This window comes from Vombatus ursinus, unplaced genomic scaffold (genome assembly GCF_900497805.2).
Source record: "Vombatus ursinus unplaced genomic scaffold, bare-nosed wombat genome assembly UNPS02014959.1, whole genome shotgun sequence".
Taxonomy (NCBI): Eukaryota; Metazoa; Chordata; class Mammalia; order Diprotodontia; family Vombatidae; genus Vombatus; species Vombatus ursinus.
This window is the reverse complement of record NW_020954737.1, coordinates 3840162-3984340: the sequence shown is the minus strand read 5'-3', so window position 1 is coordinate 3984340 and position 144179 is coordinate 3840162. Positions and strand designations below refer to the sequence as shown.

General features: G+C 39.3%; 2 protein-coding genes across 4 annotated transcripts in view; one reads left to right on the top strand and one right to left on the bottom strand.

The window, feature by feature from the left end:
• ADCY5 (adenylate cyclase 5) overlaps positions 1-36693 on the top strand; it is a 260004-nt gene extending 223311 nt beyond the window's left edge. Inside the window, exons 13-21 of the mRNA XM_027845254.1 lie at positions 10666-10782; positions 11838-12002; positions 14887-15062; positions 16497-16529; positions 18558-18690; positions 28657-28920; positions 31003-31207; positions 33753-33877; positions 35840-36693. Coding sequence (XP_027701055.1) covers positions 10666-10782; positions 11838-12002; positions 14887-15062; positions 16497-16529; positions 18558-18690; positions 28657-28920; positions 31003-31207; positions 33753-33877; positions 35840-35968 — 1347 coding nt within the window. The 3' untranslated portion in view covers positions 35969-36693. The remainder of the gene's footprint in view (positions 1-10665; positions 10783-11837; positions 12003-14886; positions 15063-16496; positions 16530-18557; positions 18691-28656; positions 28921-31002; positions 31208-33752; positions 33878-35839) is intronic.
• A 24450-nt stretch (positions 36694-61143) lies between these two features.
• SEC22A (SEC22 homolog A, vesicle trafficking protein) lies at positions 61144-135262 on the bottom strand. Of its 3 annotated transcripts, none has more exons than XM_027845309.1 (8): positions 135159-135262; positions 129779-129867; positions 124653-124853; positions 110721-110884; positions 109257-109451; positions 90299-90414; positions 80295-80360; positions 61144-61800 (listed from the first exon to the last, which is right to left on the bottom strand). In XM_027845309.1, exons 1-8 carry the CDS (start codon positions 135207-135209, stop codon positions 61600-61602), a joined length of 1083 nt encoding a protein of 360 aa, XP_027701110.1. In that variant the 5' UTR covers positions 135210-135262; the 3' UTR covers positions 61144-61599. The 3 variants fall into 3 exon arrangements, with proteins under 3 accessions (XP_027701110.1, XP_027701111.1, XP_027701112.1); XM_027845310.1 differs by having other exon boundaries at positions 129779-129862; positions 135159-135226; XM_027845311.1 differs by lacking the exon at positions 129779-129867 and having other exon boundaries at positions 135159-135238.
• Between the last annotated feature and the right edge of the window lie 8917 nt (positions 135263-144179).

Below are 144179 nucleotides of genomic sequence, written 5' to 3'. Positions count from 1 at the left end.
AACAAACTAGGAGAGTAAGAATAGTTTACCTGTCAAATCTATGGAAAAGGGAAGAATTTATGACCAAACAAGAGATAGAGAACATTATAAAATGCAAAACAGATGATTTTGATTATGTTAAATTGAAAAGTTTTTGCACCAACAAAGCCAATGCTACCAAGATTAGAAAGGAAGCAGAAAGCTGGGAAACAATTTTTACAGCCAGTGTCTCTGATAAAGGCCTCATTTCTAAAATATAAATTTGACTCAGTTCTCTATATAAGAATACAAGTCATTCCCCAATTGATAAATAGTCAAAGGATATGAACAGGCAGTTTTCAGAGAAAGAAATTAAAGCCATCTATAGTCATATGAAAAAAATGCTCTAAACCACTATTGATTAGAGAAATGCAAATCAAAACAACTCTGATGTACCACATCATACCTATCAGATTAGCTAACATGACAAAACAAGAAAATGATCAATGTTGGAGAGGATGTGAGAAAATTGGGATACTAATGCATTGTTGGTGGACTTGTGAACTGATCTAACCATTCTGGAGAGCAATTTGGAACTATGCCCAAAGGGCTATAAAACTGTGCATACCCTTTGACCCAGCAATACCACTTCTAAGTCTATATCCCAAAGAGACCATAGAAATGCAAAAAGGACCCATATGTACAAAAATATTTATAGCAGCTCTTTTTTGTGGTGGCAAAGAATTGGAAATTGAAGGGATGTCCATCAATTGGGGAATGGCTGAACAAGTTGTGGTATATGAATGTAATGGAATACTATTGTGCTATAAGAAATGATAAGCAACCAGACTTTAGAAAAACCTAGAAAGACTTATATGAACTGATGCTGAGTGAAATGAGCAGAACCAGAAGAACATTGTACACAGTAACAGCCATATTGTGTGATGACTGACTTTGATAGACTTGGCTCTTCACAGCAATGTAAGAATATAAGACAACTCCAAAAGACTCATCATGGCAAATGCTATCCACATCCAGAGAAAGAACTTTGGAGTCTGAATGCAGATGGAAGCATACTATTTGTTATCCTTTTCTTTTGTTGTTTTGTTTTGTTTCTTCTTTTTCATGGTTCCTCTCATTAGTTCTAATTCTGTACAACATGACTAATGTGGGGCAGCTAGGTGGTGCAGTGGATAGAACACAGGCCCTGAAGTCAGGAGGACCTGAGTTCAAATCCAGCCTCAGACCAAACACTTGACACTAGCTGTGTGACCCTGGGCAAGTCACTTAACTCCACTTGCCTCTAAAACAAACAAACAAAAAAAAAGCAAAACAAAGAAAGCAACATGACTAATGTGAAAATATGTTTAATATGAATGTATAAGTAGCCTATATCAGATTGCACACCATCTTGAGGAGGGAGAAGAAGGGGGAGGAAATTTAAAACTCAAAATCTTATGGAAGTGAATGTTGAAAACTAAAAATTTATTAATTATAAAAATTACAGAGACAATTAAAAACAACAACAACAAAGCAATAGGGAAGGGGCTTCCATCACATCCTTCAGAGAATCATTTCAGGTTTTCACTTCCTGCGCTGCCAGGAAGTTCTTTTGAAGTTTCAACAGCTAGTTGATCACAGTTCTAGGAGTAGAACCCAGTTCTCCTGACTTACATTGCTCTTCCCACTATACAGTGCTATCTCTCATGGGCTTATTTCTGCTCCTTTTGGGTACAGGGGGAACAACTACTCAGCATTTCCCTCATTAAAACCTTTTGCATTTGACATTTGACTATGAGGTTTAAAATATATGTACTGAGGTGTAGAGAGTATATGATCTAATTGTGTCTATTGTTTCTTGATTCCTCTTCACCAAAAAATAAAATAAAATAGTTGGTTTAGAGCAAAATGTAGCCTTGAAGTCTCTCCTCAAACAAAGCATCTTCCATGCATATTTTAAGATCATAGAAGATTCCATGACAGACTGCAACTGTGCATTATTTAATTTGTCAGCTTTTCAGTGGCTACACTGTTCACACTGATTCTAATAATTTTTCTGATTTAAGATAATCATTGTGGCTTCAGAGGCCATATGCCCATGACATGCCACAAAAAAAAAATTACTCAGACTGGAGGAAAGATTTCAGAATATTTTGGCTTTATATTCCTGGTACCAAAAGAAGATATGAATAGGTTGAAATCAACACTGTGAGAACAAACATCCATACCATTGAGAATACATATCCATGGAAATACTGAATTATGCCCAATACCTAGCACACAGTATGCACTTAGTAAATACCTGTTGAATTAAGTTGCATCCCCCTTGGTAGATTGCTAAAAAGACATAGATGAAAATTGCACAGGACGAGAAGGCATGGATGGGTTTGTGATCTACATCGATACAGGAAGTACTGCATGATTGTAGAATTCTGTTTACATGTAACATGAATCCATTGACATATACTTGAAGATCACAATCAAGTCACCACACAGCTTTCTTTCCTCAAAACTACACAGCCTTGGGGGGCAGCTAGGTGGTGCAATGGATAGAGCTCCGGCCTTGGAGTCAGGAGGACCTGAGTTCAAATCCTGCCTCAGACACTTGACACCTACTAGCTGTGTGACCCTGGGCAAGTCACTTAACCCTGATTGCCTCAGCAAAAACTACACAGCCTTAACTGATTTATGTTTATTGTTGTAAAAATGCAACATGATGAAAATGATCTTAAAAAAACAGCATTATTTAGCTAAACCCCAAGTCATCTTTTAAAAAAATGAAACTGTTAATTAAAACTCCAAAAAAAGAATCCAAAACCAACCCTACCTAGTGAAATTCTAAGTTCAAACTGGAACTCATATTTTCTCATATTCTTTGAGAGGATCACAGGACCATAGATTTAGAGATGGAAGAGATCTTAGAGGACATGGAGCCCAACCTCCTCATTTTACAGATGAGGAAGATATGGCCCAGAATGCTTAGGTGACTTGCCCAGGATCACAGAGCAAGTTAATGTCTGAGAAAGGATTCGAACCCAGGTCTTTCTGACTTGGAGTCCAGCATTCTATTTCAAAATAATCCCTTAGTCATTGAGCCATTTTAAAAAAATGGATAGAATAGAACAGAATGACAGTCCATAGGAAACACAGATAAGCAGGTCAGGTTTGAAAACATCGTGTTGAATTTATTATATCATTCAAAAGAAAAGCAAGCTGTAGATTTGCAGCTTTTGTATATGGAAATATTCATTTATTTGTTGTTGGCTAAATTGATGATCAAATGAGATAATATTTGTAAAAATACTTAGCTGAACACCTAGTAAGCACTTAAAAGAAATGTTTTGCTCTCTTCCTTTAAGTTCAGAATTTTCATAAAAAAGGAAAAGAAAAAAGAAAAAAAAAACTCTAACCAAATTGATTTCATTTGATTCTGGTTGTTTCTCGCCATAGCACCTTGCTGTTGTCCTAGTGAGACCTGAAGCTGTGAGAGTCTGCAGGATAGGACAGCAGCCCAATGACTGCAGAGTTCAGTGAAGGAAATCCAGGCTGGGACTTGTATGGGGAATAGAAGAGAACACAGTGACAATGGTCTATCTCCATTTTCTAGGAGGCATTTTTTCTAGGAAAAAGGGGTGTGAGAAGAACAGTTAGCATTGGGGTGGGGAGAGGTGAATTGTCAGGGAGGGCAGCTGGATAGAGAGAGGAAGGAAAGAGGAAAGGTAGGAAACAAGCATTTGTTAAGCACCTACTATGTGCTAGGCACTATCCTAAATGCTTTCCAAATAATATCTCATTTGATCCGCACAATCAACCTTGAAAGGTAGGTGCTATTATGAGCTCCATTTTAAAGATGAGGGAACTAAGGCAAAGAGGTTAAATGACTTGCCTGTGGCCACAGGGCTAGTAAGTGTCTGAGGATGAATTTGAACTCAGGTCACCCTGACTCCAGGCCCAGTGCTTCATTCACTGGACTACCAGATGCCTGGTCAGGAGGACTTGTGTCCAGGCACAGACTTGGCCTTTGAAAGTTTAAGAATTAGGTCATCCTTGGTTCTTCTCTTCACAGGAGCAGAGGGGATGGCACAAGGAAGACTAAATACTACCCCTCCTACTTTAAGCACCCTGAAGGTTCCCAAGGATGGTGACCTTCAGGACACGCAGGCAAACCTCACCATTTTTTGTAATACATTTCTGGAAACTCCTTCTTCAAGCAGATCCTAGTCCTAAAGCAGATTGAAGTTTCTCATTGGAAGAATGTTCTAATTGGGAGCTGAGTTTCTGACTGGGGTCTCAGCATCAAATAAATCACAGCAATCACCAACCATTTGCTAGAGAAACAAAGGTACCCCAGTCATAAACCTCTACTATTTAAGATAAAAAAAACATTGTCAGCCCTATAAAATAGGCATAAATATATCTATCATACAAATGGATTACATAAGGGGCTCCCAGTAGGTTATTAAGTGTCCATAAAAACAGCACAAACAAATACAGTTTATAAATCTGACATCAAATTAATATGGTAGCTGTGATAAACATTAATTAAGCATGTAGATAATAACTTTGACTTCATTTAGAACAGATGTTCTTAAAATTCCATGAACCTGTTTTATGTTGGTAAATTTATTTCAGCATAATTGGTTTCCTTTGCAATCCTATGTATTTTATTTTATGCATGTAAAACTATTATTCTGTGAAAGAGGTCCATGTGCTGCACCAGATTGTCAGAGGGGTCCATAGCATGCATAAAAAATGGTTAAGAACTCCCGATTTAGAAGGACCCTTTTGGAATAATTTGGATGGTCTAGGTTGCTTTAAAAATCCATACAGAGAAGTAAATCTCATCTCTGGTGCTTACTTTTTTTTTTTTTTGGTGAGGCAATTGGGGTTAAGTGACTTGCCCAGGGTCACACAGCTAGTACGTGTCAAGTGTTTGGTCTGAGGCCGGATTTGAACTCAGGACTTCCTGACTTCAGGGCCCGGTGCTCTATCCACTATGCCACCGAGCTGCCCCTCTGGTTCTTATTATCTATAAGACCTTGGACCAATTATTTCAATTGTAGGCCACCGTTTCTTTTTCTCTTAAATGATGGGGTTAGACTACATGGATTTCTGAGGTCCCTTCCAGCTCTGGATCTGTGATCCTTTGGTTCTTCCTTTTCTGCCTTCCTTTTCTGAAGTTCTTTCTGACAAACAGATACATTCCAGTACGGTATAGTTGAAAGAGCACTGAATTTGGACCCAGGGTTTGGGTTTTTTATTATTCTTAATATTTATTTGCCCCCCAATTACATGTAACAACAATTTTTAACATTCATTTTTAAAAATTGAATTCAAAATTCTCTCTCTCCCTCCCTCCCTCCATCTCCTGTTCCCCCCTGAGATGGTAAGCCATTTTATTTAGGCTATACGTGTGCAGTCATGCAAAACATAATTCCATATTAGTCATGTTGTGAAAGAAAACACAGACAAAAACCAAAAAAAACACAACAACCACCACCAAGAAAAATGAAGAAAGTAAAAAAAAAATATGCTTCAATATGCATTCAGACTCCACAAGTTCTTTCTCTGCAAGTGGACAGTATTTTTTATCATAAATCCTTTGGAATTGTCTTGGATAACTGTATTGCTGAGAACAGCTAAGTCATTCACAGCTGACCATCGTACAGTATCACTGTTACTGCTGTTCTCCTGGTTCTGCTCATTTCATTTTGCATCAGTCCATGTAAGTCTTTCCAGGTTTTTCTGAGGACATTCTAATTGTCATTTCTTATAGCACAATAGTATTCCATCACAATTATATACCACAAGTTGATCAGGCATTCTCCAATTGATGGACATCCCCTCAATTTCCAATTCTTTGCCACCACACAAAGAGCTGCTTTAAATATTTTTGTACATAAAGGTCTTTTTCCTTTTTTGTTTTTATCTCTTTGGGATACAGATCTAGTAGTGGTATTGCTGAGGAGAGGGTATGCATGGTTTTGTGGTCCTTTAGGTAAAGTTCCAAATTTCTCTCCAGAATGGCTGAATCAGTTCACAACTTCACCAACAATGCATTAGTGTTTCCATTTTTCCACATCCTCTGCAACATTTGTTAATTTCCTTTCCTGTCATATTAGCCAATCTGATATGTGGTACTTAAGAGTTATTTTAATTTGCATTTCTGTAGTCAATAGTGAATTAGAGCATTGTTTCATATGACTACAGATAGCTTTGATCAAGTTGTCTAAAAACTGCCTGTTCATATCCTTTGACCATTTCTCAAATGGGGAATGACTCTTATTTTTTTAAAGTGATTTTTAAGCCTATAAAAGGCCATTTTTTGTGTTTTTTTAAATGAATTTATTTTGAATTATTAACAATCACTTCCATAAACTTTTGAGTTTTAAATTTTTCTCCTCCTCCCTCCCCACCTCCCTCCCCAAGACAGCACGCAATCTGATATAGGCTATACAAATACATTCCTATTAAATATATTTTCTCATTAGTGATATTGTAAGAATTAGAACCAATAGAAGGAACCCCCAGAAAGAGGAAACAAAACACAACAGAAGAAAAAAATAGCAAATAGTATGCTTTGATCTGTAGGGGATAAATCTTATTTTTATACATTTGACTTAGTTATCTATATACTTGAGAATTGAGGCCTTTATCAGAGATACTTGCTGTAAATTTTTTTCACAGTTATGATTACTAACTATATTTCTCTCCTTCCTATTTTCCCTGTTTATCCTACCCTCTCTCTCCTTTCACCGTGTCTATCCTCAAAAAATATTTTGCTTCTGACTACCACCTTCCCCAATCTGTCCTTCTTTCAGTCCAACACCCCTACCCCCCAACCCCTGGCCTTCTCTTATCCCCTTCCCCTCCTACTTTCCTGTAGAATAAGACAGATTTCTATACCCAACCAAATATGTATGTTATTCCCTCTTTGAGCCAATTCCAATGACAGTAAGGTTCAAGCATTTCTGCCCACCTCCCTATCTTCCCCTCCACTGTAAAAGCTTTTTTGTGCTCTTTTATGTGAGATAATTTGCCCCATTCTACTTCTCCTTTCTCCCTTTTCCTAGTGCATTCATCTTTCTCATCCCTTACTTTAATTTTTTTAGATATCATCCCATCATATTCAACTCACACCCATGCCCTCCATCTATGTATGCTTCTTCTAACTGCCTTAATAATGAAAAAGTTCTTAGGAGTTACAAGAATCATCTTCCCATGTAGGAATGTAAACAGTTTAACCTCATTGAGTTCCTTATGAGTTCTCTTTCCTGTTTATCTTTTTATGCTTCCATTTCAAAGTCAAATTTTCTATTCAGCTTTAGACTTTTCACCTGGAATGTTTGACAATCCTCTGTTTCATTGAATGTCCATTTTTTCCCCTGAAGGATTATGCTCAGTTTTGTGGGGTAGGTGATTTTGGGCTATAAACCTAACTCCTTTGCCCTCTGGAATATCATATTCCAGGTCCCTCTGATCCTTTAATCTAGAAACTACTAAATCTCCTGTTATCCTGATTATGGCTCCATAATATCTGAATTGTTTCCTTATGGCTGTTTGCAATATTTTCTCCTTGAACTGGAAACTCTGGAATTTGACTATAATATTCCTGGGAGTTTTCATTTTGAGATCCCTTTCAGGAGGTGATTGATGGATTCTTTCAATTTCTGTTTTACCCTCTGGTTCTAGAATATCAGTGCAATTTTCCTTCATGATTTCTTGAAAGATGAGGTCTAGGCTCTTTTTTTGATCATGGCTTTCAGGTAGTCCAATAACTTTTAAATTGTCCCTCCTGGATCTATTTTTACATCACTTGTTTTTTTTTCCAATGAGATATTTCACATTTTCTTCTATTTTTCATTCTTTTAATTTTGTTTGATTGTTTATTGATGTTTTATGGAGTCATTAGCTTCTAGTTGCCCATTTCTAATTTTTAAGGAATTATTTTCTTCAGTGAGGTTTTGTACCTCCTTTTCCATTTGACCAATTCTACTTTTTAAGGTGTTCTTTAGAAAATTTTTGTACATCTTTTTCCATTTGGACAGTTCTATTTTTTAAGGCATTCTCTTCATTCATTATTTTTGTGCCTCATTTACCAGCATGTTGACTCTTTTTTCATGATTTTCTTGCATCATTGTCATTTCTTTTCCCAATTTTTCCTCTATCTCTCTTCTTTGATTTTTAAAATCCTTTTTGAACTCTTCCAGCATTTTTTTTTTTTTGGCCTGAGACCAATTCACATTTTTCTTTGAGGCTTTAGATGTAGCAATTTTGACTTTGTTGTCTTCTTCTGAGTGTGTGTTTTTATCTTCCCTGTCACCACAGTAACTTTCCATGGTAAGGATCTTTTTGTTGTTGTTGTTTGCTCATTTTTCTAACTTATTTCTTGACTTTTAGCTTTATGTTAAAGTTGGGCTCTGCTCTTGGGGTGAAGAGGGCACTGCCTCAAGCTTCAGGTTTTTTTGTGTAGCTTGTTTTGGGGGTCTGTAAGTTTTCAGTTCTTCCAAGGTGGTCTGATCTAAGGAGAGGTGTATTTACTACTCTCCTGGCTTGTGTTCTGGTCTGTGAGTGACCATATGCACTGTCTTCCACCCTGGAACTGTGACCAGGGTCCCCTGTGGCTACCAGCTCTGGTATGTATGCTAGTGCTCCTCCTCATCCTGGGACATGGATCTGAATATGGACCATGCATCAGAGTCCTGCCCCTGGTGCCAGCAAAGGTACCATTTCTTTCTGACCAGTTTCCTAACCTCTGGGGGCTGAGAGCTGCAGAAGTAGCCACTGCCATCACTGATTCAGTTACTCCCAAGACCTGCTCCTGGTTTCCTGTTGCACAGTTGGGGCCGATGCTTGTGCTGGACTGTGCTCCACTCTTATTCCATTGTGAAGACCTTTCTTGCCAACCTTCTAAGTTGTCTTTGGCTGGAAAATTGCTTTACCCCCATCTTTTTGTGGGTTCTGCTACTCCAGAATTTGTTTTGAGGCATTATTTAAAGGTTTTTGTTTTGTTTTTTGGTGAGGCAATTGGGGTTAAATAACTTGCCCAGGGTCACACAGCTAGTGAGTGTTATGTGCCTGAGGCTGGATTTGAACTCTGGTCCTCCTGACTCCAGGGCCAGTGCTCTATCCACTTTGCCACCTAGCTGCCCCTTATTTAAAGTTTTCTGGAGGGGAATTTGGGAGAACTCAGGCAAGTCCCTGCCTTTTCTCTGTTATCCTGGCTCTCTGGACCCAGTTTTGAATCCCTGCTCTACTACTTACTAGTTATATGACCTTGACATAAATCTTACTACCAATTTGGGCCTTAGTATCCTCATCAATCTGACAACATTTATTAAGAACCTATTCCAAGAAGCAGTGTGGTTTTGTAGATAGAGATTTGACCTCAGGAAACTGGGTGTAAATATTCATCGTTCAGTTGTTTCAGTCATGTCTGACTCTTTATGACTCTATTTGGGGTTTTCGTGGCAAAGATACTAGAATGGTTTGCCATTTCCTTTTCTAGGTTATTTTACAGATGAAGAAACTGAGGCAAATAGGGTTACTTGTCTTGCCCAAGGTCACATGGCTAGTAAATGTCTGAGGAGGGATTTGAACTAGGGTCTTCCTGACTCTAGGCCAGGCACTTTTTCCACTGCACCACCTAGCTGCTTGGTGTAAATATACTAAATATATGAAAGGCCCCAAAAGGACTGCTAAGTATATATACAAATGGCACAAACACAAACTTGACCTAAAATTAATTTGCAATAATGAAACATTATCAAACTAGGCCTAGGTTCCAGTCCCTACACATACTGGCTGTATAACCCTGAGCTCTTGGTCACTCTAAGGCTAAGTTGCAGAAAGGGTGATGGCCTGAATTGGTGGAGGGAGCTCCCTACCAATGAAGCCACTGATTCAGTCCCTATCCCTATCTGTGCAAATCCCTGTAAAATGACCAGCTTGATCTAGCGGATCTCTAGGGCTCCTTTCAGCTCTAACTCTTACGTTCTTCTGTGACCTTCCAGCAGGGTTCCCCATTGGAATCAGCCTTTTCAAAAATAGTTATCTTTTGCTGTTAGGTGGCATGCCTCAGTAAACCTTCAATCGACTATGCAAAAGCATCTGGAAGGGCTATATTTATTAAGCTGAGTAAGCAGCATCAAACTGGTGGAGTGATGGACTATAAAGGAATGAAAGGTGAGGACTTAGGGAACAGTAAGTAAGAAGCTCCCCCATGCTTATTCCAAATCATCACTCCCACCTGGAGTCAAAGGCCTCCTTGCCAGAGGCCACCCAGCTAGTTAGTGACAGAGCTGGGAAGCAGCAGCAGCAGGAGAGATAACTAGGGTTTGGGTGCAATGATCTCCCAACCGAGAGAGCCAAGCAGATTCAGGAATCAAGGGAAGTAAGGATATATGGAGTCTCCTTAGAACTTAGTAGTCAGAGACACTTAGTCATTACTGAAAGTTGAAAGCCCTGCAGTCAAAGACCATGTATCTTGGATTGGCTCTGAAGAGGAAGGAGCTGGAATTCCTCCTCAGCAAGACCCAAAGCCCAAGGCAAGGTCTTTCCCTTGCCCCATATTAAGAGGAGGGGGGAACAATCTGCTGAGACACTGTAGTGCTGTGCGGCTGTAGCCGTCTGAGTCTTACTGTGTTTCTCTCCCTACCCCATTTCCTTCTCCTTCCCTACCTCTTCACCCCCTCATCCCTGTGGCAGCTTTTCCCAGCACCGCTGCAGACTCTCTCTAAGAAGATTGTCCAGTCCCGGACCAACAGCACCATAGTTGGGGTCTTCACCATTATCCTGGTTTTCCTGTCTGCATTTGTCAACATGGTATGTGGTCCCACCATCCATGGCCTAGTTCTGACAGAGCTCCGCGAGCAAAGGGACAAAAGGATTCCTCCACAGCCCATAAGGTCTTCTTCCTCTGTTGGAAGGTCTTCTTGTGTCTAACTGCCGGGACTTAACCCATGTGGCTCTGAGGCAGGGGTAGGATTGAATGTTTAACGTCATCCAGCATTGAATCTTCTATTTCTAGCCACTTAGTGCCCTACTCCCAGGGCTGGAAGCTAATTAAAAAACTTAGACTACTATTTTATCGATCTGAATATAAGCCCATCTTTTTTCTTCTCAAATCTAGCTTCACCAAAACCTGAGTTCATATTAGGACAATTAAAATGTCCAAAATAAAGAAATCACTGATGATAAAAGTTAATGACATTTATTTCAATAAAAAAATGTAAAAAAAAAACCTTTTACAGTAACATTTTAAAAATATAGTGATTTGGACAATTATTTTTCAGCATATACCTACATTTTTCTTTTGAAAGAGGTCTCCTTAAATGGGTCTGTCCTGTATTTGTGAATGGCATATATTCAAATCAATGTGATCTTTTCAGTTGAGCTGTGGAGGGCATGGGAGACATCACTGCACATATCTTAAATGGTCCAGCACCAGTTTCACTCTCTCATACTCACATGTCTCTCCTCCTCCTACCCCAGTAGAATGTAAGCTCCTTAAGATCTGGGGTTGTTTCATTCTTTGTATCCCCAGCACCTAGCACAGTGCCTGGTACTCAGGAGGTGCTTAATAGATGCTTATTGAGTTGACTTTATGCATGTTTATGACCACATACTCAGGATAACTCTTACACTCTCATCCTTTCCTGCTACAATTTGATGTATGCATTCAAATGAATCGTTACTTTCTCCCAACCACCACTAGTGTGGAACCCACAGAGTGGAAGTAGGGGAAAACTCAAAGGTGGGAAAGAGAGTCCAACAAGGAGTTGTAGTCCCATTGCATCCTATGACAATAAGTCTGCTCACCTGTAGAACCCCAGCCTCAGGGACCACTCTCTCATATCTGTCCCTTTCTTTCTGCCCAGTTCATGTGCAACCCTGTGGATTTGTTCAGCTGCCTGGCGGAGGAGCACAACATCACGGTGAACCAAGTCAATGCCTGCCATGTGGGTGAATCAGCTTTCAATTACAGCCTGGGCATTGAGCAGGGCTTCTGTGGCAACCCCCGGCCCAACTGCAATTTTCCAGAGGTACCCTGTGGAATTTGTGGGGGAAGGAGGAGGAGGGGCAGAAATCAAAATTCAGGGGAGAGAGACAGGGAGTCAGGGTTAAGAGTGGAGGGACCTGAGGGCTGAGGCTCTCCGTGGGAGGAGGCAGAGAGATGATTGCCAGACTTCCCTATCCCATCCTCACCATCTGTACTTTCTGGAAAATATAAATAGTGAAACAAGAAGGAAAAAAATCAGGTTTCATCTTGATTATTGTTGTTTTTACAACAATAAGAGCTTGAGTTTACAGTGTAAGAAAAAGGCAATGTGACATTAGTGGCAGGAGAACCTGCCAGGGAATCAGAAAGACCTGGCTTCGTGTCTTATATCTGACACACACTGGTTGTGAGACTCTGGACAAGTCATTTAACCTCTCAGTGGCCAAGGCAGCAAAGTTTCAGAGCAGGCACCCATCTGTATCAGTAGAGGAGGTTTCCTCACTGGGAGTTCCTTGTACCAAAGAAGTCACAGGTCTAACAAAAAAGTTTTTTTTTTTTTTTTCCCAAAAGACTTTCCTCAAAACATCCCTGTGAAAAAGGTTGGGGGTCCAAGGATTATCTTAGTATGGGTGAGGAAAATGAGGCTCAGGGAGTTAAATGCCCTTGCCCAAGGTCACATAGCTGATGCCTCAGAACCAGGATCCAAGCCCAGGTCTCCACAATCCTAGTCACCAGCTCTCAAATGTAGATTTGCATGCGGCTCTCAGAGGAAGAAAGGTGACAGAGTAACCCAAAGTATCACGTTCCCGCACGGATGGAGCAAACACAGCCCAAGGCTGAAGGACAAGAACTGGGAAAGGAGAATCAGGCCGAATTGGTGTAGTTGTTCCTTTTAGAAGGATAACATGGGGGCCTCCTGCAGAAGGCCTCCATCTCCTTCATCCAGACACTGCCATAGGAGACAGATGGTCATTCTTCCCATGCCCCAGGCAGCTCTCTAAGATAATAGATTGCAGAGAAGCGGCCAGTCTTCATTGCTAGAGTGAGTTTTCTCACCAGAATTCCCAATGCTAATGAAATCTAAGAGCTGGGGGAGTTTTGGGTTTGTTTTTTGTTTGTTAAGTAAGGCTTAGAAAGAGACAGGATGTATCTAGAGTCATGGAGCATATGAAAGTTAAAACTGAGACTAAACCCCAGGTCTTCTGGTGCCCAAACTGTATTCTATTCTCTGAGATGCTTTTTCTCCTGGATCTTTGGGACCAAGTTTCTTTCTTTTTTCCCCATTTATCCCTCTCCTTCAGGCTCGCTTACCCTCAAAGGCAACAGTGGGAAGGCAGGATTTCTGTTTGATTCTTTCCCAGCCCCACCCCCATCATCCCCATTATTCCTGAACTTCCTCTCACCCCTACCCTCCTTCCCCCAGCCGCCTCTGCAGGCTGATGTTTATCTGTTTCTTTTCACATCTGGACCAAGAACTCTGGAGAGGGCCGGCTGGTTTCCACTTCCTGACAGGTGTTTGCTGATGACTAGAGACTATTTTTAATTTCTCCTCCCTTTCCCCTCTTCTGATCCCCCCTACCCCTGCAGCTCCCTCTCCCTGGGAAGCTGTAAGCCTGATTTTAGCAACTGCAGGAAACCTGGGATCTATCAGGACCTGCCTCATCGACTCCTCATAAATGGGAGATTGATGGGCCCCAGAGCCTGTGTTCTCTTAGCTCTGACAGGCATGGCCTGTTCCTCCACACAGCAGACAGAGACCTAGGCCTCATCGTGATGACATAGTCAAGGGTCCTGGGGGACTATTCCCTTTACCTCCACCCAAAGTAAAACAAAACAAAAACGCGTTTGGCTCTAGTGCTGAACCTTAGCTTGGTCAGCCCATCACCCAGGAAGTACTTTGAGCTCCCAAAGTGAACCCAAAATCCTCCTCCCCACCCAGACTGGAAACTGAAGAGCTAGCATTTACATAGCACTCTACGGTTTGCAAAGTGCTTTCCCGATACTGTAAAGTGTCATTTGGTCCTCAAAACAACCTTGTGAGGTAGGTGCTAAATTATCCCCATTTTATGGATGAGAAAATGAAGGCTGAAAATAGATTAAATGACTTTGCCCAGGGTCACATAGCTAATAAGTATCTGAGGCAGAATTTGAATTCAAGTCCTGCTGGCTCCAGGTCCAAGTCTATCTGCTGCACTGCCTCACTGCTACAGAAACTGTTTGCCAAAGTTCTCTAAACCAAATTGGGAGTAGAAGGTCTAGCTAGGACCCCAGTAATTCAGGTCTCACCCCCATGTGTCTCAAGTGGATAAAGCAGACATGGGCTGTTGGGCTGCATCCTATAGAGAATTTTCTCTCCCTTTTTCTGTCTTCCCCTTCTGCTCTAGTCCTTTGTGGCAGCTAAGATGGTCAGATCCCAGTTCTTTGTATCACTCCCTAGGGTCTTAGTCAGGGGGAGGCAGGGAGGAGACCCAACTATTCATCTCCCTCTGAAGTCTGGTATTTCTAGACAAAAGATAGGAAGGTCAGGTGGGAAGGGTAAGGAGAGGGACAACTCTCCCCTCCCCACCCCGTAGCCCACTACCACCATTCTCTCCCACTACCCTGGGTCATTCCCTTGGTCTGAGTTTGATGCAGGAAGATGGTGACCTGGACGGAGGGAATTACTAGCCAATTAAGAAGGTCCTAGCACTGACTGAAATAACAACAGGTCCGCACATTTATTTCCACAAAAGTGTCCCCGGGTCACCCCATCTTTCTTTCTTCCTCATTGCTCTGATGGCTCCTGCCCCCAATCCCTTGCTTTGGAGTGACCCAGTTTAGAGAGACAGAGCACACCTGAGCTGCAGTTCTAGCAGGGGGCAGGGGAGAAGTCTGCTTCGCTGGGCCTCCGGAGCCACGCCTGACACTCCCCCATTGTCTCCCCGCAGTACTTCACCTACAGCGTCCTGCTCAGCCTGCTTGCCTGCTCCGTGTTCCTGCAGATCAGCTGCATCGGGAAGCTGGCGCTGATGCTGATCATTGAGGTCATCTACGTGCTTCTGGTGGAGGTGCCTGGAGTCACACTCTTTGACAACGCTGACTTGCTGGTCACAGCCAACGTCATGTAAGTGGCGAGTTGTCAGTGGTCTTGGCACCTCCACACCCTCTGGATTTGTGCCCTCCATTCCCCTCCCTTCACTGGCAGTCTACTACTACTTGGTAGAGAGGATTTTAGAACCATAGACTCTTTGGATTAGAGAAGAATACCTGGAGGAAATCATCTAACCCATTTCACTGGCCCTTAACTACTTACCCCACCTAAATTAGGTCAGGTACATGAGGCTTTATTAAATTTGCCACCTCTACTTTCCCACCCCTGATGAAATAATAACTATTGGTTGTATGATAACTATTTAGACTACAGGTCATCACTTTCCTCCGACCTGATCCCCTGCTTCCAAAGCTTCCCAGACAGATGCTCAGTTCTGCTCAAGGCTTCCTGGATCCATTCAGGAATAAAAACAGACCATCAAATCCCCTAATGGACATGAATGCCTGTGGGTCCATAAGGCAGAGAATTAGGAAGAGTTAGGCAGAGGAAAGAGCTACAGATGAAAATCCTGGACACAAACATTAAAGGACAGAAGGTCCTGGGACAGTTTTAATACATCTTCAGACCTTTAAGAACTGAGAAGAGTTGTTCCCTATCTCTCCTGAGAATGAAAGAGAAGCCATAGTGTGAAGGATTCAAGTCAGTATGAAGGCAGATCTTCCAGACAGTGAGCGGGTAGAACAGAGGACTTAGAGAAGGTACTGGGACCTCCTTCCCATGTAGCATACTCTAGGGTGTGTGCAGTCCTTGAACTATTACAGATGAGAAAATAGAGAGGCAATCCTTGAAGATCACACACCAAGCCCCCAGGACACTCTTTCCTGAAGTCATCAAACAGAAGTAGGACCAGGAGGGCCCCAGGATTCCCAGGGTCACTAGAGTAACTTTAGAATGAGAATAACAAGTTTTTATCATTGGAATACTAGCAATTATTAGTAGGGTGTAGGGGGGAGGGTGCTGAACTTAGCATCACATCACCTAAGCTGGAATCTCCACCACTTACTAGCTGTGTGACCTTGAGACCCAGAGGAAACTCTGGGCCTCAGTTTCCTCAGCTGTAAAAGGAGGAAGTTAACTTCTAAGGTCCCTGACAGCTCTAGTTCTATGAGCCTATAATTATGATGAGAGCTCCAGACAGTGTTGGCACAGAATAGCTTCAGAAAGCGTCCATGTTATCATGATGCTGAGGCTATAATGGCTGTGAGCATGGCCATCGGTCAAGTATAGGTGGAATTTGTCTCTGTTTACTTCTTGGGCAGCTTTGAAAATGTGGGTGGGAAATGGTAGACAAATTCTGAGCTTTCTGGTGTTTCACTGAAAGCAGTTAAAATGGCTTTGGGATGAGGGGGACCATATCCTGGGGATCCAGTGTGTGGAAGGACATGTTGGAGCATAAGCTGCAATGCTGCAATGCTGACTCAGGCTTTCTCTGGCTTCTGATTCCAGTGATTTCTCCAACAACAACGGAACAATGCAGTGGTGAGTTGATGCATAATATCCATTTATATGTAGAGGGCATCCAGAGTAAATAGGAGACAACACAACTAGACAGGCGATATTACAGAGAATCCCGAGAGGGGACCTTGGAGATCACATGAAGCAGTGGAAGGACCATTGATCTCTGGAGTCAGAAGACCTGGGTTCAGATTCCACCTCTGATGATGATTGCCTATGTGACCTTTGATAAATCACTTAACTTATCTGGGCCTGTTCCTCATCTGAAAAATGGAGTAGACTCAATTCCCTTTAAGATCCTTTCAAGCTCTCGATCTAGGACCATAAAGCATTTTCCCAAGGTCAGATAGCAGGTAGCACTCTTTCTACTAGGCTGTAATGCCTCATTTTAGATGCCAGGAAACTCAGGTTTAATCATAAACAAGATACATGCAGACTGGTATGAGGGGAAAAGGGTGAGCTTGGAAGGATGAGGCTGGGGTTAGTTAGAAAGCAATTTATCCAAATATTAGGATGATCTGAAACCCAATCTTATATATGCCCACCAGGGAATCCTATGCAAGGATTAAAAAATTTTTTTTTTTAATTTTAACTACCATTTATCTCTACATTATCTGTGGCCATAAAGTGTAATGAAATCCTGGATAATCAAAATCCAGACAAGCCAGAAATCTACTTTTATTTAGTATGAGATCCCAGCTTTCCTCCAAAGTCCCAGTCAACCTTTATCCAGAACTACTCATAGTCTTGGGCAGTTAGGTGGCAAAGTGGCTAGAGTGCTGGGCCTGGAGTCAAAATGACTCCTCTTTCTGAGTTCAAATCTGGCCTCAGACGTTTACTAGCTGTGTGACCCTGGGCAAATCACTTAACCTTGTTTGTCTCAGTTTCCTCATGTGTAAAATGAGCTAGAGAAGGAAATAACAAACCACTCCAGTATCTTTGCCAAGAAAACTCCAAATAGGGTCATGGAGAGTTGAAAACAACTGAAGGACAACAACACTGACAGCCTTGGTGTGTGCCCCCTCTCTTTTCCTTCTGTGAGGGCACAGAAGAGAGGAAGGGAAGAAACAAGATTCAGCCCTTGGATATTTGAAAGTTGGCTGTACTACTATACTGTGTATTACTCTAGAGCAGGAGTGGAGGACCTGCAGTCTCAAGGCCACATATGGCCTTCTAGGTCCTCAAATGCAGTCTCTGACTGAATCCAAACCTAACTGTAAAGTCTGGATTTCCTCAGAGGGCTGCACTTGAGGACCTAGAGGGCCGCATGTGACCTTGAGACTGCAGGTTCTCCTCTCCTGTGAGCACTCATGGCCTTGACTTGGTACTGACCATTGTCAGGTCACGTGTATGGAAAAATATGTGCATTAACTGCCAGGTGTTTTTTTTTGTTTGTTTGTTTGTTTTGTTTTTGGAGGCAGTTGGGGTAAATAATTTGCTCAGGGTCACACCACTAGTAAGTGTCTGAGGCTGGATTTGAACTCAGGTCCTCCTGACTTCAGGGCCTGTGCTTTATGTACTGCACCACCAAGCTACCCCTGCCAAGTAGGGTTTTAGGCTCTTGGGGGTAAATAAGTAGATGCCTTGTAAAATCAGGAAACCTGGATTCTAGTCCCTGCTTTGCTACAAACCAGCTGTATGACAGTAGGCAGGTCACATTCTTTCTGGGCTTTAGTTTCCTCATCTATAAAGTGAAGAATTTGGAATGGATGATCTCTGCCTTCAGGAAGCTTCCAATGTAATAGAAGAAAACCCAGAAAGAAAAGGGGAAGAGAAAGAGAGATGAGAGGGAGAAGGGGGAGGGGGAGAGAGAGGGAGAGGAGAGGAGAGGAAGGGGGAGAGGAAGAGGAAGAGAGGAAAGAACAGGGAGAATGATGAGAGAGAGAGAGAGAGGAAGGGAGAGAGAGAAGGTTAGATGAAATTACATGAAAGCTATCTTATGGAAGGAGGAGAACAGAGTGAACTGGAAGAAGGTATGGGATGGAGGGAACCAAGATCCACTGTGTGCTGTCCAAGGCAAGTTACAAGCTCATGTTCTCTTTCTGCCTACAGCCCTGAGCATGTGACAAAGGTAGCCCTGAAGATCATGACGCCCATCATTATCTCCGTCTTTGTGCTGGCTTTGTACCTTCATGCCCAGCAGGTGGAGTCCACAGCTCGGCTAGACTTCCTCTGGAAACTTCAGGTAGGTGGGTGGGGCTTCCACTCATTTCTGTTGCATTGGGGAATGAGGAAGAAACTTATTTAGCCTGTATGTAATTCTAGAGCTGTGTAGTTGGGGCACAGTGTGGACAAGGCAGCCCTCAGTGAAAAGCCTAAGTCCTTTGCTCCCAAGATAATTATTTTAGTTACGGTAGAGACTAATGATTGGTAAGCCACTCCCTATCCTTATTTATCAGGTTGCCAGGTGGGTCTAGCAGGCCTTCTCCCAGTTTTTCAGGGGAATTAACAGAATGAAGGGGATTAAAGGAAGATTACTTAAGAAACTCCCAGAACTTGATATAGCCTGACCCATCATCATCATCATTACTCTACATAACAAACATTTATCTGGATTTACTGAGGAAGGCAGAAGGGGATGGGGGATACAGAAAAGTATAAGACATTGTCTGCACCTTCATGGCACTTATGGTCTAGGTTCAAGAAGACAAGATGTCTCCATGTAACCATACAATTAGCATTTTAAGTTATGGTATGAAAATGTTGAGGGACTTCAAAGGAAAAAGAAATTAGGGAAGACTTCATGGAAGAGGAAGGATTTAAGTTGAAGCTTAAATTTAGATAGGACATAAAAGGTAGAGAGAATGGCATGAGCAAAAACATGCAAGTATGAAAGTCCAAGGGCAGCTGGGTGGCACAGTGAATAAAGTGCCAGGCCTGGAGTCAGGAAGACTCATCTTCCTGAGTTCAAATCCAGCCTCAGACACTCACTAGCTGTGTGACCCTGGGCAAGTCACTTAACCATGTTTGTCTCAGTTACTCATCTGTAAAATGAGCTGGAGAAGGAAATGGCAAACCACTCCCAGTATCTTTGCCAAGAAAACACTGAACAGGGTCATGGAGATGTGGGCACAACCGAAAAATGAATGAACAACAATGACATGAAAGTCTGAGGAATGTAGTTGAGTCTGGCTGGAGTGAAGTGCTTATGTAGCAGGAGATTATATTAGATTGTGGAAGGCCTCAAATGCCAGGCTGAGACATGTTATTCTACAAACAGTTGGGAGTCACAGGAAGTTTCTAAGCAATGAAATGACATGTTCAATAATATGCATAAGGAGTATTAGTCTGCCAGTGGTATGGAAGATGGATCAAAGACAGAATAACCTGGAAGCAGGGACACCAATTAGGAGACTGCTGTATAGAGTGCTGGACTTGGAGGAAGACCTAGGTTCAAATCCTGTCTCTGACATTTACTGTGTGACCTTGGGCAAGTCACTTAACCTTCAGTTTCTTCATATGTAAAATGAGAGGGTTGGTCTTAATGAACTCTAAGGTCTCTTCCAGCTCTGAATCTTTGGTGCTATACTATTAAGAGCCTGGATTTAATTTTTAGTTAAGAATTACAGATACTCTGACAACAACTTCCAGAGGCCAGAGCCACATTGGACAGTTTCCGATGGGACAATCCTTCAAATACTTTAAAAAGGACTGCTCGGGCTCCTTCTCTTTTTCAGGCTGAATGATCAGGCGTCCTTTATCTTCTTTCAAGTCTCACCCTCAAGCCCTTTCCCCCATCTCTGAGTCTACTTTCAGGGCCATCCTCAGGTCATCCACTTCTGTCCTCTGTGTGAAGCCCAGAAGAGGCTCCAGCACTGTATTCAGTGCCTGACCATCCAGTGTGTGTAGCTGAGGCTAGGGGAGGCCAACACTCTCTTCTCCTTTTCCCCAACCCATAAGAGGTATGCTCTCACTGGAGGGAGCCCAAGCTGGATTGCCTCTACACTAAACACTTCTGAAGATGGAGGAAGAAGCAGCAAGGAGGAGAGAGATCCTAAACAGACATCCTTAGCTACTACCCCACTCTTGAGGTATATTTATTCCACCTCTTCGAAGGAGAGTAAGCAAATGGAGGAACTGCCTGTCAGAGCTGAGCAAAACCAGTCCTTCAGGCTTTACTAAATGCAGTCTCTGACACCTGCCCTCCTCCCTAGCCCCTTGGCCAGACATCGCCAGCTACCTGGGCCTGGCACGGGGTCAAGGGTTATTCTTCCCCAGGTATAAAGTAACAGTTTCTAGTCTTGAGAACCTCGGCCTTCTTTGAACGTTTGTCAGCAGCCACAAGTAGGCTTCTGACTATTGGAAAATTAGAGCCTTTGGCTGGCCCTTAGTTTATGAGTAGTCTGCCTACACAGGCAGCCTTCGTTGGACTTCTCTGCAGAAAGCCCACGGACCACACAAGGACCATGTTTGTTAGTGGCACAGGAGTGGATGCCACCAACACAGCCCTCTCCTTCCTAGCTCTAAGAGCCCAGTTACTTGCCATGAGACTCAGAGGACGCACCTCTTTACTCTTCCAGCTGATGATTCATTAGAATTAGTGGTTGTTCAGCCACCTTCTCCTCTCCTTTCCCCTTCTACACACCAGGAGGCAAAGGTTCACAGGATTCACAGATAGAATCATAGCTCTGGAGAGGGAAGGGACCCCAGGGGCTAACGAGTCCACTCCTCTTATTTTATAAATAGGGAAATCAAGGTGCCCAGTAAGGTTAAAGTGATTTGTCCAAGGTCACAAATGGAGTCAAGTGTCAGAGGCAGGATTTGAACCCAGGTATCCTCTGACTCCACGGCCATCCCCCCTGCTCTTTCCACTGCACCACACTACATCTGGAACCTTGATATGTTGCTCTTTAAAGACCACTGGCCCCTGCCCTTGCTCATGTACATTCCCTTCCATAACCTATCCCATCCCAATAACTTTGAAGAGCAATATGGGAACAGTCTTAGGTGACACATGCAGGTGCTTAGCACAGCCTTGAGGGGAAGTAGAGGGTGGAGAAGAGGTAATCCCCTTGTGGAAAAAAGCAGAAAGTATAAATTTTGACAAGCAAGTATAAAGGGCTAAGCCTGAGCCAATATCAGGTTTTCTTCAGTGTACTGAAATCCAAGGGGTTGAGACAGAAACACAAAGCTGGCTGTAGGAACACTTGCCCCAAAGTTTTCATCTTTTATGGAGGCTGCTTGCATCTCATGTCCCATTTTGATTTACTGGCATGGTCAATAGGCTGGAGTCCACTGTGTTCCCCTTCTGACTCAGCTACATCAGTTAGGCTAATGGGCTCAGTCACCACTACTTAACAGCTGCATCACCTTGGCTAAGTTAATTAACCTCTCCAGATCTGTACATTGTACCACTAATGCTATTTTCTTCATCACTAATGATATTTTGTCTCTGCCAAGCCAAATGGGACATTAGAATCATATACCCTTACAGCCAATGGGGAATTTCGAGTCTGATACCCTGTAATTTCATCAAGAGGAATGGAAACTAAACTGATTTAACCTATCAGACCCCACTACACTATGATGGCTTTTTTTTAAACCACTCTATTAATTAGTCACATTACTGTTTGGGAAATTGAGGGTATTTCTGTGGGATTTGTTCTTTTGGGCACTATATGGAACAACTAAGGGTGATGGATGGGTGCTTCACAGGCAGATTTTGGCCTTCCTGAGAATCACAGCTGTCTGACGGTGGAATGGACTGCCCTGGGAAATAGAAAGCTTCCTTCAAGCAGAGGCTAGATGACCATTTGTCAGGATGTTGTAAAGGCAATTCCCGTACTTGATATGGGTTGGACTGGTTGACATTTCAGGTCCCTTCCACATCTGTGATTCTGTAATTCTGTGCCTATCATTTGAGCCACCAAAGTATAGCATTCTATGAGAGCTTGAGTCATCTGACATATAGAGGTACTGACAGCTAATGTCACATTCAAAATCAGGTCAACAACCTATCAATGGCATTTATTAAGCACCTACTATGTGCCAGGTGCTGTGCTAAATGCTAGGGATACAAAAAGGCAAAAGGCAGTCCTGCTCTCAAGAAGCTCACAGTCAAACGGGAGAGACAACATGAAAATAGCTGTGTACAAACAAGATATATTTACAGGTAAATTGTAGGTAATCTCAGAGGGAAGGTACTAAGATAAAGAAAGATCAAGAAAGGTTTCTTGCAGAAGATAAGACTTTAGCTGAGACTTGAAGGAAGCCAGGGAAATGCGGAGGCAGAGATAAGGAGGGAGATTATTCAAGTCACCAGAACTAGCCAGTGAAAAATGCCCAGAGTCAGGAAGGAAGAACAAGGAGGTCAGTGTCACTGGATCACAGACTACATAGGAAGATTAAGGTATAATAAAACTTGAAAGACAGGACAAGGTCAGGTTATGAAGGGATTTAAAAGCCAGATATGATTTTACATTTGATTCTGGAGATGATAGGGAGCCACTGTAGTTTATTCAATGGAGGGGGTAATGTAGTCAAACTTCCCCTCTAGGAAGATCAATTTGACAGCTGGAGTGGGGAGAGACTTGAGGTAGGAAGACCAGCTGGCAGGCTATTCAATAAACCAGGTGTAAGGTGGTGGTAGCAGAATAGGTGCTATGAAGGTAGGAATAATAGAGAGTGAGGAGTTAAGGATGACACCTAGGTTGTGAGCCTAGGTGACTGAGAGGATGGTATGACCTCCAGCAGTAACGAGAACACTAGAAAGAGGGGCAGCTAGGTGGCACATTGGATGGGGCACTGGAGTCAGGAGGACCCGACTTCAAATCCAGCTTCAGATCGACACTTGACCCTTACTAGCCGTGTGACCCTGGGCAAGTCACTTCACCCCAATTACCTCACAAAAAGAGAAAAAGTTAGAAAGAGGAGAGAGTAGGGGTGGGGTCAGGGGAGAGGGAAGATAATGACTTAGATTCTGGATATGTTGAGTTTAAGATATCTATGGAATATCCAGTTGGAGACGTCCAGTAGAGAGACGGAAATGTGAGACTGGAGGTCAGGAGAGATGTTAGGGCTGGATAGATATGAGAATCATCTGCACGTGTGTGTGTGTGTGTGTGTGTGTGTGTGTGTGTGTGTGTGTGTGTGTGTGTGTGTAATAACTGGATCAATGGGAGCTAGTGAAATCCCCAAATGAAATAGTATAGAGGGAAAAAAGAAAAGGGCCCAGGACAGCGTCTTGTGGGATACTCATGATTAGCAGACTTGACCTGGATGAAGATCCAGAAAGAGACTGATAAGGAGTGATCATACAAGTAGAAAAACCAAGAGAAACAAGTGTGGAAAACCTAGAGAGAAGACAGTATCAAGGAGAAGAGAATGATTGACAGTGACAGTGCAGAGAGGTCAAGAAGGATGAGTACTGAGAAAAGGCCATTAGGTTTGACAGTTAAGAGATCACTGCATTTGGTAACTTTGGAGACAGCAATTTCAACTGAACGATGCAGTCAGAAGTCAGATTGCAGAGTTAAGAAGAAAGTGATAGGAAAGGAAGTGGAGGCATCAATTGTAAAGAGCTTTCTCAAGGAGGTTAGTCAGAAAAAAGAGATGAGCTATAGGATGATAGCTAGCAGGCATGGATGGATGAAGTGAGAGGTTTGTTGAGGATGGGAGAGATATAGGTGTGTTTGTAGGCTGGAGGAAAGCAGCCAGTAGAGAGAGAATGAAGATAAGTGAGAGATGGGGATGGCTGAGGAGGAAGACTGATGGCAAAGATGGGATGGAATGGGATCATTTGTGCATATTAGAGGGCCATGTCTTGGCCAATGTGAGACAGAGCTGAAGGAGGATATGGTGGTGGAAGACATCTGACTGATGAGGGAGATAAGGAAGAGAAGAGGGAGCTCGAAGGGAATGGACTCAGTTTTTTCAGTGAAATATCAAAGTTCTCAGCTGAGAGGGGGTGGATGGAAGGATGAAAAGATTTGGAAATGCCAGTGTAGTGAGTAGATAGTCAATCAGGTAGGGTAGTATAAGAGGATTTCCCTGCCACAGTGTGGCCCCAATTGAGATTACGTCATAAATTTGTAGTGGACCCAGTCAGTGTTCAAAGAAATTGGGTCAGGGGAAGACAACTCTCCTTGTAAACACATGGATTCAGGAATGTGGGAACAAAGGATGCTGAGCCACAGACTGGCCAAGGAATTCTCTCCCATGTCCACGAATACCTTCTCATGTATAGAACTCTGTACTGGCATTGAAAAGATACAGGGGAAGACAGGAGACATGCCCCTCACCCTTGGTACGTTCCCAGTCTACTGGAGGGAATCAGAGTATTTTTGTTTCCACAGCCGCTACTCAATTCAATTTAACAATTATTTATTGAACATCTTCGATGTGCCCCGCACTGTGCCAGGCACTGGACAGGATGCACATGTATACAGCTTCTGCCCTCATGTAGTTTATGTGAACTCAGACGAGTCCCTTAACATACCTATGCCTCAGGTTCCTCATCTGTAAAATGAAGAAGTTAGGCTAGATGGTCTCTGAGACCCCTTCCAGCTCAAGATCTATGATCTAACAATTAGAAAGCCACATGTGGCTGTATATTGTCAAATTCAAAAAAATATGTTAAAGACTAATGCTATATAAGGATCAAAAGCAGAAATCAGTGTGGGCTTGAGGAACTTTGGGAAGATTTAATTCGAGGGAGTGGGACTTAAGGTAACTAATGAAGGAAAGACAGGGAAGGAGAAATGTGGAGGTTTGGGAGGGAGGGAAGGGGTTATTCCCAGGCTCTGAGAAGAACGTAAACAGAAACACAAAGATAGGAATGAGTACGGAATGGGAGTGAGAGGAATTGTGAGGAGGCCAATTCAGTTGGTATCTAGGGGGGCAGGAGCTAAGATTTCTTATGCAAAGAGGGGCTTGATTATGAAAGGTCTAGAATGGGAAGCGGAGAAATTTTGACTAGGTTCTCTAGGCAGTGTAGGTTTTGAGCAGAAAAAGTAATATGATAAAGTAGTCCTTTAGCAATATTGATCCTGGCAATGTTGTGTAAGGCAGATCAGAGAGGAGGAAAATTAGTTAAAACACCATTATATTAGCTTGGACATAAGCAATAAGTGCGTGGAATAGAGTGGTAGCAATGAAGAGGAGAAGAAAAGACAAATCTAAGCAACAAAGCAAATGAATAATCACTGGGACCTATTTACTGAATGATATGATATTGAAGTACCAATACTTCAAAGGTATGTGATTTTGGTACTCCCTTCAATGATGCTGATTACAACCCCTCTCTACCTTATTAGATGGCCTTCCAGAGTTACTCCGGCTTAAAAACAAACAAACAAACAAAAATCTTAACAGCCTTGCAGGCAACTTCTGGTGACAAACCTTTCCAGATTTCGTTACAGAGGCCCCTCAGTAGAAACATAATCCATCATTGGACCCTTCCTTTTGTAGCCTTCTCAGCATGGTAAAACCACTCAGTACCTGAGTAGCTCTCAAGAATGCATCAATATGTCACAATGAGGCATTGAAGCAGGAAGTCAGCTGAGGGACTGATAAGATATTTGGATTTAAGTAGAGGAGTAGTGCTATTAAACAAAAATAACAAGCGAGTTCGGGCTGGAGAGGAGGCTATGGGGAAGATTGTGAGTTCTGCTTTGTACTTCTTGAGTCTGAGTCATCAATTCAGTGTAGAAGGGCCCAATAAACAACTAGAGATTGAACCTCCAGTGACTGAGGTCCATATGGGAGTCTTTGGCACAGACGTAACAGTGGAAGTTTTAAGAATGTATGAGCTCTCTAAAGAAGAGAACCGAGAGGAAGAAGAACGCAGGATCAAGGACAGAACCCAGGCTTGAGCTGGAGGCTAAAGGAGGAAGCAGGAAATGATGACAAGTAGACTGGGTAGCAAAAAAGTCTCTATCCTTGGGGAGATCCCATTCTAACGAGGGGTTTATGTCCTTGGAACTGTCTAGTCAGGGAGACCAGATCCATTCCAGCAGGAAAAGGTTTGGAAAGATGGATTAGAGAGAGGAGAAACTGGAGTCAGAGAAAGCAATCATTCTGCAAACAATCCAGCAGCAATGAAGTGATTAGAATCCGAATTAAGATCGACTGTAGGAGTGAAGAAAAACACTGTGAAGAATAAGGTGAGGTGACGGAATCACTTGCACTGTTACTTAATAGGGCTGTCACTTCATCTCTTTCGGCCTATTTCCTTATCTGTAGAAAAGAGGACGCTCAGTCATCTCTAAGGTTCCTTCCAACTCGAACATTCTGGGACTCTATGACTTTAAGAATGTTGTTCAGTTGTTTTCAGTCGTGTTCAACTCTTTGTGACCCCATTGGGGGTTTTCTTGGCAAAGATACTGGAGTGGTTGGCCATTTCCTTCTCCAGCTCATTTTATAAATGAGGAAACTGAGGCAAACAGGGTTAAGTGACTTACCCAGGGTTACACAGCTAGTAAGTGTCTGAGGCCAGACTTTAACTCACAAAAATGAGTCTTCCTGATTCAAGACACAGTCTATCCACTTTGCCACCTAGCTGCCCCCGACTTTAAGAATGCATATAAAAATGCATATAAAATACACATATAAAGTAATATGCAAATTACTACAAAATTCTGTAAATGATAAATGTTCCTATTGTTGTTGTTCAGTCATGTCCAACCCTTCGTGACCCCATTTGGGGTGTTCTTGGCAAAGATACTGGAGTGGTTTGCTGTTTCATTCTCCAGTGGATACAGTGGCTCCATTTTGTCAGGCAATCGGAGGGTAAGTGGCTTGCCCAGGGCCACACAACCAGGAAGTGTCTGGGGCTGGATTTGAACTCAGGTCTTCCTGACTCCAGGCACAGCACTCTATCCACTGAGGCACTGGTTGCCTATAGATAAATGCTAGAGGATGAAAAACAGTGGCATGACCAGAGAGGGCTGCCTGGGTATAGTGATTTTTGAAAACAGAAAGGGACACAGGCTAGTGGAAAGGAATATGACCATCATTCCCAAGGGGTATGTGGAGGGTGCAAGGTCCCTATGGTTGTGAAGCTCTTATGTCACAAGGCAGTGTCTGTTGTCAGGCCAGGCTGACACAAGATCATAGCTCAGGGAAGCTGTGGAGTTGGGAGGCTTTTTTTTTCCTGACTAATTAATCCAACAACAACCAAGCACTACCAAGTACTGTGTTAGGTGCCATGAGGGATACAGAAATAAACAAGATATGGATCCCCTTCCCAACACAGTGTCCCCTCTCCCCCTTTTCCTCTGCTCATCCTTTAAAGCCCTATCCAATTACTACCTCCTCCTGGAAGTTTTGTGGGTAACTTCTCCCCCTCTGACTCATAACTCTATAATATACTCCCCAGGTGGTATTAAATGAGATAATACTTATAAAGCACTTAGCACAGTGCCTGGCCCACAGTAGGCGGCTTTAAAAAAAAAAATGCTTGTTCCTTCCCCCTAATATTATGTATGCAGTTATCTTTGTTGGGGTCTTACTTAAATTCTGTATCACAACCCCTCCCCAGACCCTTGGGACAGTGCTTTGGACAGAGTAGGTGTTGTTTTCAGTCATGTCTGAAAACATCATCTTTGTGACCCCATTTGGGGTTTTCTTGGCAAAGATACTGGAGTAGTTTGCCATTTCCTCCTCCAACTCAACTGAGGCAAACAGGGTTAAGTGACTTGCCCAGGGTCACACAGCCAGGAAGTGTCTGAGGCCAGAGTTGAACTCAGGAAGATGAGTCTTCCTGACTGCAGGTCCAGTGCTTGATTCACTGTGTTCATGCAGCTGCCCACACATGTACATGATGTTTATTGCATGCATGAAGAGTAGATCCATTTTACCTACTTCAAGATTTTATCTACTGCCATCTAACCTTAAATTCTGAGATTTCTCTTTATCTTTCCCCATTATAATTGGAAGACTGGGTCCATTTCTTCTCCCACCTTTCCTTCTTTCTACTTTTTTCCTTCTTCTTCCTTCCCTCCTTATCTTCTACCTTCTACCTTCCTATTCCTCATTAGCTCTGTCCTTTTTCCTTCTTTTTTCCTAAATGCCTACCTTTTCCTCTGCCCCTCCATGACTTTCTCTACTTGTCCTTCCCTTTCCTCTTTCCTTTCTTATTCTCTTCTTCCTTTCCCCTCCCCTCACTCCCTCTCTCCACAGCCCCTCTCTTACCTCCTCCCTCTCCCTCCAGGCCACAGAGGAGAAAGAGGAGATGGAGGAGCTCCAGGCCTACAACAGGAGGCTGCTACACAACATTCTGCCCAAGGATGTGGCGGCACACTTCCTGGCTCGTGAGCGGCGCAATGATGAGCTGTATTACCAGTCATGTGAATGTGTGGCTGTCATGTTTGCCTCCATTTCCAACTTCTCTGAGTTCTACGTGGAGCTGGAAGCCAACAACGAGGGGGTGGAATGTCTCCGACTCCTCAATGAGATCATCGCTGACTTTGATGAGGTGCTGGGACTTCAAGAAACATGGTGGCATGGGGCCCCGTGGGCTGGCAAGGACCTCCAGGGATCATCTGTTTCAGATCCTGCCACTGGACAGCACTGATTGATCCTAAACCTCAATCAGTCAAATGAGAATGTTTTAGATTTAAAGACAGACAGGCCCCTTCTCTATTCCCTAGTCAGAATAAGAGAGGTCATGACCTTTTCAAGCCACTGGTTTTCTTGCAGAATGGCAAGTATAACCTCTTCACTTTTAGGTCTCAGCGCAGCAGGTAGTAAGTGAATTACTTAGTGAAGGGAAGTGAGTGAAGGATGAAGAGATCATGTGGGGTGGGCCCTTTGAGGGTTGTAGAAAGAGAAATCTTCATTCCTCCCCCTCCCCCATACATACACATGGGAGCACCCAACAGAAACCTAGTCAATCCAAGAGGTACAGCAAGTGTGGACATTTTCATTCCTGAATCTTTACCATGAGGAATGCTGTCAGGCTGGCCAATACTCAATCACTAGGTGCCTTCAAAGATGGGACTTGGATGTTTGGTGGTGGGGGAAACCAAAACTTTTAACATCTGAGCTGAGTTCCTCCTGTGTGCTCTAGCTTTGTCCCAAGTACTGGGGGGAAATGCAAGGGAAGAAAGACACCCCTCACCTTTAAAGAAACTCTAATGGGGAAGCAGTGCACCCATATCAAATTAAGGACAACAGGGATAAAAGCAAAAACACAAGAAATTACAGCTGGCTAAAACACGTAGCACAAGAAGACACAAAGGGTTAGAGTGACCAGGAGCAAACAGAACTGGGAATAATGAATTTGGAGGGGGGAGGAAATATTCCTGAAAGCAGAAGTCATTGAGGAGGAAGATCCGGAAGGAAGTCAGGGACAGGGCTTAATCGTGTGGAGCCAGGAGCAATGGCACGTGAAAAGCCTGGGAGATGATGAGAGTAAAAGCCTAGACAAGAGAAGTCTTAAGGGGCCATGTTTAGCTGTGTTCAAGGATTTAAAAGGCTGTCACATGGAAGAAGAATTATACTTGTTCTGCTTGGTCCCAGAGGGCAGAACTAGGAATATTGTGTAGAAGACTTGCAGAGACAGCTCTTGGCTCAATTGAAGGCAAAACTTCCTGATACTGTTAGAACTGGGGTACACTCCTTTGGGAGGGCAGTAGATTCCCTCGAACTAGAGGTTGTGAAGCACAGGCTGGGTAACCACTTGTTGGAGATGTCATGGAGGGGATTCTTGCTATGGGTTGGACCACTGGCCCAACAAAAATTGTGTTGTGAACCCCCATGAGGGGTTTGTACATATACAAAGTACTTTGCTAACCTAAATGGGCAATTATTTATTTCTTAAGACAACATTTAAGAATTTTTAGCACAAACCCCCAGGACCATGGTTGAGAGCACCCAAATGGGAACCACCGGGCTAGAAGACCTCTGAGATTCTCACATTCATAGAATGTTTTATATGGTGTACAAAGCACTTTCTCCACCCAGCCTCACAAGTGTTATTAATCTCCATTTTATGGATGGGAAAAAGGAAGCTCAGGGCAGTAAAATGAGGTCACACAGGCAGCAAGTGGTGATGTAAGACCTTAAGTCCAGGTCTTTCCACTCGACATTCTATCAATTAACTAGAAGTGAAAGAGTTATGGAGGGTGAAGGAGGGAAGTGAGGGGTCCTTGACTGGAATGGAGCTCATGAGCCTTTGAATGAGGGAAGATTTGTGTGGGTAGATAGGCAAAAGGATCCTAAGTTGTAATTAAATTTTAAATCTGATACATCTGGGAGCCACTTAGGGATTTGGGGCAGAAAAGAGCTATGGAATACTCTGAGTAGATGTTTCTTACTAGTGTATAGAGAAGAGATACGCATTCTTACTGTGTGCCTAGCACTATGTTAGGCACAGTGGGGAGAAAAAAACCAACAGAAGTTTAAGACATGGATCCTTAGCTATTATTGGGGAGGTAAGACATGCAAGAAAACCATAAGACCTTGCCCTCACACCTTCAGTTTCTATTTTCTCTGTCTTGTCATTTGTATGATCCCTGGGTTCTGGGGACTCAAGCTCTTCTTTCTCATTGCCTAGATCATCAGTGAAGATCAGTTTCGGCAGCTGGAGAAGATCAAAACCATTGGCAGCACTTACATGGCTGCCTCTGGCCTCAATGATTCCACCTATGACAAAGCAGGGAAGACACATATCAAGGCCTTGGCAGACTTTGCCATGAAGCTAATGGACCAAATGAAATACATTAATGAGCACTCCTTCAACAATTTCCAGATGAAGATAGGTGAGGGAGGGAATTGATGTGCCTGGTGGACTAGCCCTGGGGAGGGAGCTATGGGACTGTCACCCTCTGGGCTGCCATTCCCTTTCCACCCACATTTAAGTTATGTATACTTTTCCTTTTCCATTGTCTTGGGGCCTTTGAATCCATTAGAAGATTATCTAGCCAGCCAATCAGTAAATCTGTGGTGAACTCCTAAGGTGCTTTGGCACTCTTGGGTATAAGGGACAAGACATGGCCTTTAACCTTGGCGAATCCTCTGTGTGACAGGGATGGTATGATACATTCACAAGGTGTCAACAGAGACCTATTTAAAATGCTTCATGGAGATGAAACTTGAGCCAGATGCTGAAGGATGGTAAGAGGTATCAGGAGGAAGAGGAAAAGAGGAGGGGGTACTCCGGACAAGACGTCCAACATGAGTAAAAGTCCAGAGGCAAGAATGATTATGTCCTATTCATTGCACAGTAAGGAGACTTGAGTAGAGCAGAAGACTTGGAGTGGGGAACAGTAGATGGTAAAGATGGATGGGCTGGATGAGGACAATTACAGGGAGCCTCAGCTTCTTGATGAGAAATTTAGACTTTATCCAGGAGAGCACTTAGGCAAGGGTGAGTAGGGAGAACAGCTAAAAAGTTTTGATTAGGGGAGCGATATGTTGAGAACAATTCTTAAGGTATATCTGAAGCCTTGGATGGGGAAACACTGAAAACAAGAAGGCCAGTTAAGAGGCTTCGGGTAGTAATCGTGACAGGTGACTAGGGCTTAAAGGCAGTATAGTAGAAAGAGCACTGGATTTGAAGTTAGAGGAACTGCTCTGCTACCTGTGTGATTTTAGTCGGGGTTAGACTCAATCAGTCAACATGCAGTTATTAGGCCCTTGCTACATGCTAGACATGTCAGTAGGCCCTGGAGATAAAAAGACAAAAGTGAAACATTCCTTTCAGATCTAAATCCCATGATTCTATGAACTAAGCAAGAGTAGAATAGGAAAGGACAGATATGAGAGGTCTTTCAAAAGAAGAAATGATTGCATTCGAGAACCAATTGACTGAATATGGAGGGAAAGAGAAGCATCACAAATGACAGAGTTCTATATTGGATGGCCTGCTATCACTTCAAATTCATCAAGTCCAAGTGGAGATGTCCTGTAGATAGCTGGAAGTATGAACCTATGATTTGGGTGAGGGATAAAAGTGGGGCAGCTAGGTGGCACAGTGGATAGAGCGCTGGGCCTTGAGAAAGGAACACATGAGTTCAAATCTGGCCTCAGATACTTACTAGCTATGTGACCCTGGGTAAGTCACTTAACCCTGTTGGCCTCAGTTTCCTCATCTGTAAAATGAGCTGGAGAGGGAAATGGCAAACCACTCCATTAACTTTGCCAAGAAAACCCCAAATGGGGTCACGAAGTTGTGAAGACGCAACTGAAACTACTGAGTAACAACAATAAAAGGTGGAAGAGACATAAGGGATCACCTGTGCAATGCCAAGAGTTGAGAAAGAATACAAAGAGAAAAGCAGAAGGCAGAGGACTAAGTTTTGAGAATTCCCACAAGCAGAGCAAAGGAAAAGGAGCCAGGAAGGACAGTCCAAGAGGTAAAAGAGATGAGAAGATACTGGCAAAGAAACCCAGAGAGGAAAGAAAGGATTGACCAATAGAATCATGTTTTAAAGAAGTCAAGGAAGAGAAGTAGACTGAGAAGAGGCAATTGAGGAAGACAGTGATCATAGATTTAGAGCTGGAAGGGACCTTTGAGAGCATCTAGTCTGGCATTCCCATTGTATAGGTGAGGAAACTGAAGCCCAGAGAGATTCAGTGATTTACACAAGATCATACAGACACTGTAGGCAGCATGATGGAATGTTTAGAGATCTGGCTTTAGAGCCAGGAAGATCTGGATTAATGTCCTACTTTGGACACATAATAGTTGCGTGACCTTGGGCAAGCACCTCTCAGTGCTCTGGGCAACCCTCTAAGACTACATATTGCAAATATTGCCGATTAACCTGCACTATACAGAACTCCTCACTTGGGAGTCTGCTATCCCGATGAAATCACGGGTCCAGTCCCTATCCCTACCCCACATAGATCTGGGACTAAAAATCTGTTTTTCTGACTCCAAATTCATTAATGAGCAATCTCAGAAGTGGGGTGAGGGTAGAATTGTAGAAGGTTAAGGAATGTGTTAAATGTGTGGTGAGGAAACGGAAGCAGCAGTTTATAAAGCACTTACTGGAGAAATGTGACAGTGAGTGAAAGAAGAAAAAAAGGAGGGAGAGAAATTGGGTCCAGCAAACTTTTTTTCCCCTTTTCCTTCCAAGATGGTAGAGACTTGAGTGGTTTTTTTTGACAGTAAGAGGGAAAGAGGCAGTGAAAGGGGAGAGACTTAAAGATGTGAAGCCAGGAATGACTGAGAAAGACCCGTCAGGAGCTAAGAGATGGGATTTGGGGCAGAAGTGGGGAAGTTAGCCTCCCTCCCCCCGCAAAAAAGCATAGCCTGTGCAAGAGCTTGATGCTTTTTTCTCCCTACCTTTTCTGCTATAGGGCTCAACATTGGCCCTGTGGTGGCTGGAGTGATTGGAGCTCGAAAGCCTCAATATGATATTTGGGGCAACACAGTGAATGTGGCCAGTCGCATGGACAGCACTGGCGTGCCCGACCGCATCCAGGTGAGTGGCAGATCATCTCAGTCAGTAATCCCCCTGCCCCCAGCCCATACAGATGAAGCTCCCTCCTATGTCAGAGATTTCCAAGCATGGGAATCTCAGAGCTTTCACTATGGTGTTGTTAGATTTGGCTATAAGGGACTGATTGACCCTGACAGCTTGATTTAAATTTTAGGAAACAATTTTTGCAAAACCTTATCAGTCCCACAGTAGAAGATGGTAAGAAAGCACTGATGTTAACCAATGGACTGGTCATCCACGATCTTAAATTGATAAAACATTCCCTGGATGTAGAGCCATCTGCAGGGCACTATGAGAAATAGAGGAAGACAAAAATAGTTTTGCATGACTTCATATATATGACTGATGTTATATTGCTTGCCTTCTCAATGGGTGGGGAAGGAACAGGAGGGAAGGAGAGAATTTAGAACTCAAAATTTAAAAAAAAGAAAAGAAAAATGTTAAAAATGAATAAAAAGAGAGATAGAGAAGGAAGAGGCAATCCCATTGTGTGGAGTGTGGGAATGGGGAGGGAGGTTCCAGACTAATGGAGGAGGCTAGTCAATGCCTTCAGGAACATACACAGAGGAAATAGACATGTGAAAGAGAAGTAAGCTTTAGCTGACTGTAGTCATACAAGACTCACATGGCAATACCCAGTTAAAAGGGAGCTTTGCTTCTACCAGATTACTTTAGAGCAAACAGTCTAGCTAATTAAAAACTATTTTCCTTCTGGGGATGCTTTGCCCTCTCACCTACATACAAACACACATGCCTGGAAAGATGTAGGGAAACATTTTTCTATTCTCCATTCATCAGGGTCAAGAACTTGTGAACCCTCCCTTCTTGCCACTCAGCTCATGCCCTCAGTAATAGTGGCCTGGAGCTTCTCAAATTCTGATGCTCTGTCAGAAAAAGTTTGGTACAACAGGAAGAATATTTTCAGAGAAGATCTGGATCTGTCACTAGCTAGCTGTATGAGCCCAGGCAAGTCACTTAACCTCTGCAAAATGTAGGGGAAGGACTAGATCCCTGGTGACCCTTCCAGCTCCAAGATTTAAGAAGTGACACGGGACAGCTAGGTGGTGCACTGGATAGAGCACCAGCCTTGGAGTCAGGAGGACCTGAGTTCAAATCCGGCCTCAGACTCATAATACTTTCCAGCTGTGTGACTCTGGGAAAGTCACTTAACCCCAACTGCCTCACTTAAAAAAAAAAAAAGAAAGAAAGAAAAGAAAAAAAGAAAAAAAAAAGAAGTGACACTAATTTCATTCTAGGGACTACAGACAGAGACATATACAAAACCATGAGGCAGACTGCCATTAGTTTAATGGCCACCAGGGCCCTTGAGGCTCAGGGTAGCACCATGTGGCCGCAGACCTAGCTTTGCCAAAGATCATTCAATCTTCTTCTTCCTGCTTCCCAGGACAGAAACAAAACTAGAAATTTGGAGTCCCAGGTAAGGTGACAGAGGAAGGGCCACATACAACTTCTCACCAAATCCCCATAGAAGGTAGCTCTAACAGAACTAAGTAATTGCAACAAAATACTGTTAATACACACAATTATCCAAATAATGAATTAACTGTGACAACTCAGAATCCCCTTCTCACCACTGCTCAAACAAGTTCTAGGTGTTGATTTGGGCAGGGGACCCAGGTATGATTTTGTTGAACTGCTTTACTATTTGGGATCATTTGCACCCCTTCAACCTCTGTTAGCATAGATGAATGCCTTGGGTTCTGCTCCCTATTTTGAAAAGAGAAAAGACCTTTAACGGATACACCCATTTCCTCACCACCTTGCTATCCTTCTTGTGACATAAACCAAGCATCTGGGTTAAGGACACAATATAAAGAAATAGAAAGGCCTCTGCAGTCCGTGGCACTGGTGTGGCTCCCCTGAATACGCATCCTCCAGATCTTTTCTTCAGTCCCACTCCACCTTTCTTCTTTCTTTCCCCAGGTGACCACAGACATGTACCAGGTGCTGGCCGCCAACACATACCAGCTGGAGTGCCGGGGTGTCGTCAAGGTGAAAGGCAAAGGGGAGATGATGACCTACTTCCTCAATGGAGGACCTCCACCCAGTTAGCAGCAGGCAGAGTGGGCAAAGCTGTACCAGGCAGACCGGCTTTTGGAGAATTGGAAAATGACTTCTTTTGTGCCAGGCAAGGTGGGCAAGCCTAGCTCTAGTGCCCACAGGGTGTCCTGGTGTATTTTTCCACAGTGACTCCAAAACCAGCTTTCTCCTCTCCTTGGGGGCAGGAGCCCCAGAAGGACCCTGGGGGAGTCAACTTCCCTGAGAGCACTAAGTTGACCAAAGATGTATGTGGCTCTATATGTCAGCTAGGAGAAGACCTGAATCATTTGAGTTTTCTAACTGACGGCAGCGTCAGTTCCATAGGGTGGAAAAGAGCTTAGTATTTATTGGTGTAGTGCAACCTGACACACTCGTGGAAGAGGCAGGAGCTGCCTGGGGAAGACTTCATGCCCTCGGGGTAAGAACCTGGGGCATCAGCCAGGGAAAGCTCGGGGATCCCCACAGATGCTGCTTTTCTGTGCAAGCTTTTTAAAACTCAGATGGTGGCCTGGCCGTTGTTCCACTGAGGCCTTCTGGCATTGCTGGCCATGGCACTGTCACAGGAAGGACTCTAGCCATATTAACTGTGCCCTCCTCCATCCTCCCCATTCCCCTTTACGAGCAGTACACCCAGTCTAAACAAGACTCTTTCCAAGGCGGGGAGGGGAATGGAAGGGGTAGCAGGAGGCTCCCATGGCTCTGAGAAAAGCAAATATTTATTAAACAAAACAAAAACAGTTCTCCGTGCCCTTCTTTAGCACGTGCTAGTTTGCCGCGTTCGAGAGACACAAGTAAATCAACACTTCAGGCCAGGGTGCTGGGGTTTGGGGAAGGGAGGGATCCCAGCCCTGAGATTTGTCATTTTTGTATCTTTTATTTTGTAATATTGAAAACTTGGAGATCTAACAGAGATACCAAATTCTATATTTTGTAAATTCTCTATATCAGAAAGTGGCTGTGTGCAGCAGGGTGTCATTGCTGGTGTGTCTGGCTTGTCTATTTGTACGTATGTATATAAGCTGTGGAGCCAGGCCCCGCTCTGTGCTGTCAGCTCATTTCCCATTTGGCAGTTTTCAGTTTTACAGGGTACAATCAGCGGTGGGTTTATCTGCTTCTGGGACCTCAGGGTAAATTAGGTACTGTACTTTCACAGTGGGAGCACACACACACACACACACACACACCCCTCACTTCCCCTTATAGAAGAACATAAATGGTGAGTGCCAGAACCACTAGAAGATTTCTTTCCAGAGCTGAGGTGGGTTTGTGGAGAATTCCTACCCTCTCTATAAATAGCATTACTGTACCAGTGGCCTCGCCATCCTACCATGTCAACATATTTTCATCTGAAAAGGTTTTCTTTTGCTGTACTCGAACCATCTTTGAGCCTGACCGGGGCTACCCTACTATAAGGGGACTTGAAAATAGCGCTAAGTGCCATTTGCTGGTTTCAATTTGATTTCTCTGAAGAGCCTTTGCCCAGTTCATCCCTCCTTTTCTCTTTTTCTTTTTTCCATAAAAAAAAAAAAAGCCAACTGACAATTCCTCTACTTGTCCAAGTTGGTTCAGAGGCAGGTGGATTTCCACAGAGGACCCCTACTCCGCACCTGGAACAGTGTACCTCAAAGTGGTCATCAGGTCCTTAGCTCTGAGCTCCACACCAATGCCTAGGTAGCACCCTTTTCCCCTTGCCTCTGGTGGTCTGAATCATGACAGTAGGACATAAGAGTTCCTTGAAAGAAACAAACATTTGTTTTGTATTGTGGGTTTGTTTTTTCTTTTTCTTGCTTTCTTTTTTTTTTTTTTTGGTTGCTTGTTTTTAGTTTTGGGTTTTTTTGGTTTCTGTATGCCCAGCTTCTAGACATAATAGCTCCTTAATATATGTTGGAGGAATTGAATTGAAAATAAACCCTTGAGGTTTTCTTTTAAAGACAACATAAAGAACTCTGTTGTTTTGTTTTGTTTTGTTTTTTGTAATCTGTGGAGTGAAGGGAGAGTTTTGATAACTAGTCAGGCTGTACAGTGAAGAGATACTTAAACCAAATCCAACGTCTGGGGGCGGACCCATATCTTTCCAACTCTTCACTCTTCTCAGGGCAGAATTACTCTCTGGGGCTCTCATGGAGAACCAAAATTGGGGCCTGTTTTACTGTGCTCAACAATGAAAATTATTATGTGCACAGAAACTTGTTTTCCTCTTGCTGAGACATCCTAGGTTGTGCACAGGTGCCTGCACAGACACACACACAGACACAGACACAGACACAGACACACACCACGGCCCACTACATAATGCCACTTAATCTCAGCCTTTTATTTCCAACTCCCCTGACTGACACTCTCCACCATGACTGCCTGACTATGATATGCTGTTTCCCCCACTCCCAGTTAGGGCACATCTCTGAGGAGCAAAGGGTATGAACTGTAAAACTGCCAAGTCTGCCTTTGTATTATATTTCTGCTGTTACATCCTTTAAGTTTTATGAAGCACCTGTGTTTCCCACTGTATTCTGTTGGCTTTCTTTCATACCCATGGTTGTTTTGGTTTCTGTTTTAAGGTTTGCTTCCAATTTGAGTAAAGTATGTACTCAATCTGCCTGTGTCACCATGCTTCCTCTTTACTGCTGGTCTTTGTTAGAAACATCTCCAACCTTGAGAGGTCCTCTCCCACTTCCCCTTGTCACTTTTCTCAGTCTCTTCCCTTTTCCCCTAAATTTCTCTCCCTTTTTTCTCTCTCCAGTTATCCTCCTTATGCCTCAGTTTTGCCATCTGTAAAGTGAGGGGGTAGAATAAATTGATCCATAATTATGGTCCCTTCCAGGCCTTGAACCTATAAAACTTCTCTCCCTGCCTGTCTGTCCCTTCTACTCCCTTTCCACCCCAAGTTGTGACTGTTGATGACGTGTAGATCTTAAGCATCATTTTTCTCTAAGGAGTGTGCACTCTGTTTATTCCTGATCTTGCAAAAAAAAAAAACAAACAAAAAAACAGATACAATTATGATTTCCCATGGAAATTGAAAAAGTCTATTTAAATAATTTAACTATTAAACACTTTCACTGGTAATGTGTCCTGGTTTGATTTGTAGCAAGACCTAGGGAGGCCTAGTTCTGAAGAAATACACAAATTTACCTTCACTGAGCCCAGCCAGGGTGGGTTAGATGGAGGGGAAGCCACTGGGAGCTAAACTGCCATCTTCCCCAGCAGCCACCTTCACAGGCTCATATGTTCTGAACAAAGCAGCTGTCTCTTCTGTGCCTAGCCTGTTGTTACGGTTTTATGGTAAAGATATTTGGGTTTGGTTTTTTTTTCCTTTTAATAAGTAGGAATTTTTAAGATTCGGGATCCCTAGCTTCTTTAACCACACCTCTTGTCTTTGTGGATATCATCAGCATAATGAGTTGGTTGAAGTAAGTTTTCCTAGAGTTCTTCCATTTATACTAGAAGTTTATCAACTTGCCCTTCCTCTACCCCTCAACTACTTCCAATAGAGACCAGCTTGCCCATCAGGGTCCTTAAAGCATAATAATGATCATGGGCATACTCACAAAGCAGAAGAGGCATGGAAAATTGACTCATTGACATCCCATAAGATCATTTGAAGAAAGTTAATCCATTGGTAAGTGCTCAGTTAAAGGAACTGAGGATGATTCACTTGGTGAGGAGAAGACCAAGATAAAAAGTGCATCATCTTAGAATAATGATATATACCTCTTTCCCTTCCCACCCAACACCATGAAATATATCACAGAAACTCAGAGCAGGAAGGAACCTCCGAGGTCATCCAACCCAAATGATCATCTAACCCAACAGCATCTTCAACAAACGGACATCTGACCTCTTCTTAAGAAGTGCAGTAAGGGGGACATTACCTCCCAAGGAAGCCGGTTCTACTTGTGGACTTCTAATAGGCAGTTTTCCCTTATTGTGAACCAAAGTCTGCCTCTGTAACTTCTACCTATTGCTTCTAATTTTGTCCTCTGGAGCCAAACAAAACAAGTTTAATTCCTCAACCACATGGCAGTCCTTCTAGTACTCAGAGAAGTTGTCACATTTCTCATAACTCTTTGCTTTTCTATGTTAACCCCAGTACCTTCAACCAAATATAAATGGCATGGTTTGTAGTCATCCTCGTTCACACTCCTATGGATGCATTCCATAGCTTTCCTAAAATGTCCCCAGTGGTTACACCACTCCCTGAGGGTCCGACCGGAGCAGAGCACATAGGGTCTGTCACTATCCTTGTTCTGGACCCTCTAATGCAACTCATGATTGAAAGAGCCTTTTCAACTACCATGAAACATTATTGCCTCATATGAAATTTGCAGTCCACTAAAATATCCAGATTGTCTTACTTAGTTGAATTTTTGAATCCATGTTGAAGATTGTGCATCATCCCTGTTAAATTCCATCTTATTAGATTTAACCCATCATTATAGCCTGTTAAGGGTAGCTAGGTGGCACAGTGGATAGAGTACCAGGCCTGGAGTCAGGAAGACTTGAGTTCAAATCTGGCCTTGGATATTTCCTGGCTGTGTGACCCAGGGCAAGTCATTTAACCATGTTTACCTCAGTTTCACATCCACAAAAATGAGCTTCTACCTATTGCTTCTAACAGGAAATGGCAAAACCACTCCAGTTATCTTTGCCAAAAACAAAGCAACCAAATGGGATCACAAAGAGTCAGCACAACCGAAACAACCAAACAACAACAAAAAAAGCCTGTAAGATTGTTTTGGACCCAGTTCTTCAGTCCAGTAGTATTTCATTCCTTTTAACCAACTTTATGGCGTCCACAAATCTGATAAACATACTATCGATGCCCTCATCCCAGTCACTGAAAAAAAAATTGTGAACAGAATAGAGTCATACATGAACCTTATGATCCTTCACTAGAGATCTCCATTTTTTGATACTTTGATAGATCCATGATCTCACTGATGTGGGTACTCCCTTTAATGACGTAGATTGCAACACACCCTTACCTGCCCAGCCTATTGCAATTCTTGTCATATCATTCTATAAATCTTTCAAAGAGGGTCTACTCAACATGTACACTGTGAGAGAGAGGTGACTCACTTGTTTTCCCTTGTTAAAAATGGGGCCATTGTCGCATATAAGCTGTGCATTGTTTATCCTTCATACTGACAAAACCAGCCCACTTTTTTTTCGGTCATACATCAATAATGATATCTTTTAGTTCTGTGTTCATAATGTAGTAGGTACAGCCTGTTCAGGTCACCTATACACCATTCAACTGCCTTTTGAGTAAAGCTGAATTTGAATCTGAGACTGTGTTATCCTGTGGTCATTCTTCCAGTTAGGAATGGACTTAATCATTCAATCTATCATGCAGTACACATCCCTCCATCTTGTCCACAATGGTACTGCAAGAAATTTTCTCAAATGCTATGCTGAAATCCATGAAGAAAATGTCTATAGCATTTCCCTGATGAACTAGGTTGGCTAGAAATCCTCTGAAAAAAAAAAGGAAATAAAGTATACTTGGCACAATGTATTTTTTATGAATACACACCATCAATTCCTTTTCTTTGTGCTTACACACACACACACACACACACACACACACACAATCAACAGTGTGTTCTAAAATTTTGCCAGGAATCAGAGTAGAGTTCATTACCCTACAGGGAGAGAAATTCCCTTTTTGGCAATCAGGACATTTGCCTATCTTCAGTCTTGCAGCACCTCTTCCATTCTTGATGATTTTTTGTTTTGTTTTCAGTAAAAAAAAAAAAGAGAAATCTTTTATTACAAAAGCACTATAATTGTAGCACAAAGAAAACAATCAATCCAGAATGGTACATAACTAAGTGAATGATTTCAGGTAGATAAACTTTGGGAGAAATGATGGAATATCCTATGTTGGGGAGAATTCAAATGATGGGCAAAGTTCTACATGAGATGATGGAGAGCTCTGGATCAGGTGGGAGAGCTGAGACAGACCTAGCTCTCCAAAGGCTCCATCAACATGTGACCCGGGCTCTGCTGTTCCACACTCCTGCTCCTATCACCACTGTAATTAGCACAGTCAGGCAACTTGGACCTCTGCCTCCTCTTGTGCTTTATTCAGCCCAGGCATTCACTTCTTCCTCCATTTGGTTCTTACAGTAAAGTAGAAATAGTCACGATGGTGCTAAGACCAAGAGCTCGCCATGATTTTTCAATGATCACGATAAGTTTCTTGACAATCACAGCCTCAAGTTTTTTCAGTACTCTGGGTTGTGAAACATCTGACCTTGTGGACCCTCATTGAGACCCTCTAAGTGTTCTACCCTGTCCTCACTAATCCTGAGTCTGAATTCCCGGGTAATTATTTCAGTTCTATCTATCAATCCTACTCTGAAGGCCATTCTCTGTTAGCAGAGAAAACAAGAGCAAAATAAGATTTCAATTACTCTGCTTCCACTTGTCTGTTATCATCATCCCATCCAATCTGGGCAGCAGTTTGATATTCTTCTTTCCCCCCATGTAGCTATTTTAAAAGCCACTGTTATTGTCCTTAGCTTCAGCTCACTATGGGCTTGAGAAATCTGGATCATGTTCTCACAGGACTGTGTCAATCTTTCATATTCATGCTCAGTTGTCTGTCCTTACTTCCATCTTCTGCATCCTCTCAAAAAGAAATGGCAGTCCCAGTGGTCTCCTTAGACAGCTTCCCCTTTTCTTTCTGCTTGGAATCACGTGTCTTCAGAATTTTGTTTTGAAGAGCAGTACATCTCTCTTGGGACAATTTATCTTGTGGAATCTCATGGGACCCGACCAATTTTCTCTCAGAACTCTTTGAAATCAATTTGCTAAAAATCTATTGTGCATATCAGGTGAGTCTTTAAGAGACACAAGCAAGTGTTAGAAGATTTTATCCAGCAGCCTTAGGGCCATCAGGATTTTTCATCAGTGTACACAACACATCTGAGTAATAGGGACCATCAGAACTCTCCTACAGTAGTGGACAGATGGGGCAAGGGAATTTCTGTGGGTCCTTGTGGAAGTAAGATGGGCTCAATACACAGAATTTCAAATGAACAGAATGAAGAAAGTTAATTTATAAGAACCCAAGGCTTTAATTTAGGAAATCTTCAAGCTAGCGCACACACACACACACACACACACACACACACACTGCATAAGTGGCACCTCCTGATGAATTCTACTACAACTCAATTTTAATGCTGGATAAATGCAGGACAAAAAAGGAAAAAAGAAGAGCCACTTCTCTGGTCCTCAGTTTCCCTAGCTGTAAAATAAGGGGGCTAGTTTAGTTCAGGGATTCTTACATTTTTTGTATCAAATCATTCTGGCAGTCTGGTGAAGCCTAAATACCCTTTCTCAAAATGTTTTTTAAATGATTGAAGGAAATACTAAATTTCAATTAAAATAAAGATCTAATTTTTTCTCATCCAAGTTCACAGACCCTCTGAAATCTACCATGGATTCCCTGGGGTTAAAAATCCCTGAAGATGATTACTAAGGTCCCTTCCAATTTCAAATCCTGAGTCTAAGTGCTGCAAACTCTTAAGTATGTGAACTGCTAGATGTGAGCTACAAGTCCATGTGGTCTGTGAAATAACAGTAATCAGCATTCTGCAGGGTTGACTCTCAAATTAACCCCATCCTCACAAAAAAATTTTTGCAACCATGTCTACTGGTATATTTTTCCCCCTTGACGGGAACCTGACAGTTTAATAATGTAAATCTAGGGGAAAATGTCATGCCTCTAACTCTGCTAGAACATAGAGCAAATCACTTCACTCTGTTTGCCTCAGTTTCCACATCTATCAAATAAGCTGGAGAAGGAAATGGCAAACCACTTCACTATCTTTGCCAAGAAGACTGCAATTGGGGTCACAAAGAGTCAGACATGATTGAAATGAATGAACAACCACTCTTCTTCCCTTTTGGCATCAGAAACAGAAAAAAATGAACTATAGTACAATTTATTTTGATGTGATTTGTCTAAGTGGCCTTTGGGGTTGAAGTTGCATTGTCCTTTTGGCTTAGCTTGGCTGTGGTTATTGGTGGCTAAATGCTAAAAAATAACACCTTCTTAGAATGAGCAGAAGGGTCAGGGTTGACTAGCTCCAAACCCTATACAGATGTACTTTTAAAAGCCTCTTAGGCTTCTGTTTAAATGGTAATGTATTGAATGTACAGTAAAGTTCATCTAGATACCCCATCTTCGTCTTTCATCAAATCCCTTCCCATCTCTAGAAGAAGCTGGTTCTTAATTATCCCATCTGTCATCTTGAGTCTCCCCTTTTCCATTGCTTCCTTCCCCTCTGCCTACACATATAAAGGATCCTTCCCCATACTCTATAAAAGAACTATTGACTATCTATTGGGGATTTTCTGCAATAAGCTTAACCAAGACAGCCTCTCCCTGCTACTGCCTGCATGAATCTATTGGTTCTCACCATATCCTGTTCCCATAAGCCCAACACCACCACTTTGTGGGATGCTGTAGAAAGCATTCTTGCTCCAGAACAGGTTGGGTTAGATGGCCTCAGAGGTCCCTTCTAACTCCTAAATTCTGTATTCATAGAACAGGAACTTTTTTCCACCCCAAATATCCTTCTTCTAGGACCAGGCTCTGAGCAGCCTACCTGCCTCCCTTCACATCTGAGGTCAGCAGACTTGGGTCAGTGCAGGTGAACAGTACTGCGTCCTCATGGTCCCTGATAATACCGCTGGAGGTGGAGAAGGTTTGCTGGAAGGCTGTGAGCCCATGTTGATGACCTTCTATAGGTCACACTGAAAAGATTGGCACAATCATGTATTATTCTCCCATATTGGTTTCCAGTGTTTGTACTTTTTGTGGTGTAATGGAAAAGGCACTGGGATTTTGAATCAGATAATTTCAGTAAAAGACCCAGCTCTGATACTTATACTATACAGCCAGCTGTGTGACTGTAGGCAAGTCATGTAGTTTTTCTAAACCTCTAAAACAGGCACAATATTTCTTACACTGCCTACACAGGGAGGTTGTTTTGAGAAAAATGCTTTATGATTTCAGATAAATAGAAATTATTATTATTATTGTAGATGTTCAATAAAGCCTTGTGAAAGGATATGAATTGAATACAGGACCATCTACGATAGGAGAGGACTGAACTAAACATGTCCATTGATAATAAATTCTCTAGTAACTCACTACCTCTACCCCCAGCCTCCCTACCATGCCCCAGTGCAATGACAGCCATAAAAGGCCTCTTCTTTGTTCATAGGCCCTCTGGCATCCTCTCCCACCTCCATCCCTTAGTACAGAGAATCTACTTTTCAGGAAGTACAGTATGACATACACATCATACCAGCAGGGAAAGAATGAGGATAGTCTCTGCTTGTTCTGCTCTATTACTGAATGGTTGTGGCAGGATAGCAACCCTTGCTCACTTTTTTCTTTGCCTATTTGTAAAAACAGCTGACATTTCCAAATAGTTTTAGGGTTTACAAAGAACTTTACTCACAAAAGTCCTCTGAGGTTTGCCTGTGCAAGTAGCCTTATTCCCATTTTACAGACAAGGAAGCTGAGGGTCAGAAAGGATAAATGACTTGCCAAAGGTCACACAGCTAGTATTAGTGTGAGGTCTTCTAACTTCATCCAATACTTTTTTCTGCTACATCATTCTGCTTCAAGCAAACTGATCAAATTGTCAAAGAGCAAAATACTGGATTTCTTTGGGAAAGGTATCTGATCTGCCTTTACCTCTTCCCTCTTCTCCCTCACCCCATTATACCTAATCAAATTTGCAAATGCTCAGGAGTCTACCTCCAGGATATCTTTTGCATCCTTCCTCCCACCCCCTCCATTCAGTCCACCAGCTTTTGTTCAGGTACTCACAACCTGTCACCTGGACTATTAGAACAGTTATTTGATTAATCTCCCTACTTCTAATCTTGAGCCAGAAAATAGTCCAGTCAGCATTTCCTTTGGATGAGGCTGCACTTGGGTTTGAACAAATAGCTGGCCCATTCAACAAACTCACAAAACTATCTCCAAGATTTGACCTGTTAAGTATCTAAAGGGCTTGCAATAAATGCAGAATACTTTGGCTTCTTTTTGGCCTATTTCAATTGTATTTCACGGGATCACAGAATCTTAAATTCAGAAGGGACCTCAGAGACCATTTCGCCTTTTTTTTTTCTTTTTTGGTGAGGCAATTGGGGTTAAGTGACTTGCTCAGGGTCACACAGCCAGTAAGTGTCAAGTGTCTGAGGCTGGATTTGAACTAAGGTCCTCCTGACTCCAAGGCCAGAGCTCTATCCACTGTGCCACCTAGCTGCCCCTCACTTGGCCTTAAGATGATGATCTGTCCCATAACCAATCAAGCAAAGAGGCTCATGGCTTTTATTATTATTATTATTTAAAGAATTAGTGCCAATGGAAGACTGGGAGAGCCTGGGGAACCTATCTTGGGAATTCTTAAGGACCCTGCCTCTATGTAGCATGGCTGTCCTATCTGGACTCAAAGACAGGGAATGTCTCCTATATTATTCTCAGGTTCTCCAGGGAATAAGAACTAGAGCTTTCTCAGGAAAATACGGGACAGCTTTTTCCTCCACTATGGCAGTCAAGAAATGATGTAATAGGAGTAAACTATCAGTTTTTCCATATCAAATAAAAATAGCTACTGGTACCCAGCACCAAACACAAGGCATTGCATGCAATTAAGTGTTCAGCAAGTATCTACTGATTTGATATCCAGATTTCAGACATAGTAAAGGGTCAACACTTTGCCTATACTTGCTTTGAGAGAGAACTATGCTAAGCTACAGCACAAGTGAAAATCCCACTAGAGCAAGGTGGGGGAACCTGCAGCCTTGAGGCCACACATGGCCCTCGAGGTCCTCAAGTGTGGCCCTTTGACTGAATCCAAACTTCACAGGACAAATCCTCTTAACAAAAACATTTGTCCTGTAAAACTTGGACTCAGTCAAAAGGCCACACCCAAGGACCTAGAGGGGCACATGTGGTCTCGAGGCCACAGGTTCCCCACCCCTACACTAGAGTAAACTCCACTGTATACCCATATTGTTTTGTTAGAATGAGAATTTGTTCCCTCTCCCAACACAAAGGGCCTAGGTACATTTTGAGGGAGTTTCTCACTTCTCTAGCTTGCTGCCCACCCTGTCCCCCCATGACCTGAGAACTTCAGTATCTGCCAGTGTGCTGTTTTCTATCACCTCAAGTGTAGTCACAGTCTCCTCTTGCACACGGACCCACAAGACAGAAATAATAACAATAATGGCAAGCATTTATACCACTTTAATGTTTGCAAAGCACTTTAAAATATGATCTCATTTGATCCTCAAAACAAACCTGGGAGGTGCCATTATTATCTCCATTTTACAGAGGAGGAAACTGAGGCAGGCAGAGGTTGTGATTTTTCCAAGCTCACACAGCCAGATTTGACTCAGGTCTTCCTGACTCCAGGTCCAGCATTCTATCCACTAAGCCACTAGGGCCAGAAAAAATAGCTATGCCTACCAGTGGGCAACCCCACCAGTAGAAACCTGTGCAGTATCAATCACTTAAGAGGACTTCCCTGAGCAGGTCTTCGGCAGCAGTCAATAAGCAATAACACTTACTATGTGTAAAACAAGGGTTGCCACATTTCTCAAAGCTCTCCTTAGACACACCTGGCAGTAGATGGTTACTCATTTACCGTCTTCCCCTGTGCTGCAGTTCTCTGCCTCCAGCAGGGGGCGCTCATTCTCCTTTCCAGGAAATTAGTCTCTGTCTCCACTGACTGTGTTATAACTCAGAATATACCCCAGCCCACATTACATCTGATTTCTGTAATTCTCAGGCTTCATCCACGAGAAGTCTTGGAGGGGTTAACGGGCCCCGTTCTACGTTGCCTTATTGGTGACATAATACATTTTGTCTCCCCTTAGCACTGGGGGAGAGAATATAAATAGCACTCGATTCACATGGTAGACCCCAGGAAATGGAGTGCTTGTAATCTGTAGGAGAGAGAAGGATGGAGGCATCAACTATTCTTACTGGTACCACATGCATACTGAGTATAGAAAGATTTGTCATCACCACTATATAACCCAAAGCATCTCCAGAAATCCTATTCCCAAGGCTGTAGAAATTGGAGATAAAATGGAACTCTTTCTAATGAATTAGCAAAGCTGCAATTCAGTGCCGTGAAATGGGAAATAAAAAGAAAGGTAGGTTATATATTTGTATACACACACACATTCTCATCTTCCTGAGTTCAAACATGGCCTCAAACATTTACCAGCTGCGTGACCCTGGGCAAGCCATTTAACCCTGTTTGACTCAGTCTCCTCATCTGTAAAAGGAGCTGGCGAAGGAAATGGCAAACCACTCCAGTAACTTTGCCAAGAAAACCCCAAATGGGGTCACAAAGAGTTGGACACGACTAAAACAACTGAACGATAAAGATAGCCACACACCCCTTTCTAGTCCTTTCTATTTACCAATCTCATCGCCCTCCTAGTTTCATTTTGGCGGCTGGTTTGGGCATGAAGGTAGATTTTTTTTGAAGTGGGGGATTAAAAGAAATCAGGGAAAAGGAGGAATGATTGGAAGAGGCTGACGACAGGATGTCTGAGGTAAGAGCCGAGCAAAGGCAAGCACTAGGGTAAATTGTAAGGTAAAGAAACCGTGAGGAGAAACTATGTTATTGATCACTTTATAGATTTGGGTTTACATGGCTACTAGTCCTTTAGAGGCTTCCTCTGAGGCAGTGAGTCTACTTTGGAGAGTTGCCTCCAGCCAGATAGCAGGGCCTACATTATGGCATCTTGGTCCACAAAGCTAGACTTCCCATTGCACATAAGATGGTTGATTCAGAGTTTAAAGGGGCCTCAGAGGCCGCCTGGCCCAATCCCTTCATTTTTTTTTTAAGGCAATTGGGGTTAAGTGACTTGCCCAGGGTCACACAGCTAGTACGTGTCAAGTGTTTGGTCTGAGGTCACATTTGAACTCAGGTCCTCCTGACTCCAGGGCCGGTGCTCTATCCACTGCACCACCTAGCTGCCCCTGGATCCCTTAATTTTTATAGATAAAGAAACTGAAGCACAGATAGGTCAAATGACTTGCCCAAGGTCAAAACAGGTAAGAAGCAGTCCAGTCCACATTTACACCCAGGTTCTCTGACTTCAAATCCAGGGTTCTTTTTTTTTTCTCCCCACTGTACCACATTCCAGTACACTGAAGTTACAAAATATACATAGCATACTTTTTTTTAATTGTGCTTTTTCTGTTAAAAAACAATAAAGCATAAATAATTACTTCTCACTTCAATATAGTTAAAAGAATGAAATGTTACAGTATGATGTAAATAAACACAAAGCAGGTACAATCAGGTGCCTTTTATACTAATCTTAAACTATTATCAATAACTACTTAATCTAGCGTAGTTTCTCCCCCAGACTAGAATAGTATTAATTTATTGAATCTTTCATTATTTGCCCAGGGCTTATCTATTCAAAGACAACTAGTAGCCAAGTTTGTCTAAAAAATACTTGCAAAGTGACTTCTCTACTTTTTTTCTTTTTTCTTATTGGAGACAGTTTTACTAGAGACAATTAATAGAAAGTTGATGACAGAGTCAGCCATATTCAGTTTTCTTCGCTTTCTCTATCAGCTAGCGGTTGGGGGATGAAGCCCACAACACTCCTGATTAAAATTTTAATTGGGAGATATTTTTAACAAAATAAAAAATATAACAAAACATACATAATGTTAACATGTAGTTTTCTAAGTCAACATCTAGCCTTGCAAAGATTATTATATACAATTTAGTGTCCCCTGTTTCTGTTTACATTTGACACCATGAAACTAGACCTTTATCCTCCCTTGAAGACTTCTGTCTCATTTTGTGGCAAAGCAACAAGAGGGAAACATCACAGCAGCATGATGCCTTGATCTGTCCTAATTTGGTCTTTTTCCAATCAGAAGGGACTTTCACCCACTTCATTTTGGGCTACTCCTCCCAACACCTCCCCCCCCCCCCATGTCTGTACTGTAGATAGATCTATCTACAGATTTGTAGATAAATCTATATAGCTCTATTTATATGTGTGTGTGTGTGTGTATACACACATACATAGGCTAACTTTGTCATTTCAACTCCTCTGTGCGTGTGTGTATATAAGTATTAACCTATGTTCACAGCCTATGAACATTCTGCTTGCCTTTTGTTTGCTAGATGTGGCAACTACCTGCCCTTACCAGAGTGAGTTTCTAGCCGTTATTTCTATCAAAGTAGAATTGAGACGGCCCAAAAATGACAAAGCCCAGAAACCCGTAACAAGGAGTAACATACGCACAATACAAGAAGAGCAACACCCAGCAGACAACCACATCCTACAGTTACTATAAGACTAGGGACCAGTGCACCCAGCAGAGACATCACACCTATTAGGGAGCAGGTTCATTGAGGGCAGCAAAACTACACCAGCAGGAAACACCAGTAGTCCCATAGTATTGAAGCCAAGAGCTTCCTGTCCATGAATGCTCCCTGCCACTCATGTTTCCTAGACAGGTACTCCTCTCATGTGATCCTGATCCATGCCCCACCTCTCCATTGACAGTATATATAATTGTGGCAAAGGGTGCTACGGTTTTGTGTTTTTTTTTGGGGGGGTGGGTAGGGGAAGTTCTATTACCACCTTTCTCATTATTTCATTAAATGACTGTTTTGAACTAATTCTATTCTCCGGCTGACTAAAATAAACATTTTGGCAGGGGCTCATGAGCTATGGCTCTGAATGGATGTCAACCCATAAAGTACCTTAAACGAGGGATTTAATTCTAGGGAACCCGCATGTGAGAGAGGTAATCCAGGTGCTACATGGAGAACAGACTCATAGAATAAACATGAGTTATCATCTAGTCTAGCCCTCTCCTTTTATAGTGAAGGAGAAATCACAGAGATGAACAGAGTTGTTCAAGGGCAGAGAGTAGCAGTGTGAGTCTCCTGACTCCTACTTCTGTGCTCCAATAAATAAGGCTACTTCTTTTCTTACTTCTCAGGAGAGCTGGATTTTATGTGTCCAACTCCATAGGGAGTCTTTCCAGCTTCTTTTCCAATTAATCCTTACTTACAGATTACATACACACACACACACACATAGTAGAAAGGACACAGTCTTATGTTTCTCTTTCCCATACTTCCCATCAACTTCTCTGCCCTCAATATAAGTAAGATTTTTCCACCCATCTCCCTAAACTAACATCTCCAGCTAAAGATGCCCAGAGAGTAGTGGTGTAGGGGAAAGTCTTAGGACTTGGCTACAATGAATGTAACTTTCAAGGCAAAAAGGAGGAAATGGCTCCCAAACATGCCCATCTATCCATCTCACAATGCAAATAATCTGGGCATAGATAACAAGTTGTAGGCACATAAAGCAAGTTTAACAGGAAAGACTTTCACTCCCAGCCTCATGGGACTGATATAAAGACTGCTGTTAAAGACCATCTGTACTAAGAATTTATATAATCAAAACTTTTATTTAAAAAAAAGACAAAGAAATGTAGGGTGGATTAAGAATACAGCTTTCATCTTTTCTGAAAAGGACAGCAAAGCCCAGGCCTTTTCAGATGGCATGACTACAATGTACTATATGAGACTACTTGAGAGATGACACATTGATGGGAGACATCATGGAGGCTAAAAATACACAAGGTGCCAAAACAGTCTTAAAGTTTTCAAAGTTATAAATACAGTTTACAAAAAAACTTCTTTAAAAATTCATTATTATAATTATATATTACATTGTAATATATAACTATATAATCCTAAAAGCTGTAGACATTTATACAATTCCAAGTTTTATATTCTTGGAAATATAAACCCAAAGTACCACATCTTGAATGATATAATCTCACTTTATGAAGCTGACTCCCAAAGTACCAAACTTCATGCCCGTGTCTAAGAGAGATATAAACACTTGCCATCATTCACAGTACAGAAAGTATCACCAACTACTGGCCTGGAGGAAACTCAGAGATGAGACTGAGCGAGCGCCTTCATAAGAAAACTGCTAACGTGCTTCCGAAAACATGATGGCAGGGAGAATCAATGAGATATAAAAAAATCTTGTTACTTTAAAAACAAAAATATTACCCCCAAAACACTATATGCTGAGAAAACATCCATAGTTATCTATGATCTGAAGGAAGAGAATAAGATCCATGAGACCCATGGTGACCAAGAGATCTGGGCTGTGCCCCTCAGAGAAATGAGGAGCATTCTGTATTTTCCATCATTAGCCAGAGAAGAGGCCAGAAGGAGATTGTGATAGGAATGGTTTCAGATCTGGAAGACATGAGCTAAGCCAGAGGAGGACTAACCTAATTACCTGACGTAGCTTTGGCAGTGGGAACCTCAAAGTGCCAACTTCATGTGGCAAGGTGGTAATAGCACTTTCTCACTCTTTCAGAGCCAACTGGCTTATAAGGCTGGAAAAAAGGGATGAGATCTTGATGACAAAAGGCTGATGAAACAAGGTCAAACTTCTTTCTTATTCATTTAAATGTAAAAATTTTTCTCCCTTTCTGGGCAAAAAAAAAAAAAAGTGATCATAATTATGTAATTCCTTTCCTTTTGACTATCTTCCTTCTATTCTATAGGACAGTTTTTTAAAAATGAATTTTTAGGGAAGCATTTAAATAGGAAAAAGGGTGACTGGGTTTAGGGTGTGAGAATAAAGCTTTCTGTCCAGGATATTGTGCTAGAAGATCTTTGTTTGTGATCAGAAGTGTCTTAAGTTCTGTTGTTTTTTCACCCTCAGAACACCCAATCAGAAGGAAGTAACCACTCACTACCACAACAGAGATTCATTTAGGCTGAGTGTGAAAGAACCCCAAGAAGTTGCTCTTTGAACTATTCTTTGGTATTCATAAATTGCCAATTTAAAATTTTTTACATAAAATAGGCAATTTACCTTTAAAATCAATACTACATATAAAATTTTATTCTATAGCTAATTAAATTATTCTTCTATTATAATACTGTGGTGATTTAAAGGAGAAGAAAACATTCAGTGTGAAGCAAAGTTTGGCCTGAGAAGACTAAAGAGATACTGGGACAAAGAAAGGCAGGCAGGAGGAGGATATGCAAGGGGAAAGGGCTGGGAGAAATGCTTAAGGGGACAAGACAGACAGTGAAAGGAGAGAAGGAGAAGGGCTAAGGGGAAGGGACAAGTCATCATCCCCTAATCACCCAAGGGTGGTCCCACATGCCACATCTCACTCCAGAACAGTCCTTTACAACATCAGCTCACCTTTTCTATCCCTGAGGCCACTCCTCAACATCCCACTCACCAGGTGGCTCCAGGAAGTCTGGAGGTGGATAAAGAGCCCTTTGTTGGAGAGTCCTTTGCAAATTATTCTTGTCCTATCCCAACTACACTGTATCTGACCAGGCCGATTTTGTGTACTCGTCGATTCAGACTGGGCAGCTAGGTGGTGCAGTGGATAGAACACTGAGCTTGGAATCAGGAATCAGGAAGAGTTATCTTCCTGAGTTCAAATCTGGCTTCAGACACCTACTAGCTGTGTGATCCTGGGCAAGTCACTTAATCCTATTTGCCTCAGTTTCCTCATCTGTAAAAATACATTGGAGAAGGAAATGGCAAACCACTCTAGTATCTTTGCCAAGAAAACCCCAAACTGGGTCATAGAGAGTCAGGCACCACTGAAAAAGGACTCAAATAACAACTGATTCAGACTATCTAGCAACACTTGTTTTTGTTTTGTTTTTTTTTAACTTTAGTAATCAGTGATGGCTTCCCTTCTACCCATCCTGCATCCAAGACTTTTGCTCCTAAACACTATTATAAAGACTTTTAAAGTCAACTTTGTGATTTTGCAACTATATGAATAAATGGGTTTTAATGGCAGGGTTAGGGGGGAACTCGAGATAGACTTAATTTAGGGATACCCGACTTTGCCTGTAATGACATCACCCTTTGCCTGAAATGGCATACTGAATGAATGCCCTTTCCCTCCTCAGGGCCTCAGTTTCCTTATATATAAAATAAGGGAATTGGGCTAATGATCTCTACAATTCCTTCTAACTCTAACTTTCCAATTCTATAATCTGTCCCACCAACCCCTCAACCCCCAATCAGAAGTTCCCTACTCCTGCCTTAGAAAACCTTATCATTTTCACTTCTAAGCGTCAGTGCTATAGTAGGTACCAGTTTTACTTTTTAAAAGTAATTTGTAAAGAGAATATAGGGTTCATTTCACTGACCACTGAACATGGCCTCTTGTGCAACTGAGCAGTCATTGCAGAATGTTGGCACCCTGAAAATTATGCAGAATTGTTGAGGATGCCAGATGCAAAAAATACTTTATGACATAAGAGAGGCACTGTGGCTTGATAAAAACACTAGACCAGTTATAAGGAAACCTGGGGTTGAGCTCCAGCAGAAATAATAATAATAGTAATAACAACAGCTAGCATTCCTATAGTGCTTTATATAGCTTTCCGAATTGCAAAGTACTTTACAAGTATTATCTCATTTGGTCCTCACGATAACCTGGGAAGGTAGGTACTATTTTTATTTCCATTTTACCGATGAAGAAACTGATGCTGAGAAGTTGACTGGCTCAGGAACACACAAGTAGCAAGTTTCTGAGGTAGGATTTGAACTCAGGTCCTAACTGTAGGGCCAAAGCTCTATTCATTGCACCACTTAGCTGCCACTATATGGCCCTAAGCAAATCATTTGACCTTTCTGGGCCTTAGTTTCTTCATCTGCAAAATGAAGGGTTTGGATTTCACAGTCTCTAAGAATCTTTAACGCTCTAATGGTCTATGAATACACACCACATATTCTGAATATAGGTTCTCATAAAACCTGTAGAGTGGCCTGTATAATCAACATTGGTTTTCAGTTTATTATTTCAACAAATATTTTCTAAACTCTTATCACGAATGGCACTCTGCGCTCTGTGGGAAATCCAAAGTTCAGTTATTATATGGACTCATTTATACGTACTGTTTCAAAGCTATTCCACTTTTAAGGATATGAAATATATTCAGGAATGGACTAAATCTCAAACACTGTAACTGCTGTGTTAGACTAAAAGTTCCCACGTCTTCTCAGACTGGGCATTTCCCAGGAGTAGGGACCAGGTCGTTCACAGCCAAGACTGGGAACCTCAAATCTCTTCTTTCGTATTCTTTCTTTTCTTTTTTTTGAGGGGGGGGCTAGGCAATGGGGTTAAGTGACTTGCCCAGGGTCACACAACTAGTAAGTGTCATGTGTCTGAGGCCGCATTTGAACTCAAGTCCTCCTGAATCCAGGGCCGGTGCTCTATCCACTGCGCCACCTAGCTGCCCCTTTAGTATTCTTTCTTAATGACCTCTCTATGTTCTCATGGCAAGGTATTTAACTGACATTTTAAACAGGGTTCTAGAGACAAAGGGGGATGTTCACTGGGGTAACAGTTGTCATATAAAATCCTAAGAAGAAAGCAAATGACAAAATTTTTAAAAACTGATCCCTATTTTGAATGCTCGGAACCCTAATGAATCTCAAAGTCAATTCCTTACTTGATAGATTAATAGATCGTTTGTCTAAATTTGAATTTCCATTCATTGGGTCGGTTTAAAGCAGATTTCCCCAGGAATAACTTTTGTCATGGCTATTATTATATGTAAACGCACTTTGGACTATCACCTAAAATTAGAAAAAATAATAAAATAATTCCCAAATATAACATACTACTCAACTGAAAGACCCAGCTGAGTTTTAACTTCATATCCTGGATCACTGTGATTAACTATATACTTCTATTATTCATATAAATAATTTCAAAGTTAGATCATAAATTACCTAGCCCAGAACATCATCTGTCCTAAATTATTACACTGCTTTAGGTTTAACCCTTTACATTATGCTTGCTCATACATACCTCAGGAGATGGTTTGAAGGTTTCTTATACATTTGTCCTCATGTCTATAACCTGAAGCTTTTTTCTGGGGGGAGGGGGGGTAAAGAGGTGTCTGAATTTATGACTTCATCATTGGGGAACTTGCGATATTAAAACTCTCTGAAACTCAAGTGTAACGTAAAATGACTTGTCTTGGCCACTGGAAGGTTAAATGATTTGCTCATTGTTATAGACTGAGTATATAGCACAGGCAATATTTGACCTTAGGCCTGACTCCAAAGTTTCCCAGGGACTACCATGCCTCTCTGCCACTCATAGCTTAAAGTTTATATATAGTTACATAAAAGCTGCCATTTTCCTGTCCATGTCTGCTGCACTTGCTCTTTACCTGGATATTGCACCCAGCCTTATAATGCTAATAAAATAACAATCTCAGTACTGGGACCTCAGATGTCATCTAAGTCACCCCTACCTGAAGCATGAATTCTCATACAATACAGTATTCCTAATAGGTGGTTTATTCCACTCTGCTTAAAGACTTCCAGTGAAATGGAAATTAACTTGTATAATATCCACTGCAACATAATAATGGCTGTAGTTTCTTCTACATGCTTATTCAGTATAAATAAATTTTCTTTTGGGGAGCTAAGGAGGTTCAAAGTATGTGGTACAATGCCTTGATTCATCTTCTGAGTGATTTTTTTTGTGTGTGGTGAGGAGGACATGAAGATAAGAGATAAATGTGGCAAGGGGAAAATGACTGAAATGTAGGTAAAATTAATGACAACCATGGAAGGGAATGCTTTATTAAAGAGTAAATCTCATCATGGGAAATGACATTCCCCAAATATTTTTGCTACCAAACTAACTCTAAAAACTACTGACAATGCTAGATTATTGAACTAGATGAGCTCCTTAACAGCTAACTCCTAACCTTCCTTGAGTGTTAATACTACACCTATTTCAGAGCAGACCATTTATGACATGGCAGTACTGCCAATTTAGAGTAGTGTGACTATATACTGGGTACCAGTTTCCAATTCTATTCAGTTAATAAGAAAAACAAAACGAGGCAACCAACCATTTTACTTTTAGTCATACTGTATCACAAGTCTACTCATGTTTTCGCCTGTTAAAAACAGAACCTGGTTGATGTCACAACTACCGACGGCTACCTGCTCTGCCTCTTTTGTGTTGGTTTTATCAAAAAGTGCAACAACCAGATTCGTAAGACCTCTTATGCCCAGCACCAATAGGTCTGTCAAATTCATAAGAAAATGATGGAAATCATGACCCGAGAGGTGCAAATGACTTGAAAGAAGTTGTCAATAAACTAATTCCAAGACATCACTGGAAAAGACATAGAAAAGCCTTGCCAGTCCATTTACCCTCTCCATGATGTATTTGTCTGAAAAGTCAAGATGCTCGAGACTCCCAAATTTGAATTGAAAAAGCTAATGGAGCTGCATGGTGAAAGTGGTGGCTCCGGAAAACCTTCAGGAGATGAAACAGGTGCAAAAGTAGAAAAAGGGCTGATGGCCATGAACCACCAGTTCAAGAATCTGTCTGAGAACTTTTAAAGGTTGAAAAATAAAAATTTATTATTGTGAAAAAAGAATAGAACCTGGAAAAGAACAAAAGTAATAAATCTTGAAGTAGCAGACTAAAATTTTAAGATTGTTGGAGGGGGGCCTCAGAGGTCAACTAGGCAAAGCCCCTACCAAAGGCAACAATCCCCTCCATAATAATCCTGACAAGTGATCATTTAGTCTCTGCTTTCGTAAACTGAGGGGCAGAGGATTCCCTACCTCATAGGACTTTCCAAGATATGTCATTGCACAGCTCTGTTGGAAAATTTTTCTTCCTTATTATCAAGGTGAGATACACCTTCCTGTCTTATCTAACCAGGTTTCTGGCCCTACGTTCTCTCTTCTGGAGCAACACAAAAGTTTAACCCATTTCACAAGGCAGTCCTTTAAATACCTGAAAGACAGCTATCATGTTCTTACTTAACCATTCTCTTCTCCAGATTAAACATGCCCAATTCCTCACATGATATGACTTCTCTTTAGAAACTCAATACTCTACAAGAGCTACAATCTCCCATTCAATTCACCATCCCAGAAAATTACTATCCTCAACTTTGTAAAATTCTATTACAAGAGCTAAATTCTCAACTGATACTTATTCACAAGACTTTTATGATCAGGAGATTTATTTCAACTTTTAGGCCAGCATGCTAAAATAAATTTAAACTTCATCTTTGATGTGGTGATGATGTGCTTACTGTACTAGGAAACAGGAAGATTACATTTTCTTAAAGACCATTAAAAAAAGCATCAGCATAATCAAAAATAACAAATTTTTTAGAGAATTTTCTCAAAAGGCTTGTCTCTAGAGTGGGGCTATATGTCTAGTTTGATTTGTATAGAGTGGAAACAGTTTCTACAATAATTTCAGTCCTCTTTCACAGAACACAAAACTTTACTTCTAGGGCAACAGAACCAAATTTTAAATAGTCAAAAAGAACAAGGAAGAGACAGTTTGGTTATATATATATACTCAGTAATTCCTACAGCCCAGGACAGGTCATCAGAGATGTTACTAACGCGTATGGAAGACAGGATAGATAAAATTGCTTCCCTAGACCATTTTGGCATGAGTTACCTAATACTAGAAATGGTGCCTTGTGTCCTGCAAGTAAAGGGTAAAATGAAAAGTATTCTGGCCTCTATGTAGCCTTGACAAGTTACAGGCTTAATGGAGTTTCAGAGGCAACATAAAAGAAATGGGGCTCTCAATCTGATACACTCTTCTAGGGGAGTTAATGTAACTGAGCTAAGACCTTCAATTCTGGAATTAATTGAAGATAACATTTCACATATTTAAAAACTGTGATAAACACTCCTATTCTGCATTAACATGGAGATGGTACATTCACTTTATTACACAGTAAAAATTCAAAATTGAAGGAAAATATTCTGGGTCTCAAGGCAACAGTATTCATAGGAAGCAGATCTTCAATTTTTGATATACTTTTCTAGCACAGAAAGAGGAGCCCTAGTCAAGAGGATGGAACTTACTACATACATGTGCAAGCCCAGAAATGAAAACTTCTGAGTGCTGACACACCAGAGCAAACAAGGAACAGTTCCAGTGAGCAAATAAGTTACATTATTGTCAGACTTGTGGGAAAAAAGGAATATTATTTGTGCCATGACAGCACAAATAATCTTGGACAATAAAACAGGCCCTCAAGACACCCTAAATTAGGGAAAAATATACTAATACTTGGTGGAAGGAAGTATGGATTAATTGCTATCAAATGGTCTAAATTCTCTAGTTTTTACCAAGAAAAGTTGTATTCTGAGAATACAACATTCATGATTCCCACTGTGGCGGAAAGAATCCTGAACCTGAAGCCATGAGACATGAATGCTAATACTGGCTTAGTTATGAGGACCTTCCCGTAAGTCATACAAATTTTTTGTACCTCAGTTTCCTCTTCTATACAAGTTGGACAAATAATAACTATCTTCCATAACACACCTGGTAGCATGAAGATGATATAATAGAAATTGTTCTTAAAAGAAAAAAGTAGTATTAAAGGATAATTATTACAAATATTCAAGATATGTCCTCAAGAATCCAAGATTTCCCTGTCTCCTTGGCAAAAATCTATTTTCCTCCAAAGAGTCATAGAATCCTAGACAACAAGCCATCCCCAATTTGGCAGAAGCAAGAATACTGATGTATACATAGTGAATGTGGATACTGATGGATGAAAGAGGGAATAAAATCTTTCTGACATAAACAGAATTTTAAAAAAACTTTCTGTTTCCAGGCAGCTAGGTGGCATAATGGATAGAGCTCCAGCCTTGGAGTCAGGAGGACCAGAGTTCAAATCCAGCCTTAGACACTTGACACTTACTAGCTGTGTGATCCTGGACAAGTTACTTAACCCTGACTGCCTCATCAAAAAGCAAAAAAAAAAAAAATCTGTTTCAATTCTTGTTGAAAATCTTTACAAAACCTTATTAGTCCACACATTTCTTGTTAAGTAAGTACAGTACAGTAAATATCATCTCCTGTTTCTTTGATGATTTATGACCTTGTAGTGCCTCAGGGTCATGATCCTGAATGTCAATTCTTCTTGCACAATCTTGCAGTTAAAAAAGAAGACGATGAACGTGTACTGACCCTAGCACATATTCTGTACTGCTTTTTCAAATAAATCCCTGATAACAGTTTTTTCTTGTCATTTGCTTCTTTCACTTAGAAGTTGACTGCAGCAAAAAAAGTTCTGGTTTATTAAGGTTTATACTGTAATGTATATTATATGCATATAATAAAAATTCTTAGGTAAGTACCTATAAAAGTACACCAACCTATACAGAAGGACATGGTAATCAAAACCACACAATGATGAATTTCCCTAAGTGTCCTGATCTTTCCTCAGCCTCGTTCTGACATCTCATTTTACTTGCAAATGTATATTTTAACTAGCAGCATCAAATCCATGATTTTTCAACATATCGAATTTCATGAAAGAATAAAATGTTAAAAATGAAAGAAACTTTGGAAATTCTCTCCTCCAGCCTACCCGCACTTTACAAATGAATAATTAAGCCTAAAGAGGCAGGGACTTGCCAAAGGTCAGTGAGTAGCAGAGGCAGGATTTGAGCATGAAATCTCCTGATTCCCACTCCAATAACCTCCCGCTTTCTCAGGCTGCTAGCAACCTTCACATTTTCTGCTTGAAAATGTTAGTTTCATTCTTTTAAAATGAGACATTCATGAATACGGCTGCCAAAAGCAGGACTGATTATCTCATGGATTTTACAAATGTAGGGAGCTTTTGTTTATGCCTGGATTAATAATACAGAATTTCAAAGCATTTGGACATCTTTTACAATTTCATCAGGAAGGCTACTCAGGACTTAGACAGTAGCACTGAAAGGTAATTACAGTTCTAGAGACATAGGGTAACTTTCTGCCTTATGGTAAACTCTAATAAAATTCAGTAATAATGGTCACTTTCAAAATTACACAAAAGCAGCTTATAAACATTACTGTCTCCTCAAATATTTCTAAACCTCTCGCCTAGGTGAGACTGCCAGGATTATCTTCAGAATTATGTGGTTTCTAGGATTAAGGATTCAAGTTAGAACTTTAAAAGAACCAATAAAAAAATCACATTTAGACACACAAATGCACGTTCCTGTTAATGTATAATCCAACACTCTGACATTTAGTAACTACTTTTTCATTTCAAATATAAGTTTGCCAGTATGCCATAGCATCTTTTTATTTAATCTACACTACTGCCTCACAAAGGCAAAGACCAAAGTTGGCACTAGTTCATACTTGGTTTAGAGAACTAGTACTATGTTCACGTTTTCACTGGATTTTTCAGAAAGGCTTATGTGCTGCTTGCTACTAGTTATCTTCCAAATTTACTCTGTCCATCCACAAACTCAGCAGAGCAAAAAGGGGCCTGTCTTCTTTGTGATGATGATCCCTCAGTCAGTAATGTTTTCAGAGACTTTTGGAAGAATTCCATGGCAGGTATACTCAGAGGCAGATAATGTTGTTTTCAAACAACAGAAAGAAAGGTGGAGAAAGGAGGGAAAATGACGCTCCTCGTGTCTGGTGGAAATCTTCCCTGTTGACAGGCAGGAGGCTCTCTTGACACTCTAGGCAGCTGTTGCAGGCAAATGTAGTCAGGCTTGTTTCAGACGTTATAATCGGGGGACTTGCCTTGGGGCTGCCTCAGCCAGATCTGTAGTGTCACAAACACTCCCACAGTCACATGAAAGAAAAGCTGCCAGAGGTTGCGGAGTTCATATAGATACATGTTGCACAGACAAATTAAGCCAAAAGTCAAGAAAGATTTTACATTCCTCCAGCCAGTGCAGTAGATGAGCAAATAACACTGTCCAAAAACAAAAATCAAAGACAATTATTATTGGTCAGGAAGAGATCTTTCAGCAACCAAATTGCAATAGGCCAGCATACAATAATAGTCATAATAATGGCCAACACTTGTTCAGCACTTTGAGGTTTACAAAGTACTTTACAAATATTGTATCATTTTATCCTAATAACTCTGTGAGGTAGGTGCTATTATTTTCTTCTCCATTTTACAGATGAAGAAACTGAGGCTGAGAGAGATTAAGTGATCTTTCCAGAGTCACACAGCTATTAAGTGTTGGAACTCAAGTCTTCCTGACTCAAGTCCAACACTCTATTTCCTAAGCCTTCCAGTTGCCTTGGGGATAAATAAGAAATGTTATTCAGTGGTGAATCAATTTAAGAGCTCTAAATCACTGTCTTAAAAACTCCACAGCTAACGGAAAAGATAATATTTTCTTTTATTCTCTTCACTTTTCTAAAATAAAAAATGCTAAGTACAATATTTAAGAAGCACAGTTGGAAATTCTCCACAAGCAGGCTGAGCAAATTTCCCAGGATGATAGGCTACTAGGTCTGTATATCTAAGGGCTAAGACTACTGCTGCTCCTTCCTGTCTACCCTAAACCTAGAAAAGTACAAAAAGTGCATTATATATATGTATACATACATACACATATAATCTTTGATAAAATGGTGGTGAGAATGGACATGAATGAAAAGGACTGCTATCCTAGAAGTCAATTCCAAATAGGTCCTGACTACTTTCAAGGTTTAACATGGCACAATAAAACCCACAGTCACTCAAAGTAAGTGCATTCCCAAGACCCCTCTGTATATGACAGTATACATATATTTGTACATATTTGCAATCATATAACAAATGACAATGGACAGAACCTTAAGCAACTCAACCAACTTCCAGAAAAATCTAAAATTCACCAGAAGCCATAAAATGTCACTATGTGATATTACAAAGCATCACAGGAAAGAAGACAATGTTCCTGTGCTAAACTGAAGGCTGGCTTCAGAAAAAAAAAATTTAGTAGAGGTGAATATCCTTGAGCAGACATAAGAGACTAAAATGCCTTGTGAAAAACTAAGAATGAAGCAGTGACAATTCAGAAATACACCATGTTAAACTGGTTCATAGGTTGTGGTGGTCAAAAGTATGCACAAAAATTACAAAGTAAGAAACGGGAGAAACTGTGGTCTTAAATGATGAAGGGTACAGCAACACCAATGAAATCACTGATACACCAAAATACCAAAGTAAAAGTTGGATCAGTTCCAATAAAAAATTATAACTGATTAAGAAGCATGTTATGATTCAAATAAATTGAGTTTTGCAATTAATTATATCTGTGAGAACACAATTATTAACCTGTTTAACCCAATACCTTTTCTCCCTGTTACACATACACACATACACACACACACACATACAATATACATATATGCGGGTAGCTAAGTGGTACAGTAGATAGAGTGCTAGGTCTGGAATCAGGAAGTTTCATTTTCCTAAGTTCAAATCTGGCATCAGATACTTCCTAGCCATATGATTTTGGGCAAGTCACTTAACCTTGAACTCCTATAAAATGAGCTGGAGAAGGAAATGAGAAACCACTCCAGTACCTTTGCCAAGAAAATCCCAAATGGGGTCATGAACAGTCAGACATGACTGAAATGACTGACCAATGCATTGTATCTATAGGCACATGCTGCAAATATAATTTACATGCACATAAGTACATATGTATTGGTACTTAAGTTTTATACATGCCTTTAACTTTTAATCACAGCCATTTCCCCCACCCCAAAACCTACCTGAATTCTTTTTTAAATTTTTATTCATTTTGAATGTAAATACAAAAAAGAAAAAATAACATTTCCAAGTATACAGTGCAACATAAAAAGAGTATTCAATATAAAACCATGAATTTCCATTTCACACTATTTACTTTTTTTAAAAAAATTATGGAATAAATACTACACATCATTTACCCTGCTTTTTCTGTGCTTCCTTCTAAATTTTCTTTTGTTCTCTTCTGTGCACTTTTTATTTTTTTCCTCCCTCCCTCCCCACCCCACCGCAGAGAAGGCTACCCCTAAACACTAATATGTGTATGTATGTATGGATAGACGTATGTATGTATGTATATATGTACGTATGTATGTATGTATATAAAACCATAGTATAAATATTTCTACTTATCAGTTCTTTCTCTGGATATGGATAGCATCTTCCTTCATAGGTTCTTTATACCTGATTTGAATAACACCAAAATGATTTTTGAGTAATACTCAAAATGACTTAGTCATCCAAAAGTATTCTTAGAACAGTATTGCTGTTACCATGTACAGTGTTCTCTTGGTTTTGCTCATTTCACTTCGTTATTTCATGAAAGTCTTCCATGTTTTTCTAAAATCAACCAGCTCATCATTTCTTATAGCACAGTAATAGTCTGTCACAATCATATACCACAACTTGTTTAGCCATTCCTCAATTGACAAGCATCCCCACGATTTCCACAAAGAGACCTGCTATAAATATTTTAGAACATATGAACTCTTTTCCTTTATCCCCAATCACCTTGATGTAATAATGAAGTTGATAGGTCAAAGGGTATACACAGTTTATAACTGGGCATAATTCCAGATTGCCCTCCAAAACGGTTGAATCATTTCACAGTTCCATCAACAATGAATCAGTGTCCCAATTTTTCCACATCCCCTCCAACATTTCAACTTTCCCCTTCTATCATTTCAGTCAATCTGACAGGTATAAAATCGGATCTCAAAGTGTTTTAATTTGTATTTTTTTCATCAACAGTGATTTAGAGCATTTTTTCATATGACTATATATACTTTTGATTTTCTTCACTGAAAAACTGCCTGTTCATATCCTTTGACCATTTATCAATTTAGGAATGACTTACATTTTTTAAAAATGTGACAAAGTTCTTTACATATTTGATATTATACGAGACCTTTATCTGAGAAACTGTCTATAAAGATTTTCTCCTTCTGTCTTCTTTTTGCTTTCCTTCTAATCTTGCCTACATTGGTTTTACTTGTATAAAATCTTTTCATTTAATGTAATCGAATTTATCCATTTTACATCTTACAAAGCTCTCTTATCTCGTTTATTGATAAATTTTCTCCTATGCATAGGTCTGATACGCATTATGTTCCATGTTCTTCTAATTTCTTTACATCTCCCTTTACATCTATGAATCCATTTTTACCTTATCTTGGTAAATGGTTTAAGATATTGTTCTATGCCCAATTTCTATCAGACTGCTTTCTAGTTTTCCCAACAATTTTTGCCAGATAATGAATTCTTATCCTAAAAACTTAAATCTTTACATTTGCCAAACACAAGGTTACTATAGTCATTTGCTACTGTATATTGCATGTCTACACTGATCCACTTCTATTTCTTAGCCAATAACCAGATAGTTTTGATAATTACTGCCCTACACCATAGTTGGTAATGCTAAACCGTCTTCCTTTACATTTTTTTCATTAATTCCTTTGATATTCCTGACCTTTTGTTCTTCCAAGTGAGTTTTGTTATGATTTTTTTCTAGCACAGTAAAATACTTTTTTGGTAATTTAATTGAATAAATAGGTAAAATTGTCATTTTTATTATACTGACTCTGCCTACCCATGAATAGCATTTCTCAAATTATTTAAATCTGACTTTATTTGTATAAAATCTGTTTTATAATTATGTTCATGTAGTTCTTGGGTTTGTTTTGGTAGGTATTTTACACTGTCTACAATTATTTTAAATGGAGTGTCTCTTACTATCTCTTCTTGCAGGGTTTTGTTGGTGATACATCAAAATGCTGATAATTTATGTGGGTTTCTTTTATATCCTGCTACTTTGCTAAAAAATATTGTTTCCACTAACTTTTTACTTGAGTCTTTAAGAGTTTCCAAGTACATCATCATATCATCTGCAAAAAAGAGTTTTATTACCTCAATGCCCATTGAGATTCCTTCAATTTTGTTTTCTTTTCTTATTGCTACTGCTAAGACTTCCAATACAATACTGAATAATATTGGTGACAGTGGGCATCCTCTTTTCACTCCTGATCTTACTGGAAAGCTTTCTAGCTTATCTCCATTACAAATAATGCTTGCAGATGATTTTAGGTAGATGCTTCCTATCATTTTGAGGAAGAATCCCAAGTAGTTTTAATGGAAATAAGTGTTGCAGTTTATCAAAAGCTTTTTCTGCATCTATCGATATAATCATATGATTTTTGTTACTTTTGCTATTGATATAATCAATTATGTTAACAGTTTTCCTTATGTTAAACCATCCCTGCATTCCTAGTACAAATCCCACTTGGTCACAACATATAATTTTTAATTTGTTCTTTTTCTAGTTTTTTTTAAAAATCCAATTCACTGGTCTGTTCTTTCTCTATTTTATTTATAAAAGTCAGAGATAAATTTTCTTCTTCTTTTTTTTCCAGGCAATGGGGTTAAGTGGCTTGCCCAGGGTCACACAGTTAGTAAGTATTATGTGTCTGAGGCCGGATCTGAACTCGGGTCCTCTTGACTTCAGGGCCGATGCTCTATCCACTGCACCACCTAGCTGCCCCTAAATTTTCTTCTGATCACTGCTTTTGCTGCATCCCACAGTTTTTAATATATTATCCCATTACTGTCATTCTCTTTAATGAAACTGTTCCTATGATTTGTTCTCATTCTTTAAGATCAGGTTTTTAGTCTTCAGTTAGTTTTTAATCTGTGTTTCCATGGTCCCTTATTGAATACAATTTTTACTGCATTGTGATTTGAAAAGGATACATTTAATATTTCTGCTTTCCTGCATTTAACTATAAAGTTTTTATGCCCTCATACATAGTCAATTTTTGTAAAGGTACCATGTATCACGAAGAAAAGGAGTGTTCCTTTTTATTCCCATTCAATTCTCTCCAGGTATCTGTCATATCTAGCTTATATAAGATTCTATTCAACTTTATTTTTTGGTTAGATTTATCTAATTCTGAGAAGGGAAGGTTTAAATCCTCCACTATTACAGTATTACTATCTATTTCCACCTCTAATTCATTTCATTTTTCCTTTAAAAATTTGTTATGTTACAGCATTTCCTGCATATAGGTTTAGTATTGATATTGCTTCATTTTCTGTGGTACCTTTTATCATAATGTAGTTTCCCTGTTTATCTCTTAATTAAAATGATTTTAGGTTTAACTTTGTCTGAGGTCATGACTACTACCTATTTTTTTTTTACCTCAGCTGAAGCATAATAAATTGTACTTTATTTTTTAAAATATAATTTCCCAGTTACATGTAAAGACAACTTTTAACATTCTTTTCTTTAAATTTTGAGTTCCAAATTTTCTCTCTCCCTCCCTTACCACCCCTCTCCCTAATTTAGTAAGCAATTTGATATAGTTTATACATGTTCAATCATGCAAAACATATTACCACATTAGTTATGTTGTGAAAGACACAAACTCAAAGGGAAAACACACACACACACACACACACACACACACACACACACACACCCAGAAAGTGAAAAATAGTGCTTCAATCTGCATTCAGACTTCATCAGTTCTTTCTCTGGAGGTGGACAGCATTTTTCAACATAAGTCCTCTGGAACTGTCTTGGATCATTGTCTGATATAGCTTTTGACAATACTGACCACTCCTAGATATTCTCTGCTCTTTGAGCTTTCATGACACTGCTCTCTCCCATTTCTCTTCTTTCCTGTCTAACTATTCTTCTGAATCTGCTTTTCTGGAACATCACAAATGTCCTGGCTCCTTATCCTAGGTTTGTGTCCAAGACTGTCTGGGTCCTCTTATTTCTCTGCACTCTCTCGGAAATCTTATGACTTTCCATTGGTTCAGTTATTATCTCTATGAACATACTCTCAAAACCATGAATCCATCCCTAATATTTCTCCTAAGTTGCAATTTTTTTAATGATTTAATATTTTATTTTCCCCCATATTACACATAAAAACAGTATTAGCACTTTTTAAAAATATTGGGTTCCAAATTCTCTCCCTTCCTCCCCGACTCCTCTCATTGAGAAGGCAAGTGATTTGATAGAGGTTATATATGTGCAGACATGCAAAACATATGTCCATGTTAGTTCTGTTGTGAAAGAAAACATAGACCTTAAAAAAAAAATGAAGTACAGAAAAAGTAGGCTTCAATCTGCATTCAGACCCCATCAGTTCTTTCCTTAGAGATGGATAGCATTTTTCATCATAAGTCCTTTGTGATTGTCCTGGATCATTGTATTGCTGGTATTTCCCATTTTTAAATATGTTTCTTGTAAACAATATGTTAGATTCTGATTTTTTAATCCATTTGGCTATCCATTTCCGTTTTATGGGTGAATTCATCCTATTCACATCTAAAGTTACAATTATTAGTTGTGTATTTCCCTTCATCCTATTTTTTCCTATTATTCTTCTCACCCTTTTTACCTTATCCCTCCTCACAGGTAAGATTTCTAACCACTACCTCTCTAATCCACACCATTTTAAAGAATTCCTCCCTTACTCTCCTATTCCTTAGTCTACCCAACTCTCTAAGAATCCCTCCTTTATCTGTCCCCCCTCCTCCTGCTTCTAAAAGGTGCTCCCTTATCCAGACCCCATACCCTCCCATTTCTTCACGAATTTAGAAGACTTTTATACCCTTCCAGATGTATGCTATTCCCTCTTTAATCCAGTTCCAATGAGAATAAGGTTCCAGCACTACCAGCCCTCCATCTCTGCCCCTTGCTTCCACTGTACCAATTCCTCCATTCATGTATGATATAACCTCTCCTTACCCAATTTTATTTTTTAGAATCATCCCATCATCCTCAACCCCAAGTCTTCTAAGTATATACTCTTTCAAACAACCCCAAGTAACAATAACATTCTTAAGAGTACAGATAACCTTTTCCCACATAAAAAGTGAACAGTGTGACCTTATTGAGTCCTTTATAATCAGTCTTTAATGTTTACCTTATGTTTCTCCTGGATCTTACATGTCAAATTTTCCATTGAGTTCTGGTCTTTTTGTCACAAATACCTCAAAGTCTTTCAATCTGTTAAATGTCCATGTTTTTTTTTTCATTCAGGATTATACTCAGCTTTGCTGAGTAAGTTATTCTTGGTTGCGACCTCATCTCCTTTGTTCTCTGAAATATAATGTTCCAAGCCCTTCACTCTCTTAATATAGAAGCTTCTAGATCTGGTGTTATCCTGACCATAGCTCCACAGTATTTAAATTGTGCTTTTCTTGTTTCTTGAAATATTTTCTCCTTAACCTGGGAGCTTCAAAACTTGACTACGATGTTCCTGTGAGTTTTCATGTTGGGATCTCTTTCAGGTGGTGATCAATAGATTTTTTTCTATTTCTATTTTATCCTCTTGCTCTAGAACTTCAGAGCAATTTTCCTTAATGGTATCTTGTAATACTGTATCTAGGCTATTTTTTAAAATTTAACTTTCAGGTAGTCCAATAATTGTTATGTTATTTCTCCTCAATCTGTTCTCTAGATCAATTGTTTTTCTACTCAGATGTTTCACATTCTTTTCTATTTTTCACTCTTTATCTTATACCATCATTAGCTTCCCCTTGCCCAATTCTAGTTTTTAAGGAGTTATTTTCTTCCTACAAGTTTTTGGATCTCTTTTTCCAATTGGCTGACTTTCTTTTCATAATTTTCTTGATTTTCTTGAATTGATCTTATTTTTTTTCCTAATTTTTCCTCAACCTCTCATTTGATTTTTAAAGTCCTTTTTAAACTCTTCCAAGAACTCTTTTGGGACTTGTAACCATTCGACATTTTTCTTTGAAGCAGGAGTGACTTTTTTACCTTCACTATCTTCTTCTGAATATGAACTCAGATTTTCTCTATATCCAAAGTAGCTATCTATGGTAGGGTTCTTTTTCCTTCACTTACCTCAGGCTTCCAGTTTTTCATACTGTTTTATCTACCATCTGGAGGCCCAACTCCTTTCTGTCCTTGAGCCACAGCAAGGGCCCCCAGCCATTCACCTCAAATGCTGTTGCTCCCTGAGGGCCCTCCCACAGCTGCCAACTTCCACTTTCCCCTCTGCCCTAGAACAGAAACCACGGACTCTGCTTTCCTGCAAGTACCCACAGCCAGCAGGGTCCCTGCTCCTCTGCTACTGGGCTCACCAGTCATGTGCTCATTTCTCCTCACCCACAACTCAGGACTGCTGGTCAGCACAACTGGGCCTGGCATCCTGTGACAGTGGAGGTTCTTCAGTCTTCCCCAACTCAGCTATCCAACCCCCTACATTGTCCTTAGGGTGAAAGCTCTGGAAGCTCTGGCTACCTCCAGACCTAGCTGTTTGTTGATTCAGCAAAGTCAACTAGAGGCGTGCACTTCAATCTAGGCAAATCTCTGCCAAAGGAGGTTGGTTCTTTCCTAAGGTCCTCTCAAATTATCTTAGGAGGCCAAAAGCTTTACTCAAACTTTTAATTATTTCTGCCACTTAAAGGTCACTTTTGGGCAATATCTTATCTTGTTTGTGGGAGAAATTTGGAGAGCCTGGCATTTCCTGTCTTATTCTGCCATCTTCCCAGAATCTTCTCCTTGAACTCTTGTTTACAATAAAAACAATTTTTTAAAAGTTAAAACCAACAAACTATGATCATGGCTTAAAATATATCCCAAGAGTTTTTCTTATATGATTGAAATCACAGGCACACAAATGACCAGATACTTTGCTTCTGTTTCGGGAAGGCATTGACTAATCTTCTTTTGCACCTCACATCCTTGCCCAGTTCAAGATTTGGGCTTGAGGGTCATGTTTCACCTTTGTATCCCCACCCCCTAGCACAACACACAACAGGTGATTAATGTTTGCTGAATGAGTGGAGGACGAAGTGGCTGTGCCATGCTAATCTACTCTGCTTCCAGGGGTACCCACAGCTTGAGAAATGGCAAATTATGCATAAATTTTTCAGGTCTGCTCAAAAGTGCTTGGCAAAATTTCTGATGGATGGAGAAAATGAGATATTAGCATCTAGTAAACTGTGGGCCCCTAATGACTGATCATAATGAAAAAATATCAACATTATGTTTCTTCCCAGTAAGATTTGTTTTAAGAAATGTTACCTGACAAAATGATTATCTACTCTCTCAAAAAAAAATACTTGGGAGACATTGTTTCATCATGATGCAACAATCTACCTGACATTCTCCTATACAGCATTTTTATTCGCTACTTTAAAAGCAAAACATCCACAAATTATTTTAAGAAGCAATCAGGATTGCCAACAACAGAGATAAGATGTCATTCACTGCAATCAAACTTGATAAACTTGGCAGCCTGGCAACTTCTGAAGATAACAATAAATAACTTGGAAAACAAAGATTGTAAAAAAGTCAGGGACCACTGGAATTAAAGTTTCTATATAAGAATTGTGTGCCGGCATTCTAATAATGGTCCTGAAAGCTTGCAGTGAAAATTAGCTTGATTTAGTTTGCAGAATCAAAACTTTGTAATGACCTTACTGTCTGCTATCAGAAGAAATATGCCACTTATAAAAACCCATATCAAAAATGACTTTAGCCAGTAATGATGATAATGAATGCTTAAATTTGTGTATGTTATCTTTCACTTACAAACCAGCTGTTTCTTCTCCTGCCTTTTCTAATCCTGTAGGTACCATCATTTACTAAGCCAAGCTCCAAACTTTAGAGCAATTTTTAACTCCTTTCCAGTGAATTTCCAAAACCAATCAGTCACCACGTCCTGGGAATTTTTCCTTCGCCACCTCTGCTCCTGTTCATTCTCACTACTATCACACTGGTTGGGGCCTTTAATGTCTTCTGTCTATATCACTGTAAGAATCTCCAAATGGATTTTTTTTCTGACTCTCATTTCTTCTGGCTCAATCCATCTTGCCTTCTATTGTTGGATAAAACTTTTTAAACACCTCTTGAATTAAAGAAACATTAAATTATGGAAAACACAGAGTATCACATCAGTCCTGGAAGAGCCTAATTATTACCATCCAGATGCCCATCAATTGGGGAATGGCTGAAACCAAGTTGTGGTATATGATTATAATGAAATACTACTGTGCTAAAAGAAATGACGAGCAGGCTAATTTCAGAAAAACCTGCAAAGGTTTACACAAACTGACGCAAAGTGAAATGAGCATAACCAGGAGAACATTGTCCACAGTAACACCGTATGATTATCAACTGTAGATGACTTAGCTATTCTCAGCAATACAATGATCCAAAACAATTCCAAAGGACTCGTGGTAAAAAATGCAATCCAGCTCCAGAAAAAGAACTGATGGAGGCTGAATGCAGATCAAAATATACTATTTTTCACTTAATTTTTTCATGTTTTTTTTTTCTTTTGGTCTGTTTCTTCTTTCTCAACATGACTAATGTGGTAACACGTTTTGCATGATTGAACAGGTATAACCTATATCAAATTGCTTACTATCTTAGAAAGGGGGACTTGAGAGAGAAAGGGAGAAAACCTAGAACTCAAAAATGTTTTAAAATGAATGTTAAAAAGTTGTCTTTACATGTAATTGGGGAAAAATAAAATATTATTAAAAAAAGAAAAAGAAAAAATTATTCCTCTCCCCATTTTAAAGCTAATGACAGTGAAGGACAGTGACAATTATTTGTCCATGGTTATAAGTTAGCAGAAAAGTCAGGCCAAGACCTAGAGTTCCTCATTCCCAGTCCTCTGCTCCACTCAGAATACCATGACTTACCTAAACCATTTTATACTCCTCTTCAAAAATCTTCAGTGCTTTGATGAGAAAATTCAAACTCCTCAACCATACATTCAGGACCCCTCAAGCATCTTTATCACTAATCTCACTGAACCAAAATGGTCCTTAAATAATTCAAACTTTCACAGGGTCATAAAATTCAGTGCAGGACCTTAGAAATCACCTAGTCCAATACCTTAAGTTTAAAAAAAAAAGTCCTATTTATGTCTTTGGTTTTTATGCAACTGTTATTTCTGAATATATTTCACCTTTGGGATGCCATAGCCTACACTCTCGCCCAGCACCAGAAATGAACCCTCTTTTGTACCAAAGACAAAGAAATTAGGGTCTGTTTCTGATAATGCAATGCTACCTTTCTAGCCCTTTACTTCTCCGCTGAAAGGAAGAATATATGTTTCATTATTTTAACCAGGACCACTACTGATATTTCAGTTACTCAGAGTTTGGCTTCCTTTTAGGGATCTTTCACCTGCATGGTTATAGTTATGTATATTGTTCTTCTGATTCTACTCTTTTCACTCTGTATCAGTTCATATATATCTGTTTCTCTGGATTCCTCATATTCATTATTTTCTGATACACAGAAATATTGCAATACATTCTTATGCCACAATTTTTTCAACCATTCAACTAACCGCTGGGCACTTTGTTTTCAGTTCTCTACTACCATGAACTGTGCTACTAGGAATACGTGTATATGTATATACATACACATATATGTGTATATGTATTTGTGTGTGTGTGTGTGTTTGTTTATCCCAAGTAGTATATTGCTGGGCCAAATGGCATAAATAGCAGTCGCTTTTTGCAAATAATCCCAAACTGTTTCTGAGAATGGTTGGAAAAACTCACAGTTCCACCAACATATACTGTTCCCATTTTTTGCCAACTTGGTCAATTTGCAAGGCATAAGGTAAAATCTCAGAGTTGTTTTAATTTGCAGTTCTATTAATAGTGATTTGGAGCAGTTTTTCATATAGTCATTGACAGTTTGTAATTCTTTGTTTGAAAACTATTCGTTCATATTCTTTTACCATTGAACTACTGGGGAACAGCTCTTCCTCATTTTGCGGATGAAGAAACTGAAGCTCAGATAGATGAAATTATTTGCCCCTCTCAGAGAAGTTGTAAATAAGTGAACCAAGATTCAAACTCAGGTCTTGTGAAACTAAATCAAACACTCTTTCTCCCACCTGAGAGACAGGAAAACCTCGGTTCAAATCTTGCCTAAGATACTAGCTGTGTGAAACATGGGCAAGTTGCTTGACCTTTCTAAGCCTCAATTTCCTCCTCAATAAAACAACACCTATCTCATAGGCTTATTGTTAGGATCAAGTGAGATAATGAATGTAATATGCTTTTCAAACCTTAAAGCACTACACAAGAGTAAACTATCTTCATCCCATAGTGTCTGTCACCTACCTGCACACCTCTGTACTGAAACTGGTCCCACTGTGTGGTATGTTCCTAACCCTTCATCTCTATTAAAATCCAACCCACACTCCACAGTCCAGCTCAAGTACCCCCTCCTCTGTGAAAGCCCCCCCGGATCACCTCAGCCAGGAATGATCACTCATTGTAGTATAGGGGAAAGACATTAGAGTCAAGAAAGCTGCAACTAGCCTTTGCTCAGCTATTAAATACTTGTGTGACTTTAGGCAAGTCATTTCCCATCTGTAAAAAAAAAAAAACAACAATGTATTCCTTTCTTCTTCTAGTATTCCTTTAAAATACTGGAGCACTGTATTACTCATATGTGTTCACTGAATTCTAAACTCTGAGGGAAAGGGCTATTTATATTTCTATCATGTCCTCCACAGTTCTTAACACAGTACCTACTATACAGCAGTAATGACAACAACAACGACTACCGTTACTGTTATTGTTCAGTCGTGTCCAACTCTTCATGACTCCAGTTGGAGTCTTGTTGGCAAAGATACTGGAGTGGTTTGCCATTTCCTTCTCCAGCTCATTTTTCAGATGAGGAAACTGAGGCAAACAGGGTTAAAATGACTTTGCCAGGGTCACACAGAGGCCGGATTTGAACTCAGAAAGATGAATCTTCCTGACTCGAAGCTCAGCACTCCATCCATTGTGCCACCTAGCTGCTCCAATAATAACAATAACAATAATAATAATAATAGCAACTTATATATAACACTTTAAAAGGTTCACAAAATACTTTACTCAGCAATCCGCTACACCTTATATACAGATGACCAATATATACCGAATTGCTGATTGACTACAGTGTTTTCCTAAATAAACTGATAAAGATAAAGAAGATTTTATATTTGTTTTATGAATCACCTCAGAAAGATTTTTTAAAAAGGGTAAAGGACCTATTTATATAAAAATATTTATAGCAGCTCTTTTTGTGGTGGCAAAGAATTGGAAATTGAAGGGATACCCATCAATTGTGTAATGGCTGACCAAGTTCTGGGATATGATGGTAATGAATACTAAGAAATGATTTTAGAAAAACCTGAAAAGACTGATATGAACTGATGCAAAGTAAGAACATTGTGCATGGTAACAGCAATACTGGACGATGGTCAATTGTGAGTGACTTAGCTATTCTCAGCAACAGACAATTCTAAAGGACAAAGGACTGATGAAAAATGATATCCACCTCCAGAGAAAGAACTGATGGAGTCTGAATACAGATCAAAGCATGCTATTTTTCAGTTTCTGTATTTTTTGGGTGCTTTTTTTTCCCCCTTTAGGTCTGTGTCTTCTTTTACAATATGACTAATATGGTAATGTGTTTTGCATGATCGAACAGACATAATAACCTACATCAAATTGTTTACTGTCTCAGGGAGGGAGGAGGTGAGGGAGAAAGGGTGAAAATTTGGAACTCAAAATTTTAAAAAAATGAATGCTAAAAATTGTCTTTATATGTAATATGTAATTATGTAATTAGATAAATTATTATTTTTGTTTTTTGTTTTTGTTTTTGACAAAAGACTGGATGTCTTTTTCCACAAAGGAGAAAACTAGTATACTAGAGATACGGAGTTATCCATGATACAGAGGTATCCAAACATCTTGAAAATTTGATTTCCCATTCCCTCTAGGAGCAAATACAAAATCCTCTGTTTGATGTTCAAAGGTTTTTATAACCTAGTTCCCTCCTACCTTTCTAGTCTTCTTATACCTTACTCCTTAAGTGATGCTGGCTTCCAGGCTGTTCCACCAACATGACACTCCCTCTTGTAGCTCTGGGCATCTTGGCTGTCCCTCATGCCTGTTACACTCTCCTTCTTCTACTCCAACTACTGACCTTTCTGGCTTCCTTTCAGTCCTAACTAAAATCCCACCTTCCACAGCAAACCTCCCCTAACCCCTCTTAATTCCAGTGCTTTATCTTTTTAACGGATTTCCTATTTATCCTGTATGCAGCTTGTTTGTACATATTTGTTTGCATGTTGCCTCCCCTAACTAGATTGTAAATTAGTTGAGGGTAGGGACTGTCTTTTGCCTCTTTTTGTATCTCCGACATAGTAGGCACTTAGCAAATGTTTACTGAATTGAATCACTATCATAAATGTTTATTTATGGACATATCTATTGGGAGTAATATGCTAGGAATACAGAAAAGCATTAAATATTATCCTTACCCTCCAGGAGTTTAGATTAAAAGATATTTACTCAGAAAGATAAATATAAATAAAACAAAAAATATTCTAAGTGACAAATGACTAGCCCAAGCAGTAATCATTTCAGGAGTTTAGAAGGAGGTGTAATCACCGGAAAGGTTTCCCTAGGTGAGGCAGGGATTAAGGAAGACCTAAAGGAAAGGGTAGGACTTAGATAAGAGTGATAAGGGATAGAACTCCAGCTAGGGGAAATGGTGCAAGCAAAGTGATTAAGGTAGGAATGTGTATGGCATATTTTATAAACAATACGTAGGCAAGTTGGATGAGCTGTGGGATTTGTTTTTTAATCAGTGAGGTGGGAATTTGGTGATCCCACTATAAATTCCCTGATACTGGCAAATCAGGATTGTATAGGACTTTATGTTGTAGAATGAATACACTGTCATGAGTAAATCACTTTCATATTTGCCAAGAAATTAATATGTAAATACAGGTATATAACACACGTTATCATGAGGATAACCAAAGACAAGATTCTATTAGACTTTAATCCCCTTGAGGACAGGGAAGTCAGTCATTTATCTTTGTATCCCTTTATCAACCAGCACAGTACATATAGTAGAAGCTTAATAAATGAATGTCTACTAAAGGCATGGAGACAGGGGGAGGGAAGGAACTAGGAAAGGAGTTCAAATTGTGTTTCTGTCACCTACTATTTATGTGTCATTGAGCAAATCAATTAACCTCTCTTGGCTTCTGTCTTCGTCTCTATAAAAGAAAGGTGTTACACTAGATAACTTCCAATGTTCTTTCCAGCTCTAAATCTGTGGTACTGTGATCTGACACCATCACGACAAACAGGCCTAGGCTCTGTTTGGTTGGATTTACTTACGTGTGGGTTTGTTATGTTTTCAGAGCTGACCTAAGAGAACCTATAAGGATGATTTTATTCCAGCTCAACTGCTAATATCCGGCAAATCCTTTTACCTCTCTGGACCTCAGTTTACTCATATTTAAAATGAGGAATTTGTATTCTAATCATATCTAAAGTCCTTATCTAAGTTAAATAATATGCAACTCGAAGTTTACTTTGCATTTAAAGACTAACCATAACACAAATCATGTATCAAATCAGTATCAGAAGGAAATTGTGTGTGTGTGTGTACTTAAATGAACTGTGTTTGAAGAATCTAATATAAAAGTTTATCTAGAACCCATTGCAGGGATTAGGTTCTAGCTAAATTTATCTTAAAGCACTTAATTGATCCATTTCATTCTAAAGCCAGAGAAATTTCTTGGTAATGTCCAGCTCTAAACAGGCTCTAGATCAGCTGAAATGAATTGTTTAAAGCAGGAAGGAATATTTTTACAACTCCAGACTATGAAGAAGATATGAGGGAGAATGAGATTTCTGAAGGAGTAACAGCATTCTTACTAACTGCAAATGAGAGGCAAAGTCACCACTCAATCAAAAATTGACTGATCCCTTATAATGAGCTGTTGGAGCAGCGAGGGGGTGCAGAGGATAGAGTACAGGGCCTAGAGTGAGGAAGATTCATCTTCCTGAGTTCAAATCCAGCTTCAAACTTACTAGCTGTGTGACCCTGGGAAAGTTATTTAACCCTCTTTGCCTCAGTTTCCTCATCGGTAAAATGAGCTGGAGAAGGAAATGGCAAACCACGCCAGCATCTGTGCCAAGAATCTTCAAATGGGGTCACAGAGTCAGACATGACTGAAACGACTCAACAATAACAACATGAACTGTAGGCTACCCTAAAGGCCAATAGACAACCTTTTCAAGTAGTTTTTAAAGGTACTCTGACATGTATACAGGAAGAAGGCTTCCTCTATATACACTTCTTGTATATAAAAGTACTCAAAGTACAGATAAGGGTCACAAAGACAACCAAGTGAAAATATAATCCCCTAAAATAAAGAATAGGTATGTAGAAGTTATTCTCATTCTTCTAAAATGTACAAAACACTGTACTTTTTCTTAATGGTATAAAACTGATGCTCCTAATACCTTTGTCCTTGCCCTCACCTGTGCTCTATTTTCACAGCAAAAATTTGGAAATTCCTTTATCTTCCTAAAACCTTCTAACATTCCATCTCCCCCCCCCCATGCCTCATTCCTCAATCTTAGTCTTCATCCTCACAGTGATTTCCCCTTAGTCCTCTCCCAGACCATTCCCCCGATCTGGTTTAACTTTTCTTCCCTCCCAATCTCAACCCTATAGTTAATAAGATCAACATTACACTGTCTTCTAATCCCATCTTTCTTGTCCCCTTGTCCTTCTGTTGCTCACACTTTATCAAACTCCAATCTAAGTTACTTACACTGTCCACATCCTCCACTCCCACTCACATGTTGCTGAAGAAAGTTGCTTAACTATACTGACTGGGGTCCAGTACAAAGTTGTGTCATTTAATCTCAACCAGGGGCAGTTAGGTGGCACAATGGATACAGTACTCAACTTGAACTCAGAAGACTCATCTTTCTGAGTTCAAATCCGGCCTCAGACACTTACTAGCTGTGTGACCCTGGGCAAGTCACTTAGCCCTGTTTGCCTCAGTTTCCTCACCTATAAAATGAGCTAGAGAAGGAAATGGCAAACCACTCTAGTATCTCTGCCAAGAAAACACCAAATAGAGTCACGAAGAGTTGGGCACGACTGAAATGACTCAATAAAAATCTCAACTGAATAGCAAGGGAATCCTTTTTACTTCTCCCTTATCAAGTCTCTATCACACTTCCCAAAGCCCCTATTTCAACCTTTTCTTCTCTCCTCAGGACTCCCCAAACCCTCTTTCTTCTCCCTATGCTCTCTTTCTTAGTGACTTTATCAGTCCCCATGGGTTTAATTATCATCTCTATGCAGATGACTTCCAGATCTATATATTCAGTCCTAGTCTCTTTCCTGAGGTCCTACATTATTAATTCCCCATTGGAAATTTCAAAGTGGTTGTTCCACAGGCATCTCAAACTCAATGTCAAAAACAGGACTTGTTATTTTTCCCCAAAATCTCATTTCTAAACTTCCTAATATCTGTTAAGAGTCTGACTATCCTTCCAGTCAACCAGGTTCACAACTACAGTGTAAACCTTGACTTCTCACTCTCCTTCAGCCCACATATAAACAGTTTCATACATAGTTTCAAGCATTGCTTCATCAATTCTAACTCCATGATATCTCTCACATATCCCTTTTTTTTCCATCCATAATCTCTAGACTAGCTTAGGCCCTCATCACTTCTTCCCTGGACTAATGCATTAGACCACTAATTAGTCTCCTTAACTCAAGTCATCTCTTCTATACAGCTATGATTTTCCTAAAGAACGCAATCTATATCACTTATATGCTAAATAGATTCTAATAGGTCCTATTAACCCGAGGAAAAAATACAAATTTCTCTGACTGGAATTTGAAATCCTTTCCAACTTGGCTCCAACTAACCTTTCCAACCACATTATACATTATATAGCTTCATGCATTCTACAGTCCAAACAAACTGGCCTTCTTGCCACTACTCAAACACAACAGTGCATCTTAAATCTCTGAGCCTTTTCGTTCTTATTTCTGTACCTCTGCACAGCCTGCTCCCTGTGCCTGGAATACATGCTCTCCTATCTGTTTCTTAAAATCCCTAGTTTCCTTCAAAACTAGTTCAAACACTATCTTCTGCATAAGGTCTTTTTGCTGGTACCTTCACCAGAAAATTATGTTGTATTTATATTGCAAATACTTATTCTGCGTGTACTTACATGTGTATATCTTATCTCCCTCCAAGAGAATAAAGCCCTTCACAGCAGGGATTTAATTTTTTTCTTTGTATCCCTAGTATATATTGCAGTGCTTGGCACATATCAGGTATTTAATAAATGCTTACTGATTAATAATATTAGGAGGGAGCTGCTCCTTAAAAAATGAATCAGGGAATAGCTAGGTGGTGCAGTGGATAGAGCACCGGCCTTGGAGTCTGGAGGACTTGAGTTAAAATCCAGCCTCAGACACTGGACACTTACTATCTGTGTGACCCTGGGCAAGTCACTTAACCCCATTGCCTAGCAAAAACAAAAAACAAAAAACAACAACAACAAAAAGAATCAGAACCTACCTGGTAAAGACAAGCGGCTGTTCCAAGGAAAAATGCAATGACATAACTGAAATCCTCACCATCATTCTGTGAAAACAAAACAAAAAGTCACTTCTTTTTCAGGTGGAGAGGAAAGGAGAAGAAAAGTGGCTTAATCCAACAAAAAACTTTCTGGGGGAATATAATGTTAAATGATAACAATATGCACACAAGAGAAAGTCTTTATAAAATGAAGCCTAGACATCATTAAAAGTAAAAGTTGAAATAGGAAAAAAGTATAGGGCCTGATCCTTGGTCTCTGGAAGCTTATAAGGTAGTTGGGGAAAATGTACTATATAAGCAGTAGAGACAATAAGAACCCCAACAATAATTCCCTGGGGGCCCGAGACTCTTGCACTTCATTAAGTGATTTAGTAAAACAAATAAGAAATATGTATACATATTCACATATCTTCTCCAGATAGAACAGATAATATTTTGCACATATATGCTTTACTATTTTTAAATTTTTATAGATTTTGTTGTGATTAATAAAATATTAATTTACTTTAAAGCATTACTGAATTCCTGGTAGGTTTCAGTTATGTATTTTCTCAGTCAATGAATAATAAAAGTATAAATACTGAGAAATGCTAAAATAATAATGTTAAATAAAAATGCTAAAAGGTCAAGGGTCAGTAACTGTACAGTAAGGTTTTGAGAAGTCAAAAAATTTCCTAACTGGTGAGGACCCTACACAGTCCAGTCTCAAACACCTTACACAATCCAGTCTCAAATTTTAAAATGCAAATTGAAAACAAGGTAATGTACTATAAAGTCAAAGGGTAAAGCTAAATGAAACCATTACTATGCACCCATACCTCTGCACTAATTTTATCTTACCTAAGAGAATTAAAAAAATTTCCACAATATTTTGACCTCTATCTGTGCTTAAAAAAAGAAATTCACCTCTTTTATCAGCCGATATACCATGTTTGTAGGGTCACCACTCATGGAAAATAAATATTGGCAAATTTTACTAGCAGGTGAACATTTCATCAATTTGTTCAATAAAGTAACTCAGCAAAATAGAACTATTAAAACAGATACTTAGTAACCACTAGGGAATGCGAAAAAACAAAACAAAAAACCCCAACCTTATGAGGTAGAGAGTATAGGCCTGACATTCTAAAATGGCAACCATCTAAATGAACAAAGAAAGAAAGAGGTTTCTCTTTTTCTGTTTAGATAATTTATCAAAAGTGTCAATGTCACACTGATGACGAGACTGAAAAAACGTCTCCTTGCTTTTGGAATATTCCTCTCAAATGTCTTTATCAATTTGCCATCATAGCTTCTTTTAATGTCTCCTACAAATCTGAGCATAAAGCCCACCTTTCTCCTAGTCAGGACCATCAAATATTGCTTTTTCGTGGCTTCAGGGAAATTATACTGAAAATTTTCAAAAACATACAAGTGTCTAAGATGACTATGTCTTCATGAAATGGCCTGAAAAGTATAAGGAGTTTGAAATATCATTTATTGATGGGCTTTAGAAATAAGGCTGATTTGAGGCAGTTCTCTATTGAAAGCAGAGAGAGGATTTCTCTGATAAATTTCCCTGAAGCCTCTTCTCAGCTTCACAGAGGCTCCTTGGATAAGTAGGATCTATTAAGTACCCCTATTTTCACAGTACCCTAGCAGGGATCTAAAAGGTATCTCACAGATCATCTTACAGATCATTCATTTTAGAGACGAAGAAACTGAAACCCACCCAGGTTAAATGATATGGCCAAAATCACATAGGTGATATCAGAAACAAGATTTGAACTCATGTCCAAAAACCAGAGCTGTTTCCATTGTACCATGCCACCTCTCTTCATCTGACAGAATGATAATCTTGAGTCACAAAATGGTCAAATTTGATCCTAACCCTCCCCCCAAACCACTCCACTTTAGTAAGTCAACAATCATTTTTATAAAACACCTATTATGTGCTTGGTGCTGAGTATAAAGAGAAAGGTAAGACAGTCTCTGCCCTCAAAGAGTTTACAGTCTAACATATGAATCAACATGCAAACATCTATCATAAGACAAGTTATATACAAGATAAAATAGAAATAATCAATGGAGGAAAGACACTGGAATTAAGGGGGATCAGAAAAGGCTGTCTGTAAAATGTAGGATTTAGCAGGGATGTGAAGGAAGGCAAGGTAGCCAGTGGATGGAGAGCAGTTTCAGTTTAATGATGAGGTCAGAAGCCAGACTACAGAGGGAGAGGGAAAAGGAAAGAGAAAAAGAGAGAAGAAATTGGAGGCACCAGGTGTAGATAGACTTCTCAAGAAGTTAAATCACAAGAGGGAAGAGAGATGTGGAACAGCTAGCAGGCGTTGCTCAAGAGGGGGTTCGAGTATGGAGAAGGCATGGGCATGCTCTGAAGGTTCAGATGACTCATCTACAGCTGGGTTTGAGGTTCCAAACGTCCTGCATGGATTTCAGTCTGGTACTGGTAAAAGTCAAGGACGTTTTACAGATATGATACAGTGATCACAAACCAGATGGAGACAGGAGGGAAGACCTAGAAGCCCCTTCCTTCACTGTTATCACCGTGAAGTTTTCCCCAGACTTGAGGATAAGGCAGGTCCTGCGGCCTGCATAAACCACCCTGGATTTCAGATTGGTCTGAGTAAAGGGCATGAAAATTTTCCAGTGAGATTTGGTCACTGTAGTCTTTGAGGTAACCAGGAAAGGGGTTATACTGTATGCCAGATCAAAGTAAAATCTTTTGACACAGCTCACAGGCTGCATACAAGCAGGGAGTTAGCTCCTGTTCCACTTCTATGGAGTGCTTCAGAGGACCTGCTCCCAATGACCTTGTCAGGAACAAGAAAAGACTAAGAATCGCAATGGCCTAAGGATGCACTCAAGGTACTTCCCCAGCCAGTAACTAAATTAAGTCTCTAGTCTCTGTACAGTCCTCTAGGACCCTGCTGAGGCTAAGAAATCTCTGTATTTGGGCCACATTCATTAGATTTGTCTCTTTCATTATTTTAAAAATAGTTCTACCTTTCTTATCCCCTTAAATATCTTAGTCATACTTAAAGTCAAGATGAGGTACTTTCTCCAGCAAATGTTTTATTTTTATTGTCTATGTCTGAGGTTCTTAGCCTTTTTATGTCATGGACCTCTACGGCAGTCTGATAAAGCCTATGGATTCCTTCTCAGAATAATGTTTTCAAATACATTAAATAAAACACACAAGATTACAAAACACAAAGGATTACAAAAAAAATTTTTTTTTTTGGCTAGGCAATGGAGTTAAGTGATTTGCCCAGGGTCACACAGCTAGTAAGTGTTATGTGTCTGAGGCCGGATTTGAACTCAGGTCCTCCTGAATCCAGGGCAGATGCTCTATCCACTGTGCCACCTAGCTGCCCCTTACAAAAATATTTTTTAAAAAACAAGTTAATGGACCTTTTTTAAGACTCCTTGGTCTACATGATGTTTTTTGGCATTAATCATATATGTTGTCTTATGTAAGACATATATAATATAATATTAATATACTGTTATATTATTAATTAATTTCTTTATCATGTGTATAATCTTCTCTCCCCCATTAGATCACTTATTACCTAAGGATTGTGTCTTATACTTGCTTTGCACTCCTGAAGATCCTAGCATGGAGCTGTTTGTAATACATGTTAAATAAATGAATGAATAACAAATGTTGAATTATGCTTTTCAAAACTCTATATTTCTACTCACACATTTTGCAAGACCAACAAACAAATACAGCATAGAGGGAACACAGAAAATGTTGGTAGGGGAAGAGCATACTATGGAGATACACACAGCTATACAGGACAGACGATCTAAAATGAAAAAAAGAAAGGCTGTACAGATGCAAGAGAAAGTTCACTTTTGTGAGTCATCAGGCCTATGACCTGGGCAGTCACTGGCCAAAATACATATCAAACAGAAGCTCTGCTAAGCTTATGCTAAGCATAAGACAAGGTTTCTTATATATCTAGAAGAAAACACTCTACAGGACTGATGTTTGGTGCTAAAGAAATCAAAGACCTCTTTCGGTTAAGCCTGTCCTTAAGGGTGTAAGGACTTCCTTTGAAATTTTAAATTCAGTAACATTTCTCTGATGGATAGTGAAACACTAAGAGTGACAGCAATATTAGGTGCTCCTGATTTCTGGGTGATATTTTTTGTAATCATAGCAAATCATTTTCTTATAGTAAAAAATGAGGCAAGCAGATCATTTCTATCCTGGAATCCAACTAATGTATTTTCTCAACAGTATTTCTTGAAGAAAAAAGATAACATTTATAAACTCAATCTGGAAAAATCACATCCATTTCCATAATGTGTTGGTTTATAATAAATTTATTCATATTTATAAATTCAGAGAAGTATTTAAAAATGACTAACTCATCTGACTAGTTAACGCATATTGTATATACCCTCTAGAAACAAATTGTAAATTACAAAAACTGTGTCTATCAATTGTAAAAAAAACCCGAATCCTAGCATGTTTATCCTCTCTTCTTCCCTATTTTACCTCAGAAAACCAAACACTATTAGTACTACATCTTTCCATCAATCCTTGCCTAACAATCCTAAAAAAAAAACCTTCATGCTGAATGTTCAAATACTTAAGTACACACAAATGTCTTGTGAGCTACGCAGTATGCTCAACCTCAAAAATACCCCCAGCAAGCTACAGCCTAAAAGATAAATAGGACAATCACTTTTCTGAACAGAAATTTCAGACAGAATGTGACCTTAAAATATGTTCAACTTTTAACTAATGGCTTACATATTTCTGCCTTTCAAAAAACCACACATATAATACCAATAATTTTTAATTAAATCTAAAACTATGACTCTAAGGAACCTGGTAAGAGCTATCATTATTCTTAGGCCAAGTATTACAAAATTTTAGGTGGCCAATGAATCAGAATTTTTTTAAAAAAATAATTAATTTATTTTTAGTCTTCAATATTCACTTCCATAAGATTTTGAGTTTTAAGTTTTCTCTCCCTCCCTTTCCTACCCCCCCCAAGATAGCATGCAATCTGATATAGGCTGAATCAGAGATTTTAAAATTTCATTTTGAGACCTACTCCCCTCCCCTTCTTCTAAATATCTCCACCATTCCAGAATGACTCAGGGATATTATAACAGCAAAATGTCTTAGTATTTGAGTTGGTCCAAATCTCATGCTACTTGTATTCTCTTACGGGTTTTAATGAAAGCCCCAAATCTCTCTCTAGCTTCCTATTTGCCAACCGCCCACTGGGCATTTCCACTTTGATGTCCTGGTTGTACCTAAACCAAACCACATGCCAGCACCTGGCCCACATAAGTGTTTAATAAATGTTGACTGATAAACTAATCATTTTTTTCCTTGTCCCTCCTCCCCTGACTCCACTCAATTCATCATCTGAATTCTTCCTAAGGGAGAAGCTCTATCCAGGCTAGATATCCCTCTGTCCTCTTCATTGGAGGGTATAGATCTATAAACTCTTCCATTTGAGGAGAGAGAACAGGACTGCCATCTTCTCAGACACCTCCTCAGTTTCTCCTTAGCTACACTCACTGTGGACTTCATTAAGTTCTCTACAATGCCCAAGCCAGGATCCATTCTCTACCCTGACTTTTCAGCTTTCTTTTCTATGTTGTCTTGCCCCATTACAATGTAAGTTCCTAGAGGCCAGGGACTGTCTTTCTTTTTCTTGTATTTGTATCCCCAGAGCTTAGCACAGTGCCTGCAAATAGTAGGTACTTAAAGTTTATTGACTATTATTGGAAAACTTATACCTTTGATTTCACCCTCATCCAATCATCTTTCAAGTCCTTGGAATTTCTCTTTATTTTTCACTCCCACTGCTATGACTCTTGTTCACATCTTCCTTAACTCTTACTTGGTCTATAGCGATAAACTAACTAGTCTCACTACTTTCAGTTTCTCTTACCCTAAAAACCAGTGACAGATTATTATTCCTAAATTATAGCTCCAATTACCTTGCTCCCCTGATGAAAAACTCCAAATATCTTCCTAATGACTCCTAAGCTCAAACTCCTTGAAAGCCCCTGACACTATATTCCTGGCCCATCTTTCCAGCCTTATCTCCCACAATTCCTCAATGCATCTGTCACTCAAATACCTTCTGCCCCTTAGGCTTAAATGCCATCTCCTAAGTTTTATCCTAGGTTAGTGGAGCTAATTCCAAGGGTTGGGCAGATTATCAGGCTCTCTTGCATTTTGCATAGTGGCTGGCACATAGCCGACATTTAATAAATGCTTTATGACTGACTGAAAATGCTTGTCTTGCTCATTCTCCAATATCTAGCAGCAAAGACCCTCTTAAATGAGAGGTTCTTAACCTAGTGGTCTGTTAACTTGTCTTTAAATATTTTGATAACTGGGGGCGGAGCCAAGATGGTAGAAGGAAAGCAGTGACTTGTTTGAGCTCTCCCCCCAAACCCTTCCAAATACCTATAAAAAATGGCTCTAAACAAATTCTAAAGCAGCAGAACCCACAAAAAGACAGAGTGAAACAAATTTCCAGCCAAAGACAGTCTGGATGGTTGATCAGAAAGGTATATCACACCGGGCGGGGAGAAAAGCGCAATGCGGCGTGGGTGTGTAGGCCACAGTGACCCTGGAGCAGGCCTCAGAGGGTTGAATCGCAGGCAGCCATGGCAGTTTCCAGACTTCTCAACCCACAAATACCAAAGACAATTTAGAAGGTCAGTGGGAAAAGTCTGTGACTGCGGTGAGAGAAGGAGCTAAGTCTCAGTCAACCCGGGGCCACAGCTGTTTCCTGAGCTTCTGGCCCACAAACTGAGGGGGAATCAAGTGGCTGATCAAAGGGGGATTACAGGGATCTCTTTGCCAGTGCTGAGGCAGGAATCTCTTGCTTTACTGGTGCTTGGATCTGGGTCACAGTTCCGAGAGGCGGTCCTGGGGTGAGGAGGAATGCTGGTGTGGTGAAGCTTGTTGTGGCGGTGGAGAGGAAACACCTCACCCCTTATCATAGCACCTTGGAAGAATTGAAAATTTACAGGTCGCTAGAAGTATCTCTGAAAACAGCTGTACAAACCCCTGAAGCTTGGGACAGTACATTCTCCACAATGGAAACAGACTTTTACCTTAACAAAGAGTTTAAAACTCAAGTAATTTGCCAGGATCATGAGTAAGCAGCGCAAAAAGAGTCAGACTATATCATCTTACTTTGGTGACAAAGAAGATCAAAACATACAACCAGAAGAAGACAACAAAGCCAAAGCTCCTAAATCCAAAGCATCCAAGAAGAATATGAATCAGTCCCAGGCCTTGGAAGAGCTCAAAAGGGATTTTGAGAAGCAAGAGAAGTAGAGGAAAAACTGAGAGTTTTGCAAGAAAATCATGAAAAACAAGTCAACAGCTTGCTAAAGGAGACCCAAAAAAATACTGAAGAAAATAACACCTTAAAAAATAGCCTAACCCAAATGGCAAAAGAGGTCCAAAAAGCCAATGAGGAGAAGAATGCCCTAAAAAGCAAAATTGGCCAAATTGTAAAGGAAGTCCAAAAGATTACTGAAAAAAATACTTTCTTAAAAACTAGAATAGAGCAATTGGAAGCTAGTGACTTTATGAGAAATCAAGACACTGTAAAACAAATCCAAAAGGATGAAAAATTAGAAAACAATGTGAAATATCTCATTGGAAAAACAAGTGACCTGGAAAATAGATCCAGGAGAGAGAATTTAAAAATTATTGGACTATCTGAAAGCCATGATCAAAAAAAGAGCCTAGACATCATCTTTCAAGAAATCATCCAGGAAAACTGCCCTGATATTTTAGAACCAGAGGTCAAAATAGAAATTGAAAAAATCCACCGATCACTACCTGAAAGAGATCCCCAAAGGAAAAGTTCTTGGAATATTGTAGCCAAATTCCGAAGTTCCCAGGTCAAGGAGAAAATATTACAAGCAGCCAGAAAGAAACAATTCAAGTATTGTGGAAACACAATCAGGATAACACAAGATTTAGCTGCTTCTACATTAAGGGACCGCAGAGCATGGAATATAATATTCTGGAGGACAAAGAAGATAAGATTACAACCAAGAATCACCTACCCAGCAAAACTGAGTATAATCCTGCAGGGGAAAAATTGGTCATTCAGTGAAACAGAGGACTTTCAAGCATTCTTGATGAAAAGACCAGAGCTGAATAGAAAATCTGATTTTCAAATATAAGACTCAAGTGGAACATGAAGAGGTAAACAGGAAGGAGAAAATCATAAGAGGCTTATTATGGTTGAACTGTTTACATTCCTGCATGGAAAGATGATATTTGTAACTCATGAGACCTTTGTCAATATTAAGGTAGTTGGAAGGGAAAAAATTACATGTATATCTATATAGATATAGATAGATAGGGAGCACAGGGTGAGTTGAAAATGAACGGGTCGTATCTGGAGAATAAAATTAAGGGGTAAAAGAGGATTATACTAGGAGAAGGAGAAAGGAAGAGGTAGAACAGGGTAAATTATCTCACAAAAAACAAAACAAAACAAAACAAAACAAAACGCTTACATTGGAGGGGAAACGGGAAGGTGAGAGGGAATGAGTGAATCTTATTCTCATAGAATTTGACCTAAGGACGGAATAACATACACACTCAATTGGGTATGGAAATCTGTCTTACCCTACAGGAAAATGGGGGGGGGGGACAAGGGAGTAGGGGGATGATAGAGAGGAGGGCAGATTAGGAAAGGGGGTAATCAGAAGCAAGTACTTCTGAGGAGGGTCAGGGTCAAAAGAAAGAATAGAATAAATGGGGGGGTGGGATAGGATTAAGGGAAACAGAGTTACTTTTTCACAGCATGTCTACAATGGAAGTGTTTTGCATAACTGCACATATATAACGCATATTTAGTTGCTTGACTTATCAATGAGGGTGGGTGGGGAGGGAGGAAGGGAGAAAATTTGGAACCCAAAGTCTTAAAAACACATGTTTAAAAAAAATGTTTTCACATGCAACTGGGACAGGAAATGGGATACAGAAATCCATCCTGCCCTACAGTAAAATTGAAGGGGAAGGGGATAAGAGGCGGGGGGGAAGAGATAGAAGGGAGGCAGACTAGGGGAAGGGGTATTCAGAATGCATGCCATCTTGGGGTGAGTGGAGGGGTGAGATGGGGTGAAAATTTGGAACTCAAAATCTTGTGGAAATAAATGTTGAAAACAAAATAAATATTTTGATAACTATTTCAATACAACTGGTTTCCTTTACAATCCTTTTTTTATTTTATACATTTAAAAACAATATTCTAAGAAAGAGTCTGAAGGTTCCACCAGACTGACAAAGGGTGCCATGACATACTAAAAAGCTGAAGAACTTTTGCTCTAAGTACTTATGTAATAAATATTACCTCCAAACTATTAAAACTATTAAAAGATGAAAGCAAAATCCCACACTCAATTCATATATATATATATATATATATATATTCAAGTGTGGTTTGTGAAGGAGTTGAATTACAGTTGGCCAGATCTTGTTTGGAAAATCAATAAAAAAAATGCAAATGGGGTCAAGACCCTCCCTAAAGTATTCCTAGATGATGGGCATGCTTCTCTGAGTCTCCAGAGTTTCTTTTCTTCTATCAGCCTTCTCCATGTCAACCCAAGTACCAATATCTGTGTGAGGATAGTAGGGCAAGTCTTAGGTAGCAATGTAATTTAAAGCTATGTTGCTCTTGTTTATTAGAGCTCTGTTTCTGGCACAGCTTATCAGTGACTGTTCCTCTTCTCCTTTCTCCCCCCTTCAAGTTTCTTTTATCACATCCTACTTTTTATCACATCTATTTGTGTACATGCCATACATATTCCATTAGACAAGAAACTCCTTGAGATCAGAAATTGTTAGTTTTAATCTATTGTCTAGCATAGTACATTCTCCTAGTAGTTACTTAGAATCTAACAACAGACTATAATGAGAAGAAGTAATTATTTTCTATAAAGTTCTAAAAATGACACAGTACCTGTAGGAGACTTTCTATAGCATGAAAGCCTCGAATTAAATTCAGAGCCCCACATAAGAGACTAAGGATAAATGCCACAATCCCTGGCAGAGTCACTGGCTCCAGTCGCTGGTGAGCTGGAAAAAAAGGAAAATGGTCAAAAACAGGCACTAGTGTCTTACCTATAGCTAGATCTAGGTAATAAAATGCAATTTTTTTAATTTAACCAGACTGATCAATAAATAAGACAGAGGAAATCATCTGGGTATGCTATTAAAATGAAGAAAATACATGACGATGCAAAAATTTACTTTTTTAAAACATCAAAATAAATGCCTCTCCCATATGTTTTTAATAGACATTCAACCTGAAGATATTTCATTTTGTCTGAGAAACACAAAAGACTCAAAAACTCCTGAAAAACTGGTAAGAAGGAAGCATGTCTAAAAGATTCACAGTTAATTACCAGATAAGTCACTTCAATTAAAAACTTGTTGTACGAGCTATTTTTCTGGAAAGGTTTGAATCACAATTGCAAAATATACAAAGTTTGTTTCTGAATAAAACACCAAAGCTTTCCCCTATATTCAAGCTTTCAGGATACAAATGTGACTTGATAAACTGGTAAAAAAACAAAACAAAACACAACAATAACAACAACCTCTTCTATAAGTACCAACTTAATTCCATAACAAGGTCTGATGGACATGCATGATTTTAGTGGTCAACTGAAAGTAACTTCAAGACAAAATTAAAATGCCAGTGTGAAAAAGTCACTATTTTATCATTACAAAAACATTCTTAACTGCTTAGCTCTGCTCTTAGTCTTTTACATAAAACACTGTGCCTTTATAACTGTTGCCCCAGTCATCGTTTTGTTCTTATTGAATAAACAATGGAAGCCAAATATAATAAATAGACAACTATCTACATGAGCATTCAGGCCACAAAAGGAAGATGGATAAAAGGACAAGTGAACCATATTCATATCACTTTATTTAGATCACTGAAGTGTAAAAGTATAAACAAAGAAGTTAATGAGCTGGATCATTAATCTGCAAAGGGTATAAATCTTAGTGGCTTACCCATTTAACCCATTCATCAAACATTCCCCAAATGATTTCTAAAGTTACAAAAGCCTGTGGGTCACATAACACACAAAAAAATTTCTTTAGTTCAACAGAAAATATTGAAAAGACATATTACTTTATCATGCTCAATTTTTTGGAGATTTTTAAGACTTAAAAGGAAATCAAATGATTTTATATGTTGACACTGCTTTTTCATCATTTTCTCAGTAGGGGAAAAATGTACAATCTAGAAGTCTACCTGATGAGTCTCTCTCTTCCTACCAGGCAATTAATCCCCTGATGTTTATTCTCATTCCTTCTGAGAATGAAACTTACTTTTGAATAAAAATACATATAAAAGGAATTCTTAATATAAGCCTCAAGCAAAAAAGTACCTATAAACTGAATGGATTATGTAAATAACATGCTTCTCAAGTAAATGAAAGAAACTTTATCTTGGTCTGGAAAATACTAAAGGTATTCTGTATGGTAACTCAAAAAACTTAGCTCCTTGTTATCTGAGAGAAAAAGGATTACTATCTTAATGTTCTGATGTCTATTTAAGATACATATATTTAAGAATATATATGTAAATACATACATATTTAAGAAATAAATACTAATGCTACAAAAAGTACATATTCATTCTAAGTAAGGATGGCATCCATTCCCATTTGATCTTTTGGTCTTAGAACATACTAGCACACATTTTAAATTTGCTGACTAGCATTTTAGAATTATTTAAAGTCACTGAAAACATTAAAAATATCATCAAAGGGACCAAGGAAAACCACATGCCTACTTTAAAAATTAGAGGTTTTTCACTGTTATCTTGAAGGACAAGTTGCAACTATGCTAAAGTGACGAGGGAAGAGAATTTAAGAGTTACTGATCATCTCTTAGTTGCCAAATCCACAGACTTTTCTCAATCCTCATTCTCTTTGAGCTCTCTGAAGCCTTTAACACTGTTGATCACTTGCTCCTCCTTGATTACTCTCTTCTCTCTAGGTTTTCAGGACACCACTCTCTCATGGCTCTCTTCCTACCTATCTGACTGCTCTCTTTCTGCCTCCTTTGCTGGATCTTCTTCCAGATTCCAGAAGGTCTTAGAGATTCCCTCTAATAGGTAACCCTCAGGATTCTGTTCTGGTCCCTCTTCTCTTCTCCCTCTCTACTACTTCACTTGATGGTCACATCATATCCTATGGATTTAATTATTATCTCTAAGTTGATGATTCTCAAATCTAATATCCTTCCCCAAACTCTGCTGACCTCTAATCTTGCATCTCCAATTGCCTTTCAAACATTTTGAACTGGATGTCTGGTAAACATCTGAAATTTGGTATGTTAAAAAACAAATTAATTGTTTTTTGCCCTAAATCCTCCCCCAACCCCAACCTGTGGCAGTTAGGTGGCACAGTAGATAGAACACTGGACTTGGAATCAGGAAGACTCATCTTCATGAGTTCAAATCCAGCTTCTGACACTTACTAGCTGTGTGACTCTGGGCAAGTCACTTTAATCCCCTTTGCTTCAGTTTCTTCATCTGTAAAATGAGCTGGAGAAGGAAATGGCACACCACTCCAGTATCTTTGTCAAGAAAACCCCAAATAGGTTCGAAAAGAGTCAGACATAACTGAAAAACAACTGAACAACAACAACAACACTCCAACCTCCCTTATGATTGTACAGGGCAATACCATCCTCCCAATCTCTCAGGCTTACAACCTAGGAGTCATCCCAGTCTCCTCCAAATCTCTTACCCTCCATATCCAAGCTATTGACAAGGTCTGTCAATTTCACCTTTGCAACATCTTTGCCACCAGACCCTCATTTCCTCTTGCTTTGATTATTGCATCAACCAGCTGAGGGGATGGGGAGGGGAGGGGGGAGGGGAGGGTCTGTCTGCCTCAAGTCTCTCCCCACTGCAACCTATTCTCCATTCAGCCACTAAAGTGAATTTACTGAAGTGCAGGTCTAATCACATCACGCCCCCAACTCAATAAAATCCCGAGGCTTCCTGCTGCCTCCAGAAGCAAATAAAAAATGCTGTTTGGCATTCAAAGCCCTTTGTAACTTAGTCCCTCCTACCTTTCCAATCCTTACCCTACACCTTACTCCCCAACATGTACTCTTCTATCCAATGAAACTGGTCTCCTGGTTGTCCATGAACAACTCACTCCATCTCTCAGCTCTGGGCATCTTCTCTGGATGTCTCCCATGCCTGGAATGCTCTCCCTCTTCTACTTTGACTACTGACCTCCCTGGCTTCCTTTAAGCCCAATTAAAATCCCACCTTCTACAGGAAGCCTTCCCAAATCCTTCTTAATTCTAGTGTCTTCCCTCTATTAATTATCTCCTATTTAACCAGTATGTAGCTTGCTTAGTATGTATTTATTGCATATTGTCTCTCCCATTAGACTGGAAGCTCCTTGAGGACAAGATTTATCTTTTGCCTCTTTTTGTATTGCTAGCACAACGCCTAACACATAGTAGGTGCTTAATAAATGTTTATAGACTGATTAAAAAATTCCCCCCCCATCCTGCACCCTCACCAAAAAAAAAAAAAAAAATCTCTTTCCAAGTCCTACACAAGCACTAGACAGGCATGAGACAAAAGCAGCTATGGTTCTAGTTAGCTTCAAGCTAACCAAAACCCTAAGAAAAAATGTCCAGTCAATGAGTTTGCTACTTTACTAATAAATTCAGAAGAATTGCTAATGAAGATCCACTATGGACTAGACAGTGGAAGAGTGACAGCCAGAGTAACGTTACTTCTGTCAAACATGCAGGTTCTCCACAAGATGTAAAAGCCTAAGCAAAATGGCAGTGGTTTGGCAGATGCCAAGAAAAACAGCACAATCACCAAAAGTGCATTGTCCTGACTCAATTACTGAATGACAGGTAACATGATACACTGGAAGGAAAGCTGCTCTAGAAGCCAGAAGATCTGGATTTAAGTTTTAGTTTTGCTTCTACCTGGCATATCTATGAGCCTGAGTTTCCTCACTGTTGAATGAGAAGTAAGCCCAAAAGCCATCCCCAAAAGATAAGCGGTCAAAGGACGTGAACAAAGAATTCACAAAAGAAGAATTGAAAATTATTGATAAAACTATCAAACCACATGAAAGGATGTCTGACAAAACTAAATAACAAAAGTAATGCAAACCAAAACAATACCAAGATTTTATCTCATCTGCAACAAATTAGAAAAGATAAAAAAAGATGGAAATAGCCAATAGTCAATGTTGAAGGCACAGTGGGAAGACAGGCACCAGTGCATTGCTAGTGGAGTTGTGTTGTGAACAAAGAATCAAAACAAAATATAAAAACCAAGAGAAAAACAACAACAACAACAACAAAAGGTGAAAATAGTATGCTTTGATCTGCATTCAGACTCCCTAGTTCTTTCTCTGGATGTGGATAGTATTTTCCATCCTGAATCTTTTGGAATTGTCTTAGATCACTGTACTGTTGAGAAGAACCATGTCAATCAAAGTTATCATCGCACAATGTTGCTGTTACTGTGTACAAAGTTCTCCTGGTTCTGCTCACTTTGCTCAGTATCGGTTCATCTAAGTCTTTCCAGGTTTTTCTGAAATCCTCATCATTTCTTACAGCACAGTAGCATTCCATTACATTCATATACCACAATTTGTTCAGCCATTCCCCAATTGATTGGCATCACCTCAATTTCCAATTTCCAAATTCCATCGCCTCAAATTCCAATTCCAAAAACTCTATGGCAGTAAATGTGACAATCTAAATGAAACAGATGAATATTTACAAAAATATAAATTGCCCAGATTAACGGAAGAGGAATTAAAATACTTAAATAACCCCATTTCAGAAAAAGAAATTGAACAAGTCATCAATGAACTCCCTAAGAAAAAATCTCCAGGGCCAGATGGATTTACAAGTGAATTCTACCAAACATTTAAAGAAAAACTAATTCCAACACTATATTAACTTTTTAAGAAAATAGGTGAAGAAGGAATCCTACCAAATTCTTTTTATGACACAAATATGGTGCTGATACCTAAACCAGGAAGAGCCAAAACAGAGAAAGAAAACTATAGACCAATTTCCCTAATGAATATAGATGCAAAAATTCTAAATAACATATTAGCAAAGAGATTATAGCAATTTATCTTGAGGATAATACACTATGATCAGGTAGGATTTATACCAGAAATGCAGGGCTGATTCAATATTAGGAAAACTATCAGCATAATTGACCATAACAACAACAAAACCAACAGAAATACGATTATCTCAACAGATGCAGAAAATGCTTTTGACAAAACACAACACCCATTCCTATTAAAAACACTAGACAGCATAGGAAATAAATGGAGTATTCCTTAGAATGATAGGTAGTATCTATCTAAAACCATCAGCAAGCATAATATGTAATGAGGATAAGCTAGAAGCAGTTCCAATAAGACTGGGGGTGAAACAAGGATGTCCATTATCACCACTGTTACTCAATATTGTATTAGAGATGTTAGCTTTAGCAAGAAGAGAAGAAAAAGACATTGAAGGAATTAGAATAGGCAAAAAAGAAACAAAGCTGTTGCTCTTTGCAGATAATATGATGGTATACTTAGAGAATCCTAGAAAATCAAGTAAAAAATTACTTGAAATAACAAAACAAATTTAGCAAAGTTGCAGGATATAAACCCACAAAAATCATTGACATTTCTATATATTACTAGCAAAGCCCAACAGCAAGAGATAGAAAGAGGAATTCCATTTAAAGTTCCAATAAACATTACAAAATGTTTGGGAGTCTATCTGCCAAAGCAAACTCAGGAACTATATGAACACAATTAACAAAACACTTTCCTCATCATTTCTTCTAACACAATAGTATTCTATTACATTCACATACCCCAATTTGTTTAGCCCAATTGATGGGCATCGCCTCAATTTCCAATTCTCTGCCAACACAAAAAGAGCTGCTATAAATATTTATGTACTATGGGTCCTTTTCTCTTTTTTATGATCTCTTTGGAACACAGACCTAGAAGTAGTATTGCTGGATCAAAGGATATGTACAATTTTATAGTCCTTTGGACTTAGTTCCAAATTGCTCTCCAAAATGGTCGGATCAGTTCACAACTCCACCAACAATGCATTAGTGTTCCAATTTTCCCACATCTTCTCCAACACCCATCATTTTCCTTTTCTGTCATATTATCCAATCGGATAGGTGTGAGGTGGTACCTGAAAGTTGTTTTAATTTGCATTTCTCTAATCAATAGTGATTTAGAGCATCTTTTCATATGACTACCTAGTTTTAATTTCTTTATCTGAAAACTTGGAACTGTGATCAGTGTGATCATTTTGGAAAACAATTTGGAATTATACAAATAAAGTGACTAAATATGTACACCCTCTGACCTAGAAATTCCACTACTAGACATATTCCCCAAGGAGGTCCCTGATAAAACCTGATGCGCCAAAATACTTATAACAGCACTTTTTATAGAAGCAAAGACTAGAAATAATGTAGATGCTCATTGACTGAGGAATGTCTAAGCAATCTGTGATACTTAAACGCAATAGAATATTACTATGCTTATTATTATTATATATAAACAATATATAATTATATATGAATATAATATAAATATGATGAATAGAGAAACATAGAAAGACATATGAATTGATGCAGAGTGACATAAGCAGAGCCAAGAAAACAATATAAACAATGACTACAATAATGCAAAGGAAAATAAACACCACAAAACAGTTAAAAGTGAATGTTGCAAAATTAGAAAGAATAAGCAAGCCTACGAAGAAGAAACATGAAAACACAGTCTCACTTCTTTTGCTGTTTGCCGTCAGAGGTCTAGTGTATAACTTTTCAGACTTATGTATTTATGGGCTTTGCTTTTTTTTTCTTTTTTCCATCCTTAAAAAAATTATTTGTCATATGCGATATGTTTCTGGGAAAGGGAAGGAGGAGGGATATAGGAAGAAATTTTGGAGACGTAAAAATAAAAGATTACTAAAAATTACGGAGAAGAAAGGATGGGGGATCTAAATTAAATGATCTTTAGGTCAAATGATCTACCAGCTCAAAGACTATGACTTTTAGAGTTACTTTCCATGTTCTACTTGTTGGGTATATAGGGTGTTCAGGAGGACTAGCACCTCTAATAAGAGGGCTTGAAGAGCCCTTTTTTAGGCCTCATCATTTTTTAGGTGCTTATCCACTTCTGGTGTCCACCTTCACCCAACTTCCACTTGTGGTTCCAAGAAGCTACAGCATGTGCAGCAGCCACACTCCAGTTAAAACCATCTTGACAGAAAGGTTAAATCAGGCTGAGGGGAACTGACAGGCCTCAAACCTTTTGGTGAATTAGAGGGATGTCTACCTCAAGCATGTGAAGACTTCCCTGGTAGAATGGTCAGATAAGAATAATTTGTTCCAATGGCCAGAAAGGCTTTGGAGCCCGTAGAGTAGGCCTGCACAGCATGTGGCCCGCCAAAGGATTTCAGGTTGCTGTTATGTGACCCATGGCAATCAACCATCATCAGTCAGTCAGCAAGACAATCAGACAGTAAGACAGACTGATGATGGTTGGTTGCCACGGGTCACATGATAGCCGCCTGAAATTCTTTGGTGGGCTTCAAGAGGCCAGGGACCATATTGTCACGCAGGACTGGCTTAAAGCTTGTTCAGGCATTGAGGACATCAAGGTCATCCACTGCATCCTGAACCATCACTAGTCGTCTTGACTTTTGTCCTGCCATTGGATTCAATGACTCAGGAAGAGAGCGAGGCTGATGACTTTGTGCAACTCTGCCTCATTTAAATCTAATTCACATGCAAGTCAAGATATCAGACATGACGTCATGGGTCCTCTTTGAAAATGAAGGATGAACAACAACTCACTGGCAATAACAGCCAGAACTCAATGTTATCATATTTTAATGCAGTAAATAACACACACTATATTTTTATAAAAGATTATAGGAAAACATCACAAAACAGAAACTTGTTATCCAGCAGAGTTGAGACTGTATTTTTAAAAATTATTTCTACAATACAAATATTAGACTGCCACCATCAAACACTGAGTCTCTACACTGTGTAAGACACTGGGCTAGCATTTAAGTATAGGTTATATATTTAACTGTATTTGCAAATAACAAATTAAGGAATTGTGTATTTTATACAAAAGGGAATAAACTCCTGATTCCAAACCACTGGAAACTGGGAGAGGGAAAAAGCACTACTATACAATTCTTCTGAAATGTATTGCATTTTTCATAAAATTTGATTTCCCAAAATGACATGTCGGTGATTGAGTGGTGAGTGGGAAGCAAAGTGGGGAAGAATATCATAAATGTTACAAAAGAACTCAGAGTGCTTCCTTTCTCAGTAAAAGGATATTGAATACAATGAATTTCCATCCTCAGACCTCAACCCAAAGATAAAAGTCCCTGCCCTTTTGGACAAGGGGAAAATATTATGCTCCTATCATTTTAATGAAATCACAGTTCACTAGGTATCATCAAAGATATTTGGAAGGAGCAGTGATTAAAGTAAAAGTCCAACTGTATACAAATAATTATATATTCCTAACTGAAGAATTAAACTAAGCAGAAACTATCAGAAGTACATACCTGGAAGAAAGTGTGTCCCAATACTCTCAAACAAACGTGTGGTACCATGGATTGAGTTTGTAGTAAAGAAGATCTAAATTCAAATACTGTCTCAGATACTCACTAGCTGTGATTCTGAGCAAATCACGTACCCTCTCTGTGCCTCAGTTTTCCCATCTATAAAATAAGAATAATAGTACCTCCCTGCCGCCTCCCCATTCTTAGGAGAATTAAATCAGATGGTGTACGTAAAGAGCTTTGCAAACAAAGTAGTATAAATGTTAGCTATTATTATTACTACTGCTACTACACAATAGTCAAACTGGACTGCTTACCATTGCCCAAATACCATTAGTGCTGTCCTAAAGTATCTTTCATTATGATTTTTGTTCTGCCTGGAATGCCTTCCCCTTCACAGCCACCTGTCAAAACCTGACCACTGCTGGTCGCCTAGCTGGAGGTACTACAGACTACTGGAGACCTAGATCAAATGCTCCATATCCCCCCATTACACTTTTCTCTTGTTCACCTTCTGAACTCTCAATGCACTTTATTCAAATTTCTACATGATTCTTTTATCACTTAACACATTTTGTCTTGGGTATTTTTTTTTAATATTATTTGTTACAAAAGTAGTGACTTCAAAGTTACTAATTATCTCTTAAGGGCCAAATCTAATAACCATTTCTCAACCCTCATCTTCTTGACCTCTCTGAGTCCTCTGACATTGTCAATCATCCTCTTTTCCTTGGTATTTTCTAGCTAGGTAGTGCAGTGTATAGAGAGCAGGGAGTAAATCCTGTATGACCCTGGGCAAATCACTATCTGCCTCAGTTTCCTCCTCTGTAGAGTGAGGATAGTAGTAGCACTAACCTCCCAGGATTGTTATGAGGAGCAAATTAGGTAACATGTGTAAAGCACCCTGAAAATCTTAGTGCACCATAACGCACTCTTGTAAGTAAGATACAATTATTGTCTCTAGTCTTTTCTCTTCAATCTATTCTCCAGATAGCTGTCAAACTGACATTCCTAAAACAGATCTGACCATGTTACTCTGCTACTCAAACATCTTCAATAGCTCTATATTTCCTCTAGGAAAACTTTTTTTTCTTATCTTGGTACTTAAATCTCTTTTCAATCTGACTCTCACCTATCTTTCTAGCTTTGTTTCATATTATAACCTCATGGGGTTGTTATAAGGATCAAATGAGTTAATACACATAAAGCATTTCGAAAACCTTAAAAGTACATAAATGCTATTACTTCAGGAGGGTACTAGGTGGTGCAGAAGAAAAACTGCCATTCCTGGAGTCAGGAATACCAGAGTTCAAATCTAACCTAAGATACTTACTACTGTGTGATCCTGGACAAGTCACTTAACCTCAATCTTCCTCAGTTTCCCCATCTGTAAAATGGGGGTAAGAATTGCACCTATCAGGGTTTTTGTGAGGATAAAAAGAAAGTATTTATAAAGTACTTTGCAAACCTTAAAGTGCTAGATAAATGCTAGCTATTTTTGTTATCATTATTTTTATCATCATCTCTCTTTTCTTTTTTTAAATATTGGTCCTACCTTTCTGAACACTCCTTCTTTGTGTCCTTCACTGGATCTTAATCCAGTTAGTGTCCCCCAAGGCTCTGTCTTGGTCCCTCTTCTCCCTCTAAACCAGTGATCTCATCAACTCCCACAGTTTCAATCAGCATCTCTATGCAGATGACTCTCAGATCTACTTGTTCAATCCTAATCTCTCTCCAGACCTCCCTTGCCTATCAGACATCTCAAAGTGGATGCTATCATAGACATCTTAATGTCAACATATCCAAAAATGAACTCAATGTCTTTCTCCCCAAACTTCCCTTTCCTCTCTTCCTCACTTCCCTATTACTGTTTAGGGTACCACTATCTCCCTTCCAAGTCGCTCAAGCTCGATACCTCCCTATGATATCTGATTCCACATTCTCTCATTCCCCATAACCAATCGGTTGCCAAGTCTTGTAGTTTCGACCTTTCTAACACTCTCTCCTCTCCTCTGCCACTGCTACCTACTGGTGCAAGTCCTTATCACCTCATGCATGAACTGCTGCAATAGCAGGCTGACTGGTCTTCCTACCTCAGGTCTTGCTCTATGCCAATTCATCTTCCATTCTAATTGATCTTCCTAAATGCAGATCTGACCGTATCATTCCCCTATTTGATAAACTACATTAGCTCTCTATTACCCCTAGGATAAAATGCAAAATTCTGTTTGGCATTCAAAGCCCTTCAGAACCTGTTTTCACATCTTTCCAGTCTTCTGGGCATCTAGGTGAAGTAGTGAATAGAGCACCAGGCACAGAATCAGAAAGAACTGCATTTAAAGCCCGCCTTAGACACTAGTTGTGTAACCCTAAGCAAAGCACTTAACCACTGCTTGCCTCAGTATTTTCAGTTGTAAAATGGGGATAATAAACAGTACTTCCCTCCCCCGGCTGTTGTCAGGATCAAATGAGACAATAATAGTAAAGTGTTTAGCACAATGTCTTGCATACAGTAAGCGTTATATAAATGTTAGCTATTATTATTAAAATATTATCATCATTATTATCGTCATATCTTACTTTTCTCCATACACTCTTCAATCCAGTGACACTGGCCTCCTTGCTGTGCCTCATACATGAGACTCCATCTCTCTACTCCGAACATTTTCACTAACTGACCCTCGTGCCCAGAAAAATCTCCTTGCTCATCCTAACATCTCTTAACTTTAGTGGCTTCCTTCAAGTCTCACCTAAAGTCCCACTTTCTTCAAGAAGCCTTTCCCAGTCTTCCTTAATCTTAGTTCTTTCCTGATACTACACCCAATTTTTATCCTGAATATATTTTGCACATTGTACATAGTTGCTTGCATGTTGTCCCCACATTAGACTGTGAGCGCCTTGAAAGCAAGAACTTTTTTTGTCTCTCCTTATATATCCACAGCACTATCATCATGCCTGGCACATAGGAAGCACTTAATAAATGCTAGCTGACTGACTGACCAAAAAAAAATGTTTCCTCACTTAGATTATAAACTCAAAGTGCTAGGTTTTATTCATCTAGCACAATGCCTTACTTATAGAGAAGTGATAGCCAATCAAAAATTTCTGAATGTATGAGATAGAAACCAGAAGGAATGTCTGCAAAACCATGTGGGGACACTAGCCAGGGAGTGTAGCATCTTTAGACAATTGACACATACTCTTAGAAATAACCCCAGGAAATAAGATATGGCAGAAAGGCTCATCTCTAATCGAGCATCCATATGGAAAATATAAAGAGCGAAGAACCACTGACAAAACTCCACTGAGGAGTTCTTCACACATTACTTAAGGTATGAAACTTCATGGAAAGAATAGTAGTATAGTGAGGAAAAAAAGACAAAAGTCAGAGATACAGGAGAAAAGTCAAGATGTGAAAGAAAAGAGAAAACAAACAAAAGAGAAGAAGCTGTGTACAAAGGAGAAGCTAAAAAATAAGGCTTCTTGAACAATCAGAACAGTCAGAACTCCACGGTAAAAGTAAATTATTCCCATTTATTAGTTTTTAAATGGGAAAAATATAAAAACTTAGAGGATTATAAAGAAAAGATTGTGCAGTGCTGAATTTGAATTAAAAACCAATTTTAATATTAAAAGAAGTTGTTCTCACAGTGAATTAATAAGTAGCTCATGATTCATGAACTGTTTTTTAAGCTGCTCAATTTTTAAACAATTTTTCCAATATCAGTTATCCAGTATACTGAAAAATAGAGGTCCATCTGTTAAAAGAAAGAAAATTTCATTCTGGTATTTTTCTTTCTTTCTCCAACCTTTTGTTTACCTTAATAACAACTTGCTATCAAACAGAAGGATAACATGGGACCAAAATGAAAATTATAAATACAAATGTCCAAGTTACCAAAAAAGAAACAGTAAAATTATACCAGCATTTTGAATTCTGACAACACCTAGTGAAATTACGCAGTAGAGAAATGTGTATCTATAGTGAATTTTCCAAGTTTCTTCAATTAACAAATAATTATAAATTTTACTTACAATTTCACAGAGAAGTTAAGTCACTTAAATAGGAATTAACTACTGAAGAACAATTTTATGTCCTCTAAAGTTAGCAATTGCTTGAGAACCAGTATAATCTAGTTGAAAGAGCTTTAAAATTGCGATATCTGGTTTTGAGTTCTGCCCTTGTCATTTACTAGTTGTTCTCTCCAATAAATCATTTAACATCTATGACCTTTGATTTTCTCTATGTAAAATCAGGAAAATGCGTGAATACACATAGGGTTTGGTATCAGTGAATCACCAGGAGGCAAGATTCACTCACTGCATCATGTCAGGTTCTACTTTCTGTTCTAGCAAACCCAATGGTCACCTTAACCGGGGCAGACCCTCAACATGGAGGGGTAAGGTTTCCTACAGGCATACATCCAAACAACATTTCACACACCATTTAAAACTATGAAGTAAACTATCAAGCTCCTCTATTGTTTAAGCTCAGCCAACTGAACAATCCCTTTCCCATGCTACCAACATGCCACTCCAATTTACCTCCCACCATACTGGTTGTCCAATCCAGGCTTTCCTCTTCCACTTCCTTAGATAACAAACTTCACATCTATAGCACCTCTTCCCAAAACTTTCATCCTTATTCTAATCTCATTCATTACAAATGAATGAAGCATAACTCTTGACTACTCAACAATGCTACTTTAACGTTACAGATTCCCTCTTCTTTTCCACAAGAACTGAGCCAAAGTGGGCTTGCTAGTGCTCTCTCTCTCTCTCTCCCCCTCCCTCCCCCTGCCCCACACCTTTCCCTCTCCTTCTCCCACTCTTTCCCTCTCTCATGCCCAAATATGCTCTCATCACCTAAACCTACAGAAGATTTCCTAGTCTTGAGGTCATCTCCCCTTCCCTTCTCCATTCCTAAAATCAGGATCATTATACACTCTCTAATCACTACTTTTCCCTCTGGTCACAGAGAAAGAGCTACGGTAATCCTCAATAAGATTAATCATTTATACTTGCTATTAACTTCAACACTTTTGGCCTCCTCTAGGACCTTACAGCAACAATTATCTCCCTTTACTCACAAATCTTCAATCTCTCCTCTCAACTGTCTCTTTCCTATCAGCCTGAACAAAAAATGTTCAGGTGTCTAATTCCTAAAATAGCCTTCCTTTGACTACTTTATCTTATTTAAGTTACTGTCCTATACTCTCTTTTCTCTTCACTTCCAAACTTCTTTTAAAAGTTGTCTAAATCCAGATGCCCTCATTTCCACAACACCTAGTCTCTCCTTAATGCTTGAAAATCTATTGCCAAAGTATTGCCAAAACTTCATTGAAACTGCTCTTTCATAAGTAGTATCTATCTAAAACCATCAGCAAACATCTGTAATGGAAATAAGCTAGAAGCCTTCCCAATAAGATCAAGAGTAAAGCAAAGATGCCCATTATCACCACTATTATCCAATATTGTACTAGAAATGTTAACTATAATAATAAGAGAAGAGAAAAAAATTGAAGGTATTAGAATAGGCAATGAGGAAACAAAACTATCACTCTGCAGGTAATATGATGGTATACTTACAGATTCCTAGAGAATCAACTAAAAAAACTACTTGAAATAATTAACAACTTTAGCAAAGTTGCAGGATATAATAAACCCACATAAATCATCAGTATTTCTATTACCAGCAAAGCTCAGCAGCAAAAAATTTAAAATAACTGTAGACAATATAAAAACACTTGGGAGTCTACCTGCCAAGACAAATCCAAGAACTATATAAACATAACTACAAAACACTTTTCACACTAATAAAGTCAGATCTAAACAAAGAGGAAAAGATCAATTGCTCATGGATAGCCCAAGCCAATATAATAAAAATGACATTTCTACCTAAATTAATTTACTTATTCAGTGCCATACCAATCAAACATCCAAAAAAACTATTTCATAGAACTAGAAAAAATAACAAAATTTATCTGGAAGAACAAAAGGTCAAGAATATGAAAGAGATTAATGAAAAAAAAAAAATGCTAAGGAAGATGGCCTAGCTGAACCAGATCTCAAAGTATATTATAAAGTGGCAATCATCAAAACTATCTGACACTGGCTAAGAAATAGAGTGGTGGATCAGTGAATAGATTATGTACACAAGACATGGTGGTAAATGACCACAGTAATCTAGTGTTTGATAAACCCAAAGACCCTACCTTCTGGGAAAAGAACTCACTATTTGACAAAAACTGCTGGGAAAACTGAAAAAGAGTATGGCAGAAACTAGGTAGAGACCAACGTCTTCCACCATATATCAAGATAAGGTCAAAATGGGTACACAATTTAGACATAAAGGGTAATACCATAAGCAAATTAGGAAAGCAGGAAAAGTTTACCCGTCAGATCTATGGAGGGAGGGAAGAATTTCTGACCAAACAAGAAAGAAAGCATCACGAGATGTGAAATGGACAATTTTGATTATTTTAAATTAAAAAGGTTTTGCACAAACAAAACCAATGCAAGGAATTAGAAGGAAAGCAGAAAGCTAGAAAAGAATCTTTACAGCAAGTGTCTCTGATAAAGGCCTCATTTCTCAAATATATACTGAGTCAAATGTGTAACAATTCAAGTCATTCCCCAACTGGTAAATGGTCAAAGGATAGGAACAGGTAGTATTCAGATGAAAAAAATCAAAGCTACCTATAGTCATATGAAAAAATGCTCTAAATCACTATTGATTAGAGAAATGCAAATTAAAACAACTCTGAGGTATCACCTCATAATTATCAGACTGGCTAATATGACAGAAAAAGAAAATGATAAATGTTGGAGAGGATGTGGGAAAATTGGGACACTAATGCACTGTTGGTGGAGTTGTAAACTAATTCAACCATCCTGGAGAACAATCTGGAACTCTGCCCAAAGAACAATCAAACTGTGCATACCCTTTGATCCAACAATACCACTATAGGTGTGTATCCCAAAGAGATCATAAAAAAGGGAAAAAGGATCTACAAGTACAAAAATCTTTTACCAGATTAATTATTTATCCTTTCATATGATAGCTTCTCAGAATTGCAGTGGCTAAGAATTAGAAATTGAGGGGATTTCCATTAATTGGGGCATGGCTGAACAAGTTGTGGTAAATGAATGTAATGGAATATTATTGTGCTATAAGAAATGACGAGCAGGATGCTCTCAGTAAAACCTGGAAAGACTTATATGAACTGATGCAAAGTGAAGTGAGGAGAACCAGGCAAACAACTGTACACAGTATAGTAACATTGTGCAATGATCAGCTATGAAAATGACTAAGCTCTCCTCATCAATACAATGATCCAAGACAATTCCAAAGGACTCATGATGGAAAATGTTACCCACATCCAGAGAAAGAATTGATGGAGCTTGAATGCAGTTCAAGGCATACTATTTTCACTTACATTTTTATGTGGGTTTTTTTTCCTTTTGGTCTGTTTCTTCTTTCACAAGATGAGTAATATGGAAATATGTTTTACATGATTGCACATTTATAACCTGTATCAAATTGCTTTAGTATTTTAGAAACAGGGGAAAGGAGGGAAGGAGGGAGAAAATTGGAACTCAAAATTTCACAAAAAAATGAATGTTAAAAATTGTCTTTACATGTAACTGAAAAAAAATAAAATACTTAAAAAAAAAAACAAACACTGCTCTTTCAAAGATCACTAATCACCAAATCCAGGAACCGTTATTCAGCCATCATATTCCTTAAGCTCTCTGCACCATCCAGCACTGCTGACCATATCCTTCTTTTGGGAACACTCTCCTCCCTTTGCTTCAGATATTCCACTTTTTTTCTGCTTCTTTTCCTCTGTCTTTTATCACTCCTATGTCACTCATTTCTCAACTTTTCCCCAATGTCTTAAGTTGGTGTTCCTTAAGTTCTTGTTTTTAGACCTTTCTTTTCCCATATATACTCCTCTCCCTTGACAATCTCATCCATTCTCTTAACTTCAAGAATCATGTTTATGCATATGGCTTCCTAAACACTCTCTCCCTAGCTATGAACACTCTTCCAAGTTCTAGATCAAAATCTCCAAATGCTTCCAGAATCTCTCTTATTTGTCCCACTGACACTTCAAAGTCAACATAAACAGTCAAACCTAACTTTTCCCTTACATCTGCTTCTTCTGATCTCACTCTTTCTTTCAATGATCCTATTATGGTTCACCTAGTATCTCATATTCTTGACTTTGCTATCTTGACTTTGAAGGACATTCCCTTCAAATATTCATGAGTTACCTGTTGATTCTACTTCTATAAACTTTTTCACATCTCCACCTTTACATTTCTATGAGTTTTATATCAAGATTCAAAAGTATTTCAAGAGACCTGAACAAAAGGCCAAAGGAAACTATGTTACATAAGGAACAGCTGAAGAAGATAGGGAAGCTTATTCTAATTAAGAAAGGATTCAAGGGAACATGATTACCAGTCCAAAGATATCTGAGGGGCTATCATAAGAAAGGGGAAGTGAATTTCTTCTGTATTACTCTGGAAGACAGTCCTAAGACAACTAGACAACTGGGTAGAAGCTCAAATGTGACAGATTTTGGCTCAATGTAAGAAAGAATTTTCTAATAATGAGAGATGTTCAACAATGAAATAGTTTGCCTTGTAAAATACAGCTTCTGATCACTGAAAATGATCAAGCAGAAGCCAGAAGAGAAGTGATTCATGCATGGCCTACTACTTGAATAGAAGTGAAGGGAATAAGGATTTATATAACACCCACTACATGCCAGGCACTGTGGCAAATACTTCATAAATATCATCTCATTTGATCAATCTGATAAAATAAATAGCTTCTAAGATATTTTCCAAAACAGCTGTTGTTTTAAAAAAAAAGCATTTTATAAATCTAAAGTATTAAATCAAAGTATCCATTACTATAATGCATAAGGAAGGGGCAGGGAAGGAAATGTGGGACGTGATTTCATTGTCCTGGCGAGGAAATTACCTTTAGCAATGTAGACCTACAACTATTTGGCAATCTGTAGTCTTAATGTTTTTTTAAATTTTATTGCTATCTCTTGTTTTTACCTTCATTTCCCAATTCAACCCCCTCTCCTTCCCTACCCTTATCTATAAGCTATCCCTTATAATAAAAAAAGATAAAAAGAAACATTTCATCAAAACCAACAGATCAACAAAGTATGACATTATATGGGGTATTCTACACCCATAATCCACTGTCTGGGTCACTGAAAGATGAAGTGACTGGCCTAGGGTCACAAAGCCATATATTTCAGAGGTAGGATTTGAACTTAGGTCTACCTGCTTCTGAAGCCAGCTCTTTATCCATTACTTCATGCTGTTTCTCATAAACACAGATGCATAAATTTATTTGAATATTTTCTCCAAAATATAACCCTAACCTTTCTAAGCCTCATCTTCCACTACTTTTCTAAAAGTGCCCTATGCTCTCGCCATGCCAAACAGAACTTAATCACTTATTCTCCATCTATGCCTCACACCCCCCTGCATCTATGCTTTTACTATGCTGTTCTAATCACCTGAAATGTCCTCAGCACACTATTCCACAAGTCAAAATCACACCTTTTCTTCATGGTCAATGTCAAAAGCTGCTCACTCAATGAAACCTGGCCCTAACCTCTCTTACAGCAGTGATCGTATTCTGCCTTGTAGAAGCATTACTGCTACTAGAGCTACTCTCTTAACCATTACAATGCCGCTCCCCTCCCACTACATTGTGAGCTTCTGGAGGGAAGGTAGTATATTTTACTCATCTTTGTTTCCCAAGTTGCCTCAGCAAGGATGCTTCATATGTGGCAATAAATATTTGCTGATTTGAGTTTTCTCTGACAGTCAAGAATCTTGCCCTAAAATCCAACTGGTAAATTATAAATTGGCAGAAGCAATTCACATTCTTCTCAACAAGTTACAAAATTATTATTCTTCTGGGGTTTTTAAAAAAGAGTCACTTAAGAGTAATTTAATAGTGAAGAAATCTGAGAATTTTTTTTTTGTAGATAAATCCCTTTTTTTAAATCTTACCTACATTGATACTCTCCAAGTCACAGGAAAAAATATTACACTTTGTACTTTTGTAGTACTTCCACATACCTGGTTTAAAGCATGAGAATAAAGCAATTCATTTTAAAAGGCACTTCAATTTTTGCTTAAAAGGTACTTCAATTACCAGATAAAGCAGAAATGTTATCCATACCAAACGTTTAAGAGGAATGAAATAATTAAAATTCAAAACTCACCAGAAGAAATCTTACTAGCACTTTTACATTCCACAGAAAATGAAGATGTGAATCCATTGGGTGATCCCAGTTCACACATGGAAACTTGATAAGGTGGTCTTAGCTTGATTTCAGTCTGCATGTCAGAAAGATTTATCTTTGTTGAAAGAGACCTGGGATTGTTATATCGCTGCTTGGTCCTCTGAATGAAGTTATCTATATAAAATTTAAAAAAAAATTCAAAGACACACTAGGTAATTAAATCATTTAAGATGATGCAGAAACAACTGTGACACTACACAGGTATTAAAATTTTATCTATTTTAATAGTGATTATAGAGAACAACACTCCTCTCATCACTCTCTTTCAGAACTCTTTTCAAATTTAAGAAAAAGGTCTTTATCTAATGAAATGTTGAATCTGTCAATGTTTACCAACTATGATTACATAATCACTTCCACTGTAAAATTAATTTTAATATTTAAAAATAGATATTTTACATATAGCATGATTTTTCAAATTGACTATTTAATACTAATCTATTGCCCACAGCTTATTAGAAATATAGATTTTAAATTCTTCCTTTACTACTGTCTCTAAAAAACACATTTATGAAACTAGTACACATATTAATGAAATCAATGAAAGCCATTTCCTAAATGTATTCTATGTGGAACTTATTTTTTACTATTTGACACTTGGCTTTAAAATCTGTATGACTTAGCTGCAGGATTGTACAAGTAATTTTCTTCTCCTTTTTCCTCTACATTAAGCAAGTAAGATGAACACTTAACAAATAGAAAACTGAACTCTTAGTTTGTGAATATCTCATATTAATGACTTCAGAGAATAATTCTCTGAACCAATTAGAGCATTCTATCCCCTTCACATTTCCTACACACTTAACCCTACTGAATGTTTTAATTAGATATAACATGACTATCATTTATTAATATGTTAACTAACAAATTTTTAAAATATTTGCCAGGCCCTACCCCAATAGCATCATGACCTGCAAGGTAATTCTGAGCTCATCAAGGCCTTGATCACAGAGTACAAGCTATGGCCAGTTCCATGGTCTACTGATCTGGAAAGGCTTTGAGGGCAGGTCCAGCAACAGTCAATTGCTACTGCCCAAGAACCAAACTAAATTAAAAATTAATTAATTAAAAAAAGCTTATCACCAGAAAGCAGGCCAACAGGTAATGACATTTTTTGATAGTAATTCATGAAAACTACACTTTAAGGGTAGAGGGGATGATGATGAACTGTTGTGGTGACAGAAGTACTGGGACCAATGAAATCATGGCTATTTTGAAGTATTTTATTTATGCCAAGTTATTATACTCTATATAAAAGCATCTGAACAGTCTATGGATTTGCCAGTTTTTAAGGATCAGCTAAAAAACTATATGATCACCTAACTTAGTTTCTGGAAAAGAGTAAGATGTAGTGAAAATAAATAAAAACTATGAGGCACTTACCAAATTCAATGAAACAGTATGGTCTGACAGCAGTGTTTGTCTTCATCATGTTGTAAGTACTGATGAATTCCTTCTGAAGCTCATCCAGGAAAGAGAAAGCCAAGACATTTGGGTAATTTTCGGTACACAGCATCATGTAACTCACTCCCAGGGAACTAATAAAACTATAGTTAAAAAAAAAATAGTTTAAAATTTCAAATGAAATCCTGGTAATTTGCTGCCTCACAAGAATAGTTCCAGCCAAGCAAATAACTGTCATGGTGGTCATGAAGACAGTAATATTTATTATACAATCTAGTAAAGATTTTCAAGGGACAAAAACATAATTATGCTTTAAACTACATCTTTAAATCAATGGAATACCAGTGAAAAGAAAAGGAAGATGAGAGACAAATCGATATCCCACAGTTAAAATTATATACCACAGTATGGCAAGGGGTAAAGATTAACTCTTTAAATACTAAAATGTTTTAATTTAATTTTTAATTATTTTATGGAAATCCTGATATGCTAACAACATCCTCTGTCTTAGTAAACAATGCATACTGAACATAATTTAATTTTCTTGAGAACATCAGTCATACTAATGTCAATATATCTGTAATATATGTAATATAATGTGTGTGATGGGTACAGGATATGGGGTTGACTATACTTAGATTATCTTTTTAAAAAGAAAAAAATGACCTCACAATATGGTCATTTTACTTTCTCATAAAAGTGGAAAGAAAGACTTCTCTAAGGCAATGTGATAACGGCTGATTTTCTATAGAATTTATTATAGAATTAACAGCTAAAATGACCTTTTCCCATGGAGTTTTCCTGCCCTCCAAAAAAGCTTCTTCAGTTTTATCATCAGTGTTTGACTCATCAGCAGAATAGAAACATTTTTCATGATTTCTGCATCACCAACACAAAAAACAACAGTTATCTCCTTAGCAGGGTATACCTTTCTATCTCAAGTGAATTAAGTCTATTGATGGGGCGTAGAGAGGCAGCCCCCATCATAAGAAACCTTGGCAAACATACTGCAATTTTCTCCACATCCTCCTTAATGTTTGACTTTACAGGCACAACCATACAAAAATTTAACTGCATCTTAGGCTCACAGGAAGATACGGCATCGAAAGTCTTTTCTGCCTACATGATTGATTGACTTTTCTCATGAAATCTTTTTTAATAACATTTCATATTCTGATCAACACCTGGTTCCAGAGCTTAGATCAATAAGGTAATACTGGAGGTATGGGGGAGAGGAAGAGAATGATAGTAAAAATAAAACCAGACCCTAATCCTTCTTCAGAATGAGAATGATAACTAACAACAGTATAGCTCTCCTGCCCTATGGTAAGCTATGTTTCTGAAATGTTCTTTCACTGCTGGTACAAAAATATGACAGAACCAATCAGGGGAAAAATTTGTGCAGGTATTATGTCTATAAGCCACTGGTAAACAGGTGACACTTTTGAAAGCTCTAGGACAATTCAATTTCAAATCACTAAAGCCTTCAGTTTATGGGCAGCTGCAGCATATGCACATGATACACAATTGTTCTTAATGCTGCTCTAAGGGACATCACCCAAAGAGATCAGTTTTATTATACTATAAAACTATTCTCTGGATAGACTGTGTTCAGAAATTAGTTCTCTGATCACAAAACTGTTCTGCAGTTTCATGTTTTACTGACTTTTTTTTAACTAGATGCAACTACATTTCTAATACCAAGTCACAGTTGGATATGCCAAAGCCAACATTCAAAAAATACAAATAGTTCAGGTAACTGTTAAAACTCATTAAAAAAAATACTTTGGATTAGAGATAAGTGTACCTATTTTCATGGAAAATCACTCACAAAATACAGTCTAGGTGTTCTAATTTGGTAATAACAATTCCCATTTATATACTACTTTAAAGTTCCCAAGGCAGTTTTCACACAACTCTGAGGTTAAGTGTGGTGCTACCAAAAAAAAAACAAAAAGAAACAAACAAACAAACAAAAAAAATCAACTCAATTTAAATTACTTTTAATGGCAAAAACTTAGACCAGGTAATTTTTTTGAACTGCAATGTCATGCAACATGGCTAAATCAATACTGTACTGATCCATCAAAATATTCCTATTTGCAATTTTTCATGCCATTTTCAGACCTTTATTTTTTGTTAAGGTTAGCATTAATTGAGTTAACACGTTTATTCTTTACCTTTCATTAGAGAAAGCTTGTAATCTCTACCATTGGATGGCTTTTACAACACACATTTTACTGGCATGGCTTGCTTATGGTAGCGAACACCCCACCAGAAGCTGCTATACTGTACTGGATACCATGACTCTGGTGCTGTGCTATCTTAATAAAAGAATTCTCTTCAAGGGAATTAAGTATATTTGTTTTTTTTTAAACAGTAGAATAAGTTCCTTGAGAGCAAGGAATGTTTAATCTCTCATTCCTTCTCCCTCCCTCTCTCCCATGAACATACATACACACGCACGCACGCACACACATACACACACACACACACACCCCTATATGTATACACACTGTTTCAGGGGAGAGGTGTCTCATAAGAGCATAAGATCAGAAACTTCAGTGTAACTTAACAGTCTTGGAGAGCTACCTGTGATACCAAGAAATTCAGTGACTTGCATATGGTTAAGCCCTCCTAACTCTTAAGGCTGATTTTCTATTACAACACAGTGTCTTCCCACCATGTGTAATATAGCAGATGCTTTAATAAACTTTTGTTCAATTGGACACTGTAACCTGAGAGCACAACGTACCTGGCAAACATATGAAAAACATTCACTGACTAAATGATTGAAATTAGTACAACTCAGTTGGCCCTACCGCTAATATCTACCAAAATTGTTGTACTATTCTAGCGGCTGTGCTTTCACTGTGGGACTATTTGCAACATAGAAATAATCTCCAGGGCCACCAATGTTTGCAGGGTTTCTTACCCTTACACAGAACATCCCAAAATGTTCTGCTCTCCTCCTTCTGCTTTCAGCCATTCCTGTTCTCTACCATCAGTAAGTCATCTTCCAGCCCTCAACTTCCACTTCCTTCTCTTTACTTTTCTTTTTTTCCTATATCTCCTGAGCTGCTTGACTTTGAGGCCTGACTTACAGCTACTTTTGGTCAAAGAGGAAGAATCCAGCTTTTGAACAATGAACAAACTTTTGTCATCATGGGTTCAATTCTTCTCACCATACTCCAAGATGTGAAAACTTCTGTACCACCTCTTGGTTCAAGGCTGTTGTAGCCAGTTAACTCTGCTAGACATCTGAGTAACTGATAATTGAAATATTACTACACCATTTACACCATACATACAAAACACTGTAATAGGTGCTATGGGATACACAAGTACAATAAGCTGCATTTCCTACCTACAAGGAGCTTATACTCTAACTCGAAAGACAACACAAGCACATGCAAAATATATTAAGTGAATAAGATCCCATTTTGCATTATCAGTACTCAAACACTATTATTTGAGTACTGATAATACAAAATGGGAAGGTACAGTCAATCTCTAACAAAATGACATACAATTTGTTTCCTGCAGTAATGCACACATTTGATGGAAATGCTTGTACTTTGGTGCTGACAGGTTCAAATATCAATAGGAATACACGTGGCATCTTTGACACAAACTGTAAACACAACATGTTAAAATCACTAAGGGCAGAAAGGAGTTTATATTGGAATCTGTGCTTTGTAAACCTCAAAACACTATACACCTACTACTGCACTGCATTTCCATGACCTCAAATTAATATGTTCACATTTAGTCAACATAATCAGATTTTATATTAGAACACTGAGTATAAATTATCAGAGTATTATTATTATTATTATTATTAAAAATTTCCATAACTAATATAGGCAAAGCAACACTGTATAATAAACAGGGCACAAATATAAAACATCTTAAAAGGTAAATTCTTGATAGTTCATGCTACATAGAGGTGAAGAGTAAATTAACATGTCACAATGAATAATTCAATAGAGGCACTAATGTCATCCCTGTGAAAACAAATATTATTAAGCATCTATTACATGTAAGGCACTGTTCTCTTTCTGACCTTTTTAAAAGATACTGACAAGAAAAAAAATGCACCCTTGTTTTTTGGTGGAAATACCAAGTGAACAAAGGATCGAAAGACAAGAAGTTGGGGAAAACATGAGACCTGGGTAACACTAAACTAGAGAACCAGTTATTTAATAATCAAGAGTTGACGACACCTGCCTGATTCTCTTTGGGTGACTATATTGTGATGCCAAGTCACAATTGGTTACGCCAAAGCTACCATTTAAAAACCGCAAATAGTGCAGTAAAATATAACAAAAACGTTGCCATACCTAGGTGGAGCACTGAGCCAGGAGTCAGGAGGACCTGAGTTAAAATCTGGCCTCAGATACTTTCTAGCTGTGTAACCTTGGGCACATCACTTCAATTCTGTTTGCCTCAGTTTCAACTGTAAAATGAGGATAATAACAGCACCTAACTTTCAGGGTTGTTGTGAAGGTCAAATGAAATAATATTTTGTAAAATGCTTAGCAAGTCCCTGGCACATAGTAGGTGCTATACAAATGCTTCCAGGGGTGGGGCCACATGTGGCCTCGAGGCTACAGGTTCCCCACCCCTGGAATACCCTTCCAGTTTCCTTCCCCCTTCCCTTTGCATATAATTTTTTCAATATCTTCTCTCTAAAACAATAAAATGAATTGGGATTACGAAATTATCTCAGTCCTATTCTACCACCAAAATTTATACCCTCTATTACCTTTGAAAGTCTCATCCCCATTTTCTAAAATATACAGATTCTTCAATACAACAGCAGCAACAAACCCTAACTCCCTAAAATTTCTCTGGAAATGTCACTTTTAAAAAATGGATGTTTGAAAGAAAGATAAAGGGGTGATTTATAGCATGGCACAGAGAATGGAGTGCTAGAGTCAAGAAGAGCTGGGTTTGAATACCCTTTCTAACACTTGTTATGGGACCACGGACAAGTCTTTCTCCTCGCCTCCAAAAATCGGTAACTTTACTTGCAATACCCACCTCACACTATTGCTTCGAGGTTCAAATTAGAAAATTTATATAAGGCATTTTGCAAATTTTAAAGTGTTACTATATATGCCTGCAATCATCATTATTATTATTCATGAAGCAAAAAAAGGATACTGTTTAAGATGCTAGCAATACAGTGTCTTGTTCAAAGTACAAAAGTATGCAGGGTAAGGGAATATACAGGGAATAATTTTCTTAATTCACTTCTCAAAATCTGGGAGGGATAAATGAATGAGAAAATATACAAGTAAAAAAAAACCAAAACAGTAATTCTCACAAAGAACCAAGAACAAAACAGCAACATAAAAGAACAAAATATTTGTGTTAGCACAAATTGTCACTGATAAGTAAAAATAAAAGCATTTCTTTTTTGCTGGTTTTAAAAAGGAAATATCTTAACATTTTAGGATAAATCAAGAAAATATATAAATTTGTCATCTATATTTGTCAACATAGGACCATGTTCTACAGCAACACAACAGAAACATGCTTTTCCGGTTTAAAAATTCAGGCAAATCCTCATTTCCCCCTGTCAATTACACAGGTGTGACATAATTAGAATGCTAGAGGAGACAAAAAAGCATTCATCTGGATCTTTCATGTATGCAGCCTACCCTCCATTTCATTCTAAGTTCCTTCCTTTATTTTTTCCTTCTCCTGATGAACTTTTATCCAGCTCATAAAATAGGAAGAGGAACATTCATGAGTTCCATAACAGGAAGCAAAGAATGTGAGCATTTTGTGAGTATAATGATTTATTTAAGTGGGTCAAAAACCAAATCATAAAAACAATAAAAAATTTAAAATAATGATTCAATATACTAAATACATGGAAAGCAACTTAAGCAATCATCGGAGTAATATTTATATTCCTGAACACATATTAACAAAGAGAAAGAGTGGCAAATGAATTGAGCATGAAATTAAAAAATAAGAAAACAAATAAACTGAGATCAGAAGACTGACGAGGAAGCGTATCTCCCAATTCCTGGCAGAGAGAAAATGGACTAGACAGAATGAAGCATGCATTTTCAAATATAGCCAATATGTTGACTTGAAAATTAGTTGAGATAAAACACAAGTGAACTGTTAAACAATGGGCTGCTTTTCTTAAAACAACAAAAATGATGAAAAAATGATTGAAAAAAATAAAGCCAAGATTATAACAAAACCTTGGTTATCCAGAATTACAGGAGAACAAGTCTTTCTGGATATACACAATTTGTGTAAGATTTCATCCTTTTAATCTTAGAACATTCAAAGTGTATTGAATTGGTAAGTTGCCACCACCTCTGCTACCTCTCACTTTGTTCTTATTGCACTCTCTTTTCCTGTCTCTGTGTCCCATTCTTTGCCCCTACCTCTAACTTCTCCAGGCCTGCCTTCAAAGTGGTTGGTAAATAGACTAATCTCACTCTGGAGCATAATAAAGAGTTCTCAGGAGCCCTCTTCCTTTCCACTCAGAGGTTTTTTTTTCCGGTCAGCAAAGATAACTTTTTCTTCTTACCTACATGTTTTAATGTACCAAGAATTAAGGATTTGAGTTTAGGCGAGAATATGTTAATAGGCTACCCAATCTGAGTGATAAGCAAAGTAAATGAAAGGGTTGAAAATTAGGTCTTTTGAATATTTCTATTGAGTATCTCCTTTACATATCTCATTAGTATCTCCTTTACATATCAAACAATGAAATTAAAATCTGCACAACAATATACCAGTATCTCCTTTATATATCAAACAATGAAATTAAAATCTGCATAATAATACAGTCTCAACAATACTAAGAATTAAAAACAAATTTCCCTTTTTGTAGGAGGTAGCAAAATTCAAAGCAGTATAACAATTTTTCTTTGTTATAAGGGAAGGTTTGTTTTGGGGAGAAGAGGAGTAATTGGGAAATGACAAAAAGAAAATAAAGCATCAATAAAACATTCTAAAAAATCTAGAGTAGCAACTAATAAATTTCATCAGACCAATGTGGGGCAGGCAGGAGTTGGTTAATAAACAATAGGAGAAACCAGAGACCTAAGGAAAAACTCGTACTCTGTGCGCTTGGAGTCAGCACCCACCATGTTGAGGTAAAGGTATAGAGCTGCCACTAAATAAATTCAGTTTGTTCTTGACAATATAGGTATTTATTAACCAATAGTACTGGACGAAACACCTACCACCTACATCTCCTACTTCTGTACTCCACCCCTGCCCTCACGCCAGGAAACTTTAATATTTATGTTTATGTATCCTCAAACACCAAAGCCTCCCAATTCAACTTCCCTCAACTCCCTGGACTTACATCTTTCACACCATCTTATTCTTAGGTCTCACCATCACACAATGGTGCTACCTCCTTGACCTCAAATTCAAATTCAGATGTGTGTTTGTAATATCCTATCCTTCCTTCTTTCCTTCTACACTTATAACCCATTTTCACTGGAATCTCTCGTCCTTTTATCCTCTCTGTTCTTCCAATCTACGGTCTCACATTTCTCTGGCAGTCAACTCTGCACTTTATCGGTTCAAGAATAAAATCTCCCTCCACCCTTGGTGTCATACGTATTACTTTTTAATACTCAGCTCTAGTAAATAGACTATTTAGGTAGGTCTCCCCAACCATCTGCCTCTTTCTCTCCACTGCTGAACGGCATTAGAACAAGTCCCACAACCATGTTTCTTGGGTTCACTACAAATTCATGTCATCTAATCTCACTTGGGCTCTCCCTGCTGTACAGCAATCCTTGTATTCTTCCAAATCAATTGTTACACTAGCTGAAGTGATTCTTTCAAACCTCCTCTAAAGCCACCTCTATATTCCTCTCCTCTCAGCAGATGACTTTGTATCTCACTTTGAGAAAATCAAGGCTGCTTGTCCTGAGTTTATTCATTTTCCCCTCCTCCTCCTCACCTCAGACTCCTCTCCATCTTTACCTATGCTCTCTGCCTCTGCACCAGTCTCCAAAGAATAAGACAGATCAACACTCTAATTGTACCCATCCCATCTAAGGAGACTGTCCCAGTGATCATCATTTGTCTCTCACTCCACTACTGCTCCTTTTATTACCTGCAAACTACAGGCAACCCTGACCATCCCCTCAAGTTATTATTCTGTATCTGCTAGACCAGGGATGGGGAACCTGTGGCCTTGAGGCCACACGTGGCCCTCTGGGTCCTCAAGTGCAGTCCTTTGACTAAATCCAAACTTCCTTCATTTCCTTAATAAAAGGAGAGGAGGTAGGTTTGAATCCTGATCCTACCTAAGGTCACCCATGTGAACTTGGACAAGTCACTTAAAATTCGAGGTCCTCAGTTTCCTCAAATGTAAAACAACTGAACTAGATGGCTTCTAAAGGCCCTCTCCAACTCCCTTATCCAATCATTACCAAATCCTGTTGATTCTACCTCCACGTCTCTACAATTCCCTCCTTCTGTATGCTTACAACACTACCACCCCTCATTTGAACTACCACAATAGCTTCTTAATTGGTCCCCCTTTTCAGTGTCTCTCCTCTTCAATTCAACCTCCACATAACTGAAAAAATGATATTTTTAAGGTACAGGTCTGATAATGTCACTCCTCCATTCAAAAAGTCTTCTGTGGCCCCCTATAGCCTTTAAGAAAAAAATACAAACTCATCAGCCAACATTGAAGGCCCTCCCCCATTTTAACTCCAACCTACTTTTCTACGTTTATTTCTCATAACTTTACTTCTTGGTCTTTATGGTCCAGTCAGACTCTCCCAGTTCCATGCCACCAAGAGACTTCAAGTTCTTTGAAGGCAGAGGCATTTGCACCTACAGTTTAAAAGAATGTTATGCATACAAGAGCCACTTGTTTGTTAAATTGCTCCACACTAAAGAATTCTCTCCTGCTTTCCCAAATAGTAAAACTTCTATTATCCAATAATCTCAAAGTTTAAGTAATCTGGTCACAGATTATTTTCAATTTAGGAACAAGCTATATGGCAAAAATTTGTTTTACAAATTAGTTGTCTGGAACAGAGCTTATTTTTCCATAGGAATAATGTTACAAATGGTCATGTTCCTAGGTTAGCTCATAAAGCCTATTTAACTCAAAATTCAATAGACTCATGAGTTCATTAATGTAAGAACTATCAATGTTAGTACTACTAGTATGTACCAGTGCTACTAGTACTTAGAATTTATACATGGGCTTCCCATTCTGCGCAGTTCTGGTATATGTTCTCCCTTAAATCTCTCACCTATTGATGTCTACCATTTGTTCACTGCTCTTTGAAAATTTGATCTTCAGAGATTGTTGTGTTCTAGGATTTACAACCATATAATAACACTTAGAACACTGGGATTAAAAAAAAACAACAGTTGTGTCATGGAGCATTTTGGAACCATCAAAAGTACTGCCGTTTGTGGAAAACAAGCAAGTTCTTCTCCTATTCGATTCTAGATTCTGATCACTGTCCAGCTACAGTGTATTTATATACCTGTACCAATCAATTGCCCAACTAACTGCTTGGCATAGTCTGCATAATTGGCAATGTCTGCTCAAAATGGCTCACTACCTTTGGTGGACAACATCATGAACAGAGCCTAAATAAAAGAGGACTTCCTTATAAAAGGTGGGATCCTCCAGATGATTCTGTTTCCTGATCACAGTGTGATGACTACAGAATACTATGGTACCTCTTCAGTGAGATTCAAGGCCATTCAAAATAAAGTGACCTAATAATCCATTTCAGGGGAAAAAATAAATGAATGAAAGCTTAGCCCATAATAGTTTAAGCACATATCTGAAATGAAAAAATGGAATCAAAGAATTTTTAGGGGCTAAAAAGAATTTAACAGTCTTCTAATCCCATCTCATTTTACAAATTGAGAAATCAATGGCCCAGAGAGCAACTAGTTAGAAGTAGGCGAGGACTAGAATAAGACAGTGCTTCCACCACACCAAATAGTACAAAACAACATCTCTGAAATATCAGCAATTAAGTAATACAGAAAAACAATGAAATGTGACAAATTCATTCTTTATGCACAATGCTGGTGCTTGAGCATATGTGTAGATATCCCCCTTCCTCAGGGCAGGTTAGCTCAACCCTGGCCCTTGGACCTCTGCTTCTCTCCCTTTGGAACTTCAGCTCCAGGTAACCTCCCACCTTCCCCTAATATCAGGCCTCAATTGTGCTCCAATCTGAATTGTTACCCCAAGAAGGTGTCTTGCTTAATTCTTTCCCCTATTATCCCTGAATGTAAGTTTCCTGAGAACAGGGACTATTTTAAGAGTAGGTACCTAATAAATGTTTGCTGAATTGAATTAAAAGTGGAGCAAAACAGGTCAAGAGAGTTGGCTCAGATCACTTTCCAAACATCCCAGTAAATAAGCAAAGTCAGAAAAAGGATGGATTTTACATCTTTCCCATGATTAACCACTTCCCTTTTCCGGAAGATGAAGGGTAGGGGGTACCAGGTGAAAAAGTTACCCAGTCCACCAAACAAACTCAATAATTCTTCTCCTGTAGTGAATTGGGGGTAATAAATAAGGATAAAGATAAAATTCTCCTAAGTGAAGGATAGTGAGATGGCAATAGAGCTCCTAATGGTAGTTCATTATTAAAGAAATCAATAAAACTATAAACTTTTGTTTATTTTAGGAGAAAGATCAGCATGGTTAGAATTTTCAAGGCTTTGCTAAAAGCTTCACTGACTCTACCCACTGCACTATCAGGGGGCTTTAAAATTTAATAACTAACAGTTCAAATAACATAAATTAAAAATCTACATATATTAGAGTGATCATTGTTTTGAGAGCAAATTTTTCATATACAGCAAAATCCCAATTAACCAGAACCCAACTAATTAGAACTATCAATTAACTAGATTTTTGTATTTTAATATTTTATGGCTGCATTCCATTTTCAACAGAAAGAAGCAAATAGCACACAAACACAATCCTTTATCAGGGATTTATTTTAAAACATACCAACAAACAAAAATTCAAAACAACTCACAAAGTCAGTCCTGGGAAAGCTGGAACCACAAGCAGGCAAAGTAGGCAGCTGCCTAAGATCCAACACACAGGACACAACAGAGAACACTTCTTGATATTATTTTTTTTCACAAATGTACATACTTTTAATGCCAGAAAATTTCACTCCAGCATACATGTTTTTATTTTTTGGTATGTCAAGCTGCATGTGTTAGAGTAAGCCTAGCATCTTGGTGAGCAGTAGAAATGTATAGGGAAGAGGAGGGTACAATTTTCAAATTCTGCTTAGGGTAAAGAAGTATTCCATTCCAGGCTTTGGCCCTAAAGTCAATACACATTCATTCCAGTTCCTTTTCTATGTATAGCTACAGTTTTACATAACGATAATTGGTAACAATGCTATAATCCAAGAAACTTCGAGACCTGAACTTAAAAAAACAAAAAACAGAATGCTGTACTTACTAGAAAGTAGATTAATATATCATTATTATTATTATTATTATTATTTTAGGCAAATGAGATTAAGTAACTCGCCCAGGGTCACACAGCTATAAGTGTCAAGTGTTTGGTCTGAGGCCGGATTTGAACTCGGGTTCCTCCTGACTTCAGGGCCAGTACTCTATCCACTGTGCCACCTAGCTGCCCCTTAATATATTACTTTAGAAAGACTGTCAACTACATGAGTTGAAATAACTTTTTCTACCTTCATAAAACTTAAGATATATACCATTACTAAGCATTACAGTTGATCACAGGATCTTAAAACTACAGGTGTCACCAAAGGTTATTCCCTTTGCCGTACGCCTTCCTCTCTATACTTAACTGAACTCGGCCACTCTTGTGGGGGCAACCACGACTTAATTCCAGGGGTGATTAATTTCTAACTACTATTTGTAGCCTTCAATCATGTACTGAGATTCCATTATTTCCAGCTGTCTATAGAGTATCTCCACTTGAATATCCTGTACTACTTCAAACTTAAGAGAATCACTGAATCTACATTTTTTTTTTTAGTCAGAAGACATACTGGAAATCACCTAGTTTCACTTTTTTGTTTCTGATGAAGTGCCAAAGAAGCTTTTTTTAATTGCCATAAATTACACTGCTAATGGTAGCAGAGGTGAACTAGAAACCAGATATTCTGACACAGTGACAGTACTCTTTCTACTACCTCATAATGCCATTCGACTCATGTTAAAAAATGAATTGATCTTTCTCTCCAAAAAGGTTCCCTTTCCTAACTGCTCCATTTCTGCTAATAATATCACTTTTCTTCCAGTCTTCCCAGGCCAGAAACTTAAGAATCATCTTTCTTTTTTTTTTTGGCTAAGCAATGAGGTAAAGTGATTTGCCCAGGGTCACACAGCTAGTAAGTGTTATGTGTCTGAGGCCACATTTGAACTCAGGTCCTCCTGAATCCAGGGCCAGTGCTCTATCCACTGCACCACCTAGGGGCCCCCAAGAATCATCTTTCATTCTGTATTGCAACAACAACCATATTTTTAAACCAAAAATGGGAAAACATAATCATCAACAATGCCTTAGTGCTACAACTGTGTGGGCTTATATATTAGAGCATATTAACAGCATCCAAGTTGACTCCTCACTTCTATTTTCTTTTCCCCACCTTCAATACATCCTAGATACTGCTGCTAGATTAATTTTCCTAATACACTGTGTTTACTGTCATTCTCCTGCTTGAGAAACTGTAATAGCAGCCTGCTGTATCAAGTACAAACTCCACAGTCTGGCTTCTGGCCCCATTCTACTCATCTTTACTTCTCATTCTATAGCAAGTCCTCTCCACTTCAAATGGGACAAGCTCCTCATAAACCCACGTACACACCAGTATCAGAGCACTCTAAACAGGGAGAGAGTAGTTAACTCACCTGCTGCTGCTGTGGTCAGAGCACCTTTCCTTTATCTATTTAAATCCAGACCTGTACCCATCCATGAAGATGCAAATCATTCTCACCTCCTTAATAAAGTCATTCCCTGATTTTTCTGTCCATCAATAATCTCACTTGATAATAGGATATACTCAAGCAGATCAGTATATATTTTCCCACTTTATTTACACTGCTATTTCCCCTAAAAAAACCTCAGTATCACACGTGTCAAATTAAACTGAAGTATACAAAACAGCAATGTAATTTTAATTTGACTACCTCCTAATCTTTTCCCAAGCTTCTACTACAGTAGTAACCAGCATCCAACATAAGTGTTCTGCACATGAGAGGTATTTAATAGAAATTTGTTGTACTGAATTGCAGTTTGCATCATCACGTTTTATAACAATTTTATTCACTTTAGTTTTGTCTCATTTACTATTATCATTGTAAGCTCCTTGGCAGCAAACCCAAGACTTCTCTGGACCACCCACCTCCCCCTAGCACTGAGCACGAGGGACATAGAGTAAATGCTCAATAAATCCTTGATTTATTCACTTACAGAAAGGAAAATGTGTAATCCACTAAAATTAAATCTCTTAAAAAGCCAAATGTAAATTAGGAACAGTAAGAGAGATTCCAAAGAAAGAATAATGATTTCTAAATTTATTGTAGTTGACTCAGGATCAGATGGTTGTTGATGTGAATTATCCTGAACTTTCTTAATATAATCAGATACTTAAAATGCCAGGAGAAACTGTGAAAGGCTTCTAATACATTGGGTGGACCTCTCCTGCTATGAATTTATTGTAGGACATGGACAAGAGCAGTAGAGTATGGGCAAGTACAGATGGGTTGTGATCTACATCATTGGAACAAACATCCAAATTGATGAGATCACGGATCCATTTGAGAATTTATTAAAACACAAATTTGAATCAGAACTACTTAAACTTCATTAAAATGACAATCAGGTAAATACTTTAATGCACAAAGCATAAGTCTTACTTAATATTATATTGTCCAGTTTTCAGTGTACATCTATCAGGAAGCTGACCAAGTTTCTTCGAGAGTGATTTAAAATACTTTCTGCATTCCTGCACTCCCATGTTTTGTTCATAATCAGTAGAAGCAGAAAGCGGTAATCCATCTCGCACACGAACCACTGAAGCAGATAAAACCATAGACATTTCAACAAACAGAAAAAACCTAAAAAAAAAAATCAGACAGTTCAAAAGTCAAAGAAGTATTTGTTTTAATATTACTTTATTTATTTATTAATTTTTATTTATTATTATTTATCAATTACTTTATTTATTAAATAAATCATATCATTTTTATAATATTTTTAATTTTACATACATTTTACAAAGATTACAAGATCAAATATTACCCATAGTCTAAAATTAAGCATTTATCCATTTATTCAGCAACGTTTATTTAAAAAGCCTTTAATGTGCCACATAACATACTAGGTGCTAGGAGTACTAAAGACATAACCGAAACAGTTCCTGAAGGGGGATTGAGGGAGATGAAATGAATGGACACACACTATAACAACATGAACACATATAAATAATACAAAATATATACAATAATTTTCAGGAGAAGAACACTGGAAACTGGAGAATTTAGGATATGCTTCCTGTAGGAGGAGGCACATGCTGAGCTGAGCTTTCAAGGAAGCCAGGAATTCTACGAAGCTGAGATAAGAAAGAAGTATATTTCTAGAATGATGGAAAACACCTGTGCCAAGGAAGGGAGACAGAAAATGGAATGTTATATGTATGAAAGAACAACAAGCAAGCTGTTGACTGAAATGCACAGAACATGAAGAAAAGTAACATGCAATAAACCCAGAAAAGTTAACCAGAGTCAGACTGTAAAAAGCTTTAAAATCCGAACAGAAATTGCATTTTATCTAGAAAGAGGAAGTCACTGAGTGTATTGATTAGGGCTATGACATGGTCAGACTGGTATTTTAGGATTATCAATTTGGCAGTTTTATGGAGGACAGAATGAAAGGAAAAGACTAGAGGTTTGGGAAATCATTAGGATCTATTGCAATATTCCAAGAGACAGGCAACAAAGACATGAAACATCACAGTGACTGTGGAAATGAGGAAACAAATGTGAGATATGTCATAGAACTAAAACTGGTAAGAGTTGGCAACTGATTGGATAGGAGGGGTAAAAGAGAACGAGAGTTCCAGAATTTGCTTTTTAATCTCAATGGCGAGGATGGTGGTGCTCTAAGAGGGGAGGATGTTGGAGGAAAGATAATGTCCTGTTTTGTATATTTTCCTTTTCAGGCTATCAAGAATCAACAACATGCATCAAATCTTATATATAACAACAGATAGTTTTGTCCAAGTAATGTAATAGTTTTGGGAAATCTTTGGCAGGCTGGTAGATTTTTTTTCCTTCAAAGTATTTAAAAGGTTGAATTAATCTTCAAACATCTTACAAGGTTTTGAGGAGTAAATTTGGGGGAATGATGAGTCTAATTATGAATACGTTTGCTGAGTTTTAGATGCTAATGTTCTTAATCTTTTATGTGCTATGGACCTCTTTTTAAAAATTTTTTAAATTTAATTTAATTTATTTTTAATGTATTTATTTTTAGTTTTCAACATTCACTTCCACAATACTTTGAGTTCCAAATTTTCTCCCCATCTCATCCCTCCCCCCACCCCAAAATGGCATGCATTCTGAATACCTCTTTCCCTAATTTGCCCTCCCTTCTATCTCTGGCCCCCCCTTCTCTTATCCCCTTCCCCTTCAATTTTCCTGTAGGGCAGGATAGATTTCTATACCCCATTTCCTGTATATCTTATTTTCCAGTTGCATGTGAAAACAATTTTTTGTTAACATTCATTTTTAAAACTTTGGGTTCCAAATTTTCTCCTTTCTCCCTCCCCACCTACCCTCATTGAGAAGGGAAGCAATTCGATACAGGTTATACATGTGTAGTCATGCAAAACACTTCCAGAGTAGTCATGTTGTGAAAAACTAACTATATTTCCCTTCATCCTATCCCACCCCCTGTTTATTCTATTCTCTCTTTTGACCTTGTCTCTAACTATCTATCTATATCTATATAAATGTACATATAATTTTTTCCCCTCCAACTACCCTAATACTGACAAAGGTCTCTTGAGTTACAAATAGCATCTTTCCATGCAGGAATGTAAACAGTTCAACCTTAATAAGTCTCATATGATATTTCTTCCTGTTTACCTCTTCATGTTTCTCTTGAGTCTTGTATTTGAAAGTCATATTTTCTGTTCAGCTCTGGTCTTTTCATCAAGAATGCTTGAAAGTCCTCTATTTCACTGAATGTCCATTTTTTCCCCTGAAGGATTATGCTCAGTTTTGCTGGGTAGTTGAATCTTGGTTGTAATCCTATCTCCTTTGCCCTCTGGACTATCATATTCCTGCGGTGCCTTAATGTAGAAGCTGCTAAATCCTGTGTTACCCTGACTGTGTTTCTATAATACTTGAATTGTTTCTTTCTGGCTGCTTGTAATATTTTCTCCTTAACCTGGGAACTCTGGAATTTGGCTACAAGATTCCTAGGAGTTTTCCTTTCAGGAGATGATGGGTGGATTCTTTCCATTTGTATTTTACCCTCTAGTTCTAAAATATCAGGGCAGTTTGCCTGAATAATTTCTTGAATGATGATGTCTAGGATCTTTTTTTTTGATCATGGCTTTCAGATAGTCCAGTAATTTTTAAGTTATCTCTCTTGGATCTATTTTCCAAGTCAGTTGTTTTTCCAATGAGATATTTCACATTGTCTTCTATTTTTTCATTCTTTTGGTTTTGTTTTACAATGTCTTGATTTCTCATAAAGTCACTAGCTTCCAATTGCTCCATTATAATTTTTAAGGAAGTATTTTCTTCAGTAATCTTTTGGACTTCCTTTTCCATTTGGCCAGTTCTACTTTTTAAGGCATTCTTCTCATTGGCTTTTTAGACCTCTTGGGTTAGGCTATTTTTTAAGGTGTTATTTTCTTCAGTATTTTTTTGGGTCTCCTTTAGCAAGCTGTTTACTAGTTTTTCATGATTTTCTTGCATCACTCTCATTTCTCTTCCCAGTTTTTCCTCTATTTCTCTTACTTGCTTCTCAAAATCCTTTTTCAACTCTTCCATGGCCTAGGACTAATCCATATATTTCTTGGAGGCTTTGGATGTAGGAGCTTTGACTTTGTTGTCTTCTTCTGGTTGAATGTTTTGATCTTGTCACCAAAGAAACATTCTATGGTCTGACTTTTTTTGCGCCTTTGTTTGCTCATGATCCCAGCCAATTACTTGAGTTATAAACTCTTTGTTAAGGTAGGGTTCTGCTTCCAACATGGAGAATATACTGTCCCAAGCTTTGGGGGTTTTGTGTAGCCTGTGTAAAAGCACAGACACAGGAGATGATAATTCTAGGAACCTGTAAGTTTTCAGTTCTCCCAAGGTGGTATGATCAAAGGTGAGGTGTTTACTCCTTTCCTGGCCTTTGCTCTGGTCTATGAGTAACCACAAGCACTCTTTTCTGCCTTGAAACTGGGAGGAAGATTCCCTCTCCACCACCATTACAAGCTCCACCACGCCAGGATCGCCACCCAGAACTGTGACCCAGATCCAAGCACAAGCTAAGCAAGAGAATCCTGCCTCAGCACCAGCAAGAGACCCCTGCAATCCCCCTCTGATCAGCAACTTGATTCCCCCTCAGTCCGTGGGCTGGATGCTCCAGAAGCAGCCGGGGCTGGAACCTCGCTTCTCTCTCACCACAGTCACAGACTTTTCCTACCGACCTTCTAAGGTGTGTTTGGTGTTTGTGGGTTGAGAAGTCTGGAAACCATCACAGCTGCCCATGATTCAGTCCTCTGAGGCCTGCTCCAGGTTCGATGAGGCCCGTTTTACCTGTGCCCACACCAAACTGGGTTCCTCTCCCAGCCAGCCGAGACAGACCTTTCTAATCACCCATCTAGGTTGTCTTGGGCTGGAAATTTGTTTCACTCTGTCTTTTTGTGGGTTCTGTTGCTCTAGAATTTGTTTAGAGCCATTTTTTTTTTACAGGTATTTGGAGGAGTTTGAGGGAGAACTCAAGCAAACCACTGCTTTAACTCTGCCATCTTGGCTCCGCCCCCTGGACCTCCTGAACAGTCTAGTGAAACCTATGGACTCCTCAGAATGTTTCTAAATGCATAAAATAATAGCATTAAGAGAAAAAAAAAAGTTCATTGTCCCCAGGTTAAGAATCCCTGTGCTAATGGAGTGTGGAAATGTCCAGTAGGCAATGGGAGACTAGAGTTCAGGAGAGATTAGGGCTGGATATACAGATTAGGGAGCTATGCGTACAGTTAAATGAATCTGTGGAGCTGAAGAGATAAATAAGAGAGAAGACTCAAGTTCACAGCATACAAGGATCAAATGAATGAACTGAGAGTGTTTAACCTAGACAAGAGAGTGGATGGAGAAAAAAGAGACTGATGTAATAGCTATCATGTGAAAGAAATCAGATTAGTTAAGTTCAGCCCCAGAGGGCAGAAACAGGAAAAATGGGTAGAAGTAGCCAAAAAAAAAAAAAAAAAAGGCAAATGCAGGCTTGGTGTAAAGAAAATTTCCTAACAGCTGGAGCTATCCAAAAGTTAACAAATAGGCTTCCTTTAAGTAGTAGGTCTCCTCTTATTGTAAGTTTTTGAGCAAAGGCTGGATTGGCCAAGTGAATAGGTTGGACTAGATGATTTCTGAAGACCCTTCTAATTTTGAGAAGTCATACACTACCCTGGAGTTCCTTCCCCAGCAATAACTACTGGGAATTACTTTTCCGTAACAGAGTTAAGCAATTTCCATAATATAAAGCTAATAGACCAAAGACTGGTAACCTCTCAAAATTTCAGTGGCAAATCAAAGACACTCACTTCTCTTAAAAGTTAATATTCTCTCCCACCTCAAATTATCCTGTATACCCTACTCACTCGGTTTTGTCCCTCCCAATAAAACATGACCCTATTCTTCCTACATAATTAGTTGGTGATTATGGCCAATGGTAGAAAAAGAAAACCAGGAAAGTACTCCATTTCCCTCGCCAGTTAACCAAAATATCTTCCCTAAAAGTTCTAAAGATAAGTTTTACCTACTTTGCAATTTCTGTCCAGGGCTCCAGAAGCTCACAATTTTTGGTAAAAAGTCTTGATTGTATCCATTTCTCTTGTTTTTGACTCCTTCCCTCCAAAAACAAAACAAAACAAAGGAAGCTGCTCACTCACACAAGAGGCACTTGGCTCTAGTGCTAACTTAAGGAGAATCATCCTGCACCAAATTCATGGCAGACCTCCCCACCAGTAACAGTCTGAAGAGGGACTAGGAAGGAAATAAGGATATAGCAGGTTGGTGAAGTGGCTAGAGTGGCAGGCCTGGAGTTTGGAAGACTCATCTTCACTAGCTCAAATCTGGCCTCAGATACTTATCAGTGATATTACCCTCGGCAAGTCACTTCACCCTGTTTGTGTCAGTTTCCTCATCTGTAACATGAGCTGGAGAAGGAAATGGCAAAGCACTCCACTGCTGTGGAGTTTATACTCTGCCACAAAAATCCCAAATAGAGTCACAAAAAGTCAAACATAACTGAACAACAAGCACCTACTATGTTCCAGGCACTGTGCTAAGCACAAATATTATCTCATTTGATCCTCTCAACCATGGGTGGGAATAATAATAGCTAATATTTACACAGCACTTGGTAAGTGCTCTACAATTATTATCTCATTTGATCCTCAGAACAACCCTGCCAGATAGGTGTTATTTTATTATCCTCATTCTACAGATGAAGAAACTGAGGCAAATAGATGTTGAGTGACTGCCCAGGGTCACATAACTATTAAGTGTCTGAAGCCAAATTTGAACTCAGGTCTTCCTGACTCCAGGCCCAGACAAGGACTTTTCTATGACTACATGGAGGCAGGCAACGTAGAGGAAAGAACACTGGATTAGGGGATCAGAAGAAAGCTGAGAACAATTCCCACCTCAAACACTAGTTATGTGACTACTGTCAAATTTCAACCTTTTAGCCCCACCTTTCTTCTCTGTAAAATGTAGATAAAACCTGTAATACCTAACTCATAAGGTTTTGCTTTGTTTGTTTGGTTTTTTTGGGGGGGTGCCTCAAATTAGATAACTGATGTAATTTTTGTAAACTCCAAAGTAGTATGTCAACTTATTATTACATAAGCAACAGTGGGGAGCTAACTCCTCATTCCCTCAATACTGAATTACCCATCACTAAAAAAAGCTGTATAAAAGTCCTGTGCCCTGGTTTCACAGCTATAGAAAACAAAAAATACTGTCCATCAGCAGGTTCATTCAGCCACTTCAGGATCTTCCTATGACTGCAAAGTTAATTTTTTTATGTCTCCCTTGTGCCACATCTAGAAATCCCATAACTGACACTTAAGGCTGAGTGAGTCTCCAGAGGTTTCACAGAATCAAGAGTGGAAATCACCAAAATTAGATCAGGCAGAATCCTCATCTTAATAAAAGACTACACTCCAAAAATATACCAAAGGACAAGGTGAAATACACAATCCTACTCTCAGTGTCTTAGATGATATATAAAACATTTTTCCCAGAACCAGTTTCTTTAACTTGAACTTCAGGAACATGACATCTCTTACTGTACCTCTTGTGCCCACATCTTCACTCACACATATGTTGTAATTCTGGGCTTAGTTATCAATCACAGAACCCATATTACACGACGTCACTCAATGTATGGTTACAAATGCTTCCCACTCTAGTCCTATTCCTTTCTTTGAGGAAGTTAGAAAATGGAGAAGGAAGGAAAGGTAAGATGCTGTAATGAGGTTGGTGTTGTGAAAAGAGCAGTAGCAGAACACCCGAGTTCAATTCTTCAGTTTGAATCCTGGCTCTCACATCTACTAGACTCTATGGCACTGAGCAAATCATTTAATCTCTCTGAGACTCAATTTTATTTGCAAATGCTTGTAGTATCTCCCTCAAAGTGCTTTGTCAATTAGAGTTATTAAGTTTATTAAGTGCCTACTATGTGCCAGATGTGGTGCTAAGCAGTGGAACTACACAGGCAAAAAATGGTCCCTATTCTCAAGGAGCATATAGTCTAAGACAACTACGCACAAACAAGACATAAACGGAAAAATTGGAGACAATCAATGGACAAATGGCACTAACATTAAGTGACACTGGGAAAGGTTCCTTTCAGAAGGTGAGATTTTAAGTAAGACTTGAAGGAAGCCAAGGAAACTAGGAGGTGGAGATGAGAAGGGAAAGAGTGAGGCATGGGAGGCAGCCAGTAACAATGCTCAGGGCAGGGAGAGGGAGTATCACGTGCAAGGAACAGCAAGGAGGCCAATGTCCCTGGATTACAGAGTACACAGAGGGTTGTAAGTAATAGTACCAAAAAGGTAAGAAGAGGCTAGGTCACAGAGGGCTTTATAAGCCAAACAGAAGATTTTACATTTGATCCTGGAGGTACTATGGAGCCCCTGGAGTTGACGGAGTGAAGCAGGGTAGGAGGTTGAGTGATATGTAATACTTTAGGAAGATCAATGTGACAGCTGAAGGTGGAGACTGTAGTGGGGAAAGATCCGAAGAAGACACACTAACAAGCTACTGCAAGTCTAGGCATGAGGTGATAAGGGCCTGTACCATGTTTGGTGCACAGTATCAGAGGACAGAATGAGGCACATAAGAGACAGATTACAAAGGCAGAAATAACAGGACTCAACAACTGATTGGATATGGGGTTAGGGGTGGGAGAAAGTGAAAGAGGAGTCAAGGATGATACCTAGGTTGTATAGGAAGAGAAGAGGGTTTGGGGAGAAAGATATGTTCATTCTTGGACACAGTAAGCTTAAGATGTCTACAAAATATTCAGTTTGAAATGTCCACTAGGCAGTTGGAGATGAGAGACTGAAAGTCAGGTGAGGTTAGGACTAGATCGATAAATCTGAGAATCATTTGCAGAGATGGCAGTTGATGCTAAGGGAGAAGATGAGATCAACAAGCAAAACAGTAAAGAGGGAGATGAGAAGAGGCCCTAGGACCAAGCCTTGGCATTTATGGTTAGTTAGGCATGACTTGGATAAATAACTAAAAAAACAGATTGAGAAGAGCAGTCAGACAGGTAGGAGAATCAGAAGAGAACAGTGTCATGAAAACCCAGGGAGAAGAGAGTATCAAGAAGATGATCAATAGCATCAAAGGCTGCAGAGAGGTAAAAAAGGATAAGGATTAAGAAAAGGCCCTTAGATCTGACAATTAAGAAATAATTGGAGAGAAAAGTTTCAGTTGAATGATGAGGAGCTAAGAAGAAAGTGAGAGAAAAGGAAGTGGAGGCATCAATTCTAAATAGCCTTCTCAATGAGTTTAGCCAAAAAAGAAAAATTACATAGAATACTATCCAGCAGGGATGTATGGATTAAATAAGAGTTTTCTGAGGGAGAGACATGGGTGTGTTTGTAGACAGTGGGGAAGCAACTAGTAAACAGGGAGAGACTGAAAATACATTAGAGAATGGGGATGACAGAGAGGGCAATCTGCTGAAGAGGGTGGGAAGGGGTGGAAGGGAATCACCTGTGTTTGAAGAAGGCTTTGCCTTGGCAAGGAGGAGACAAGGGTGAATGATGGAAAACGCCAAAAAGCATTTCAGCGATGTCAGAAGAGGAGGGAAGTAGACAGAGCTCCAGGCAGGGCCTCAATTTTTTCAGTAAAATATGAGGCAAAGTTATCAGCTGAAAGAGAAGGTGGGACGGCAGGGGAGAGAGGGGTGCCAGGGTGCATAGGAGATTTGAGAAGGTATTATTAAAATGCTACAGAAATGTGAGGTCCTGTTAACGATATTATGGTCCTGCTCTATGGCTGTTACAAATTACAATATATGCTTTTAATAAATCTGGTGCCTTTGCAGGCCTAGAACGCATTCCCTTCTTATCTGTCTTTTGAAATGAAAAGCCTCCCTCAAAACAGCCTAGTCACACGAGTTAGTTTCTGGCTCCTTTATTATAGCAAATGCCTTTTCCCCCCTAACTGTCCCCAAAATTAACCTTGTATTTAACTTTAATCTATTTTCTTCATACTTATTTTATATACCTGCTACTCCTCCGCTCCTCCCTCTCCTCACGATAAAAACTCCTTGAGGGCAGGGTTTATCTTTGTATCTCTGCCCAGCAGAGCAAGTACCAAGCAGTACTTGTGCTTCACACATTCAAGTTGAGGAGTTGAAAAGCACTACACCAAGTGTTCCAGAAGTCTTACGGAAGTTTTAAGCTTTAATAACTTTAACTTTTTTTGTAATTTTTTTTTTTTTTTTTTTTGTTGGTGAGGCAATTGGGGTTAAGTGAGTTGCCCAGAGTCTTGAGGCCGCATTTGAACTAAGGTCCTCCTGACTCCAGGGCTGGTGCTGCTTTAATAACTTTAAATACATGCTTTTAACAACTTGAAACTGCACGAAAACTTCTGAGGCACCCCGTACTTGGACCTCTCCTTTGATCTCTAACTGTACTTGCCCTATCATCATGACTTAAGTTTGTCTTCCCGGGCCTCAATCCCACCAGCTGACTTCCAAGCTCCTTGAAAGCAGGGGTGTCTTCTTTCCGTCTTCCAACACCCACCTACCAACCCACCCAGTACAAAGTGTGGCCCCTGCACGGAGCTTCCTGTCACCCCCGCCGCACCCCCTCCCCGACTCAATAAGCTCCAGGGGCTTCCTCTGGCCTCCAGGAGCAAATGCAAAATGTTCTGTCTGAAAATCAAAGCCCGTCATGACCTCAATGACCTCGCCCCCTTTCCAGTCTTCTTACACTTTCCTCCCCAAGCGACAGCGGCCTCCAACAAGCACAACAAGACCCCCCCATCTGTTGGCTCTCCTTCCTCTGCTCTAACTACTGACCTCCCGGGCTTCCTCCAAGTCACGAAAATCCCACCTTCTACAGGAAGCTTTTAATAACCTCTCTTAATTCTAGTGCTTTCTCTCTTTTAACTATTTCCTTGCTTTGTAGATAGCTGTTTGCATGTTATCTCCTCCATTAGATTGTAAGCACCCTGAAGGCAGGGGCAGCCTCTTGCCTCTTTCTGTATGGCCAGTGCCTGGCATACAGCAGGCACTTAATAAATGTTTACTAAATTAAACTGACGCTTTGTAAACGGAGGCAGAACTAAATGACGTGCCAGCTGCTCCCATCTATGCAGGGCTTTACAGTCTCCCGTGCAAGCTTTCACACTACAGGCTGCGACAATGATTTACACACACACACTTCTCCCCCTTCCTCCTGCCCCCACCCCGTTCACCACGCCGGGTCGCTGACGCGGGTGGGGCCCGGGCGGGAGTGAGGCTCCAGTCACCTGGAGAGTCACACGACATGGGGAAAGGAGGCCGGGAACGAACGGCAGGGGAGAGCTGGGGGCAGCCGGGCTGGGACGGAGAGGAGAAGGGTGGGGCCAGGGCCCTCGGTCGGAGGCGGAGGGCCAAGGTCGGGGCCCTACCTGCTGAGCTGGAAGCCGCCGCTCTGCGAGACGCGGCACGCGATGCATCATGGGACCCGAAAGCGCTCTCACCCCCGGGTAGGGTTGACGGTGCCTGGGCAAACCGTCACGTCGCACGCACTGAGCGGGGTGGGGCAAGAGGGGCGGGGTAAAAAGTAACTCTTCTCCTCCTCCTCCCCCTCCCCCAACCCCCCTCTGCCAGCTCCAAGCCACGGTCTGCGCCCCAGCGACTGCACGCGTGCGCGCGCTTCCACGCATGCGCAATGACAGCCCCGCCCCCCCACACCCCCCGACAGATTAGTAGTGCTTCCATCTTTCTCCTCTCCCCCTCCCCCTCCCCCTCCCGCTGCCCCTCTTCCTCGCCTCCTTCTTCTCCTCCCCAACCCTTGAGAAGGCCTACATTAGGAAGGCTGCAGGACGTCGTTTCCTGCCCTCTTTCACCATCCCTAAAAGGATTGTGGTTGGCCGTTGGCCGGGGTGATTGCTAAGGTCACTTCCAGCTCTAGCATTGCCTGATTCTCTAGACTCTGATCCAGTCCTCCCCCAACCAAATGACAGCACACCCCTCTCACAGCCTCCTTCCTTTCCCCTTAAAGTGTGGGGCACCTAGACAGTCTCTCAAATGCTCTAGGGTCCAACTGCCCAGTCCCCAACTATTAGTCATTTGTGAGGCACCTTCTTTTTGCTAAGTCAACAAGCATGTTTTAAGCACTTACTACTGAACTCCATGAGGGCAGGGACTGTCTTTTGCCTTTCTTTCTATCTCCAGCTTTTTGTGCGCTGTCCTCCCCCCAAAAAATAGTAGGGGTTTAATAAATGCTTATTGACTGACTGCCAGGCACTGTGCTAAGCACTGGAAATACAAATACAAGCAGGAAGAGAGCTGGTCCCTGCCTTCAAGCTGCTTACTTTCTAAAGGTACCAGCCTTACCTGCTAGGTGCTATTAAGCCAAATAACAAAACTACTACTGGGCCTCCTTTCAACCAATTTCCATTCTATTAGAATCAGAATCTAAGAAGGGAAGGAAACTCCAGAGGCCATTAGCTTCAACCTGATATAGTAGAATCAGAAAATCTAGGTTGCAATCTAACCATGTGACCATTGTATCAGTGAATAAGGAAAGATGTAAGGAATAAGCATACTGGAAAAGAACAGTGTAAATAGACTTACAGGGAATAGTAAAAAGTAAGGCTGGTAAGGCAGAATAGTGTCAGATTGTAGACATTCTTGAATATCAGAGGAAGGAAGCTGAGTTTTACTTGAGAGGCAGTAGGAAAATATCTAAGTCACATGACCAACAAGATGGCAAACTAGACTTTTTTCCCCCCAATCCTCACAATTTTTAAAATCTCTCCAACACAAAAATTATATGCAAGAGACAAAGCATTTTCAGCTGTCTTCATGAACCGGGACACTAAGAACCCCAATGCGGGGGAAAAAAAACCCAACGAACTAATAGGGTTCAATAAGGATTCAATTAACTAATTAGGGTTCAAATAGAAGGCCAGTCCTTGAACTCTAACATGCCTCTCGCATTTAGCAGAGCTGTGCAAGCTCTGATGCACAGGCATACCTGCACCCTATCTTTCAGGGCAGGGAAAAACCAAAAGGCAGAAACTTAATCTGGCTGGGACAGCTATAATAAGATTTAGCCAAAGAAGTCAGGAAAAAAGAGAAGTAGGGCAGAAAACATCTGTGTGGCACTCTGCTGAGCCTGAGGGAGAGTGCAAAAATCATCTAGGACCAGTTCTGTCCCACCAAAAGTAAAAAAAGTAAAGACTGTGGTTGCTTAAAGTTGAATTGACTTTGAGATCCAGTTCCCAGAGAAATCACCATCAAAAGGGGAGGAGTCAGAAAATGACCAATAGGGAAAGGTAAAGAAAAAAAAAGACAGAAATTACCAAGGATTTCAGGAAGAAAAAAATTCATGTAACAGTGACTACTCTGGACCCCACTACCTGAAGTCCAGCTATGTTACATTTCACTGCTATCCAGGGTTCTGTGGGTCCCTTAAAGAGGACTGGCAGTGTCTAGTCTCTCTGGCATTGGATCAAGGCCCCACCAATGCATTCCCCCAATTTTAGAGGTCCCAGCCCCCTAGTTCTGTTTAACCACTAAATAGTTGGATTAGCTTTTACAAAGAAATTTTTACTTCAAAGCAAGAACAAACTTAAAAACATTTCTTCACAACACCTAAGGAATTTAATCCTCCCCTACATCACTTCTGCCTCTGGAGAGGGGAAGGAGAATCAGGTTCACAGCTTAGTTCAGTTCCTAGTCTATAGCACAGTCCCCCCAAGTTCAAAATCCAAAGCCCTGCTTAGGTGTAAGTCTCAGATACTCTGGCTTCTGAGGTCTCCCCTGCTGGGCTGGCACCAACATCTAGCCTGGAATCCTGCCTCCAAAGTTGCCATGGCTCAAGTCCAGCTCCAGTGACTCCACTGCTGCTGCCTATAACTGAAAAGGAAAAATGGAGCAGAGCAAAACCCCAAGCTTACTGGGGGGGGGGGGCAAAGAGATTTAAGAAAGGGAGGGGTGAGTAATCCTTCCTCTCACCTACATTACTTCATGGTGCCTTTGCTATGGGTGAATAGGACCTTCATCCTGTGGATGCTTCTGTAAAGAGAGCAAAATTGTCCCAGTCAGGTGATTTTAAAGATGTGAACTGTTCCACTGGCTGCATAAGTAGAATAGTCCACATCTAGTGGTCAGTAGTGTCTCCCATATGGGGGCCTCCCTGCTAAGTGATCTGGGTACCTAGTGTTCTATCCATTGCACCACCAGCTGTCTCTAAGGGAATGTGCCCTCCAGATCATCTAAGTGAGTCCAGACACCTATGAATAAATATTGTGAGACAAAGAAAAATGAAACCGTATCTGGTGAGGGAGAATACCTGTGGATGCCTAAGAGAGCATAGAACTACAGCAGGATATTCCTGAATGGTTTAAAAGAGAAATAAGAGTTGTGAAAGTAGAATTTATTTTCTGCACAGCAGAAATAATTGGCAGAATAGAAAAAAACTTGAATCTACTGTGGCAAGTCTTGCCAAAGAACAAAAGAAAGAATGAAATTATTGGGAAGGAAAATACACAGAAGTGAAATCTGGAATAAAGGCAAAAAGCAATAACGTTAAAGGAAAACAACAAAACATTGATCTCAAAAGCAGGATGCATGGAGAAAATTTAAAGATTATAGATCTCCTAGAAGAACACAAGACAAAAAACATCAACACTGTAAGACAAGAAACAATACAAAACCCTACGCAGAACTTTGGAACACAGAAAACAAAGTGCCATTTGAAACAATCCACAAATTCCTCCAGAAAAAAAGAAAAAAATCTATGTGGCAAACTCTAAGACATATAGTGTTAAATTGAATAATTCCAAGGACAAAAAATAAATTCTGCAAAAAAAAAAAAAGAAAAGAAAAGAGAAAGATCTTCAAATATAAAGGAAAGGAAGTCCAAATAATGCAAGACCATTGTGCATCCACCAAAAACCACAGGAGGGAATGGAATGTGTTCTAAGGGTCAAAAGAGCTCAACATGAAACCTAAGGTTTCATACCCTGAAAACTTGAACCTAACCATTAGCGAGAAAAGATGATCATTCAATTAAAATAAAAGAAGAAGCAGTCAAAGCATTCCTAGGAAGAAAATCAGACCCGAATAAATTTTTTGTATTGCAAATATCCCAGAAAACAGAGATGAATAAAAGGTAAACAAATATGACAGCCAAGGCCAACAACAAAATAACAACAGAGAGATCATTTCTTTCCAAAACTACACAAGCAGATGGATGAAAGCAGAAGTCAAATAGAAGTGGAGAAGCAGGACTAAAACACAATGGACTAAGCCCCCCCCCCCAAATCCCACCTGCAGGTGATTTAATGTTTTTGTGGGATTAAATTACGGAATTGGAATATGCCTAAAAGGGAAGAGGGGAAGAAGAGAATAGAGAGGAGTCTGTTGTGTAGCTTAATCGAGCAAAGGTTAACAATGAAGGGAAAATAACTTCTGTATTTTCTCAGGAAGAAAAGAGCCTGTAGGAAAATTAGAAAGGAAGGAAAGGAGAGAATTGAAACAGGGAAATAAAAGAAAAATCTTATGTTTCAGTGCTGGGAGAGGGTACAACTGATGAATACTTCCATGGGGGAAGAAAGACCAAAAAAAAACATAAAAATGTTAAAATTAAAAGCTGGTTCTTAGAAAAGAACAATAAAATGGATAATCCTTTAACCAATCTGACTAAAAAGAAAAGGAAAGAAAATCAAACCAACAAAATAACAAATGAACAAGGTGAAATCACAACAAAACAATAAGAAATAAAAAGAATTATCAGAACCTACTGTGCACAATTATATGCTAATAAATCTGAGAATACAAAAGAAAATATAAGAATATCTTACAAATATAAAATACCCAAACTAACAGATTACTAAATAGATATCATAAATAATCTGATCTCAGAAAAACAAACAACATTATCTATTAAGGAACAACCAACGAAAAAGTCCTGGTCCTGATAGAGAATTCTATCAAATTTTATAGAAAAATTGGTACTAATATTACCTTAATTATTTTCAAAGTTTGAAAAAATATCTTACAAGATTCTTTTTTAAGGCAATTATAGTCCTAATACCTAAATCAGAGGAAGACAAGACACAGAAGAGTATAAACTAATAACATTAATGAATGTAGATTCAAAAAATTTTAATAAAATCTCTTTTTGGGTTCTGTAGCATCTTCAAACTGACAGGGGTGGGGAACCTGTGGCCTCATGGCTACATGTAGCCCTCCAGGTCCTCTCATGCACCCCTTTGACTGAATTGAAGTTTAGACTGAGTCAAAGGGCCACACTTGAGGACCTAGAGGGCCATATGTGGCCTCGAGGCCACAGGTTCCCCACCCCTATTCAAGCGCTTCTGACTTTCTAGCTTTAACAGAGAAGATGGATGATGCCAACCCCACTTCAGGTTGCTGAAGGGAGAATAAGACTCTAGGAGGAAGCTGAAGACATGAGAGGAGCTGGCAGGCTCCATCATGTCCCTATCCCCAGCTTGCTACAGTAAACTTCCCTTTGAGGAAAGAATCCCATACCCATGAGCTGTGGGACTTTGGTTACAGGTACTTGACAGAAGTTCACAGTTTCTTATACAGTCCTCTTTATGTACTGAAATGTTTGTGTTTGTTGATGATTACTAAATTCACAATAAAAAAGAAAAAAATGTAAAGGATACTGTAACTCAACATATCCAAAGCAGAATTAATTATCTTTCCCCCAAAACTCACTCCTCTTCTAAACTTCCCTATTACTATGGAAGGTACCACCATCATTACTTTCACCCACATTCACAACCTTGGTGACATTCCATCTTAAATTCCTCTCTTGTAGTTTTATTCTCTCACATAAGTCTCCTTTCCACTCTCACAGCCACCAACCTAGTCTACGCCCTTATCACCTCTCCCCAGGACTATTGCAATCGTTTTTAAATCGGACTCACTGCTTGAAGTCTTTCCCCACTCTAATCCATGTTCTGCTCTGGGGTTTTCAAAAACCTCCTGAAAGGCTAGTGTCCATGTAATAGTGGTGATTAAGAAACTTAGGAATATTTCTTTTATTTCTTTTTTCTTTTTTTTTTTTTTTGGCTAGGCAAGGGGTTTAAGCGACTTAGCCGGGGTCACACAGCTAGTAAGTGTCAATTGTCTGAGGTCAGATTTGAACTCAGGTCTTCCTGACTCCAGGACTGGTGCTCTATTTACCCTGCCACCAAACTGCCCCAATTTAGAGGTATTTTGTAGGTTTTTATCTGCCTTGAGGTTACTTAGGCTCAGCTTTGTAGGCAATCTGGATCAGCTATGATTCCCTCATCCACAGTACCTGTTTCTATTGTCACTCAGTTCTTCATTCATTCATTAGTTGCTTGCCCTTGTGTGTGGCTCATGCTCAAAGAGTGCACATGGTTTTGCTGTTAAAGTCTTGCCACACAAAAAGGAATAGAGGTCAATAGGCAAATTGGTTCTTTTCCAGGTGTTATTTTGTCTCTGTCCCTCCTCACCTTCGCCAGACTGTGCTGGCAATGACACATACCTCACGTTAGACACTCTCCTACCTTGGACCTCAAACCGTTCTGTGAAGTAGGGGGTGTCTATTCTAAGCATGTGAAGACTCCCCCCCTCCAGAGTTGGGGGATGAGAACGATTTGTCCCAACAGCCACGAAGGTGCTGGGGAGCACTTAGAGCTTGGTCAGGCATCAAAGGCGCCAAGATCATCCATTGCATCCCAGTCCATCCCAGTCATCTTGACTGTTGTCTTGCCGTTGAACTTTGATGACTGGAAGAAAGAGTGAGGCTATTGACTTTGTGCAACTCTGCCTTGCTTAAATCCAATTCACGCACAGGTCAAGACATTATCCATGATGTCATTGGTCCTCTTCAAGAAAGACCAACAGCAACTTTGTCCACTGCCCTAGCTTCTTCCTCCTACCTGTATAGCCACAAGCCCATGCAGAGATGTATCTACCCTATACAAGCAGGACAGAGAGGAGGGGGAGGCAGCAGCACCAGGATAAGCATTACATCTGTGTAAGGGTGGGTTTTACACCCCTCCCCCAATTCATTTCATTACAGGAGGTTCAGATACTTCAATTGAATCAGTCAATAGAATGATGAAGTTGAAGCATGTAAACAAGATGTTTTATGCCTTGGGATCTACCTAAAAGGAGTGAGCCTCTTTGATTGGGTTAAGAAAAAAAAGCAATGTGATTGGTTGAGAGGATCAGTCATGCCCATTGAGCCATTATTTAATAACAGTTTTTCAGGCAAGCAGTGAGCTAATCTAGTGGGAAAAGAGCTCTGGTTCAGAATATTCTCCATTTGTTGAGTTGTTGAATATAGTGCCTGGCACAGTGGAAGTGCTTAATAAATACTTGTGGATTGATTGACTTGCTACTTTTTTGCAGTGAAATTATATCCCATTACATTGGTATAGCACAGTTTATTTAGTCTTTCTTCAGTTGATGCCATACATTCTTAGCAGCTTTTGACTATAAGGATGTTTTTTTAAGCAGCATGCATATTTTATACAAATAGGTCTTTTTCCACCTAGGGGTGGAGATGGGCATACTATAACATCAAAGGGTCTAAGTACACATGGACCAAGTTTAGTTTTTGAGGAGCCTGGCCCTAAAGAGGGGATCCAGGATCTTCTTACATTCTCTGACTCATTACATCCCCATGCTAGAGCTACAGGACGAAATTTTTTTTCTTTTTTTTTTCCTTGGCAATTGGGGTTAAATGACTTGCCCAGGGTCACACAGCTAGTAAGTGTCAAGTATCTGGTCTGAGAATGGATTTGAACTTAGGTCCTCCTGACTTCAGGGCTGGTACTCTATCCACTGCGCCACCTAGCTGCCCTCTACAGGACGAAATTCTTAAAGATTAGGTCTCAGATCAAGGGTCTCCCCTGAAGGTTTAAGGCTTCTTTCTAGGTGGCAAAGTGGATAGAGTACTGGGCCTGAAGTCAGGAATACTCATTTTCCTGAGTTCAAATCTAGCCTCAGACACTTATTTGCTGTGTAACCTTAGGCAAGTCACTTAACCTTGTTTGCCTCAATTTCCTTACCTGTCAAATAAGCTGGTGAAGGAAATGCAAACTACTCCAGTATCTTCGCCAAGAAAACTCCAAATGGGGTCACAAAGAATCAGGCACAGCTGGAAAACGACTGAACAACAAACGACAAAATTCTAGAAAGATGCTTAACGTGCCAAACAGATCAAACACAGGACAGCTATTTATTTCTTCCACCACATGTAGATGTACACACATGTGCACACTTAAACACAAAAGACTAAAAATTGTACATTGATGATATTTAAAACCTGAAACAGTAACAGTAAGAGTAATCACACATTATACTGTCACAGAAGGTTCCTACTTAGAACATTAAAACACGAAACACTTTTTTCAGTCTGCTTAATGGGTATTCCAACTTCACCCAAGCCCTATACTGCGAACTACTGATTCAAAGTCCCAATCTTCTGGCCAAAACTGAACTTTAGCAAGGGACCAGAGCTCATAGTCATCCCCCATACTACAAAAATAATATCTTTAGACATAATCATAGAAAGGACATTGAGTCAAAGAATATATTCAGTTTTTTAACTTATTTCTAGATTTTCCTACAAAAATAATTCCCCAGTTTTCAGCTGTGCTAGCAATATAATAGAATGCTTCTTTTTCCCCTACAGTCATGCCAGCATTGGGTTTTATTTTTTTTTTAACCATTTTTGTCAATTTGATATGTATAAAGGTGGTACCTGTTCAGGTCTGGGTTGGCAGGACCACAGCTGATTAATCAAAGTGCATGGTTAGCACACCCCACCATAATGCAATGTTATCTCCTGCAAAGCACTGACCATCCTTCCATTAAGCAGATTTTCAGTAGCCCATAGCTTTCCCTTCTCTATGACATTTTCTTGGTTTTGCTACATATGGCCTTCCCCCATGAATGAAAATACTTCTTTACAACTTGCTATTCAGGCCTTTGGACCAGTTGCCTTTGCGAACTCCAGCCCTTAAACACATACCCTAACTTTTGTTTACTCATCTGCCTATGAGTTTAGACAACCTCCTTTTACCCCTAAGGCAGGGATGCTCTTTTTCACCTAGCCTGTAATTTGCCATTAATCTTTGGAATGCATTAACCTCCACTCCTTCATGGCCCTTAAAGGGGTAGGGAGCTAACAAAATCTCAGAGTTGTTTTAATTTACATTTCTCTGATTATTAGAGAGTTTGAATGATTTTTCAAGTTGTTGATTATAATTTATGTTTTTGCTTTATAATACTGTCCAAATTCTTTAACCATTTATACATTGATGGATAGCTATTACTCTTGCATAGTTATAATACTTCCTTATAGATTCTGGATGTCAGACTTTTATCAGATTTATTAATCTTGATTATGTTTCTCAACTCCTTATTTTGGATATATTGATTTTTATTGCATAAATTATTTTTAT

Excerpts from the sequence above, each read along its gene's own strand:
- SEC22A (XM_027845309.1), bottom strand. The coding sequence starts at position 135,209 with ATGATGCATCGCGTGCCGCGTCTCGCAGAGCGGCGGCTTCCAGCTCAG. Across the intron at positions 90,415-109,256 it reads TGCTAGTAAGATTTCTTCTG|CTCACCAGCGACTGGAGCCA; the intron begins GTGAGTTTTGAA and ends CTTTTTTTCCAG. Across the intron at positions 61,801-80,294 it reads CAGCCGCTTGTCTTTACCAG|TGTTATTTGCTCATCTACTG; the intron begins GTAGGTTCTGAT and ends GTTTTTGGACAG.